The 144,179-nt window shown below is 35.9% G+C and overlaps 1 protein-coding gene across 1 annotated transcript; it reads right to left on the bottom strand.

Moving 5' to 3' along the window:
* Positions 1 to 46,343: 46,343 nt before the first annotated feature.
* Frk (fyn related Src family tyrosine kinase) lies at positions 46,344 to 142,673 on the bottom strand. Its single transcript, XM_026414991.2, has 8 exons — positions 142,303 to 142,673; positions 94,383 to 94,504; positions 62,039 to 62,202; positions 61,080 to 61,248; positions 56,447 to 56,605; positions 48,384 to 48,565; positions 46,937 to 47,102; positions 46,344 to 46,555 (listed from the first exon to the last, which is right to left on the bottom strand). Exons 1-8 carry the CDS (start codon positions 142,671 to 142,673, stop codon positions 46,344 to 46,346), a joined length of 1,545 nt encoding a protein of 514 aa, XP_026270776.1.
* Between the last annotated feature and the right edge of the window lie 1,506 nt (positions 142,674 to 144,179).

Raw genomic sequence — 144,179 nt, 5'->3', positions numbered from 1 at the left:
GACAAAAATAACATGATAATTTCAATAGATGGAAAAAAATTGACAAAATCTAGCATCCATTCATGTTAAAAACACTGAAGAAAGTAGGGGTAGGAACTTACCTCCACATCTTAAAGGCTATATCCAATGAAACCAAAGCTAATATACTGAATGTGAAATACTGAAAGCAGGAATAAGACAAGGATGTCCATTCTCACCACTCCTATTCAATAGAGCACTTAAATACTATCTAGAGCAGTTAGGCAATAGAATAAAGTGATACACATAGAGGAAAAAAGAAGTCAAATTATCTCTTTTTTGCAAATGACATAACCCTATACTTAGAAGACCAAAGAGCCTCCAACAGAAGATTTCTGGAGCCAATAAATTCAAAAAAGTAGCAGAACTAAAGATCAACATATATACTGGTTTTCTATACACTTATGATGAATTTCCTGAAAAAGAAATTGGGAAAATGACTTTATTCACAATGACCTCAAAATAAAATAAAATATATGAAAATATATCTATCCAAGGAGGTGAAGGTCCTCTATAATGAAAATTATAGAATACTGAAGAAATACATTGAATAAGACCTTAAAATGGAAAAAAATAATATTATCAAAATGGTTACATAAACAAAAGCAAGTTACAGATTCACTGCAATCCCCATCAAAATACCAGTAACATTCTTCACAGAACTTCATTTGGAAGACTAAGAGTCTCAGAAAAGCCAAAATAATACTGAGCAATAAGAGCAAAGCCGGAGACATCACAAAACCCAATCTTAAATTTTACTGCAGAGCTACAGTAACAAAAACTGCATGGTATTGGCATAATAGCAGACATGAAGACCAAAGGAATAGAACAGAAGACACAGAGACAAAACAACAGGGATACATACATCTGATCTTTGACATAGGTGCCAAAAACATACATTAGAGAAAATATAGCCTTCTAAGGAAATAATTCTGGGAATAATGGATATCCATATATATAAGCATGAAATCATATTCCTACCTCTTACCCTGTAGAAAAATCAAATCAAAGTAAATAAAAGACCTGGGGTTTATACTAGAAGCACTGCAACTGCTAGAAGAAAACATAGAATCAACACTTCGAAATTTTGGTGTAGGCATCAACTTCCATAATAAGAATCCTAAAGCTCAAGAAATAAAGCTAAAAACTAAAGAAATAAACTAAATAAAGCTAAAAGCTAAAAACAATAAGTTTTATGCCATCAAATTAAAACTTCTTCACAGCAAAGAAAACAATTAATGTAGAAAGAGCCTACAAAATAAGAGAAAATCTTTTCCCACTTCTCATCTGATAGGGGATTAATATATAAAATATATAAAGAACTAAAAAAAACCCAGAAAGACAATAACCCAATCAATATATGGTCAAATGAATTAAATGGACACTTAAAGAGAAAATACAGGAGCTGTGTTAGAGTCTGTAAACAAGTCAGGATAGCGCTTGGCATTTTGCCAGAGGGAGTGGTTTGTGAGGTGGCACCAGCGAGCCATTAAGTGTGGAGATTCCTTATTGGTTGACTGCTGTATCTAGTTTATGTTAATTAGATAAGCTGTGTGGAATATATAAATACCCCTCCTGTCCTACAATAAACGGCTCCCACTCCTGCTGTATCAATGTACACAAGTTGCTCATCACCCCCCGGTTATTTTGCTGCAGCCGGAATGCAGCAGAGCTGGGCACCATGTTTCATACCTTTATTCTCAGCTAATCAGGAGGTTGAAGGAGAATTGCTAGTTCAAGACCAGCCTGCAAAAATTATCAAGACCTATTTCTAAATAAAAAAGGACTGGAGACGTAGCTCAGTAATAGAGTGCTTCTTGGTTCAATCCTCAGTAACAGAAAAATTTTAAAAAATGAAAAAGAGGAGAAAATGCAAATGATCAAAAAATAGATGAAAAAATGTTCAGCATTTTTCACAAGAATGTATTTGCAAATAAAAACTACACAGATATTTCACCTCAATCCAGTTAGAATGGCAGTCACCAAGAATACAAAAAAAAAACAATAAATGCTGGCCAGGATATAGGCAGGGAATGGGGCAAGGGAAGTACACTTTACATTATAGATAGTACAACCACTTTGGAAATCAGTATAGACATCTTGGAGATTTCTAAAAGACTAGGTATGAAACCTATCCTATGACTCATCTATCCCACACCCTGATATTTATACAAAAGAACTGAAATTATCACTATAGTGATACAAGCATATCAATGTTTATAGCAGCACAATTCACAACAGCCAAATTATGAAACCAATCCAGTGCCCATCAACAGATGAATGGATACATACACACACACACACACACACACACACAAACACACACACACACACACACACACACACACACACACAAAGAAATTTTACTCAGCCATAAATAAGGATGGAGCTCAATGGTAGAGTGCCTGCCTCGCATGTATGAGGCACTGGTTTCGATCCTCAGCACCACATAAAAATAAATAAATAAAAGATATTGTGTCCATCTACAACTAAAAAATATATATATATTAAAAAAAGAAGGAAACTATGTCATTTGCTGGTAAATGGATGGACCAAATAACATCATGCTAAGTGAATTTAACCAGACTGAAAAAGTCCAGGATCAAACAATTTATCTCATATGTGGAAGCTAGAGAGAGAAAAAAAAAGAAATAAAAAAGAGTTGTCATGAAATAGAAGAGAGACCAGTATAGTAAAGAATGGAGATTAAGAAAGAGGGAGAAGGGAAGGGTATAGGAAGTACTGGGGGACAAAAAACAACCAAATTATATTATGTCCATGTAAGAATATACCACATGAGTTCCACTTTTATATATAATTGTAATGCACTAATTTAATAAAATAGATAATAATAAATGGTACATTAGTTTGGTAGAGCCAGGGAATCAGGAGAGGGATGAGGAAAAGCAAAGGGAAGAGATGAACAATGAGACTGATCAAATTGTTATGTGCAGCTATGAATACAGCATAATGAATAAAAAAAATTAATGAAAATCAATGCCATTCTTCTCAAAACATTTTTGTTTTGGAAAATAGGTTTTTCCATTAAAATATTACCTACATTAATACATAATTTTAATACTTATAAAATGTTAATAAATGCTTTATTTTAATGCTATTTTAAATAAATTCATAAATATTCTAAAACCTTCTCAACTTTCATATTTAATGCAATAAATATCAAGTATATATGATAATATAAATCAAAGCTCAAAAGGCCTCCAATTAATTTTAAGGATTTAAAGAATTACTGAGTAAAATGATAACCACTGAGCTAGTGTATATATTTTAGAATAGTTAAAATATATAGTATATAGATAGTCACTGAAGTTATAGCCAAGACAAAACATTATTTTAAGTAATATTCAAGAAGAAATCAATAAAAACTATTGCTAATCTCTGGTTACAAACAGTTAAGAAGATTTAAGAGAATTTTTTAAAAAAGTTTCATCAAGAGCCAGGGTTAGATCTTAAAGTTCCAAAAACAAATAAAAGGATAATTGAAAGACATCAGTTTTATTATTTTCTCTATAAAGTCAAACTTGGTGTTTAATAGGTATTTCTGCTTGGTCAAAGCAAGAACAAGCAAAGGCATGCACCTGTACCACTTGATCCAACAGCCACATTGCAAGCCAAGTCAACACTTCTAAGAATTTCTTTAATAAAATGAACAACAGTAAATCAGCAAAACGGTGGTATTTGGTTGCTGTGATAACTCAAAACTAAGGAAGTATTCATGGAGATGGAACATTGGGAAATCTAATTGATTAAGAATTTGAAAATTCTTCATAAGCGGTTATAAGAGAATCCTGATAATTTTTAATAAGTCTTTCAATATTAAGGACATTACTGATTTCATTTTATTAAAAACCTAATGAAAGGAAGCAGACTAAAATATGTTAAGGGGCTAAGCTAGAGATTATAAAACTACTTTGACACCGAAACATTATAAAGGTTAATAGCCCTCTAAGATCAAAAAAGGAAAAAGAAAGTGGAGACTTAATGTGAAGGTTTGAAGAGCATATGGTATTGCTTGTATGTTGTCTGGGGTCCTGTTAGTGTTGATCTGATTTTGCTCCATGACTCATCTGGATTAGAATTTTTACAGTCAAATCTAATAATCAGAGGTAATTGAAAGCAAAAAGCAGTAATGCTGAGAGAAGCATTTTATTCAACGAATCTTTCTGATAAAAACAATATTAATCTGACAGGCCAAAAGCGATATATAGACCTTTGATTCCTTGAATACTGAAGAAAATAATATTTCTACTGAAGTCAGTTACCATGGGGTTATCATTAAGTTTATTTGGGGTTCTGTGTGTTTGTGAGTTTGTTCATTAAATTTAAAAATATACATAAAACCTCTATTATTTTTCCCTCTTGGACACTTAGAACCTTAGGAACCCCCAAAGCACCACTGCTCCCTCCTTGCCTGCTAGAAGGTCCTCATGATCCATTTCAGAGACCCAGGGCTGCCAAGCAAGAAACCTCTGAGGCAGCCTGTCATCCCACCATAACAGCTCGATGGCACCCTCTAGTGGGAAGTCTCCACGCTATAATTTTGAGGAAGGGAAAAAAAAGCACAATTGTCAGTTTCCAATTCATCCTCAAGTATAATATACCACGTTTTAAGAATTTGCATATTTCATAAGAAAAGTTGCTTTATAGCTGATTATGTTCTCAATGAAGAATTGAATTTTAAAAAACAAGAATGGAATACCAAAGTTGAACTTAATAATAAAACCAAACTGACCTCAAAATGGCAAAAGTCTGCTTTTCATCGACTGTAAGAGCCCACTCAGAGCCCCCAGAGATAACTTTGGCAATACACTTTGACCATGATGACCAAAAGTAACTTTCTTGCAGAGAAAAATTCAACGTAAAAGCAAGGAAAATGCTGTGATATAAGCACAATTAAACTTAAAAAAGGCCACCTGAGAAAAAGAAGAAAAGAAAGAAAGGTGTCTTTTTATGTCAATACATCTGTGCTAGAGAAAAATTCCCAGGTGAGCTTTCTTTGGTTAAGAGATTAGAGAACATACAGAGAAGCTGGGGGGCAGGGGGAATGTCGGTAAATCATTCTATCTTGGATAGAAGGTTAAAGGGGCATTTGTGAACATGAATTTACACAATTTGGGAGCATGATCAAGTAGGTGCAATATTATACCATCATTGTGAAAAAATCACTTACACTCAATTATCTGTATTTGGGTCCATTTCAGAAGTCAATATTGAGGGTTAGTAAAGCATCCTGGAGTTCAGATCACACCCAGAGAAGTGGAATTTCCTGTGTAGGATGCCACAGGGCCAGCTGCAGTGGAATCTCTCAGCAATAGTTAAGCATTATCAGCAGTCTCTTCCTGGGTCCAAACTGAAGATTGATATCAGAACCGACTGTAGGCTTGTTCATTCTCATTGTCTGTTGATTATTTCTACTTCATAATGACGGAAGATTCAGGCATTCAAAAGAAATCTTCTCATAAAGTAGTCAAGTAAAAATATAGATATTTGAATCACATAAGCCTTATCTGACTCTTAAGTCAAGCTTCTGGTTTCCAAAGAAAAACAGATAAAAATAATAACTTTATGCATCTCTTTCATTGGATTTGATTTTAACCTGAATGTGTCTTCTAATGCATTTTATGTTCTGGATTACTAGACAGTGACATCTCAAATACATTTAATCATGAGAGGCAACTGGTTACTTCTTGAGTCAGAAAACTTGTATTAGAGTCTTGGATCCTGACTGCAAACAACAAGCTTTGAGGTCTTGACAGAGTCACTGAACATCCCTGATGCATGATTGAAAAAAATGGGAGACATAGTCTGTGACCTTTATATCTCAAGGGATTTACTAAAAGATTTACGAGATCACATATGCAGAAGTAACCAATATAGAGTGCCCAATTAGTGTTCTATTTTCTAAATGATTGTTGTTTCTCCCTTTTAATTTTTATTCAACAAACAAATATTAGCATGAAAGATCATTTTTCCCAATGAAAAGTGGCAAAATGAGAATAAGGTTGTTTAGTGCAGATGCTCAGAACGTTCACTCGAGAATGGCCTCTTTGCTCATGTTTTCCATTGTCCCTTTGCCCAACAACTCCAAGTCCCTGCTTTCCCAGTCATAGAATGTTTCATAGCAGTGGCACACCTCCTATATATTATTGTATGGATGTTATTTGATGTGTAACATTCCATATAAATTGTTCAAATACTTTTATCTCAAATCAGGAAAGCTTCCTATACCGTTTCAAATTTTAAAACACACACACACACACACACACACACACACGCACACACACACACACATATATATCCCAGATGGACTCGGAAGTATAAAGTTAAACATATCTTTATAGTTGGAAATGGTTTGCCTTCACAAAGGTGTTAAAATATATGTACATTGCTTGTCCGCTCTCTATTAGGAGTCTATCAATATCTATAGTCCCTGGAAACAGGAAATACTAGAAGAGAAAGATGTGCCTTTGCTATGCTTGATCTTTTATATCTGTATTCATCTCCCAGGGCTGCCAGAACAACAACAAAGAAAAAAAAAACCTGTCATGAACTAGATAACATAAAACAATAGAAAATTTTCCTTCAAAATTCTGAGGCTAGAATCTGAAGTCAATATGATCCTACTAGAGGCTCCAAAGGAGAAACTGCTACATGCTTCATTCCTACCTTCTGGTGGCTCCAGCAATCTTTAATGTCCCTTGGCTTGGATACACATCCTTCTAACCTCTGCCTGTCTTTGTGTGCTCTTCTCCCTTTGATTATCTCTCAGTCTGTACCCAAATTTCCCTTTCCTTTTGAAAATACCAGTTATTAAATCAGAGCCCACCCTAATCCAGTGTGAGCACACCTTAACTTGATTCCAAGCACAAAAGCCCTATTTCCAAATAAAACCATGAGCAGCCAGCTACCATGGCTGAGGACCCGAACATATGCCATACCTGACTCCCAAATACTAAGGAGAGACCCCTATATTCAAATTCTTTCATTAAAGTCAATGGTCTCCTTGGGTCAAAATGAAGCTTAATTTTTTTTCATAAGTTAATTATAAACAAAGACAGCAGATCATTTAAAAAGGAAAATCAATTTTTAAAAAGGCATTGTAACTTGAGCTAAATACTTTAGGATAATATTTAATAAAACTAGCAAATTTTGTAGTTAATAAACTAGCAGCAGCCACATTTTGTGCAGACATAAGGAAAAATGGAAAATTCCCGTTCCCTTAATAGGGTGACAGTAGGTATGTAAGTTTCACACAATGACTCCTGCTTTTGAGGGGCAATTTTGTACAACACAGAGAAAATTTTAAAAATGAAACTTATAGTTAGTAACCAAATTTCTAATTTTAAATATGTTTCAATTTCCTCCTTAGCAAAAAACAATTACAATAGTTGTAGTAAGTAATAAGATTGATAAATTCTATATTAAACTTCTTTCATTTTCCCTTGAGCAGGTTGCTAACATGTAGCAGGGAAAATGTCAGAAATATGAACAACTCAAGCCATAGATAATCAAGCACAATAAAAAACCAAGCAGAACTGAGTAATGGAAAGACACTAGGCTTCCTCTCAGACTTGAGTACCAATCCCTGCTCATCTTTTCATTAACTATATGACCTTGAGCACAGTATTTAATTCATTTTAATCCCTACATCACAACATTGCATGAAAAGATTAAAGAGCAAGTAAATGCAAAGCAATGGTCCAAATTAGGTGAATAGTACCTTCCACTGATGTCCAAGTGTTAGTCATTCCAAGCCTGTGTATACTTGCCTCAATTAATAAGAATCCAAGAGTCTCTCAGTGCAGTACTTTTTATAAAATTGCCTATAAAGTTTTCAAAAGAATATACAATGCAGTTTTGCTTCCAAAAGCAGCTTGTTTTATCTAATCAGCATAGTTGAAGAAATGTATTTGCTGCAAAAGAAAGAAAGAAAGAAAGAAAGAAAGAAAGAAAGAAAGAAAGAAAGAAAGAAAGAAAGAAAGAAAAAGCTTTACATTAATTTTGTGTAAAAATTGGGTAGCAGAGTGATAATGCATGGCCATAATGAGAAAAAATGGGAATCACAGAATTAATCCATGAATTCCATAAAGCAGAATGAACAAAACTTTCATAAAAGACTTAAGCTGACAACAAATATATTCTCTCAGGCTGGTCCTTTCCCTGCTTACTTGAAAAACCAAGTGTGCGGATGTCTTCACTGTGTTCTTACTACTTCATCTTTACCTCCATTGAACTTCCTCTCCTAAACAATCCTAAGAAACGGAACACAGCTAACTCTACTTTTCTCAATGATCATTTGGACCTCATCACTCAATTAACTACCAAATTACAAGACCTGCTCACAAATTTTATCTGTAAGTCACATCTGCCCAAGTTCCAACCCAACTAAAGATCTAGCTTGCGTAGTCACCTCCCTCAAAAATCTTATGTTTTCTGTCTCTGGGAAATTTTACATGTCCTATTTTATAATTGTCAGCATTAATATAGAAAATAAATATTATTATTAAAAATGCATTACAATAGTGTTGTGTAAAACTAAACCATCTTGGTGATAATATGCAGTTATAAACAGCAGAGTTAAATCATCCCCCACAAAAAAATTTAAAAAAACAACATTACATCTTTCCCTCTTTGCAAGCTCTGCTTACAACTCTCTTCCACAGAAGTTTCTAGACACTCTCCCACTGGCTTCACTCCCAGACATACCCACACTTCTGCTGCAGCCTCCCATCACTGCATTTTGGCACTTCAGCTACATCTGTGGTTGTAGAATGAGTGTTACATGTGTCCATTCTTTGCAAGAGCTTTTCTGTACTATTTTTCTTTTGGAATTTTCTGTACTATCCCCCACTCTATAGGAGTACTTTGCCTTCTGAAATTTCTCAAGTAAATTGTGGATTTCTAAAGAACCTGTGCATCAACAAGTCCTCTCTTATACTGGTTGTTGATGCACCCAAATAAATATTGAATGACTTCTGTAAAAGAAGCATATAATCTAACATGGTCAAATGTGTTTTAAACTGTAGGCCAATGGAGTCATTATATTTCAGTTGTAGGTAACATGTTCCCTTGACCTGAAGTCTCTATAAACTCTCAAAATGAAAGAACAAAGGAACACAATGTTTCCACGTTTTGTATTTTTACAAGCTGTGCACCATCTTTCTTTTTGAATTGCCACCCCATCATGTTTGAGAAGACTTGGCTGTTTTTGTGCTCAGCTCCATTCATTTCCTTGACATCCTTTGATTCTGGACCAGCTCCCCAGCTACCATCCTTCCTTGTCACAGAGGTCCTGCCAGTGCAGCTCATTCAGTAGCCATCGTCACAATGAACTATATCCCAGCAGCTCCAGATGGAAGATGGGGGTAAACAGCTCCCCCAAGAGTGCTCTCCGATGTGGTGCCATCAATCAACCTGCAGCTGAGACTGAAGAACCACTCAGTGACTTTCTGCCAAAAACAGCACAATTCTTACTGCCCAGTTTCCTTCAAAAGGAAAATGTCACAGCTACATGTTTCAGCTTTCAAGAAATTCTCAAGACCTAATGTTATGTTCTAACTTATGTAACCATATTTAGGTTTTTCACATCTCATGGATATTCAGTTTGGTACAATATCCACTTTACCTTCCTCCTGCAAGTATGTCTCTTGTTTGCTTGTTTCTTTCATAAATTGCAATACAGAAAACCAAACGATAGGTCATTTTACAATATAGTTAGTATGTTAAATTGTTTTTGTGGCTCTTGTCTACTGTCTACTTAAAAGACAGTAGTAACATCTGCTGACAGGAACAAGCAGCAGAGGTAAATGGTTCGCTTTTGTCTCCAAAGAGCAGAAGTGGGTGGTTCTTCTTTAAATCAAGATAAAAATTGAGAGGGAACAGCTGGAACTCTGCAGCACAAGAGCCTTGGCAATGCACACTACAGGCAGAACATTCTAGTGATGACTGTCAGGGATGTTTCCCTCCCCTGTAATGCCATGGGTTACATGAGTGGAAAATAGCCACCAGTGAAAAATAATAAGTTCCATTTATTTTTTATGACAGTCGCTACTATTACAAAGTTTTCAACTCAATTTACTCACTTACATACATTTAGTGATACTATTTATATTATTCTAATAAGTCACTTCCTTGGGAAAATATAATATATAAGAATAATATAGGACTGGAGAGATATAGCTCAATTAGTAGAGTACTTGTCTTGCATGCACAAGGCCCTGGGTTCTATCCCCAGCACCATAAAAAGAAAAAGAACAATATAGTTTCCCAACATTATATATAGCTTTCCTATTCTCTGCAACTACCTTCTCCAAGATGCTGTGGGTGTGGGTGTGGGTGTGGATGTCCCTTCTATCAGTATTCTAAGTTACATATAGTAGGAGATTGCTCCAGAACTCTGAAAAGCATTCTTTCCCGGTTCAACAAACTGATTTTCTTTTCTTCGGTTAGATAAGAAAAATGAGTCTATCTACAGATGAATGATGTCTACTTTTACCAACGTTTTCCCATTTGTACACACACACATACATGCATGCACCCCCCCACACACACACACACACACAAATGCTCCTGCTTCCACCCAATTTCTCCTTAAAAAGTGGAGAGAATTTCCAGGACAATATAGACACATTAGAATGGGAATGTCATTGATTCCATATGATCATGTGTGCATTAATGCACAGGAGAGATTCCAGGTAGAAGTGATAGCATACAAAACCAAGATGTGGGACAGAGTTGAGTGATAAGAAAGTTCATAATAACTTGAACAATGATTTGGAATTGCCATGGAAGCATCTTTATTCTATAGGTGAGGAAACTGACACCAATAGACATGAAATAACTTGCCACATGAACTTACACTTAACAAGCCAAAGAGGCTGGACTATTTTAAGTTATACCGTAGTCAACATCAGGGAGAAAAAAACTGTGAAAATCATATGTGAAAATAACATTTTTTCCAGATAATACCTAATAAAATATTCATTCCTTCTTCAAACATTTATTGAGTAACTAGCATGTTCAAGTAATTATGTGGTTTATAAAAATCTTATTGAATCCCTTGTCTAATAGGAAGATAAGACTAGATATAACCATAAGGTAAGTATGATTATAAACACAAGATATGTATAAATTAAACCTCACTACTTAATAGTCCCATATTAACCCTTTTCATAAGGGGGAAAATATAATATGGGAACATTGGGAAATCTCCAAAATCTACTATGTACAAAACATTTAGATTAAAGTCACTTAAATATACCATAAAATTACATATTTAAGTTTGTTAACAGTTTTCATCATACTTAGTGCCAAATCTAAAAAATAATTTACACGTAAAGTAAAATCCTAAATATTAATCTTCAACATATGCCCTTTTGATGGATGCTTGTTTTGCTTGATAAATTCCAGGGCTTTGGATTAAATACAGAAGAGGACTCATCTAGTTTAATCTTGTCTGTTTATGAAACATGATGTACAGAATCTCACTTAATCCTCACACAAGTCCTCTGAAATGTCAGACAAATACTCGAATTCCTGCCCCGTAGGTGGAAAACAGAACTCCTTGACCGTGATTCCAAAAGAGGAAACACACTGAGTCCTAGGTCTCCTGGCTGCCGCCTCGTTCTTTGCTCCACCATAACACATATTAAACAAAAGACAAACTTTGTTCATTCTAACATTTTTTCAACTTGACAAGAACTTAAGAGGCTCCAATGTGCCCCATCATATGTGATTATATCAAACTGTCATGAAAGTAGTGTACAGGTATGCAAGTGCCATAACTTCTCTTCTCAGTCAAGGTATTTTAATTTAGTTAAGAAGTCAAGATATTTATAAATGGAATCCTTGGTAAACAAATAAATATAAAATTGCGGATTATGAGACAACAGTCAATATACACAATATGTAAACAGAAATGTTGAAGTTGGACCACAACATCAACTTGAAACATTCTCATGTGAAAATTGATTGATGGTTCCCACCAGCACTAGAAAATGGAAATTGCTTGACTTTCCCATTCTAGGAGGTAGGGAGCAGGAGTAGAAGTAGACAAAGCTCTAGGGAGAGAGCACTGCCTAGATGCCCTGTTGCCTTTTGGTTTTTCACTACTGAAATTTTACAGACACCAGAAAAAGTAGAGAAGAAACAGAAAGTGAATTATTGAGGTGGTGCTGCCATTTCCTAAGCAGTGAGGATGGCCTATCCATAAAACATTAACATGACATGTCTGAGTTTTGACAGGTCGTTTGGAAGAGAAAGGTGAAGAATACACAAGCCCTTTGATGGGAATGGAGACATTTGTTTAGATAAAAACAATTGCTATTGGTGGTTCACATACCAGCTTCCACTGAAAATCAGAAAGAAAACATGAAAATTTAAAGCCCGACACTGAAATGAATTAAACCTAATTTATTCACTATAATATGAACAGGCAGAATTAGCAACATCCAGGGCTTTTCTCTCCTCCTTTATTCTTTCAAGAAAGATGCCCGGCAGCCTGAACTATGCTCAGCATTTAATTTATGCCTCTAGTAAATAATTGAGTTGCATGTCCTTTGTACACAATGAATTAATGTGTTTATCCATCATGACTAGAGGGGGATAAAGGATAAAAAATGTTAGTTTCCTCAGCTGGCAAAAGGATCATTCCTTTTTCTAGTAATGATTTTTCACAGTACTGGTTTGTAGGCAGGGCCAATCTAACTTTCATTTAAGCCACCAGGAAAGATATTGGCAAAAGACCACCTGTCACGCAATATGTCCACCAAATAATAATGCTGAGAAACCAGAACCGCTTCTTTGAATGTACACGTTAAGCTTCCAAAATATCTCCAATTTTTAATGAGAACATGTTTGTTGTGAGTAAAAACACTTCAGTCCTCAGACTATGAATTCATTGGTCCCTGGGCCATTTCTTTGTAAATGATCTGTACATATATGTACAAGCTCAATTGTGTTATACTTACTAAAATGAAAGTTATTTGTACCATGGTGTCTTTAACTGGGATATGGCCTATAAAAAATGCTAAAAATAAGGGCATTTATAAAAACAAATATCAAAACATGGCAAAACAATTTTTTAGATAAATGTTTTGCCACATTAGCATAAAAATAGGCGTTACAGTAATGTATTCTTCAAATTCTCCTAATTACAAAGGGAAAAAGTAAGTCGAAAGAGAAAGACAAATTGCAAGTAAGTAGGTTAGTAATTATCATGATAACCAAATGCTATTATTTTACAGAGAAAATTTTTATTTTCTTTTTGCTGATAAACCAGATTAGATACAACATTCTTCCATTTTAGTACATCCTTCTTAGAGGGATACAGTTAGAACTTAGGAATTTAGTTCAATTACTTTGAACTAAAGGAGATTGGAAGGACCTCAAAAAAAAAAAAAGTCTTTCTGACCTTCTCTTGTCCTCTAGACTGCAATCCTGCTTTCTCCTCTAAAGGGAGTCATAGAAGTCAAAATTCCTTTCCACGAGGATAGGTCATAAAAACTAGAATTCTACTTCCCAAAGCAAGACATAAAAACCTAGAAAGATCACTCCTTAACTTTCCCCTTCTCCTTTGAAGATCCTTGTTTTTAGGAGCTTTTCTTCGTGGTGACCAAAAAAGATCAATTTATTTCATTTATTTTTATGTGGTGCTGAGGATGGAACTCAGTGCCTCACACATGCTAGGCAAGTGCTTTAAAGCTGAGCCACAACTCCAGCCCCTTAAAAGATCAGTTTAAAGAAGTAAAAGTTTATTCTGGTTTATGGTTTCAGTTAATGGTCAACTGACTCCATAGCTCTAGGCCCAAGATGAGGCAGAACCTCATGATGCTAAAGGTCTGGGAGAAGCGTGGCAGTTCAAGATGTGACAACCAAGAAGCAGAAATAGCTTTGCTCACTAGAGACAAAATATATACCTTAAACCACACCCCCAGTGATCCATCTCCTCCATCCATCCTCTCCAAGCCTCATTTACCACCCAGTTAATCCATATCAGTGGATTAATTCACTATTAGGCTAAATCTTTCATTTAGTCATTTCATCTCTGAACACTCTTACATTGTCTCACATATGAGCTTTAGGACAAAACCTCATATCTTAACAATAACAATCCTCATGTGACCAGAGTCCTGCCCCACTCCAGGAGTCAGAATGCCACACATAGGGAGGCCATGAAGAATCCAGCAATTCTTGCTGGGTTTCCTGGCTCAGCTTAGTACCATTGGGTCAGACCCTCTTTGGCTTGAAGTCTACTTTATCTGATAGGAGGATAGAAAATCCTGTTTACATGATCCATGTAAGTGATATGTCTTTTCTCATCCTTTTAATCTTCAGTCTATAGATGTTTTTTTTTTTTTTTTTTTTTTTTTTTTTCCCCTGTGAGGTGATTCTTTTGGAGACAGCATATTGTTGGGTCTTTTATTTTTAATCCAATCTGCCAGCCTATGTCTTTTGGTTGATGAATTTAGGCCATTTACATTCATGTTATTATAGAGATACAATTTTTACTTCCTGTCATTTTTATTTATTTCTGGTTTTTAATTTGAATTAGTTTTTCCATTGATTCACTGTTCTTTTAGTGTAGTTCCTCCCTTTGTTTGTTTTCACTTTTATTTATCTTTTTTTTTCTTCATGAAATAGCTTATTGAGTGTTTTTTGTAGTGCAGGTTTTCTAGTTGTGAATTCTTTTAACTTTTGTTTGTCATGTAGGGTTTTTATTTTATTATCAATTCTGAAGCTTAGTGTTTCTGGGTATAGTATTCTTGGCTGGCATCTATTTTCTCTCAGAGCTTGGTATATATCATTCCAAGACCTCCTACTTTCAGGGACTGGATTTGAAAGATCAGCTAAGATTCTCACTGTTTTCCTTCTAAATGTTACCTTTCGTTTTTCTCTGAAATCCTGTAAAATTCTACCCTTATCCTGCATGTTAGGCATTTTCATAATAATGTCCCTTCATGTGGATCTGTTGTAATTTGGTATATTTGGGGTCCTGTAAGCCTCTTGTATTTGATTTTACATTTTCACTCTTTAGGTTTGGGGAAATTTCTGATATTATTTCATTGAAAAAATTGTGCATTCCTTTGGTTTGTATCTCTGATCCTTCACCTGTCTAATAAATCTTAAATTTGCTCTTTTCAGGTTACCCCCTACTTGTTGGAAATTCTGTTTATAGTCTCTTAACATCTTTTCTCCATGGTCAACTTTGTTTTCAAGATTATGTATTTTGTCTTCATTGACTGAAACTCTGTCTTCCAAGATCTATTCTGTTGGTGATGTTTTTAGTTGAATATTTAATTTGGTTTATTGATTCCTTCATTTTGAGGATCTCTGCTTGTTTTTTGTTTGTTTTGTTTTGTTTTTCAGAATCTTTACCTCTTTACTGAAGTGATCTTTTGCTTCCTGTATTTTCCCTCTGATTTCACTCCTTATACCATCCTTTACATTGCAGATCAGTTTAACTATGTATATTCTAAACTCCTTCTCTGACATTTCTTCCACTCTGGTATTAATGGATTCTGTCATTGGAGTATCCTGGTTTGTTTGGGGCAATCTGTTCCCTTGCTTATCCATGTTGTTTGTGTGTTTAACTATCTGAGGCAGTAGAGTTTCTACCCTGTGGACTTATAATGTCCTTGAAGGTTTCCAATACCTCATTTTTAGGGGGAGACAAATAATAGCAATCAAACAAACAATATACAGCATTAAACCAAGTAGTTCCTACTATGATGTCTACTATGGTACTTTTCAAAATAAACAGAAATGAAATGATCAGTTATTGTGTACAATAAAAACAGCAAGTGTACAAAAGGGTTTACAATTTCAAATGGTGAGCAGGGAGAGAACAGAAGTGATATAGGATGTGATGATTTTGAGGGAGGAGGAGAAATGATAGAATTAAAAAATTAAAGGAAGAATGAAAGAGAGAACTATAGAGATTGGTTATTCATAGAAGAAAAGAGAGAATCAAGGGAAAGAGAATATGTGTGTGTGTGTGTGTATGTATGTATGTATGTATGTAATATAAAGTACATTTTTAAAAAAGTTTAAAAGAAAACTAATAATAAAAGAATACAAGAATGGAAATTATAAAGAATACAAGTAACAATAAATGTTGACAAGGATATGGGAAGAAAGATACACTCATACATTTTTGGTGGGACTGCAAGTTGGTACAACCAATATGGAAAGCAGTATGGAGATTCCTTAGAGCAATTGGAATGGGACCACCATTTGACCCAGTTATCCTACTCCTCAGTCTATACCAAAGGACTTAAAAACAGTGTACTACAGTGACAGGGACATATCCATGTTTATACCAGCTCAACTCACAATAGCCAAGTTATGGAAACAACCTAGGTGTCCTTCAACAGATAAATGGATAAAGAAAATGTGGTATATATGCACAATGGAATATTACTCAGCTACAAAGAAGAATGAAAGTATGGCATTTGTGAGTAAATTAATGAAACTGGAGAATATTATGCTAAGTGAAATAAGCCAATTCTAAAAAACCAAAAGCCAAATGGTGTCTCTGATTTGTGGGTGCTAACCCAAAACGAAGGAAGTTGGTGAGGGGAATAATAGAAATCCATTGGATTAGATAAAGAGAAATGAAGAGAAGAGAGGGGAAGGGGAAGACAGTAGAATTAATTGTATTTGTGTACACAACCAGGGTAACTCCACATCATGTACAGCCACAAGAGTAGGATCCTAAATAGAATAGCTTACACTCCACATAGGTGTAATCTGCCAAAATACATTCTACCATCATGTATAACTAAAAAGAATTTTTTAAAAAATTGTTCCATCCTCAAAAAAAAAAATAAGAATACAAAGCAATACTAAAATATACTAATCAAACATACCAATTCTCAAAAAAACTGTTCCATGAAAAGTAACTGTCTTCAAAACTGTTAGAAATGAGAAAAAAAAAATGTGAGTATGCATGAATGTCCATGTACCATTAAGGTTATAATTAAACAGAGAAAATTTTAAAAAGACTCAATAAAAATTTAAAGAATTCTTATCTTTGGAGTTTAAAAGATTCTCAGCTTCTCTTCTCAGCAGTTTTAGGTGGGGTTGTCTGGAGCGTGATGCTCCACCCTCTGGATTGCTGGAGTGAAAGAGGTAATCTCATAGGCAGAACTCCTGGAGATGGGGTTCAGGTTTAGGTGGGCTCCAGGCTCTTTGCTGAATGCCAACCAGTCTGGAGACTTTCAATCCAGCATGCCTCAATTACAATCAGTAATTGCCAGCTCATCCTGGAAGACGGTACCCCACCGATCTCCCCTGAATTCCACTCCTTTGGTGGAGGAGCCAATTCTTAGTCTCCTAAGTCACCTGCAGACCCCCCATTTCCTGGTCTGGGTTCAGTACAAACTTAATCTCTCCTGGCCCTACCCTTCAGAAATCCCAGCCAAATGTGTTTCTCCCTGCTGGTCCTGCAAGCAGCTGGATTGGAGGGGTAAGGGTTAGAGCCAGGTGGGTTTCCCAGACCAGTTGTCCCCTGTGTAACCTCTCTTTGTGTTTGATTTTCTCCTGCTCACTTAAGCTCTCTCTATGTCATGCAGTACATGTTTACTGGGCCTCCTGGATTTCGGGCCAAACTCTGGTTTGCCAGAAATCAGCCCCCACAGCTGCTGGCCCCTGAGCTGCAGTGTGCAAAATGGTTCCTTCCTTTGTCCTGGGCATGCCACCTGGAGAGATGGCAGATTCTTTCCCAGACAAGGCTATTATGCCATGTGCCTTTCAGTTTAGTAGGGCAATGTCCTTGATCTCTGAAGGATCCATACCCAGACAGGCCTCAGGCCTCCTAAAAAAATGCAGGTTCCTTTAATTCCCTTATCCCTCTAATTTGCTTGCAGAGGAAACATTCTGACTGGTGCTTCTGGCCCAACCACAGCAGCAGCTGTGCTGCTGGGGATTTCTTCTTTATTTTATTATATCCAACCTCCTGAGTCCCTAATCTGCTTTGAATGTCCAGTTTTGAGCTTCAGTAAAGTAACCCCCCTTTTTTTGTTCACCCACCTTGCTGAGAAGCTGCCTGCCTGCTTTCTTGGTTTCACATCACACACCAGCCAGGAAAGTAACCTTCTGTATTCTACCATCTTAAAAAACCTACAACTGATTTTAAGTAATAAACATCACATATATTGTGAAAATTTTCCATGAATGTGAAAAAAAAAATTTAACCAGGGACAAAGTCTCCAATTCAATTACTGCCAGTGACCTGGGCATTATAATGAAGGGTTCCCTTGGGTAGAAATCAGACCTCTCTCAGCCTTCCTTGCCTGGCTGTAACATTTTCAGATGTTCTTATTAAATGTTATGTTTTTAGTTTCAACAAATTAATTTTAAGTGTAGTTATGCATAACTCTTACTTTGCAAGTTCAGGAGAAATACGAAACTAATTGCATTTAGATGTGTATAAATCAAATTATGTTCTCATTTCAAGCTAAAACAAAATATAATGAATAATTTTTTCTATTCCACTTTGAGAAAGAGAGGAGAAATAGAGATGGAGATAAATCAAATGGAGATAGAGAGACATATCCTGATTGTGTTGCCCACTCAAGAGAGGCCACCATGATTCACATAGAAAGCATGCATGTGGTCACTAAGCCATTGGCTCCTTGACCATATTTTAAACATGAACCAGGACCTTCATTCTACCAACAGCCATTGCATACACTCTAACACACACACACACACACACACACACACAAATAAATAAATAAATAAATAGATAGATAGATAGATAACGGAAAGGAAACGACAGTGACAGACTCACAAAAATTGGTGAAGGAGAAAGATGTAACAGAGCAACATTGAAAAAAAAAGGGAAAAGAGAATAAGGAGAGAGTGGAGAGAAAGTGTGGAAAAGAAGAGTTGCAAGGGACCCAGGAAATTCTAGAGGAGTGACTAAACTTGTCCGGTCCCATCCCTCACTGCATTTGGGGACTGAGTTGTTTGATCATTGAGCTTCAACTTAATCTTGTCGTTTCTTTCAGAATAACTGAACAAGAAATCTATGAGAGAAAGAGGGCTTCCAACTGAGAGCAGCAACAAAGAAGTATTCCCAGGAGGCAGAAGAAACCAGTAGAGGCAAACTCCCCAGATCCACTGACTCCTACCACTGCCCCCTCCCCATGTTCTTATTCCTCTTCTTACCCTGTTTTAAATCTCTGAATAGAAGGAAGTGACTTGAGGCAGGATTCCTAGTAACTGAGACTATTTTTTCCCCTCAGATAAGCAAAATAACACAATGACTAAAGCTCTAGATTGAAAATCAGAGGTCCTCAATCTCCCACTTGCTAATCTGCAAGTCACTTAAGTTCCCTGGGTAAATATTTTAGCTATAAAACCAGACTAGTTATTTTAATGAACAAATAACTTATGTGTTAAAAGCTCTTTTAAAAGTATGCATTGTTACAGCTGTTTAACAAATTAACAATAAGAAAATGATAAATCAAACAGTAGTTTCCAAATTGTAATTGAATGTATTTTCTTAGCCATTGTCTAAGATCTTTGAGGTTAGTGATACAATAAAAGATGAATCTGAGTGCAACATAATCACATCTTAGGAAAGCTAAAATAAAGGTTCTTAAAAAGTCATATGCTTCTCTTAAATTTTATTAACAAAGATAACAAAAAAATCATAGCTTTTCATGCAAAACCAACTTTGTGGGTTTTGTGTTTACTTTATCATACAGTTTGAAAGAGAAGTTCAAGAAATGGGAACTTGGTTACCTTGCAAGCACCAACATCCAGGTAAGTAGAGAGGAAATAGCATATGTAAGAGGAAAATAGTCAAAATTGTTAAATTGCATTCTTGGTAACTCATTAATACAGTACCATATGTGCAGGGTGTTTCGGCTTATGAGGTAAAAAAAAAAAAAAAAAAAAAAAAAAAACATTCACCTCAAGTGTTTGACTATACTGACACACCCTCATAATGCCAGTAATTAGTATAATGACTTTTGCCCAAGAATGGAGCATATGCAAGATTGTATCTAGTGTATTTATAATTATTCACATCAAAGAGAGTGCAGGGTGCATCCAGCTGAGCAGTGTGAGAGACAGCACCCTGCTGGGAGGTGACAGTAGTTTGGATCCTTCTTTTTCAGGGCTAGTGAGCCCCAGTTGGTATCGGAAGGAATTCTCATTGTTCCTGCTTGTTCCTGCCTCCAGGACAGCTTCTTCTGCAGCCCCCCCATGGTGGGGCCCTCCATCCGGCAATGAGCCATCTGGAAAGGCAAGGCTGGCCCCAGCTCCCTCTGGAAGTCGTTAGCTCTGTGCCACAGTTGGCTCCCTGTGTCTCTGGGGAGTTGACTTCTTCACAGTCTTTCCTGCCATGTCAGGAAGCTGATTGTACCTTTCTCACTCCACTGTCAGCTTCTACCAGTTCTCCAAATTATAGGACAAATGTCTAAAGCAGACAGGGACTTCCCATGGGAAATGCAAGCTGCTATCCTGAGATTTCTTCTTAACAAGCCCAAGGACCTTGTGGCTAAATTTAAGGGGGGGGAAAAAACTCCTACCTTGTTCTCTTTGTGTAGCTTTTGAAAATGATCTAAAATTTAAAATATATAGAAAGAAAACAAATAATAGAATAAGCCAAATAAATCTGTCAATATAATAGTCTCAGACAGGAGCCTCAGGACTTGGAAAGACTTTCTGATCGATCCTTGAGTAGCTGTGATCTCACACAAGTTACCTAACCTAGCTGTTCTGCTTTTGCATCTATAAAAAGGGGTGTGTGTGTGTGTGTGTGTGTGTGTGTGTGTGTGTGTGTGAAGATTCATGGAAGCTACTTAGCACACAGAACTGTTAGCTATGAGGATAAAGGACATCAGAAAATTAGTAGTGCTTCTTTACCACATTCATTCATAAAAAGAACTTATTTAATGCTCCTGCGAGGGAGCAAGTTTCTCTATTAATTCCCAAGAAGCAAAGGCAAATGGACAACAATGTCAAAATTATCTTTCTTCCGCTCAAAGATATTCTTTCTTGGTGTGATATGAGACAATACAGTCCTGAGGCATGTTTTCCCAGTAATATTTCCTAATTACTAAACTTGGAGCTATATAGCATCACAAATGACCATCTGGTCCAAACCTTGTGCTTAGATTTCTTTGTTTACTATTGTTACTGAAGAAAGCAAAAAATCAGCCCCCTCAACAGTAGGTTAGCTTTACACGACAATCCTTAGAGTAACTACAAGCTTCAACAAAGTCATAACTGTTTTATGCATTATTTGTTCCAAGACTCTTTTCAAATAGCCTTTTCTAAAGTTTACCCTACAGATCCACCCTCCATCCACCACCTAGGACCCTGGGGTCTCTGCTGTCTCTGAGTGCCACAATTCCTCCTCCTCTGCCAGCCACAAACCAGTGCTGGAGGCGATCTTAAGCAGCAGTGTTGAAAAGAAAACCTACAATTTCCATGTGTCAAGAAACATCAGAACAATTCTCCTCCTCTTCCTTTCTTCCTGCATGTGGTTCTTATAAAGGACAGCTCTATTTGAAATTCTGAGACCTTGCTCTCTTACTTTTTGTAGTACTAACAAATTGTCATGTAGCCCGCAGGTTTTGAACATGCAACCCTCCACTGAGCACCATTCCTTGTTTGGATCAGGAAGACTGCTGGAAATATCTTCCCTACACAGAGATTAAAGCTATTGATGAAGCATTCTTACAAATTCTACTGTCCCTGTTCTGACCTTTTGCTCACCTCAAGATGAATTGTTTGGTGATCATCACAACATACTCTACTCATCTCTCCTCTGGGTTTCTGTTTCTGCCCTTCCTCTTCTGGATTATCCTTCCTTTCTTCCCTCTCCTTTCCTCTCCTTTATTTTAGAATTAAGCTCTGGCATGCTTTTCTGTGGGAAACCAACCAAGACAGCCCCTGATATTAAAAAAAAAAAAATTATCCAAGGATACTTGTTAAAGAATGTTAAGAAAGACTTTCTTCAGGATTAGGGAGATAGGTACAGGGGCTGTTGCAAGGGGGTCTTGCAGCTGCAGAAGAGATTGGGCTCAACTTCAAATACAGTATGGACCAGTGGGAATTTACAGCCAAGCTATAAGATAAGGGTCAGTGATAGAAAAATACCAAGAGGAGACACAAAAGCTACTGGAGATTCTGCCTAAGCAGACCTAAAAGGATTATAACCAGAGACAGGCCATAGTGATCAGATATCACCTGGAAGGTAAGGAGACTGATCAGAAATCAAGGATGATACATTATCAAGGGTGGGATTTCTTGCTAAATCAACTTGGCAGAGTTCTTTGCTAAGACTGGGTTTTACAAGGAAGTGTGCAGGTGGGTCTAGAAAAAGGTTCAAAAGCCTAACTAACATTGGGCCAAGAAAAGAATCTCTCACTGCAAACCCATTCACATACCCATCCCCCAATTTGGGGGGGCACTCCCCAAACTTCCTGTCCATTCTTAATGTTGTCCCCTTTGCAGATGCTGTGGTTGTCTCTGTTTCTGACACCCTGATTCTAAACTGAATCTCCTGGAAGCCCAAGCTATGTCTCATTTTACTTTGGATTCCCAGTGACTGCTACAAAATAGCTCTCAAAAAATGCTATTGAGAGAATTGGTTTTTTTTGTTTGTTTGTTTATTCATTTTCTTTCTGTTGTTGTCATTCATTGGCTCTATTTTGATGACAGAACTAAAAACAAGGCTAGGTCCTCTTTGACAAAAGTCATTCATACATTTGAGGACAGCTATCATCTCATGTCATTCACATATTCACTCATTCATTTGTTCATTTGATCAGCAAATACTTAACTGACAACTTTCTTCATGCCAAATTTGATTAGAGATATTATGGAAAAGATCAGGTGAATGAAGTATAAACCTTGTCACTTGGAAGAAAGTAATTTGGGATAGTTTTCCTGGATCTTATCTTCTCCATTGTAACTCCAACATGCTACCTCATCAATTTCATTTTTTTTAAACTTTGTTTTAATTTGGTAGTATTTTCACATGGTCAAAGCTAAATAAAGTAAGGTACTTTGAGCAATCTTATTTCTACCCCAGTCTCTACTTCATTCCTACTCTACTACCATTGGTAACCACATTTTTAATTCATTTTTATTATCCTGATTTGTTCATGCAAATAAATATAAGCATGATTATATTTTCTTATTTCCCTCATTTTAAGTAAAATGTAGCATGATATGTATAAGATTGTGCAACTTCATTTTTTTACTTGACTCTGTCTTGAAAATCTTTCCTAAGTAGTACACAAAGAGCTAATTGTTTTTTATATCTACAGAGTATTCTATCATAAGACTATAATATAATTCATTTAATCAGTATTTCAATTATAGACTGTCACCCCATTCCAATTTTAGACAATTTTCATATTAGATTATAGACTCTCTTGAGCTAGACCCTATATTCAATTCATTAAATGTAGGGCTACTCTAGCTTTAAAGCAATCATGTCACCCTGCTAGCATCATTAATACACAAGCTTTTTGTAAGTAAAATGCTCATCTTTTCCACATGAAGTAGTACTAAGTCACTTCTCCTCCACTCTGTACTTTAAGTGATTTATTTTCTTAGAAAGGAGAAATTTTACATTTATCATCATGAAATTTCATTTTGTTTCTTTCAATTCATCATTCCCACATTCCAAAACAACTTCTTGAATCTTGACTCTATTATTAATCATATTAGCTACTCCTCAGAAATTGGTAGCATGCACACATTTTGTAAGTATGCCTTCTATTTTTAAACAAATAATTGATCTTCTTCCTCTATAAGAATAAATCTCTCTCCCAGAGGATGAGATCTCCTTCCTCATTCCCATAATTTACTTTTATTCCTGGACTCTTGACTTCTTCCCCTCAATGTCCCCTGGTTCCATGCTCCCTTGATTAGTCCTGCTTTCCACAAGACCCTCACTCCTCTCTCCAAACACATTACTCATGTGTGCCCTCGGGTACTTCCCTTCCCTTTTATGTGCAACTTAAAGAAATTCCTATGGACCCTGCTAATAACTAATGTGTTTTCTTCCTTTTTCAGGTAAATTTCTTAAATTCATGTGCTTAGGGTCTCAACTTTCTCCACCCCACACGTCTTTCTTGCATGTTCCACAAATGCTGAACAATCATTGATTTAGTAACACAGAACCCAGACACCTCCCTGACAATATCTGGTTGATGCTGAATAGCAGCTTCTTGCTCTCCACAGAGCCTCCTTTTTAAACTCACCACACTTCTGTTGACTTGCCCCCATCCAACACACTCAGTGAATACTTTTGGGTGTATTCCCTGATTTAAGGTACCAAGACTGAGTTTTAAATACATATACCCAGCCCTCCTTCACATGACCCCTTTAAAACAAGTAATTGTTCTTGCATTTCTTTATTATAATATGCATTTATTTCAGTGATACAGCCTTTGTTTAAAACATTTTGCATTCTTTCTATGGTGCATCCTGCTATATAATCCTAGTGGTAGCAAGTCTTTTGGTTTTTGAAGGGTATGTTTAAATTTACATTTTCACCAAAAGTTACTTGAAAAAAAAATGTTTAATTTCACTAATTGCATTTTTTTAAAAAAATAATAAAATTCTTGTTGAATCTGGGTTTGGATTTCATTTGACTTGGAACATTTCACAGATATCCATCATTCTCAGTCTAATAAAAGAGGTGAAAGACCTATAAAAGGAAAATATAGAACACTAAAAAAAAGACATTTAAGGAGACCTTAGAAAATGGAAAGAATTCCCATGTTCTTGGATAGGTAGAATTAATATTATCAAAATGGAAAGAGCCATATACTGATTTGACACAATCCCCATCAAAGTCCCAATGACGTTCCTCATAGAACTAGAAAAAGTAGTTATAAAATTCATTTGGAAAAAAAGAGACCCAGAATACCCAAAACACAATCCTTAACAAGAAAAGGAAAGCAGGAGGCATCACAATCCCAGAACTTAAATTATATTACAGCACAGTACCTGCACCAAAATAGGCACAAAGACCAAGGCAATAGAGTAGAATACGCAAGACATACCTACATAAATTCAATTATGTGATACCAGAAAAAGGTGCCAAAATCAAAGTTAGAGAAAAGGTAGCCTTCTAAACAAATGGTGTCAACAAAACTGAAAATCTACACGTAGAAGAATGAAATTTGATCCCTTTCTCTTGCCCTGCCCCAAAGTCAACTCAAAGTGGATCAGAGACCTAGAAATTAGACCAGAAACCCTGCAACTGCTAGAAGAAAATGTAGGCCCACCACTCCAACATGTCTGCACAGGAACTAACTTCCCTAACAAAGACACCTAAAGCACAAGACATAAAATAAAAAATCAATAGGTAGTATGGTATCAAATTAAAAAGCCTTCGCATAAAAAAGGAAACAAAAACATAAAGAGAGAGCCTATAGAATGGGAGAAAATCTTTACCATCTGCTTCTCAGATAGAACATTAATATCCAGAATCAACAAAGAACTCAAAAAACATACACATACACAAACAAAAAAATAATCATGACCCAATCAATAAATGGGCAAAAGAACTGAACAGACACTTCCCCCAAAGAAGAAATACAAATAACCAACAAATGTATGAAAAAAAAAATGTTCAACATCTCTAGCAATCAGGAAAATGCAAATCAAAACTATTTTTGAAATTTTACCTCACTCCAATCAGAATGGCAATTTTCAAGAATAATAAGTATCAGGAATAATAATAAATGTTTCAAGTATGTAGGGGAAAGTTACGCTCACACCTTGTTGGTATAACTGCAAATTAATGTAACTATTCTGGAAAGCAATTTGGAGATTCTTCAAAACACTAGGAGTGGAACCACCATATGACCCAGTTATTCCATTCCTTGGTATATATCCCAAAGATTTAAAATCAGCATACCACATTGACAAAACCACATCAACATTTATAGCAGCTCAATTCACAATAGCAAAGCTATGGAACCAACTTACGTGCCCTTCAACACATGAATGGAAAAAGAAAATGGGGTATATGAAGAAGAATGGGGAGCTGGAGTTGTGGCTCAGAGGAAGAGCGCTTGCCTTGTATGGGTGAGGTACTGGGTTCGAGTCTCAGCACCACATATAAATAAATAAAATAAAGGTCCAACAACTAAAAATATATTTAAAAAAAAGAGGAAGAAGAAGAATGAATGGCATTATGGCATTTGCCAGTAAACGGATGGGGCTGAAAACTATCATGCTAAGTGAAACAAGCCAATTCCAAAAAGTCAAAAGGTTGAATGTTTTCTCTGATATGTAGAAACTAATCCAAAATAAGGAGGTGATATAAAAAAATAAAATAGAAAGAAGATCAGTGGAGCAGACAAAAGAGATTGAGGGGAGGAAGGAAAGATGGGATTAGGAAATAAGAGTGTAATGAATTTGACATAACTTTTCCATGTAATATACAAATACACCACTGTGAATCCCACCATCATGTATATCCACAAAACATTAATTTAAGAAAACTGTAAATAAATAGCAGAAAAATCAGTAGAGTAGAGGGAAAGCAACAGGGGGAAGGAGATGAGGCAGAGAGAAACAGGAAGTACTGGGGACTGAATTAGAACAAATTATGTACCATGTTTTTATAATTATGTCAAAATGAATCCTAATGTTATTTATAACTGAAAAGAAACAATAAGAATAAAAAACAAAGAATATTTTACATTGTAGATTGATTTTCTTATGAAACAGGTTTAGAAAGTAATTCTGAAAAAAAGGAATTAAAATATTATTTGAATAATGACAGTATTTTGTTAAGATGTTGTTATTTTTAAGAAGACTACCTTAGGAGCCAAAATCCCTTTTAATGCATATTGATTTGGTTTGTTTAAAAATAAAGTCCCTTTTATTATCTAACTGGAATAATGAAACATTCATCCCAGCCTTCACAATACTAGAATGAATAGGATCTCAGGAAGAAGAGGCCCTTTTTTAAGAATTCACTAGTTCCTGGTGCAACTACAGAGCAGCCATTGACAAGTATATGGACTAGTAACAGGGCTGTTTTTTATTGTTAGGACGCCCTAGAAATATCACTAACAGGAAGACAGGAATGGAGAAAAGGCATTGCTCTCCATGTGAACTTGAACTCATGTGGTCATTGTGACAGAGACAATTGACTGGAGAAGCTAGGAAAATGTTTATAAGTCCTTTTATATTTATAATATAAAGTATTGAAGTGATTATACTAATATATATGTTAGTATATATATATATATATATATATATATATATAGAGAGAGAGAGAGAGAGAGAGAGAGAAATAGTAGATAGATAGATAGACAGATAGATGATAGATAGATAGATAGATTAAGTTTTAGCTCCTGCAATATTGGAAGGTGATGTCCCAAGATCTGTAACCTTGGGACCAGCTTCAGGTCCAGACAGCCATTTATATAGTTCGATGGGACTCCCCAAAAACCTGAGAATCAGGATGCTTGATGGTATAAGTCCCAGTATGAAAACTGGCACATTGAAGACTTAGAAAAGCTGACTTTTCAGGTCAAATCCAAAAGCAGAAAAAGATCAATGTTCCAGAACAAGCAGTCAGGCAGAAGGGGTCTCTCTTACCTATCTGCTCCATTCAAGTCTTCAGTTGGTTGATTGATGTAAGCTTACACTAGGTAAAGTAATCTGCTTCATTCTATTTAATAATTTAACTGTTAATCTCATCCAAAAACACTCTAGCAGACACATCCAGAATAATGTTTGGTCAAATATCTGGGTACTCCATGGCCCACTCAAGTCGACACATAAAACTTTCCATCACAAGTTTTTAAAAAAATGGATCTCTGAGAATTCCTCTAACATAATTCAAATTATAAGTCAACACTGTAAACTCATTTCCATTTTGTAGTAGTAGGGGCTGCCATAGTCCTTGCTCGCCCCTCCCTATGATACTGTGCCCCGGCATTTACTTGGTCTTTCTAGCTATAATATGCACACAATTGAATTTGGGATTCTCTGGTTTAAACTGTATTGTCTATAAGAGCTGACATTGGTCTTTCTGGTGTGTGTGTGTGTGTGTGTGTGTGTGTGTTCCCATGCGCGCACACGTATGCACACACATGTGTAGTCTCACAGCTATTACATTAGACCATAAGAAAAACTAAGAAGCATAGAGACCACTTATATAAAGGGGACACCTCCAAGAAGAAATAAAATTGATGCGCACATAGCCATCCCAAAGGGTTCAAAAGGATTTGAAACACCCTAATCCCTACTCCCTATCCTCTGACTACCCCGAGGTGCAGAGAGTAGCAAAAGTCACCATAGACCGTCCTGCTGGACTCCTGGGGCATTAATTCTAGAATGAATTATGCAGACACAAAAGCATGTAATGCTGGGGAAAGAGACTGAATCTTGAAGCAGAACAACAAATCCGAGAGCTTTTGCACTGATTGAAATAGAAGCGCTTCTGAAAGTGAGTAAATACCCTAGGAGATCAGTAACTGCACTTTTTTAAAACATTGATTTCTCAATCCTTAATTTCAGACAAATATTGGCAGTTTCTTAATGCCAAGAGGCATAAGTGAAGATTAAGTACTGAGCCAGACAGCAGCTTTAGGCTAAAAGGAAAGAAATTCAAACTCCATTACAAAAGTAGTGATATCCAAGTGCTGAATAAATTAATGAGCATTTCTACCCACTAGATACCTAACATCATCTCCTTGTTCTATACTCTCCAGGTGAGCTTAGATGAGCATCATGTTGAAATATGGTGGACTTTAAACTCCATTAGGATAAAAAAGAAAAAAGCATAGCATATTCTTTTACTCTACTCCCCATGGCTCTTAAAAATTGGATACTTTTACATAATAATGCCCCAGTAAATATTAACTAAATGAATGGATTTAGTTTTCTTAAATATAATTCTCATAGTTAAATACAATATTCAAGTTACTGAGGGACTGCAGAGTAAAGAAAATGAAATTGTGAGAGATAATCACACACACACACACACACACACACAAGAAAAAAACATTTAAGAGGATCTACCTTGCTGTTAAAAAGAGCAAATCAGTTTTCATATTTATAAGTATGATTTCAGTCATGGTACATGATCCTCTTCTAAAACAGAGTGCTTGAACCTCCCAAATATGAATAGATTCTTAATGCCTTTCCCCACTTCAATTCAGACGTTCACCTAATTTATACTTGACAGCAGTGGTATACATGGAATTTCCAATTCTTCCATGTACATAAAATAGAAAAATCAGAAATCGGGAACAGAAGACTCACCTTGAAAAAAAAAAAAAAACAGACATAAAGGATACAGAGAACAGAGCTCCTCCACAAAGCTCTCGTATGGTGTTTCCTTTTTGTCAGAATTGCGAGATGTTAGCAGATTTTGAAAAGAGAAATAATATGACAAACTGGTTTTTCAGAATGAAATAGCATGGCAGCTTCCTTACACTCTCCTGGTCTGAGCTGGCAGGACAAAGGGAGAAGTCTGCAGCAAGCCATAGGTCCAGGAGGGAGGACATGGATTTACCTTAGGACATTACGGACAAGAATGGAAAGACCAGAGCATACACGGGAAATGCTTGAAGGGACACTTGATAAAGATTCATGTCTGAGAAAGGGCCTGAGAAAAGACAAAGATCAGTACACTCTCCAAGGTTTTATTCCATATGATTCAGACAATGAGGACTTCATTGACAGAAATAAAACAGAATTAGAAATCATAAGATTAGTCCTGCAGCTGCCACATCTGAAACAACACTAGGAAACATCTTCTTTGTGCCACAGTTTTCTCCTCCACAAGGTAGAAAACATAACATCTATTCCCGCCAGTGACCCACGCTGACGAGATGAACTGGGTTCAAAAGAACTGGCTGCAACATTAAGCTATGAAAATGGCAAAAAAGCACAGGACACAGAAGTCATTTTCTTATCCTGGGCAGGACTGCTCTGTGACCTCAAGGGTCCTCCTCTTCCACTTGAGACCCAAGGAGAAGTTGCCTCTGTGAGGACCAAAAGTGCAGTAGGATTGAGGGATTTGGGAAGAATAGGAAGTTCCACAACTGGCAACAGAAGGAAGCTGCCATTAACTGTAGATAGAAAGAAGCAAGAAGAGGAAGTGGTTTACCTGAGGCTAGAGTAGTAAAAAGGGATGAACCATCCAGAGCCCACACGAGAAACAGTTCCCCAACTTATTTGCCTTCCATCTTTCCACTGTCTAAATCCAACTAGAGGCCAGGGCCAAGAATGCCAGGATGCGCTTTGTGGAAATTATCCTCCTTCGGCACAAAACAGGGCAGAGAAGAACCAGCACAGCACCCAGTGAATACATGTGGTTGTTCAACATAACGTGAATGTGATAGTTAAATCCAAAATAATAGGCTGAACTCTAGAGATGAACAGAAAATAAAGAAGCATATTCTAAAGGACGCCCTCTTTGAAGGAGTGAGAAGAGAAAGGGAGGTTTAAAAGGAGCAACACATTTGTTGAGGGCCACTACAGTTTTTCATTACTATTCATCATACACTACAAATTTTCAAGTGAATATTCTTTTTTTTGGGGGGGGGGTTTACCCAGAACTGAACTCAGGGGCACTCGACCACTGAACCACATCCTCAGCCCTATTTTGTATTTTATTTAGAGACAGGGTCTCACTGAGTTGCTTAGTGCCTCGTTTTTGCTTAGGCTGGCTTTGAACTCATGATCCTCCTGCCTCAGCCTCCTGAGCCTCTGGGATTACAGGTGTGCACCACCATGCCCAGCATAAGTGAATATTCTCAATGACCAATTTTTGTATTCCACATTTTGAGTCATACAAACTTTCTATCCACTTTGAGGCTTCTGGTGTTCATTCTTTATTAGAACATAGAGACCAGTCTTCAAGATTCCCCTGGTAAGAAAGAAATGAATATAACAAAAAGGGGAGGGGGAAGCAATGGATTGTAGTCCTCATATTTCTAAGCAAATTAAGTTAAACTTAGTTGAAGTAAGTAGATACCAGATGTCTTCTCAGAGAAATCAGAAAAGCAACAGAGTAAAAAGTCATAGAAAACATAACAGAGAATAAGGTCAACCTTCAGAGGTGAAGGGGATACTTCCCTACAGGGTGCATCTTTGGAGATGGAATACATGACACACTGAGTAATTCTAATTCTGAAGAGGATACCACATCTGTACAGAGTTAATTAGAATGTTTGCAGGGTTTTGGAGATCTACAATCCAAGATAGGGTCTAATTTTATTGATATCAAGAGGTCCCACAGGGTCCTTGTAAGTTTTAGCCGAGTGACCAGCTGCTTCAGAGAAGAAATTTGGTTGATGTTGCTGCTGGTGGTAGTGGTTCAGCTGCAGAAACTCTGCAATTGATAAAGCTCAGATAAACCCTTATAGGAGAAATGAGTAAAATGTTTGTCCAGGATCCACGGGATTTGTATTTTTTGAAGTTGTCTTTTTGGAACATCTACAGTTGCCACCATTAACCTATCATAGATCTCCTAATAAACTATGATAATCTAAAGTTTGAAACACTACTTTTGTTTTGCAACAATAGTTAAGCAAAAGTACTGGAATCATTTTATATGAGTTCTGTTTGAATTCTCGCTAGAAATGTTCCAGGCTGAAAGAAAAATTCAGATAATGTTTATTGCACAAAGAGATAAGAATGTCAACTCTGTTTTCCTGGCATAGGGAAGTTGAGACTGACTTCAAATAATCACCAAACCCCTGGAGTTACTTTAAGGAAAAGCAGTACAGAAACACAGAAGGTATTTTAGAATTTTGAAGAATAACTGTGTAATAGAAGCATTTTAACTCCATTTTACCTTGATGTCCCCATAATATTGAACTTTGGGTTATAAAACTGCATGATTGGAGCAGAAATACTTGGCTAAAGTAAGGTCTGAATCATCCTTAGAATGTGAGGTGAAAATTTGTTTTCTTCACCCTACTCTTCCCAGGGCCTAGAAAATACTTAGCACATAATAAGCACTCAATAGACAGCTGCTAGGTGAAAATTAATGAATGAACACTTTAACTTAATTTAAAACATTCATCTGTAGAATAGAGAAAAGCACTAAATAATGAATCATCCTTGGGCCTTGAGTGAAGACTTAGCCTAAGGGTAACTGAATTAGATTATAACAAACTTGGCCTGAAATTTTCCTATTATGGCTCAAGAAGATCTTCTCATAGAACCATCCCATAATATTCTCAGAACCAGCCTATCCTAACACTAAAGTCTCCTCAAACCATTAAGTCACAGCCTGACAAACGGATGTCAACCATAACAGGTGTCACCTATATTTTAGGAATATTTGTAAATGTTCTCAGCAGGCATTGAGACAACAAAGTTCTCTTATCTAGTTTAGGCAAGTGAGATAATCCATCTCATCCTAAATTTAGTCTCTAATGACCCCAACCCTAGGTAATTTCTTCTTTGATTTCACATTAAGAGAAAGGAATGTTGATAAAGAATCCTTGTAAAATTCAGCCCTGAAGGAAAATGAATTTAATTTATTTGTCTTTAATTTATCCTGGAAACAGGTTTCTCATGAGTGCATCAGGGCCTCCATCTGTGCTTCTAATTTTTTTTTTTCTGGTAAAACCAGTGCTGTGAATAGATGACTGATAAGGGATATCTTGGATTTAAACTTGGGTTTCAGGTTGCATTCTTCCCATTCACTCCTGCCAATTGCATGGATGTGTTAACCAGAGGCAAAAAGTTACACCATCTGGTTACCAGGCATCAGGTGACTGGGTATAAGCAAACCAACACACCACACCACCTTCAGTATCCTCTTAAGGAAATATTTATATTGCCACCTGCTGAGAAGCCAGAAGCTATGGTTTTAATTTTGGAGGTTTTGGCCGTCTCCCTCTTTTATTTATTCATGTGTATAGAGTATACTGATTGCTTACTACACGTAGGGCACTATGCTAAGAGTTGGTCATATGTGGTGTAAGGCCAATTTCCTCTAGGTCAAAGAGATCACTTTAAATTGAAAGGGGGATTCTGAACTGGGTTCAGAACACATGGACTGGGTTCAACTTAAGATTGTTCAGAACCTTCTGTATTCTGGGCATTTCCACATTAATTATTACAGGTGATACACATTCTCACATTCTTTAAAGTTTTTTCTTTTTTTTTTTTAAATGAGACAGCAATTAATTAGCCCAAGTTACAGAGTTAGGGAATAGACATGCTTCGTTCAAACACTGAGTTCTCTCTATGACTCCACCTGTTTTATTGTGTTGTTGTACTAGGGATAGATCCCAAGGGTGCCCTACCACTAAGCTACATCCACAACCCCTTTTTTAAACTTTTTTTAAAATTTTTGATATTTATTTTTCAGTTTTCGGCGGACACAACATCTTTGTTTGTATGAGGTGCTGAGGATCGAACCCGGGCCACATGCATGCCAGGCAAGCGCGCTACAGCTTGAGCCACATCCCCAGCCCAACCCTTTTTTTATTTTTAATTTTGAGACAGGGTCTTGCTAAGTTGCCCAGGCTGGCCTCCAACTTCAATGATCCTGCCTCAGCTTCCTGAGTTGCTTGAATGACAGGTATACAGGTCTGACCTTGCCTGGTAGAACCTCCCCTTTTATGTGCTGCATTTATTTCCCTGAAACTAGCTCACCTAAATTGGTGTGAGGCAAATAAACATTTTATGAGGAACCCAGAAATTCCAAAATTCACTAAAGAAAGACACTAAATTTTAAAAATAGGAATAAAGTCAAAAACAAACATGGTGATTCAAAAAATATGACAAGTTAATGTAGATAAAAATCCATTAAATATAAAACTAATTTCTAACATTTGATAAGATAAAGGGATCCATAAGAACTAAATCAAATCTTTGATGTACCAAAAAAAACATCAAAAGTCAAAGATGTAAAACTAATTTCTTTCATGTCCTGAGAAGCAGGTCAGAGGTTAAAAACCTTAAGTAGAGTTTCTTGGACAAAAGTTTCCTTTGTTTGAAACTCAGACTGGAAAGTTATACTTGTGCACCAATATTTTTTCAAGCCAGAATCAATCCTTGGGCTAGCATGCAATTTCCTTCGAAACCTGGCGTTGACATCCTCTTCTAACTCAGACCAACCCTCCAATCTGATTTTCAGAGTGTCCCCTGAGCCCTTGTAATAGACCATGCATTTCTGGATAATAACAATTAATTCTATGTTGTAGTCATTGGTTTCTTATCCATATTCCCCATAGATGACAGTCTTGAAGGACAGACACTAGATCTGTAGAGATGGCATGTACTAAGTGTATAGTCTTGTGCCAGACCCAGTTCAATGTGCTTTTCTCATTTTATTCTCAAAATAAGTCTGTGACTTAGACAATATCCCCCTTTTACAGATAAGAAAACAAATAAAAGAGATTAAATAACATGCCCAAGGCCAACAACTAGTACTTTATATCTAGAAGTCAAATCCAGTAAATCTAACTGCAAAACCTTTCCACTCAACCACACTGGACTCACTCCTTTATTCCTGTTTTTATTCCCAGTCCCTAATCCCAACCCTAGCACAGAGCAGATGCTGGCTCCATAAGTGTGGGGGACTGATTAAAAGCCCAAAGCGGCTCCACCAGCAGCACTCACCAAGCAGCTTATAGCTCAGCCTTCACAGGAGATTTACTGCTCACAATAAAATTAAATTAAATTGCTTTCCCTAACTACCACTGACCAACTTGTGAAAGGAGACAGGTCAGAAATATGTTATATAGCAAGGGGATATCAATGCCGAACCAAATCCCCACACATAACCCAGTAAGTGGTATTTGAGAGTTGACTGTATCTGATAACACATACTTAAACCCAAATATCTCATGAACCTCATGAAATATTCATGGCTTTTTATTCATGAAACCCTCATTGTGATTCATAAATACTAACAATAATATTTTACCAAGGGCAGAAAAAGGGGGTTATAAAATTAAGTGATTTGATTTGGCAAAGATCTGTCAGTAAATCTCTGGCTAAGACTGAAGCAGATACTATAAATCTAACTATGTAGTCTCAAGAGGGAAGAACTAGTTTTCTTCTGCTAGCTCTCTCCTAGTCTCTGCTTACCTACATTTTGCCTTCTTCATAATTGTCTTTCTTCTTTTTTCTATGATCTCATTCCAACTCTCTGCCAAATGTTTCCCTGGTATAATAATTTAACTCGCCTATGAGTGAAAAAAGAGAATGAACTGTGATCAGCTGTCAGTTTGTGAGTTAGAACTGAAAATGTTTTGCTTTTTATATTAGTTAAAAAAAAAAAAGAAGTACGAGTTATGAAGTAGAGAAATTGGGACAGCCTCTGTGGAAGCCAAAAAGAAGAAAATTCCTAAATTCCTTGGAGAAGCTTCACCCTTTCCCTTTTCAATAAACTCATCTTTCCCTGCAACTACTTAGTAGTTATGGAAGTATTGCTGAAAACTTGCTCTGCAGTTGAACCAAGTGATCTCTGAAATGAGCCCAAAGGCAAAATTTTCTCTGTGCCCAGAGGTCTGCCAGAATCATACTGGGATTTTAACATTCCATGTATTCTCATCCATTGTATCCCCAAAACAACAAGACCAAAAAGAGGGAAAGCCAACTTTCCTCTGGCATTTTTCCAGCATTAACTAAGTAGTGCATTTCTTTCTAAAATCCTTCTCACTATGACTTTCCAACATAAGACTGGCAAACTTTAACCAAGCAATGTTAAAAAAAAAATAGAGAAAATTCAATTGTGTCATTAATGCAGGAGAAGTGTATGAATATTTGTAATACTTTATATCATTAGAAATCCATTTCTTAGATAGAATGGACCTAAAAAACATAATTCTTCTTCATTCAACAGATTGATTTATAATCATAATATTGAGCAAATAATAAAGTATAGATCAGCTGGTCTACAGATCCACCACAAAAGTATCAATGTGATTTAGACAGGCTTAAAGTGTTAACACAAAATCAATGCTTGATATATTAATATTTAAATTTTATGCTGAAAATGCATTAAGGATTTAATGGAAGAAAATAAAATTATTCCAAGTTTCCAAATTAGTAGACATAATGCCACAAACAACATATCATTGTCACTGTTTCCTCAACTTAAAGTTCTAAAGTACAGTGGTGGTGGGAGTGGTGAGAACTGTCTAATTTTTCTTGTATAATAATAATTTAACTCTCCTCCTATGAGTGACAAAAAAATGAACTATGATTAATTGTCAATTTATAAGTCAGCATTGAAAATGTTTTGCTTTTTATATTACTAATAATCCAAATGCCTATAATTTTTAAAACTAATTTCAAACAACCCTATTCATAATTATTAAAAGTGAATAAGCAAAGAATGAGAGCAAAGATATATAAAAAGTACTTCAATGCATTTGAAATATAATTGGGCATGTGGGAAGATATTCATCACACATCATAAAAATAAGAGCTGAAATATTAGAATCCATATATCAAAAAAAGTAACGTTCATGAGCTCTAAGTGCTATTAGCTCTACTTTGGTGAGATGTTCTTCAAGTTATTTTGATAATTAGAGTTTGGTGAGATCTGAAATACATTTCTCTAAACTGTGATGCACAGTTATAATCAATGTCTTTGCTGCAGGTCTGAGTGTAGATAAAAATTTAAGAAACGTAAACTTACTTTCAACATAAGCTTTTCACACAAATTGAATATTATATGAGAATTTTAGATTATCTTTAAGGTCCATTTCTTCTTTCTTCTAATGATAAACTCTTTGGCAGCAATCTGGGCCCCCATCTACTGGTCAGCTTGAGAATTCATGAAATTAATTTATCCTGTTGCTTTGGTTTCTGCTGTTGCTTGATATTGGTACCCATTCCCATTAGCACAACATTGCAAAACTTACATGCTTCTTAATAGTACTTTTAATGCACGGTCCACAAAATAAAAGGCGCAATTTTATCTTTGCTATTTTTCTACATTAAGTGTTGTAAATATTTCTAAAATACAGAAAAAAATGAAAATTAACTTAAGACATTATTTTTGCTGTGTCTTTTCTTGAAAATATGCATGTAATCCTGCAAGGTATTAAAGAAACCATGAAGCAATTTCATTTGAAGGAAAAATCTTTCTCAAATGACCATATATGTCCCTTGCTTTTTATTATTTCTTGCTTCTGAATTTTCTTTCAAAGGGGAAGAGCTCCTAATAGTCCAACTCCAAGGTTCTTGTAGGGTCTAAAATTTTTCAGTTCTGCAAAAATAGATTGATGAAGATAATTCCCAAGAAATATTTCATTACAAAATCAATTCTGACTCAGAACCTAAAACTTAAGAATTGGAACTAAGGATATTTTAAAGCCAGATAAGAACATTTCTTTAGTATTCATAAGCTGATCAGCCAGATAAAGGAAGAAAAATTTTCCAAAGACTTTGAGGATAACATTTTCTTAAAATAGACTTTCCTTTCTTTGTTTTCATTTTCCTTTCTTTTTCTCTTTTATTCTTCCCTATAACTGTATTCTTCAAGGTGTTCAAATGTCTTCCCCCTGAGATTAAAATTCAAGCTTCTTATCATCTCCTTGACACTATTTTAACATACTCTTAAATGGATTTTATAATTCATCTGAAATGAGCCATATTGTTTCATTTTGAACAATTAGACCTGACATCCATAGTCAAGGAAAATTAATAGATATTTTACCTGAAATTACTTGAAATCTCTCTTTCTTTAATTTTTTTTGTTTGTTTCTCTAATCTAGATAAGATTTATATTTCCAAAGAAAAGCAACCTACCTATGCATAGAATATTAGCAATTATATCAATCTTGGGGAAACAGGTATAAAAATGTCACCAGGAGGCTTTCATTAAAGCCAAGTAAACTGCCGATTCTAGAAGAAGAGGTGTACCACTTTAAAATAAGCTTTTACTACATTCCAGGCTAAGTTTCCCTAGGAGAAAGATATTTAGCTTAACAAAGAAGAACTATATTATAAATCTATACAAACTCAATGAACAAGACAGCAGTTGGTTACTCTTTCAGACTTACTTTAGTCAAAAAAAAAAGTCCCTATAATATACTCCTACTCCATGCCTGCTGAAATATCTTCTAACAACAATCCTTTAAGCATTCAAACAAAATCTAGTCTTTCCCCTATTCTGGAACACACACATCCCCTCTGAATTCCACATTCACATTTAGTTGCTATCTATCCTCTCACATTCAAAGACACATACTAGGAAAAGTTGCTGGTGTGACAAATGCTGTCCCCAACCTCCTGTCTCTCATTGGTGCCTCCTTTCATAGAAGTCTGACTTTTTTTTTTTTAAAGTATTTTATTAGTTGTTGGTGGACCTATATTTATTTTTATGTGATGCTGAGAATCGAACCTAGTGCCTTCTCACACATGCTAGGAAAGCTCTCTACCACTGAGCTACAATTCCAGCCCAGGAGTCTGACTTTTAATCCCACTTCTTGGGTGAAAATGCTCTTCCTAAGAAGAGCATTGAACTGCAAGTTGTTAGAGGCTAATGGAAACTTTCAACTCTCCACCTGTATTGATTTCTCTGATAAAACTGCTGATATGAGATTCACCAAAGCTCTTGGGCCACTCCCTAGTTCTTGGCTCCAGTGATAATGTTCTACTGATTTCCCACTCACTGATTGCTTCTTCACCCAATTTTAAGTGTCCCCATGGTTCCAGGGACCAACACTGGATCTTCTTTGTTTCTCACCCTATATTCTCTCTCTTAGCAGGCTTTTCTTTTTAATATAAATCTAGACACCTCCTTAATTTTTGTTTAGCTTCATTCTTCACTTCACATCCCAGGTACACCCCCTTAATCCACTGACCAAATTGCACATTTCATGACATCTTAAACTAATCAGCCAGCTAGCTGCTGTGATCACCCCTACTCATCTGCTTCTTTTTCATTGTTCCAAATTTCAGTTGTTCCTGGAGGACCCATGAATTCTTCCTTGATACCTAAGTATTTCTGGCCCACATAGTCAAATAGTTGTCAAGTGCTGTCTCCAAATGTCTCAGGTGTTCATTGTTCTCTAAACCTCTGCTACCCACTAATCAACTACAGTATAATCTCTTACCCAGAAAATCCATCCTCCTAAACTCTCTCCTTGTATCCATTCTTATTCTCATCTAAGCCATACTTTTGTGGAAATCATATTTTTAAAATCTGGATTAAGTCACATTATCGATTTGAATGTTTTCAACTTCTGTCTCATGGGACTATGATGATCAACCCAAACGTGAAGGCCCTCTATAACTGGGACAGGATTTGATTGACCAGCCCTAACTTAGATCCCTTTGATTTCTCTGCCATACTCATATCAAACTGGATTTCTTTTTGTTCTTGCACTGTATGATACTCTTTGTCTTGGCAGGCTTATGTCTTTATCTTGCTGACTGTCTCCCTAGAGCTAATGAACACCTTGTTACTCTTTAGACCACAGAAAAACACCACTTCCTTCATTTCCCTCTAAGCCCAACACCCAATTATGGGTACTTGATATTCATTCACACATCAACTCGCATTCGTAATATTTAGCACAACCATAATTAAGTGTTTTTTTCTCCCTATGTAGCTACTAGACCAAGAGGCATCTATTACCTAAAAGAAGGATTATTACAGTTGACAAATAGGAAAACTTGTATCAAATTAATATCTTTAGAGTTTTAAAATCCAAGGCAATTCAAATGCTATTTTTGGTTGTGTAGTCTACTCCATCTAATCCCAACTCATTTAAAAAAATTAAAAAAAAAGAAGAAGAAGAAATTCCAGGGACATAGGGGAAAGGGGAGTCAAAGGCTGGTAGATCCTGTTCTGAGACATGAGGAGGGTGAAAGAGAAGACTCCCATATGAATCTCTTTGAGGAGGGAATATGAAAGAAGGGGCCACCTTCATTCCAAAGAGAAGCTGCAGAGAAGAAAAGGTTCATTATGCTTCCTCACACAGGGAGTGGTGCAGGGGAAAACAGCTCCTGGTTAGGGACAATTTAGGCAGAGAGGTGAAATGCATCCTTTGGCCTGAAGAAAAATGTAAACATAGATGAAAAAGACCTAAAACCAAGATCACCTCCTATGGAAGAGAGGACATCACAGCAGAGGTCAGATGAGCAGGTTAAAAACCAGCACCATACAATATTCCTTCTTCCAAAGCTTGAACACATCATAAGCACCTAGGAATTCAGGGCAGGTGCTTCATAGAGACAACTGAGACTTATTTTCCAATACTTGCTGGAATGAAGATTTCAAATAGATAATCTGTCATTCAGAAAGTTAGTGTTCCAATCTCTGCAGAGGTTAGAAATGACAGCTGCTCAAACAGCACAAGATTTCTGCTGTCCTATGGTAGAGTTCCTGAGGTCAGCAACCCAAGGGTGGCATGACAATTTTCTTCTCATCAAGGAACCAGAGTGACTTCCATCTCCAGGTTTTCTTCATCATCTAAGATGTCTTCAAATATGTAATGGAGAAAAAGACAAGAAAAGGCCCAGGCTATCTCTCTGTCCCTTCTGCAGCTGGATCTACTGGGTGAAAAGAGAGGAGGGAAAGGGAGACTCGATACTAGCTTACAGATAATAATTTAGTTTTTAAAGGGAAAACCAAAAGATAAAATTATGCATGTAGATTTGTGAGCTGAGATCTGCGTATCCCATTCTGTCTTCTTTAGTAGATTATAAACTTTAAGAAATCAGAATCTATTTCTCTCTTCACAATTTTATCCAAACATCTAGCCAACTGTCCAATACTTTGTCCAACAAATGTTTGTTGAATGAATAAATAAAATAATTGGTGAAAAAGAAACAGACAAATGAGTATACGTGGTCTTCCATCACTCAGCATGACTTGAGATATACTCTATGTTTTAATGAAATATGAGTCTTTAGTGCTATTTACTGAGTATTATTGAAGTTACGTCTGGGCACATGGTAGGATGGCATACATCTCATTTCTTGTGTCTGAGTGAAGCCACATGATTGTGGCCAATGAGAGTAAGCAAAAAGGACTTGTTTATCTCCTGGGCTAAGGGATATAACTGCTGATATAAGACCCATCAAAGCTCTATTCCTACTGTTAAGAGTGACTAACAGCTTAAGAGATTGGGTTGTCTCCATCAACCTGCTGTCCTGATAAAGGTGACCTGCAGGGAGTGTGTGGCACAGACAAGATCATCTACCCTGCATTATGGTTTGAATCTAGAAATGTCACCCTCTGTCCCCCTGCCAAAGTTCATGTTTTGATGATTCCCAATGCAAGGTCAAGAGGTGAGGTTTTAGGCAGTGATGGGAACTGTAACCTCTCAATGGATTTAACCCATTTGATGGATTAATAATTTGAATGGTCTTCTGGGCGTCATCTACAGGCAAATGGAATGTGGATGGGAGAAGTAGGTCACTGGGGGTGTGCCTTGGGAATTATATCTTGTCTATGTCTCCCCACTCTGCTCCCTGGCTAACATAAGTTAAGCAGCTTTCCTCTACCACACTCTTCCATCATGATGTTCTGCCTCACATTGGCCACAGAGCAATGGAGTTGGTCAACCACAGTCTAAGACCTCTGAAACCCTGAGCCCAAAATAAACTTTTCCTCCTCTAAGTTGTTCTTGTTGGGTACTTTGGTCACAGTGACCCAAAAAAAAAAAATGACTAACACCTTATATTCACAGAATTACTTTCCCCTCTATACAAATACAAATGTAGTCAAATGAGGAAACACTTTACTTGCAGGGAAATACAGTAAATTTTTGTTGTGGATCCACCACCAATTTGAATTCTGAAATGGTCAAGTCAACTTCTAAAAGTCAAGACAAAAACATATAATTACAATAATTTAAAAAAATCAAGTGCAAGTAAAATTACAAATATATTTTCAAAAAAAAAAAGTCTTTTTCCTAATGTTTTTAAAGAGTCCAGAAATAGAATTTTTTAAAAAAAATTAGTCACACTTGAGCCCAGATAAGAGCATTATAACAATTGTACAATTAAGAGGTCTTTTTCAATCCCTTTTTGGACACCAAAGCTGATCATGTGTAATATAGATTTACATATTATTACACAATATCAATATTAAAGAATACCACACAGAAACATGAGTATATTTAAGAGACACAAATTGCACTATGCTAACTTTAAAGTATAATAATATGGCTAATCAGTGTCATCTCTCATTTTATGAATCTATAAATAAGTATGGATTCTGTAAGTTGATTAAAATCTATGATTTTTTTTACCCTGAAATATTGTGGACCATAAAATTTAAATATAATTTTCTTAATACTAACCAGTTTTATCTTTCACAAACAGTATAACCAAAGACTGGATTTTAAAATCTCAGAAATTTATTACAACATTTTGCTTCTTCCAAACAAAGCAGTTTTAGTTGCTTTTAACCATTTTCCCCTAACATACGATTTCATGGCTATTACACCATATGATTTGAATACGCTGCAAGGTAACACTCCTAACTGGACAGTTAAGGTATGTCTGAATTGGTCACCCTTTTCTGGAAGAGTTGATTATTTTCCATGAGAATGAAAGAGTTTTACATTGAAGTCTTTTGCTTCAGATGGCTAATGGATAAATCAATTACACAGGCAAGAGGAGTGAATGGAAATAATTGGGTATCTCTTTCCTTATAACTTAGTCTTATTGACCCCATGTACATAGTATCATCTCAATCTAAATGAAGGTAAACTTGTTAGAGCCTCTGAAATTCAGGTTTGCATACTATTTTTTATTCTCTAATTTATTTCTGAATTTAGTCCTTAATTGGAGAGATCTACCAACACTATTCCTTAATATTAAAAAGAGGCAAAAATTTCAGTTTATGGGGAAATACATGGGAAATGATGTCCCTATGAAAATTAAAATATTGCTGGGGTCCCAGGATTTAAAGATTTGTTGGTATTCTCCACTAAATTTCCCAGCTTGTTTTGTTTTGTTTTTCGATACTACAACACCAACTTTTTGCCTGATGTTGATGATTATAAACCAAAACTTCTCCTTAACGATAACAGGAAATAAAAGAACCAAACTTTTCTAGATGAGCCCACTGGTAATTCCCAACTCCAAGGTGTACAGACCTCATTTACTATTTTTTAAGAGCAGCCTTTCTCAGTATAAGAACATGATGCAATTTGGAAAAGGTGCTCAAACCAGCACCATTCTAACGCATATAGCATGTCCTTGCAAAGGATCCCAAGAAGTCACCACAGATACATGACCAGCAGGATTGTTTGGCCCAGACAGCATGTGCTTAACAATTCCATGAAAAACACAATTGTGGAAATGGCATATGTTTGACACACCATGCAGGACCAGCTGGGCCCTGCTTCCTCCAGGAAATTCCAGCTGGGTTACAGGGCGGCAACTTTCCAAGACCATGATTCCCTTTAGGCCACCAGAGAGTCACAGGAGTTTGGGGTTCCTCATGGTTCACTGGATCCATGTGGTCACCATGCAGACACATGTTGTCAGTAGACATGGTGAGTGAGCCCAGCTTGGCATTTCCTTACAGGCCTTGCTCTTCAGTGCCCTCTAAGGTGACCCATTCCCCCAGCCCAGCTTGCAATTGCTGCTCACTTTGACTTTACCTTTGTTTTTGATGACAAAATATTCAGCTTCCCCCACTCCTAGGAGTTTCACTCTGTGCCTCTCTTGACCTGAGGTAATTTAAACCTATTTCCTTCCTTGCCTTCTTAAAAGGAGGCTTAATGGAATTTTGAATTTTTCCTATTACAAAAATTCTTAATGTTTTTGTCAGGAGAGATTTGAAATATCACATAAAATGATGTACTCCCATCCCTCACCACCACCTCCAAATAACTGAATTACATAAATAAAACATTACGTGAAAAGTGCTTTTCTACAATTTATGGGAAGTAAATTTAACAAGAGCTGGCTCATTGTAGGAAAATTCAACTTATCTTTTCCTGATCCTTTTATTCTATACAGGGAGAGAAATTTATGTCAGTTAAAAAAAATCTATTACTGCTTCTCATAACGGAATCCATTATTTTTCTCCATGATCCATCAGGGTAAAAACAAGAATAATGGATTGCTTTGACAGAACCTTGAACATAAATGTCCCAAAGAATCAAACATAGTAAGTTAAATGAGTTTCAGGTGGTATTAAAACAGGAAAGGATAACCTCCATTTTATATTTTAAAACCAAATCTTACTTAAAAATTTATTATTATCAGCTACTACAAAAAGACAGATTATATAGTAGTAGAATTTGCACAGTGAAATGGGAATATTTCCAATCATTCCTATATATGCCCAAGCAGAACTGAACCAAAAAAAAATGAACTCAGGAAAAGAAATTATTTTAATTTTATAATTCTTTTAATCTTATAAATAACTGGTTATTTATAATCTACTTGATTTTATTAGTCTAGATGACTTTAAATAAAGTTATCCTATACTCAGCCTACAGACTAAAAATATTGTTGACCTTATTTTATAAATAGTATCACTTCTATGCATGGCTCTATAAACTTTAGTGCCGTGAGACTTATTTTAGTCTAAGGTCCTGGAACAATTCAAATGTATATGCACATACCTATCTGCCTAACACAAATATGTAGGGAGAATGTGGAGGAAGGTGATAGGTATATACATGCCTACGTTAATTCTAATAGTTAATCCCTCTCACGGGATTTTCTCAATGCACAGCTATCCAGCCTCTAATCTCTAATTTTTTTCAGATAAACCAAAAACCAACTTGTCTCCAGGGAAGGTAAACTACATTCCCAGTTTTAGTGGCAGACCTTCTCCAAAACCAATCAACACAGAGCATTCACATTAGGTGTATTATTGGTTCATATCTGGGCAGGTGACTCAGGTTGACTTGAGCAGAAAAATAAGAATGATTTTTATGCAAACTTGGGAGATAAGTTTCCCATTTTTCTCTTGTTGGATGAGGCATAGAAAAAGGAATCCCAGTTGCCACAGACAGACATCTGTGACCATGAGAATGAAAACAACATTGATGGTAGAGGGGAGGGTCGGAAAGGTCATGGGTCTTGATTGACATCATTGGGCTGTTAATGATATTATACCCCAAACTCTCTCTACCTCTTGCTCCCAGTTAAAAGAGTTCACAAATTTACTGATTGCTTATTCCATATTGATTGAAGGTTTTTGCAACTTCTTTTAAAGAAAAATAAGAAAATATACTCAAAATATCCTGATTTACCATGGCACATTTCATTCATTTTTCTGTGCATCAGAACATCTTTGAACATATATTTGTCTTTGAAACCACCTTGAAGAAGTCCTTCTCCTTCTCAATTGGAGAATTTAACACAGCCATTGCTTAAGAAAACAGTAACATTGCTACCAATGTCAATGTATATTGAAGGTAGTTAAAACCTTGTCCTAAATTCAGTTGTTATTACTAGACTCTATATCTGAAATTGAGCTTGACCTGCTTTGTGGTCAATTAAAAACTGGCCTGAAGGTACTGCTCTTTTGTAATTATTCAGAAGGCCACAGCCATTCTACAGCTTTCCTTTTATTTTTCCTAAACTTCTTTAGTACCTGTTTCTCAGATTTTGTGGGCTATTAGGTGTTTCTCACATATATCTGTGCATAATAACTCATCAGCTTTGCAAACTAATTCTTTAACATTGAGATTAAAACTAACATAGATGATTCTCAGATGACACATACTGAGGTATAGAAAAATTCCATCATTTCCTTCCACAAAATGAGAAAGATTTTAATTCTTTTTCTCAACAGCTGCTTCATTTTTTTATGCATAGGAAAAAATATGTGCAATTACTTCAAGTACAATCAAGTCATTTAACACGGCTTTGCCATCATTGTAGTTAAAGGATATTTTAAAAGAGAAAAAAAAAATCTCAAAGCACAGGTCCTGCTGTGCAGCAAAGCAATCAAATTCCTTCATAATAACAGCCTGATGGGATTCAGCAATCCGAGGAATAATGAATAACGGCTCTAATCAGTAAACAGGAAAATGCTACAACAGTCACTGAGTAAAAATTGACTATCATCTGTTGATTCTCTTGATCGGCTTTTCAAACAATAAATAGAAATATAAGTGTCTCTTACAAAGAAAAATAACTTCATTTAGTTTGTTTGATTTTATCAGGCAGTGAGAAAATGATACATCATCTTAGACTGTCCGGCAGTATTTCCTAGTCAATAAAATGCACATATAAATTTTTTTATAATGCATGGCCAAATTTGCCCTATTACTTGAATATGTCAAGAAAACTGATTTTGCAGTTCGTTGATAAAATTGAAGATTGTATTTCTTTATTAGTTATTCTTTTTTCTTAATTCTTAATTACTTCTTCTTCAGTATTCATCTTATGAAGTTATTTGTATCTGAATATGAAGACTCTGCTTCAAAATAGTCCTCAAGTTTCCAATGCAGTGTCTCAAATGTTGGTCGTTCCTTAGGCTCTGCATTCCAGCACTCCAACATGATGTTGTAGAATTGCTGAGGACAGGTAGATGGCTGTGGAAGTCTATAGTTTTGTCCCAACAACTGGATTACTTGAGTACCTGTCATGCCTGAAAAATATAACCAACAAAAGAGGGGGGCATGGACTAGACTCTTCAATCCACAGACACTTAAACTCTAAGTTACAAAGCAAATTGATTTCTTTGATAAAGCTGTGAGATCTACCATACCCTTTACAGGTTGCAGAGATTAAACGACACCCTGCAGCAAGTAATGTCTATAAGACTGCAATTCAGGAGCAAAGGAGAAGGAAGCAATAAACCACCTCATTAATGCAAATTATCACCATCAAATTTTATCTATCTAGCTCCCACAGGCACATGGTATGGTCAGCCTCATAACTCTGCCCTCTAAGTCTGGGCAAAGCAGTTAAAGTCACACCTAAGTAAGTGACCTGCAGCAGAAAGACCACTTCAGAATTAATTACTTACCACTATACGGCATTTTGCCATAAGTAATGATTTCATAAAGAAGGATTCCAAATGACCACACATCGGACTTAATGCTGAATTTATTAGTACGAATGGCTTCAGGTGCAGTCCACTTCACCGGCAGCTTTATTTCGTGTTTAGATTCATAGATGTCTTCATTATCTACCTGTTAATGCATTAAGGATTCAAGCCAATTTAAAGTGATTTTTTTTTTTGCTGCCCTCATTCATTTATAACCAGTTTCACATAAAACTTAGAGGGAAAATACCAAAAAAAATGAGCTTAGATCAATTGATAATTAGCATAACAAATTCTGACTCTGACATTCAAGACAGAAACAATCTGTGGGAAGTCATCCATAAAATATTTGAGAACCTACTATGTATTAAGAATAATATTGGAAGGAACATCCTACTATGTATAGAAGAATTCATACATAATGGGATTCTGACTTCCCATCTGCTGTTTACCAAATGGAAAAATGGAAGCAAAATAGGTCTGGTCTTTTTTAAATTTAATTCTGGTATTTAAGAGTCAATGACTTTGATAATTACCATGTAACCAGTTTGCTAATATTAAAAAGTAGAATCCAAATGATTTAAATTAATATATCATCTCATTGGTCTCCTAATTAATTTACACAAAGAAAAGATGGTTTCATGAGTATCAACATGAGAATAATTTATTTGTTATGTTTTCTGGCCCAAATCCATATTTTTAGGATACAATATGGGAAATTTAAAATTAAATTCAGAGATTAATACCTCATTCTATGTCTTTATCTTAGTGTTTTTTGAATGGATGTCACCCACTGAGTGGGGAGGAAGAATTAAAAAGCCAATAATTGGCCAGCATGGTGGTGCACACCTGTCATCCCAGTGGCTCGGGAGACTGAGGCAGGAGGATCATGAATTTAAAGCCAGCCTCAGCAACAAAGATGTGCTAAACAACTCAGTGAGACCCTGTCTCTAAATAAAATACAAAATAGGGCTGAGGATGTGGCTCAGTGGCTGAGTGCCCCTGAATTCAATCCCTGGTACCTCCTCCCTAAAACAAACTAACAAAAAAGCCATTAATTGCTCTAGAATTCTGGCAATAGGTAAATGAGTAGATAAAATGAGCAAAGGTGGATAGGGTAACTGTACAAAGTGTCCTGGTTTTTATACAGGACAAATAGAAGCTACTTTTACTGATTGAAAAATAGGTCATACGTTCAACCAAAACAATGGTATCATTTTCAATTCAGTTGATTATTTTTTTTTCCTCCTTAATGAAGAAATGGGAAGAAATGTGTAGTTTGTCTATAAGATCTTCAGCTACTTGAAATGGTCTATGGACCACATAACTTTGAGGAACACTGCTTTAAATAATAGTGAATTTATGGGTCTATCAGTCTGTTGGACTTTTAACCTATTACAAAAGCTAATTAAAACAAAACTAAACTTACCTTAAAAACTCTTGCCAGTCCAAAATCTGCTACTTTGTAGATATTATGCTCACCAACAAGGACATTTCTGGCAGCCAGATCTCTGTGGATGTAGTTCTGGGACTCCAGATAGGCCATTCCAGAAGCAACCTGTGCCGCCATGTCTACCTGTTGAGGCAGATGGATTCTTGATCCAGCATCATCTAACGAACAAGAGAAAATAAGAGATTTATTCTGGAAAGTATTTGAACTATTGAAGTGAATTCTGACAATTTTGATGAATGAGATATTGATAGAATTATGTGCCATGGTACTGATCTGCTAAGAAAGGAGCAAGGGTATCAAATAATCCAAAGATAGGAGCAAGTTTCTAAATGAGTCCAGTTACTGCCATTTTTTCAATACCACATTTCACCAATTTATCTCTTCATGGAAACTGTTGCTTAGGTACTTTCGGATTACTTTTAAACTTTACATAGTTTATTTTAGTCATTGAGCTTATAGTGGTCCTAATTTGCATGGCTGAACAAATGAAAAGTTCACATTTTTTTAAGAGTTTTCTTAAAAACTGGTTCACTAATAAAAATGAAGAGTCTAGCAGTAGTTACAAAATGTGCATATTGCAAGTGGTGAACAGAAGGATTGTCAAGTTCAAAGACAGCATCAGCAACTTAGGAAGACCCTAAGCAGCTTAGTGAGACCCTGTATCTAAATAAAATATATTTTTAAAAGGGCTGGGGATCTGGTTTAGTGGTTAAGTGCCCCTGAGTTCAACCTGCAATACTATATATAGATATAGATATAGATATAGATATATATACATATATATGTATATAAAACATTTGTACCTCTAAGTTTAATATGTATTTTTTAAAATTTTGCTTTCTTAGTCTGTTGTTCCTAGAATAAGTTGCTCATCTCTCTAAGTACAAACATACCTTTAATGGGCAGCATTTCACCTACTGCTCATTCTGTAAAACTAACTACAGGAAATTTAGGTAGTAGGATCAGTTTTATCATTAGTAAAAGAGGTCCATGCTATTTTATGATGACTTTACAAAATAGAGTAAGTCAACTTATCTGCCATACTATTGATAGGTATCTTCAGATTTTGTTTTTTAAAGTTTCACATAAATACAAATTATTATTATCCCTGTGTGACTAAGTAAAATACTATTACACAGAATCCATTGGTCTTATGAACATGAGGTTTAAACACAAGCCCTGATTTGAGTGCTCACTAAAGCACAAGATTAAGGAAAACTGGCTTAAAGCTGTCAGACTTGAGATCATGGCTGGGCCTCATATTTCTCTATAACCGTAAGCAAACTGTTTAGCACCCCTGTACCTGAGTTTCCTCATCTATATAGTGGTAACAGTAACTCTTACAGTATTAATTTTTTAAATGAGAGTCAAAACAATTGAATACATGTGCAGCACTTAAAACAGTACCTGGTATCTAGGAAAAACACAATAAATCCTAGCTCTTAATGTTATCATTGCTCCTAAGCAAAATGAAACATTTTGGGACTTGTTAAGCTCAAGATATATATAAATTACCAATGTGAAAATGGCTGAAAGAAGAGGGGTTTATGAGTCTAGAGTTCAGACAAGAACTTTCAGCTAAAGACATAGATTTAATGGTCATAGTTTGAGTGGGAGTTAAAACATAAAAAGTGGGTGAGGTCCTAGGAAGATATAGATTCATAAGAAACACAAATAATTGAGGGTGAGCACAGGAATCGAACCTGACAAAAGAAAATTGAGAAGAATCAGCCACAATCATAAGAGAGGAGAATGTTTTAACAAATGAAAAATTGTGAGAAAGAAAATGTGTCATCATAGTCAAGTTTCGCAGATAAGTTCAATAAGACAAGGACTAAGAAGGCTGTGTTAAATATAAGAATGAGGGGGCTGGGGATGTGGCTCAAGCGGTAGCGCGCTCAGCACCACATACAAACAAAGATGTTGTATCTGCCAAAAACTAAAAAAAAAATAAATATTAAAAAAAAAGAATGAGGGAGTCATTGGTGAAGGGTTTTATTTGAGATTGTGTGTAAGAGGCCAAAGGGTAACTTGGAGATGAGGACATACAGACAGACAGCAAGAGGAGATGGAAAATTTCAAAACCCTAGTCAAAAAGGGAAGGCGATAAGGATCTGGTAGAGGTAAATGAAATGTCATAGGAAAGCCATTATCGAATTCAGAAAAGTGGGGAGTTGTGATGGTTAAAGTATTCCAGGGTCTGTGGGGTGCTTGCTGACTGTGTTCTAATTCTTGATTTGGACAGTAGCTGCATAGTTGCTTACTTGTGCATGTTATAATTACATGTCAAACTATGCTACATGATTTATGTACTTTCTATATAAATGCTATCTTTTCTGATAAAAAATGAAAGAGTCAAAGGAATTTTTAAATGAGAAAGACTTAAACACAGCAGGTGTGTGTGTGTGTGTGTGTGTGTGTGTGTATGTGTGTGTGTGTGTGTAAAAGGCAGAAGCATATTTAAATTGGTTGTGAGGTAAAACTAACTGCTCACCTATCCTTTTGTCCTTTACTTTCTTTTATCCTGGGCACTAGCAGAAGACCACATTGCCCACCTCCCTTTGCAATTAAGTAGGGCCATGTCACTAGTTCTGGGCAACACAGTGTGTTCAGAAATGATGTACATCACATATAGGACCTCACATCTCTATGGCTAGAGGAACAAATTTAAAAATTTTAGGAAAGAGTCTAATTCCCTAAAAGAGTAGTCTAAGCCCTATCAAAATTGTTATGTGTGTTCTGCCACTGAGAGTTTTGAATTGTGTATTACAACAGGTAACATTAATTATTCAGTCTACAACAAAATGTAAATATAAAGATAAAATATAACTCTGTAAAAAAGCATAATGGCAAAGCCTGGCTGCTGTGATGGTCAAAAGAGCTATGCCTTTTGATATCACATCCACTCAAAAAAAGAAACAATGACATTAAGAGAAGCTGGTAACTGACCATAAGCTATGTGGCAGGCAGCTTCTAAAATAGCTTGCAGTGATCCTGCCTCCTGGAATTCACACCTTTCCAAGAGTCCTTTCCATTGGACTGTTCTGAACCCAGTGACTCACATCTGGCAGAGACTACGGCAAGAGTAATGGGGTCTCCCGGGTTAACTCAAAAACGACTGTGACTTCATCTTACTGATGCTCTGAATTCCATCACTTTCTTGCTTGTTCACTTTAATGAAGCAAGCTGCCATGTTAGAAGCTACCCTCCACATCAAGGAGCATGGGCCACTCTCCAGCTAACAACCAGCAAGGAGCTGACTCCCCTCAATTCTGCAGCCAGGAGGAACCAACTCCTGGCAATCATAAGAGTGAGTTTGGAAGTGAATCCACATCCACTAGAGCCTTCAGATGACTGGGACACCTGCCAAAACCTTGGCTGCAGCCTTATGAAACCCAAGGCTAGAACCTGGCTAAGCTGCTCCTGGATTTCTGACCACAGAAACTGTGAGATAATAAATGTTTGCTGCTTTAAGCTTCTAATTGTTGGGGTACTATCAAACCAGACTTCAACCTTGGAAAAGTCATCCAAGGTGTCTATTACTCAGTTTCTTCAATTGTAAAGTAGGGGTAAGAATGATACTTAGTTCATAAAGTGGTTCAAAAATGAACTAAGTTAACACTTGTAAAGAACTTAGAAAAATGACTGCCACATCCACTGGTCCTTACCTCTGTTTAACTCCAACAGGCCCCCGACCTGGTTCTCCATTACCTCTTTGGCCTTATCTTCAGCTTTGCCCTTGTTATTGCAATGTCACGACAGTGGCCTCTGTGATTCTTTCTACTCCACAGGCACACTTTTATGTTACCTCCAGCCCTTTGCACTTGAGATTTCTTATGCCCGTTTTTTTGTTTTGTTTGTTTGTTTGTTTTAATTTATCCACATGGTCACTTCTCATTTCCTGGAAGTCTTTACTCAGGTTATTCCATCTTGGTAAATCATTCACTGGTCAACTGTCAACTTTTGTTTGTTTGTTTCTGGGGTGTGAACTCAGGGGTTCTCAACCACTGAAAAACATCCCAGCCCTATTTATTTATTTATTTATTTCCTTCCTTCCTTCCTTCCTTCCTTCCTTCCTTCCTTCCTTCCTTCCTTCCTTCTTTCCTCCCTCCCCTCCTTCCTTCCTTCCTTCCTTCCTTTCTTCCTTCCTTCCTTCCCCATAGGCCTCTCTCATTTGAGAGAAATTTATTACCAAAAAAAATCAGCCAAGCTTGGGGACTACAAAGACTGGAATATAGAGAAATATGATTAGAAATATGTATGTTATTTCAAATATCAAATACAATACCTAATCCCATTACAGTGCATATAAAAAGGTTTTTACTGGAAAGTACAATACTGGAAGAAATTGGGTAATACACATTTCCTATCCTGAAGAGCAGTGACCTAGGGACTGCCTAAGTAAAGAGCAGAGCACATCTATACAACCAGACAGCAAAGCTGATGGAAATGTTCACAAACCTGTGACAGTTTATATCTGCAAAAAAATAAAAAATAAAAAATAAATTGCATTCTACTACTAAAGAGACTTTTACGTTAATGATACTTATCTTGATGAGCTACTTATGAATGGCAGATTCACTTTAAGATCTATCTATTAAATCTACAACTCTTGATTGGGAACAAGTATAAATTCACTGTTCCTCTAAACTGGTAGGTACTCTTACAAATGAATGCCTTGGTAATGTTGCCCCTGATGGCCTAATCCAGCAGATGGTAGGGTTTGCACACAGCCTTGAGTACCACATCAATCACAGAAATCCTCAATGCCCAAGGAGTTTGCAGTATAGTTAACTGGATCTTTTCAAGATGATACCAAGAATTGCAAAACTAGCTTGACTCTCAATCCCACTCTTACTATAAGAATGGTCTCAACTTATTTATTCAGTCAACACATAATCAGTGCACACCTTCTATGTAACACTCTGTTCTAGCACTAAAAAAAACAACAAAATAAAAATTCTACCCTTATGGAATTGCATTTAGAAATACTAAAGTCAGGTGTAGTGGTACACACCTATAATACCAACAATTTAGGAAGCTGAGACAGGAGGATCACCTCAGCAACTAAGTGAGGCCCTAAGCACCTTAGCAAGACTCAGTCTCAAAATAAAAAATAAAAAGAGCTAGGGATGTGGCTCAGTGGTAAAAGTGCCTCTGTGTTCTAATATCCAATACCAAAAAAAAAAATCTAAAATACTAAAAATAAGCTAAATAAATGTCATGCAACATAAGATGATTAACAGCTAAGGAGAGAACACCAAAGAAGAATATGAAGAGGAAAATGAAGAAGGAATATGAAGAATCAGGAGATTAAGCTTTACAGTTTGACAAGTGAGCCAGGTGCAGTGATGTATCGTGTAACCCCAGCAACTCGGGAAGCAGACATAGAAGAAGCACAAGTTCAAAGCCCGCTTCAACAACTTAGCAAGACCCTGTCTCAAAAAATAAAATAATAAAAAGGGCTGGGGATGTAGCTCAGTGGTAGAGCATTCCTGAGATGACCAGTGAACAACTTACCAAGGTAGAATAACCTGAGTAAAGACTTTCAGGAAATGAGAAGTGATTATGTGGATAAATATTTTTAAAAAATCAAGCAAAAAAAATCTCAAGTGCAAAGGGCTTGAGGTAAAATAAAAGTGTGCCTATGGAATAGAAAGAACCACAAAGGTCACTGTAGTGACACTTCAAGTACACGGACAAAGTTGTAGATAAGGCCAAAGAGAAAGTTGTAGATAAGACCTGGAAAACCAGGTCAGAAGGAATTAAACCAGAGGTAGAACCAGTGGGAGTCTCAGAAGGTTTTAAGCTGAGGAAGAACAAGCTCTGACTTATACTTCAACAAGATATCTCCAGCTGCTGTGTTGAGGAAAGACTAAAGAGGACAAGAAGCCAAAGAGGGAGACCAAGAGGGTGCAGAATCCAAAGTGGAGGTCAATGATTGCTTGAACCTTAGTGGGAACATTGAGAAAAGGGGAAAGACTGGGTATGTTTTCAAGGCCAGCCAATAGGATTTCTAGGTTGGCTAGGTAATGGGATGTAAGAAGCAAAAATGCCTCCCAGGTATTAGACCTGAATGTTGTCATTGTCCAAGAAGGAATTAAACAAGAGTAGCAGATCACCATGGAGAATCAGGTTTGGACATATCACTTTGAAACGTCTAATTGTCATTTGGAGTAGAAATTAGGGTTGCTCACAAACATTTTCCCCATTTTTGCAAGGCACTTTAGTGGATTGTACTGCCTATTCCATTGGACTTGATTTGACCAAATGAAAAGGGTACAGAAGTGACAAAAGTTAAGAAGCTTTAAGAGCCAGGATGAGATTGGTCCCATCCCCTTTCCCTACCAAGGAGATCAAAAGAGCTGAGCTACCAATCTATTTTACACACAAAGCACAAGTAAGGAAAAAACTATTGCTGTGCTGAGCCTCTGAGATTTGAGGACCGTGGCTGCAGTCTGGACACCTGCACTGTCCAGACTGATACAACATTCCAGTAGAGAGGGCATGAAGGCAGCTGGGTGTATTATTCTGAAGTTCCAAGGTAGGGATAAAATTTGAGGAACTCTCGATACATAAACATTCAAACAATGGAACTGGGTGAAGTTAACAAAGGAAGCCAAGTGCAATGATGCACACATATAATCCCAGCTACTTAGGAGGCTGAGGCGAGAGGAATGGCAGGTTCAAGGCCAGCCTGTTCAAAGCATTGGCACCCTATGTCAAAATTTAAAAATAAATTAAAAATTGAAGAGATTAACAAAGGGATTAATGGTATTGCAAAATAATCCTGGAGAACTCCAGAATGTTGAGAGGTCTGGGAGAAAATCACTTATTGAGAAGAACCAATGAAGAGGAGGATAAGTGATCAGGTTAACTATCTTGGAAGCCAAACGAAGCAAGAGACTTGAATGCTCCTGATAGATTTGAATACCAGAAATTGACAATTAGATTAGTAATGTACATGCTGTAAGGACTCTTATAATATGCACATTGTAATATGCACTTTGTTAGATCTAGCCCAGGATCATTCTTGTACTTTTTCCTGAATAAGGCAAAAGGAGTCAACAATTGAGGTCAGTCTTTCTGTGGTGGGTAGCATTCTAAGGGTGATAAATGTGATGATCTTTATGCAATAGGTAAGTATATTTTTGTTTTTAACAGAATTTATTATGTTATATATATTCTCCATTCTTTTGTTGTTGTTGTTTTGAAATTTAGAATTATCAGCTTCACAAGTCACCCTGAAATCAGAGAACACTCTTATCTTTCTGATACCTTTGTTCCATTATCCTCACCTCCTTTTGCCTCTATATAGCCTATCAGTCTCGCTCTGACATTTCAAGAAATTACAGGAAAAGTCTGTTTTTCAAGCATGAATGATTCTCTCAGTATTTGATCTCAATTTCTTTGAATATCATATTTTAATGTGTATTATTTTATTGTTTATTAAATTATTCATTTGTAATAAACATCACAATTTCACAATGCCCTTAAGTCCTTTTTGACTGCAGAAAGTGGATGGAGGAATAAAGCTAATAGTATATTTTTGCCTTTTAGTCTGAAAATTCTAATGTTGCCTAGCAGAGAGGTCATTTTTAACACCCAGTACAATATTAGCAAATACTGACAAAGACAAAAACGTCAGATACCTCTCTTGCTCTTTTCCCTGATGTTTCCCATGTTCCAGATTCTGTACCATAGAAAATATGGCTGACAGTGTTCAATTAGTGTAAAAAGTAGAGCATTATGCAAAAAATCCATTGATCAGTTTCCCACATTACATTTAAGCTCTCTGATGTGTCTATTGTGAACAATTTATTCTTCCACTACATAAATATTTTTCTCCCTTTGAGTCCGCAGAATATATCCTATTAAATAGTAGTTGAGCCATTCAATGTTACAGCATTCATTCTTACAGATAATACACATGGTAAATATCCTTTGGGTTAGACAAAGCTGGCTAAATTGACATTTATAGGACTAGCTAAACTAAATTCCTCCTTTTCTTTTTTCCTTTTATTGAGTCTTTAGCTTACTTTGGAGATATTCTTGCAGACTTCCATGTCTCATCAACTCTGTAATAATATAAATTGGATCTTCTAAAGTGCAAACAGCATAAAGCTGGATAAGCTTTGGATGTCTTAGACTCTTCATTATCTGTGCCTCCCTCAGGAAGTCATTTGGATCCATTGAACCTGAAACAAGAAAAGGAGGAAATCACTTTATGTTATTGAGGCATTCCTGTCCTCACAGCAGCCTGGTGGGAATCGCCGAGATTGCCTCCTGCCTCTCAGTAACAGAAGAGCATCAGTGTCACAAATCTTCAGAGTTATCAGAGGAGAGAATCAGTTCAGCCAGGGCAACCTAATTACTAGATGTGGTGTTGTATCAGGGATGTGCACTTTATATGTTATGACCCGTAGGTGAAAAACGGTTGATTTGGGCCCATGTGAAAAATGAAGAGCAAAGGAGAGACTGACAGTCTAATTGATAAAACAAGGCAGGCATCTGAAGAACACAAAGAGAAGACATCCTATCAACATGAACACTGGAGGACGCGATGGCTGCCGGATGGCTGCCCTGGCCTTGGTACCCACTGTGGGAACAGCTGAAAAACAACTCTAAAACAATGCTATTCTGCCAAATTCATATTCTTATTCCTGTAGGAACACAGGCTATGGGCCACATAGAAAACATTCAAGGGACATTTCCAAAAGATAGTGGCTTTTTTTTTTCCACCAATTTTACATGTTTAATGTGAAAATAATACTCAACATTTTCTCCCAGACTATTTGCTTCCACTACCACCAGAGCCTCAAAAGCTGGATCAAATGATTAGGGGGATGGCATTGAAGCATATTTTGAAGACTCATCTATAATTAAATTGTGTTTAGATGGTTCGACTCTGAGTCACCATGCAAGGTGCCCAACAGTTAATGTCAGAAAAAATCTAAGAGGAGGAAGGATACCTGGAGTTGACATTTCATCAGTAATTTTTAAATCTTTTATTTCTTCTAGGCTGTGATGTTTCAGAAACATTACTGTAATTGAAGAAATACTGTCATTTCACATCTTAGTATTCACTATAGATGGTGCAAATATCATTTCTACTGATGTCCAAAGAGACCATTCCATTCATCATCCTCTGAATGTCAGAGACTCTACAACTGACATTAGAACCTGGGTGTGGATAAGCTTTGACAATTCAAGGTAGCACTATGACTTGTTTGTTAATGTCAAGTTAAGAAGAGTTTCATATGACCTACATACAGGTTATTTCACATAAACATTGAAACAGTCTACCTTTTAAGAGCCCAGAAGTTTAGGATCCAGGTCCATTCAAAACTCTGGAACCTGAAAAAAATCTTAGCTCTGTTACTGTTCCCTGTGCAATCTTAAGCAGGTTACCAAATCTCTCTGAACTTCAGTTTCTTTAGTTTCTTCATCCACAAAGTACAGCTAGTGATCCTACTAACATCAGAAAATCATTAACAGGATAATAACAATGCCTGGAAAATGTGTACTCAAAGATTGCTGACCATTATATGTATTATTATTAACATGCACACTCATAGGAAAACCAAACAGACCAACTGTAAATATTTTTCATTGACTGAGGAAAAAAGAGATAAGGTGTTAGAGAGGAAAAAAGTGTTTTCTTCTATTTTCTTTTCCATTCTATTTTTTCCTTTCTTTTTAGTTTCCTCAATTCTAGTTCTGACATTAAATTTAATCCACATAATCAAATAAGTTTAAAATTTGGAATCATAATAGAAAAATAACACTGGAAGAAAAAGAGACTTCGACACCAAAATAAAGTACTTTGTTCTTGGTTGGTATAATTAGTTTGTCTGGGATCAAATACGGATACCGTATGACTGCCCCCCTCAAAATATAATGATTCATGAAGGGTTCCGTGATAACAGAATTAGTATCATCACTCAGACTGTTTATGCAGGACACTTAAACCATGCCCAAGTCACACTGTCTGCAAGAGCTGAAATCATGATATGCCAGGAGCCTCTGTAGGTAGAGAACTCAGGGAACTCCTTCATGGCTATGCTGGTAGAGCAACAGAGACCCAATCTCAACTCAGTAATGCAACATTAAATATTAATTTTTGTCTGTCATAGCTACTGCAGGAGTTGATTTCAGGCTCATCTTTATTGCATGGTAGTCTGCTAAGCAATAAATAGCTGCTAAGATTGATAAATGGCCCCAGTGAAGTGAAGACATTTAACCAATCACCAAAGCTGTTTGTTGCTATTACACTGTAAATCAATAATAATTATTCCTGTTGGAAAGAAAACTATTGTGCTTTTTTTTTTTACTATAAAAAGATGATTTTTTGTTCTCTTTTGACCTCCAGAAGGCCTTCCTTAGAAAGCAATACTAGCAAGCATAGCCTGACGCTTTTCTTCTTTCTTTTCCTTTTTTGGGGGTGGAGGGAGGAATGATTAGATTAACAATAAATTTAAAATTTATGTCTCAATAGTTCAACAAGTTTAGGATTTAAAAGCACATATACATGATGACTTAAAATCTTGGATGCTGAAATAGATTGTCCTCACCTGAGTGATGGCATCTGGCCCCTTAAAAGTGCCTCTCTGTTGTTTCCTCTGCCAGATGTTAATGCTAGAACTAAACTCCTGCACCAGTGAATCTACAATTCAGGGTGTGCATCTGTCAGCAGCACCACAGAACCTAACGTTTATTAAAAAATCACTGCATATACTTTATTCATATTTACTCAATCCTCATACAATCCTATAAAGTGGGGACTATTTTAATTCACATGTCCAGATGAGGAGACTCAGAAAGATTAAAAAATTATATAAGTTACAGAGGACAGAGCCAGGTTTACCTTTATGCTCTTAACTGATAACACCACAAGGTCCCAACCTTTTCAGTCCATGGCATCCTTAGTGCATCAGTAATATTTTTATAGTATGCCAGGTTAAAATGCATATTTAATAGTTCAATTACTAAACAACTAAGAAGCATCCATCCTAATAACTTAATAGCCATTTGAAAAATTAATACAGGTAAATTAAGAGGAAAAAAATAATATTTATTTCATTCTTAACCACAGTTATTTACTAAAGTGATATAAGTACTATACAACTTCTCAAAATCAAGTAAGAGTTCAAACAGAAGTTCTGGATCCTGGAAAAATCTCAGCTCTGTTACTCTTCCCTGTGCAATCTTAGCAAGTTACCCAAATCTCTCTGACCTTCAGGTTCAGCTCTACCATCTTTATTTCCTGATCTGTGTCAATTTTTGTGTGTATCTTGACAATATTGGTCCACAGTGATCATCAAAAATCCAGCTTCACAAAAATATGATGTCAGAAAAAGGAATGTAACGATCTAAATCTGAATCTACAAACTACCTGAAGGTAGCAATTTGTGTTGTTTTGAAAACGTTTACCTCAAAACTTTTAAATATCCCACAGACCCCTGAGAATTCACTGTGATGCCTCAATGTGCCTTAGCTCAACAGTTTGGAAACAGTGCTATTACACACTCTGACAGCCAGCAAATCCCAAGGGCTCAAGTTCTGCCACCAGGAAGCTTTCCAAATTTCTAAGAACTCTGGGCTCAGCAAGTAACAGAGGGCCCCCAGAAAACTCATCTAGCCTGTAGAGTTGGAACCCATATCTGTTTTGTGGAATAATGAAAATGCTTGTAAGAAAAAAAAAGGAAGATTAATCTTTTGTTGCTGTTATTATTCTTTTCTATGTTATTAGAGGAAGATAGGAGACTGCCACAGTGATGTTGCACTTTCACAGAATGTCACTTCCATGGGGTCTGATATAATGGTGATAAGTCAAAAATCCCAGCTCTGCCATTTACTGTTTAATAATAATAATAATAATATAATAAAATTTTTATTGGTTACCTACTATGAGCCAAGCATTATGCAAAGCATTTGGACTAGTGACCTAATTTAATCTTCATAATAACCCTGCTTGGTATATCTTATTATTCCCCATCACATAAATGATAAAACTGAGAGAGTAGTTCAAAAATTTGCTCAAGATTTGAATACAAAGTCTTAGGAAAGTTATTTTTAATCTCTCTAAATTCTCTTATCCCACCTTTAAAAATGAGGGACTGTTCATTTTAGCATACTTCTTCTGCCTTCAAAGGGATAAGTGAAGATAGGAGAAGAAATACTTCCTGCAAGTTCAAATATGGGATTCTTTAGATGAACCATTTTATCTTTTAGTCATAGTCATTTGGCATCTCATAAAACAGTTATTCCCTGAATATCACCAAAGTTCCATCTGACTTTTCAGTAAGTGTTTATAGTCAGTGGGGTTTTTGTTTTGTTTTTGTTTGTTGTTTTGTTTTGTTTGTTTTTGTTTTTTAACTAAGATAGAAATGAAAGGGAAGAAGGACAATGGAAGACTGAATCCTTTAGATAAGAAATGTGTTGCTGGAATCTTCATCTGAGAACCTTTTATGCTTAGCTAATCCAAGGAGCGTGTTGGCCTTTATATTTTAAAGCTTGTCCACATGTTATGGTCACCTGGGGTGGCAAGAGAGATGACAACACCTGTTTGCTGCCAGCACTGACTGTCCCATGACCTCTTGGGCATTTTACAGTGGCAAATTGAGCCCATAAAAATCCACGTATGCCATTTAATCTTTAATATTTTCACACCTGGTTTTAACGTCTTTACGGCCACTGGAGTAGTGTTGTTCCAGAGGCCTTCCCAAACTTCTCCAAACTGACCGGATCCCAATCGCTTCAGAAGCTGGACAGAGTTGCGGTCTATCTCCCACTGGTCCACGGTCTTATAGGACAAATCAAAAGGAGTTGGGACTTGTATCTGTTTTGCAGAATAATGAGAATATGTGTAAGAGAAAAAGGAAGATTAACATTCTGTTGTTCAAAATAATAGTGTAGGTACTTGTTGAGGGAAATATTACTTTTAAAAACAAAAACACTAGAAGTTACATTCTAATTCCTTGAAAATAGAAAACAATTGTCGGAGATTCTGCGTTGTTAACTCTTTAGATTCATTCTCTCTCAGATCCTGCACTTTGATGTCCATCTGTAGCCAATACCATGCTCACACACAGGTCTGCAATGATGTGTCCGCCTCTCTGCTCAGCTAAACCCTCCCAATTTCAGCCTCCATTGGAGTTCCACTCATTCACAAGGCCTTCTCAAACTCTGGCTGTAGTATTAACTAGATATAGTATACATTTCTGCAAAATATGTATTATATATTTTTGCAAAATAAAATCAACTCATTTTTGTTTCATTTGTTTGTTTGTTCATTCATTTAATAAATAAAAATTTTTAAGTAGGAACTATCGGCCCTTCAGCAAACAAAACGGGCAAAGCCCCTGCCACCTTAGAGTTCGTAGTAAAGATTTCCATCTGACACACTTTCTCTGTTGCAACTATGAAACTCACTGTAATGGCACAAAATCAGCCAACAATAGTAAATGAATGAGCATATCCCTTCCAATAAAACTCGTTTACAAAAATGAATATGAAACAGATAGTTTTCCTCTTCCTGCCTTAAGTAAACAAATGATAAATTTCTTTTTCCTGAACTGATATCACATGGCAAATACTTAAAAACAGTTTGAAAGCAGAAAGTAGTTCACCTTTAAGCATGGTTTCTCCAGCTTGACACACAGGCCATCACTTGTGGTGGTGTAGTAGTTCACGAATTCATTCAGTGTTGAGAAAGTTTTTCTCCGGGTAAGGAAAAAGCCCCCTTGGTCTAGTGTCCTGATTCTGTAGTGTTTCACAACTCCTTCATCTAAAACTGGAACCCAAAATAAGTCCTGTTAATAAACTTATTGCCAAAGCCAAGTAGAATCATTCTGTGAAGATTTTCAATGTGTGGCATGAAATTTATATAGAATTCAACATTTCTCAACTTTGTCTCAGAAGAGTTAAGGAAGTTGATCAAGGATACACAGAAAGAAAGATTAACATTCTGTTGTTCAAAATAATAGTATAGGTACTTGTTAAAGGAAATATCAAGAAAGAAAGAAAAACGGGAGGGAGGGAGGGAAGGAAGTAAAGAAGGAAGGAAGGAAGGAAGGAAGGAAGGAAGGAAGGAAGGAAGGAAGGAAGGAAAAAAGGAAGGAAGGAAGGAAGGAAGGAGAAAAGGAAAAAGAATTTCAAGATCCTAGCACTAAAGGAAGTACAAGATAAAAAATAAAGAAGTGAGGTTAATACTAAAACCATTCCATGCTTTGAGGACTACACTTGATTAAAAAAGCCATAAAATTAACTCTTATTCCAGAAATTCAAGGTAAAAAAAATCTTGTCAGTTTCAGAAATCACAGTGTCCCTGTGATAAAATCACAAAGGTGTTTAGAAACAGTTGAACTCTTTCTGGTAATTTTTCCATGGAGTTTGATAACATGAGACTGAAATAGAACAAAGAGGGTCCTCAGTACTATCTTACAATGTTATAAGGGACTCTGCAGGGCCACTCACTGTACTCACTGGCCTCAATGTAGGCTGATACCAGAATGTCCCAGCACAGCTCAATAAAAGCAATTCCACAGGTCCTAAAATGATGCAGTTCACATGTGCAAATTTCCTGCAGCTTTGACTAATCCAAAGATAAATCTCATAGGATCTGAGAGAATAAACAATCTGCATCATTTTTAGGTAGTCTGACTTACAGTGAATATTTTATTATTTCTCCTTGCTACCAACCATTGTTCTTTCTTCTGTTATTGGCACTTCAATCTTTCGCATAAAACCATTGCTTCTCTAAGAACATATGATGCAGAGAGACTTGGTGCCCACCTTGAGTTGAGGGAGGCCTAATCAGACCAGTTAAATCCAAGGAGCACCAATTCCAGGGTTCACTTCAGGGAGCTCCAGGAGGTCAAGAGGAGTTTTATTGCTGCTGTTGTTTTTGTTTTTGTTTTTACTGATGGGAATTTGGAGCTATTGGCAGAATCCTTGCCTCCAGCATGGAGCAAGCTTACATGAGGAGAGAGGTAGCCCCTGGAGCCAGCCAATTCTGGCTTTACAGCTGCAAGAGTCGATTATTTTTTGCTTAAATTAGTTTGAATTGGGTTTTCTGCATTTGCATTCAAAATATTGACTGGTGCAATTCATACCTATTCTTTCACTTAGCAAAGTTATTGATGAGCATTGAACAGCATTTACTGTGAATGTAGCTTTCTGAGTTCCTTCTAAATATAGAAACTTATGCTCCAATAACCAGGTTTAACTGGAGCAAAACTTTCATGAAAGGAAAGAAGATGTTCTCATCCCAACATGGAGGTGTACTGAAGGTATGCCCATGGCTAGGAAAAGAATTTCTTCACAAAAAAAAAAAAAAAAAAAAAAAAAAAAAACAATTGGTGCACACCTGGCTAGGTATAGTGGAATGACTTCTTATACATAGTTGAGCAAAGCATAATTTTATCACTTTTTTTTTTTTTGGTATTGGGGATTGAACCCAGGGGCACTCAACAACTGAGCCACATCCCCAGTGCTTTTCTATTTTTTAAGTTATTATGTACTAAGGTTGAATATAGTCCTGTCTATAATAACTCTACCAGCACATATGAAATCAGCAAAAATGCACAATATATTTGCCAAAGCACATATATAAGAATGCTTTTGGTGGCACAAAAACAACCCAAATGCCATAAACTAAGATATAGAATAAATTAATATATTATTGCTTATTTGTCAAGTGGAATACAATACAGATTTTCAAATAAACAATCGACTACACTTAACATGAATGAATCTCACAATTTTACATATGATTCCATTATTAAAAAGTTTAAAATGACCCAAAATCATTGATATGAGGAGTCAGTGAGTGAGGTATCAGCAGTATCCCACACAGTAACTAAGTATTGGTTACCTGGATATATTATGTAAATATTTGTTAAATGCTTATGAACTGTGTACTTTTGTTATGTGACTATACATCAATTTAAAAGAACACTAAAAGAGAATAGTTATCTGCCTCTGTTCATGTTCAAGTTCCCAAAATGCTACATCATGGTGCATGCTGCTGAAATATTTAAGTCTGCAAAGTTAAAGTAAATGCCACCTAATTCTCATGTTGGGTATAGGAAATCTCAATCAAGTATTCATAGAACATTAACTTTAACCAAATAAATTTTCTGGTAAATACTGTGAGAAACCTAGCTGCAAAAATGCTCCTTTAAATCACTGAATGGGTTGACTTGTGGTATAAGATATTTGTTACAAGCCAGAAAAATGCAGGGGGAATAGCAAACAAAATAGCAACTACAGGAATTCAATACTAAATTTGAAGGTAGCCTATAACAGTATCAACAACAATAAAGTAACCAATACAGCAGACTAACACAACTATAATTTAATAGCATACCTTTCATTTTCTTCCCAACACTCTTTAGTTTGTACTCCATGGCAATTACACGGCCGTATCCCTAGATAAAAGCTCCAGAAAAGATTTGCTTCTCACTTATAGGTATCAGACAGTCCTACTTAAAATCAGAAACACACTCACAATTCACTCTACTCCTTGATTAAAATGCCCAATGTTCTCCCCTTTACAGCCCAGGCCTGCTTCCAGCTGAAGGGCAGTCACGTAAAAAGTGGTCTAGGTGGCTTCCTCTCTATTTCTCTCTCTAGAGTTGCTCCCTCTCCTTGGCATTGCTTGCTGAGTTCTGAGTATTCAGGGAAGAAGCAGAAGAAGGAAGGGCAAGAATGGGAAGCCCACACATAGAAGGGTCTCACATCAGTGGGCTTCACAGGCAGAGCATGCGGACAACGTTTCCAGCTGACTCCCCTGTGGGCACTCAGATAGGCCCTCTAGAGCTTTCTCATCCCTGCAGGACCCCCCATTACAGCTCCCAAGAGGCAGGTTTTCCTAGGCTGCCTGCACCCTATGGCTTCTCAGCTCTTTCTTTGGCAGTTCATCTACCACACTTCACCCCACGAGGTCTCTCCTCACCCTCTGACAGAAGTGCACTTGGGGGGCTGGGGATGTGGCTCAGCGGTAGCGCGCTCGCCTGGCATGCGTGCGGCCCGGGTTCGATCCTCAGCACCACATACCAACAAAGATGTTGTGTCCGCCGAGAACTAAAAAATAAATATTAAAAAAAAAAATTCTCTCTCTTTCTCTCTCTCCCCTCTCTCACTCTCTCTTTAAAAAAAAAAAAAAAAAAAAAAAAAGAAGTGCACTTGGGTGGAACTCTGAGCTCCTCCAGGCCATCTATTTACAGTTCCTTGGCACATTTGCTCATGTAGGAGGCCCAGTTATGGTCAGGAGATGAGGCACTTCTTATCTTGCCAATTGATAACTGGGAGGAAAGGCTGATATCACAAGGCACTTCTATCCCAATGCCATAGGCTATGCATACTTCTCAGCCTACATTGGGCACGTGTGTTCTATCCTCCAATAGCAGAGAACAGAGAGCAAGCTTCTTGTGGCCTTTCCTGAAGGTCTTTCTCACTAGTTTGGGGCTCCCACTCATCACTTGGAAGAGAGTCTGGGCTCAGATTGTGCCCATACACAGTAAAATGCTCTCATCAAATCCATGCCTTCCACATGTGAGGAACCCATGAGCAGCAGTATCTATCTTTGACCAAATCCTTTATAAATCTGGGTATGGGGATCTAGCTTTGGAATTTGACTTTTATTTGATAGCCTCAGTCAAAAATTCCATTTAAACATTTCATTTTTATTGAACCAAGCACTCTGCTAAGCACTATTTTGCATTATTTTGTCATAGCTTCATAACAGTCATACTGGGTAGGTGTTTTCAGACCAATTTTGTTGCTCATAGAAGAGAATGGGTAGCACAGCCAGGATTCAATTCAGGATCTGATGATGCTAAGATTCATGGTATCCAGTGGGTTTCAGATTGACTAAAACACCTCTGGTTCATGACAATAAAATTTCATCCTCTGAATATGTGAAATGTTTACCTTTCAATTCTTTTGATTAAAGTACGAAGGGCAAGAGTATGTTCAACTTCTCCAAAGAGCAGTTTCTTAAGTTACAGATTTTTTTTTAAACTGGCTAAAATACATCATGATATTCTGATCTGTCAAGTTACCAATCCCACTGACTGTGTGACTCTTGGGGCAAGGTTAATTGCCCTGTATAATCATCACCAAATAGAAGGCTTTTATTAGGATATAGAGCTTAGCTCATAATAGATTTCTGTATATGGATTAAAAAGCTAACAAAAAAATCAAAGAGAGCTGTAAACAATATCATGTCAGTCTCAATTCATTTCTCCTCAGTGTAATAAAAAATATTAGAAGTAGAAGGGTAGCAAAATATAAAGTATACCTGCAATTTATATAAATTACTAGCCTGAAAATTCAAGCCTTGCCATTTATCAAAAAGAAAAGTGCATAAATTATAGCTGAGATGTCTGGTAAGCCAATAGCTCTGTAATTGGAAATGATGAAAAGCAATAAAAAAAATTCTCCTTTTTTAAACAAGATTGACCATTTTCTGGATCCAAATTGAAGTGGACTATGTGTAAATTAGACACAAATTTATGGATCTCACTTTAATGTACCACAAAATATCTAATAGTTTGCAAGCTAGAGATTAAAGTCAATAGATGACTGAAGGGTTAAAGTACTCCTTGTTATTTTCTTAGTAAGGGATGCAAATCACAATGATTGATATGGCTTTGGCAATTGCTATTGATTATAAAGAAAGCCCAAGCAAATGTTTGCCAGATCTTTGTAGATACAGGTTTAAGCTCTCAACTATAAACCCAAAATTTGGCAATACATCTAGGGTTTTTAAGCACAATAAGAGTGATTTTATTTAATAGGAAAAGCATTAGAGTAGGAGACTGGAGACACTGGTTAAAATTTATCTAGTATGCAACCAAAAATATGTCAAGCTCTCTGGGCTTTGATTTTTTTATTATTAAAATTTCAAAAGTAGGCTTTAAAAAATTCTTTAATTTCCAAATATTTCCACCTTCATGTTCAACTATTTGTGATAGTTGTTTTTTTCCTCTCCCAGGATCACAGAATTCTGAAATCTCTCTCCTTTCTCTCTCTCTCTCTCTCTCTCTCTCTCTCTCTCTCTCTCTCTCTCCTTTTTTTAAGGTCCATTCACAAAACAAATAATCTTCATCTTGAAACACTTGAACGATACTTTAATATTTTCCTATGAATTGTCTAGCAGTTAGCACCTTCCTCTGGGTATCAATTTAGATCCTAAACCAGCCTTTCCTACCCACCCAAGCTCTTCATTTTATCATATAACACTGTTTAATTGTGATGACACTTATCACTGTAAAGGTATCTCTGTGAAGATAAGGGCTCTGCTGTACTGATTCAATACCTAGTCGAAGCTTGGCACAGAGTGGTGATTTACATAAATACTTATGAAATGAATGAATGATGTCATCAACTCTTGGATTTTAAGTGAAATATAAGTTTCTGAAGTGTCCACTACAAAGTTAAATAGACAATCACACAAAGACTTTCAAGACTTAAGAGTAACCTGGAATCTTACTTTTAAAAGAAGAAAAACTTAGCCCAAGGATATAAATACTGGGATAGCCAATTAAGGTATATATCTAACTTTTTGACTTTTCAACATACCTCTATCTAGCATCATGACCATTTATATGTGGTTCATTCAAGGTTTCAATTTAAATAAGACTGAAATATATACATTCTTTTAAAATCAGATAACAGAAACATCAGGGAAACTAAGTACGGTGTAGTCAAGATGAATACCTTTAATATTACAAAATTCTTAAGTAATCAAATACAAAATATATAAATATGGTGTTTTTCTGGGGGGAGGGGAGGTACCAGGGATTCAACTCAGGGGCACTTGACCACTGAGCCACATCCCCAGCCTGATTTTGTATTTTATTTAGAGACAAGATCTCACTGAGTTGCTTAGCACCTCACTTTTGCTGAGGCTGGCTTTGAACTTGAGATCCTCCTGTCTCAACCTACCGAACTGCTGGGATTATAGGTGTGTGCCATCGCACCCAGCATATAACTATGTTTTAAAAGTAATTTTAAGTGTTTTAGTAGTGGAGTCCATACATTTGCAAATTCTCTTTCTCAATAAAAATGAATTCATGGGTCTTAGAACAAGGCAGAAAAGAATTTGCTTTTCCTTCTGTAATGTATTGTGCTCTTTATTACTGAACCAAAACTATTCCAAATCCTATGTATTATAAGTAAATGATAATGCTTATGCCATTTTTTATTGTGAATTACTATGTGTTCAGATTATTTAAGCATTTCAGTAGTTCAACCTCAAAAATATATAAGGCTAACTATAAAATGTAATGGAATCATTCATCAACAAAGTCAGTGGCGTCATGATTGAATTGAGTGAACAGACTAGGGATCCTGAGTTTACATCTTTACTCTCATGTTTGCTATTTGACTTAGGGGGAAGTGCTTCACCTGTCAACTGATTAATCTACCAGAACATGTCCAAGAATTAGGATATATTGCAGAGCCATATGTAAGCATGTATGAAGAGTATGAAAAATGTTCATTGAATATTGAAAGAGTTCATCTATTTCTGCACATTATTTTCCCTGTGGATTATACCACAGGTCACTTATTTGGCTGGCTTTACAACCAGAGTAGCTGAAGATATCCAGGTAAACTCAGATGGGGTCTGAGATTTCAGTCCTATTTTGCCAGATCCAAATGCATTTATATGTAGTTGATGACAGGTACACAGGCCCAGCTTTCTCCTAAGGCTGAGGTCTTATTCACATTGCTACAGAAGTAAAAAACAGGTTATCTGGCACAAAATAAAGGAGTGCTGTGAGATTTTATCATAAGGTACTTTCATAAATCTGTCCCAACTCTACAACACAGGTCACATATTGTTCAGAACCTATTAAATAATTATGAAAGCCAAGATATTCCAAAATTAGGTTTTTAAAAGACAGAAACTAACTTTGGAACACAACATAGACATGAAGTTAGAAGCTGTCTCTGAAAGACACAAAGACGCCTAGTCAGTTCAGTGAAAAATATCAGTCTAACAAGTAGTTTGGTATTTTATAGATAAATGAATGGTTGAGTGAACAGATTTTCATTTTTCAGCAGGTCTTCTGGCATCATCTGGGCACAGTCTTATTCCTACTGACTGATAATAATCTGTTCCCATAGTGAGTAAAACAATATGACTCCATTGATTGAGCAAAGGATTGAAAATCAAGAACTCTCTGCCCTAATCTTATTCTGCCAGTGATTTGTTCTTTGACCTTAGGCAAGGAATTTCATTTCAGTTTCCTTATCTAGAAAATGAGAATAATGATCTTATCTATATACCCCACAGGGATAGTTTGAGTGTCATTGTTCACAAAGGATGATAGATATTTCTAATGTGCAATGTGCAAGTTCGGGTATTACAATATCAGTATTATCAAATAGCTTTGTCTACTGAAAAGAGGCACTTCCAAAGTAACATTTTCTACTCTCTGCAACTAATGCCTAGAGAGCCCAGTGGCTACCCAACATATTCAGTGAAGAAATTGCTATTAATTCCAGGTGAGAAGATTTCTGTACTTACAAACTCTTGTTTATTTGGTCTTTGGGGGATTTGTTTGTACATTTTGAAACCATGACTCTCTCCACAATATTGCCTCAGAAGTTATGCTGAGTTAATTCTTCACTAATAAGTAAATAACACATAATTGAGTTATTAGGCTGCATTCCCCATTAAAGTAGAATTCAAGACAGGTACTTATTCTATACTGAATTCTTGCTCAGTATTATAGAGTAGAACTCCAGTATGAGCACTTTGAAAGGAGAAATTATATCTGTCTAAAACATTGACGTGGCATCATGTTAAAGAGTTGCCCTCTTGGGGCTGGGGTTCTGGCTCAGTGGTAGAATGCTTGCCTAGCACATGTGAGGCACTGGGTTTGATCCTCACCACCACATAAAGATAAATAAATACATAATGTATTTAAAGAAAAAAAAAGAGTGGCTCTTTCCTTTTCTGGGGGAAACAACATCCATTGAGGCCAAAGAGAACAAACAGAACTGATTCTTTCTATGCATATAACTCAACTAGTGGGTGCAGAATATCCCTGGCTCCTAGTAAAGAATATTCACTGTGCTATGGATGTTGGTTAGTAAGTTTTACTTTTAAACTGGTCAAGCCATCAGGCAAAGGTTCAAATGTCTATTTCAGATGACTCAAAAAAGCTTTTCACTGAAACAGTTATTCGAGGATATGGCTGAGAGCTCCCGTGTCCTGGGGACTTCCAGGATTGTTACAAGTCTAGAAGCCCAGCTGAGGTTACAGAGGAAACAGAATCAGAAATCAGAAACCTTTACAGACAAAAATCAAGTTCTCTCTTCCATGCCATGAAGCACAGAAATTGTGCCCTGAACCATGTATCTGTTCAAATGCTTGTCGCATTTTTTGAGGAAAATGTTGGTCCTACTCTCAAGACCCTTATAATTCAACCCTTCGTGGAAAGAAGCCAACCCTCCACCCCTGCATCAATTTCTGACTCCTAAATTTAATCCAATTTAGCTGGCTCCTAAATTTTCAGAACAGAATGTCGATTTTATTGTTTGTATATCTGGCGTCTAAATCAGAAGGGTAAATTAACAATACGTAATTGTAGCATTCAATATTTTGTCAGCTAATTTAATTGAAAGTCTAACACAGTTTCACATGAAAACGGTTTTTGCAGTGTCTGATATTGCAGAGAAACTCCAAAAAAACATAGCTTGACTCTTTATTCCTCTTGGGACTCTAACTTCTCACAAAGTATTATATCTGCAATAAATCACCAGAAATTAACATACTCGAATTATATTTTCTCAGTTTCCTGCAGAAAATCTTTCACTGGGTTAAGACAAAATGCAACATAGGAGCCAGTGCTTCTACTTTTCAAAACTTACCCTAAGGAAATAATTTAAATATTTACATGCATTTATTTAGTTAGTCCCTGCCTTATTTCAGAAAGCTTCAAAGGCTTGCATAAGTTTCAAAATAAAATAAAATTTAAAATAAGTGGATGAGGGATAGGAGTGTAGCTCAGTGGCCAAGTGCATCCTGGGTTCAATCCCCAGGACCCTAAAAGTTTAAGAAAATAAAGAATATATTGTTCTATTATAAAAAGATATAAGAAACATATGTGGATGAAGCAAGAGCGGGTAAAGGACAGGACAATGACTCTAGGATAAGGCTGATTATGTTTTACATGGGTGGCTTCAGATGCCCATCCAAACTGATGAGATGTAGACCAAAGATTTGGCCATGTGCTTTTCTAGCAGCTCATGGTAAATAAGGAAAAATATTCAGTTACCTGATTCTCAGAAGGAAATATTAACAAACTATTAGTCCAAAGCATTCATGTGCACGTGCATGCACACACACACACACTCACACACGCACACACACCTATTAATTTCAGGTATTAAAATGAGAAAGAAATTTCTCACATAGATCCTCATAAAGAAAACACAGAAAATGTAATAAGCAATATCATCAAAAACATCCTTACTGGTAAATACATCAACACACACACACACAAATAAAAAAATTGGTTCTTATAATGTCCATTATTGTGACCCATTTTCCAACATGAAATTTAATAAAAACAACTGTATAGGAAACTAAAACAGCACAGTTAATCAACCAAAAGAGGAAAAGCAATATGCATTAGGATGTTCATGCAGTATACTTATAGAATGAAATAACTATTAAATTGTAGTAAATCAAAAATCAAGTTAATTTTAAAAATTGTATAATTGCAAAAATTATCTAGAAATAATGTATTAAGTGAAATGAGGGGATATAAAATTTACAGAATATTATAATTGCAAACATGAGGATATATCTGGCAGCTCATATGTCCTGGAGCCATTTACTATTAAAGGAATCCAGCTGAGGTTCCTTGTGGAAGCCATAATTACATATGGGCAAAGCTGATTAAATTTGCCAACATGAAAATAACCGTTCGACTGGCAGATTTGTGGGTGTTTATTACATCTGTTTTCTAAACCAACTGTCATAAAGGTATATTGCCTTTAAAATAAGAACATACATATAATGCTTCTAGAATTTTTAGAGAAACAATTTAAAAATTAACTATCTACAGACAATGGCTACAGAGTTTGCTCAAAACATTGTCCAGTGTGATACTTGATATTCTTTATATTAAGAACTCATAAAACTCATTTCTCTTTTAATTTAATTCTTAAAATCACAATTTATCTTATCTTTCATAAGCCCATGAGAAGCATAATGTTTCCCTTTTTACCTTACCTTATCTGCCAGAGAACCCCTCGCTAAACTGATTTCTAAACTGTGATAATTATCTCCCAGTAGAGGCACAGCAAGACTTATTTCTCTGTTCTTTTTCACTGATTTTGTCGTTTTTATAATTAGCTGTATTTTATACTGTTTTGTTATTTTAAGTCAATTTAAAACATTTTGTAGACATAAATACATGCACAAATGAAATAATAAATAACAAAATGTCTTAGTACCCCTCCTAAACACACACAAAAAAACAATTTCAAATAAAAGTGAATTACTCAATAATGGAATAAGTTGGTTCTACAGGATACTGTTCATAGGATGTTTGAAGCTTCAAATTATGAGATTCCTCTGAAAGGACAATATTAGGTTAGACATTCCTTGCAAATTTTAGTGTTCTGTTAATGTTAATGAAAATTCATGGGGAAAATAGAAAGTGAAATGTGAACTACAAGAAGTTTTAAAGATTTTTAAAAATATTTTTAATGATGAGAAAAACAACAAGTAATCTGCTAGCTTTTTGCAGGGCTGGAATCCAAGTCTGGTCATGGAGGTGACATAATGATAGCAATAACTATAGGAACTTTTAACCACTTATTGCCTGTTTCCTGATTGAAGAAGAGTAAAAAAGATGACAATTTGTTAATTTCTCAGTAGGATGTTACATATTTCAAAGCTTTCTGAATGTTACTTCTCCTCAAAACTTCCAGAACTCTCAAAAAAAACCTTCCTGGTGAAGAATGTGAGCCTCAATTCTTGTTCCCCTTTGCCTCACTGAGTTCCAGTAATTAGTGGACCCATTAAACAAAGTAAACATGAAAATCATTAAGAAATGTAATGGATGGTAATTAAAATGACTTCAGATTAATTTTTTATTTTTAATTTTCCTCTCCATTACAAAGAATTATTTTTGTGTATAAGCTAATTTACTTTCACAATAGAATATTGTCTCCTTCCATTTTTTACCTTGTTTTAACATATTCAAGGGAACTAATTTGCTAATTACTCATTCTCATTTCTAAAAACATGTAGCTCTTATCCTTCCAAATTCTCACCATATTAAACAAGGATCCATGATAAAAGATGTTTCTGCTGTTTATTTCAAACATGTATTAGACAAAGGGTACTGGGGCCGTTATTTTACGCGTCAACTTGAGTTGACTAAGGGATGCCCGGAGAACTAGTAAAATAGAATTTATCAGTGTGTCTGTGAGGATATTTCTTGAAGGATTATCATTTGAATCATTAAAGAAGAATCACCCTCACCACTGTGGGCCAGCATCATACAATCCACTGAGGGCTTGAATAGAATGAAAAGTAAAGAAATGACAAATTTGCTTTCTCTTGTTGAACTGGAAGATCTATCTTCTCCTGTCTATAGACATCGGAGCTCCTACTTTTTGGACCTGGTCACAACCTACACTTCAAATGCTGGCCAATTCTCTTCCAATTCACTCTTACCCATTCAGGGGTGAATCAGCTAAACAAGTGAGAATTACTCAGTAAAATCCATCATTACTCTCAGAGAATCATTCAAAGTACACATTCTAATGCAAGATGGGCCAACATCTCTGTCTTTCCATGCAAAACGTAACATTCTTCATGCATAATAATAAAAATTTATTAAGTACTTCTTTAAGCAAGCACAGTGCAAAAGTGCTTTCTTATGAAATACTTTAATAATCTTTATAATAACACTATGAAATATGAAATTTTTTGCTATTTTACAAAAAAAAAATAAAGTTTATGGAGTGCTATGGTTTGGTTCTTTAATATCCCCAAAGAACAACTAAAGGCTTCGTCACCTGCCTGTGGTGCTATTGTGGTAGAACCTTTAGGAGGTGGGACCTAATGGAAGGAAGTCAGGTCCCTAGGGTATGCCCTTGAAGGAGCTGTTAGGACCACAACCTCTTCACCTCTGTCTCTTTTACTCCCCAGCTGCCATGAAGTGAGCAGCTTTGTTCCACCACATGCTCCCTGATAGGATATTCTGCTTTCCCACAAGCCCAAAAGCAACGGCGTCAACCAAACATGAACTGAAACCTCTGAAACCATGAGCCAAAATAAATCTTTCCTCTTTTAGGTGTATATCTTACATATTTCCTCACAGTGACAGAAAACTAACATATGGAGATAATAAATTGCTCAGGACACAGAAGAGGTAGATATGAGTGCTATAGTTCAAAACCAGGCAGTGAAACTCTGACACACACAATCTTCATCCACCATCTCCATCTATTGTCAACCAGCAGAGATTCTTAGGTTGTTATCACAAGGCACTGCTCACAGCTCTAAAATAAACAAATCCAGTGCTACAGTGCTGTTCAATAATAAGATGATCAGGCTGTGTATAAGGTCTATTTTTGTAACTGACACCTTTTTGAAACATTTACCCTATTTAATACTGTGACTTCATTATTAGTCTTACAACTTCTCAGGCTTTTCCCCCTCTGTTTGCTTTTTCAATATGGGTTCTGACCCGGGACATCATTTAATCTGTCACAACTTGTTCTTATTATTTGCAGACCTTCAGCTTCTACTACTGTAGGAAATGTGTGATGACTTTTCTGTCTCTGGGATGCTGCCCTCACTCATCTTTTGGATGCCTGAAGGAACCTCAAATAAACCAATAAAATTTTAACTCACATATTCTTATTCTCCAAGTTTCCTCTTATCTTGAATTCTCCATCCCAGTGAATGGCACCACCATCCTGAAAACCAGACTCTGAAGCAACAGATTTGAGGATCACCCTTGATTCCTTTCTCTTCTTAATTTCTTATCTCTGACTGAGCTTTGTGTCCCATCGGTCTTCGTCCCAACTGCGTCACCTTGCTGAGTGACCCCTCATCTCTCTTTCCTGGTTGAAATAAGGTCATATGCTACTTTCTCAGTCTCCAGGCTTACTGTCTTTCTTCCATGGTTACCAATGTACTCTTTCTAAAATGTAGATCTAACTTTTTTCTCTCCTCCTTAAAATTCAAATGTACTCCATTGTCTGAAGTTCAGGTCCTATAACAGAATTCTCTGCTGCACCCTATCCTGAATTTTTAAACACTTATTTATAATTCCTTGAAGGTACTATTCTGTTTGTACCCCATCTCTGTGTATTTACATAAACTACTAAGTATAACTAGAATGTCATTGTATTTATCTATTACAGACTAATTCATTTTTCAAGCCTGGGCTCAGGCATCTCTTCCTTTCTTAAGCCTCCTGGCCTATGCCAGAAACACAGCAACAGGAACAGCTCCTAGGTCCTTAATACCCCACTGTATCTCCATTTTTATTATTAAACTCATTCTGCAAATTGTTCCTCTATATTTTCACTATACTTCTCCCACTGAACTTTGAGCCCTTTGATTGTGGAAACCATGTCTTAATTTCTTTATTATCCTCAAACAGGCACAAAACTATATCATCATCATGACTAATATGAAGTTTTTATTGTCTGTCAAATGTGGTGCCAAGAGCTTGGTATACATTAACTCAGTGAATTCTAACATCAGCCCTGATGTGGGAAAATCAGGCAAAGTTGACTTAAATAATTTGTTAAGGTTACTCAGCTCAGCTATTAAGTAACAGAGCTGAGAGTGAACCCCCGATAGTTTGATGTCTTAAGCTCTGCAACCGATTAGACTAAGGGTTCTTGGTACCTGTTTCAAGAACAGGTAGATACATAAATAAACACATGAATAATAAATATAGAGAGGTAAGGTTCAAGCAGAATGTGAACTATTGTATGGGTTTTAATATTTATTTCTCTTATTTTCCCCTGTAATCCCAGTGGAAAGATCGTAAACCTGTGTTTCTTCCTCCTATCCAAACAAGTCTAAGGGGTTAGCAAACTTCCAAAAGCTGCTGAATTAGACTTTGAATCACGTGCCCAACATCCAATCCTATCATGAATTTGCTAAAGCCCAATTTATGTTACTTGATTACTTTTGGAAATAAAAATTGTTTTGATATGGTGATAATTTAGAGGTCTTCATTTTAAGTTCATGAAGCATTTTTCTATCACAATTCAAGAAAGCTTCAATAAACATCCTTAAGGACCTGCGGAAAGAATGTCCCTTGACGGTGAAAATGAGTTCACCCTGAGCCTCTCCCTTGAGAGGCAGCATGGTGGGGAAGTGCGTAGACTTGGTCTTGGGATGGAAATGAGCTGGGCTACTTACTTGCAAAGCAATTTGTCCTCTCTAACCTTCAGTTTGCTCGTCTGTACAGCAGAATACAAAACTCCTTAGAGGATCATTATAAAGATTAAAATGAATATGCTTAATTCAGGGCCATTGTTCCATGCCTGGAAGTTATAGTTACAGGTTACCAAAACTCCAAGCAGATGACACCACTAAGTCTGCCCCTGACATGGGCTCTCCTTGAGTGGCTTCTCCTCATCAGCCCTTTCAGAAAATAGGAAACACAATGAAGATGAAGATGGAGTGGGGCTAACACACTGCAGCTCAGTTTTCTTTTTCAGTAATGCTTTAAAACATACAGATGCTACAATGTTTGTTTTAAAAAGAATGATAAATGAAATCTCTATCCTATATTCTTTTTTTTAGCTTTTGTTAGACTTTTTTTTAATTTATATGTGGTGCTGAGAACCAATCCTAGTGCCTCACACATATCAGGCAAGTGCACTACTGCTGAGACCCAGCCCCAGCCCCCTATATTCTTTTATTAGAGTTTGTGATGCATTTTTTACACATTCTTTTTTATTGTATGGTGGGATAGATGTGCAAATAAGTTTAAGACAGATTATCCAACTATAAATCCCAGAGTCTTTCCTTTCTAGCTGTGTGACCTCAGGCAAGTTATCTTAATCTCTTTGTGCCTCAAGTTTCTTCATCTATAAATTGGTGATAATGATAGAATGTACTTCATAGAGATGTACAAATTAAATTTGTTAACCCATGGAAAAAGGTTCAGGGCAGTGCCCATCACATAGTAAGCATCTTTTAGGTGTTATGTATATTTTCAACAACCAATAAAGTAGACAGGACAGGTGCTGAAGTTATTTTACAGATAGTGAAACTGAGGTGCACACAGCAGATGGCCATAATTTCTGATTTACAATCTAGAATGAAATTATTGAGATAAAAAGGAAGGTATTAAATTATTGAGATAAAGAGGAAAGTTCCCAAGAAGCAACAAAATCATTACTACTAAAATATTTAATGCTTATCGTAGTGTACATACATTTTGTAGTAGTCAGAAAGTACAACAATAAAGTTGTACTTTCATGAGGTTAACTGTTAGTTAAGACCACTTTTTCATCACTAGTATGTGTAGATATTTATGTCTTAATTTCCAATAGGCAGACCATCCTTCTCCATTGCACTGACTTAGGGCTGTGGCCAGGGACTGACCTTAGTAAATGGAGCAGCTAACTATTGAGGGTTCTCGGTACCTGTTTCAAGAACAGGTAGATACATAAAGGAATGCATGAATAATAAATGTATAGAGGTAAGGCCCAAGCAGAATGTGATCTATTGTATGTGTTTTAATATTTATTTCTCTTATTTTTCCTATAATCCCAGTTGACATAAGCAGATCCTAGCAGAAGCTTTAAGTAGTATGAATGGTTTCAATCTCTCCCGTAATCTTCTGTTCTCCACCATGAGATTGTCATAACACAGGGTAGCTCCTTTGGCCTGCATCCCAGGAAGAAAGACAGAGAGATGAGCCTGAGCCTGGCAACCCAAGCAGTGTCCAGCTGAGCCACAGCCATCCTGCAATCTTCAAGTGACTAAGCTTTAGGTGCAAAAAGTTATTACTATAGAACACACTAAAGAAAGCATTGCAAATTCTGAATACTATTTAAAGATATCAGAAAATCCAGTTGTAGACCTAGATATATGTTCCCATCTGATTATCTTGGTCAAGTAACTTATCCTATCGAGCCTCTGATTCCTTTAGTTAGGAAAACTGTTTTGACTAGGTGATCCCTCCTGTTCAAATTCTCTAATACTAATACTCTAACAAGGAGATTTACAGAAAGAGAGTCTAATATGGTAGACACTAAAATATCCACTTTCTGAAAGAGAAAATCAAGACACAAATTTAAACATTGAATTGAAACCTGAAAATTCTGGAGCTTAATCAACATGGCAAAGTCACAGCCAGGGAAACATGGGTTATGCGTGGAATAATGGGGGTTGACACCAGGACCTGCTCTGTTCACTGGGCTTTCCTCTGACCCTTCATAGCAGCTCTGCCAATTTACCTAATCTTCCATTTTTGTTAACTAAATTGCTAAAATTAACAAAATGAAATATAGACAGTACACCACAAATTATAGAGAAAAAATAATAAGTCTAACATCTTCTTCTGTCCATCTCCCACGGAAATTGTCAAAGCTTCATAGTCCACTGTGATGCTAGGGACACTCAGCTAGAATCACAGGCAAGCTCAGTACATGTTCCTTGTTGATCAGGTGTGAGCACTAATGACAACAGCAAATGTTATATGGCTTTCTTTGTGCCAAGTTGCATTCTAAGCACTTTTCATTTATTAAATCATTTAATCCAAATAACACCATAAAAAGGTAGATGCTCTTTTCTTTATTTTTTTTACTTTATAAATTTCTTTATTCTTTTTAATTAGTTATACATGATAATAGAATGCATTTATACACTTTAATGTATAATACAAAAATGGGGTATCATTTCTCATTTTTCTGATTATACATGTTGTAGAATCACACTGGTCGTGCAGTCATATATGTACATAAGGTAACATATAATATAATATACATAAGGTAATAATGTCTGTTTCATTCTACAGTCCTTCCTATTCCCTTATCCCCTCTATTCCCTTCACTCCCTTCTACCTAATCTAAATAATTCTATTCTTCCTAGCAGCCCCCCTTATTGTGAATTAGCATCTGCGTATCAGAGAAAACATTCAGCCTTTTAGTTTTTTTTATTTCATTTAGCATGATATTCTCCAACTCCGTTCATTTACCAGCAAATGTTATGATTTCATTCTTCTTTAAAGCTGAGTAATGTGTGTGTGTGTGTGTGTGTGTGTGTGTGTGTGTGTGTGTATCACATTTTCTTTATCCATTCATTTATTGAAGGACACTTAGGTTGGTTTCATAGGCTGTGAATTAAGCTTCTATAAACATTTATGTGGCCGGGTCACTATAGTATGCTGATTTTAAGTCCTTTGGGTGTAAACCGAGGAGTGGGATAACTGGATCAAATGGTGATTCCAATCTAAGTTTTCAGAGGAATCTTCATACTGCTTTTGATATGGTTGCACCAATTTGCAGTCCTACCAGCAATGTGAGTGTACCTTTTCCCCCATATCCTCACCAACATTTATTGTTTCCTATATTCTTGATGATTGCCATTCTGACTGGAATGAGATGAAATCTTAGAATAGTTTGGATTTGCATTTCTCTAATTGCAAGAGATGTTGAACATTTTTTCATATATTTGTTGATCAATTGTATTTCGTCCTCTGTGAAATGTCTGTTCAGTTCCTTAGCCCATTTATTGATTGGATTACTTGGTTTTTTTTTTTTTTTTTGGTGTTAAGTGTTTTGAGTTCTTTATATGTCCTAGATATTAATACTTTATCTGATGTGCAGGTGGTAAAGATGTCCTCCCATTCTGTAGGTTCTTTCTTCACATTACTGATTGTTTCTTTTGCTGAGAAGAAGCTTTTTAGTTTGAATCCATCCCATTTATTGTTTCTTGATTTTACTCTTGTGCTGTAGGAGTCTTGTTAAGGAAGTCAGATCCTAGGCTGATGTGGTGAAGATTTGGACCTATTTTTACTTCTAGTAGGCACAAGGTCTCTGTGCCTAAGTCTTTGATCCATCTGAGTTGAGTTTCTTGCAGGGTGAAAGATAGAGGTTTAATTTCATTTCATTACATGTAGCTTTCTGTTTTTCCCAGCACCATTTGTTGAATAGGCTATCTTTTATCCAGAGAATGTTCTGTCCCCTTTGTTTAATAGGAGATAACTGTGTTTATGTGAGTTTGTCTCTGTATCTTCTATTCTGTACCATTGGTGGTAGATGCTCTTTTTAATTTCTACTCTTCTGAAAACTGAGGCATGGAAAAGCAAAGTGATATGCCCAAAGCCACTGCTAGTAAGAGAAAGAACCCAGACCAAGCAAACTGGTTTCACAATTGTGTATTATAAGCACCAATTCTGTTAATGGGATTATCCAGTTGAAACTGTGATGACCTTATCCTTCCAATCAAGATAATCTTAGCAAAAAAATCTGCTCTCAGTTTTCTTTCAAATTCCCAATGTAAGAAAACCATCACCAATTCTACTCCACCTGTTATTATTATTATTATTATTATGCCTACTACTGTGTACAGAAAGATAAAATGTTTCCTCAATTTGAGTATTTGCTTACTTATTTTTTTAATATTTATTTTTTAGTTCTCGGCGGACACAACATCTTTGTTGGTATGTGGTGCTGAGGATCGAACCCGGGGCGCACGCATGCCAGACGAGCGCGCTACCGCTTGAGCCACATCCCCAGCCCGAGTATTTGCTTACTTATTAAAAACTAGAGTATCACAACAAATAGTTATCTTTCCTTCGTAAGTATGTCCTTTCTTTGTGGTTGGCACCTCTTCTCCACTGTCAACTAGGATGTTTGTTCTAGAGGAAGAGTTTATCTTGTTTTCCATTGTAGCTCAGCCCTCTGAATACAACAGATGCATAGTAGGCATTCAATAAATATTTGATGGATGAATTAATGAATCTCAAGTTCTTTAAGGCCCGGATTACCTCTTTGTTCAGAATTATACATGTAACAGAAATATAGAAAATGATGTTCTCTATAATTATATAAAAACAGGCAATATAAATTTTTGGTTTTGCCCTTTATTTTATGCTTTCTCCTCCTCCATATTTTAATTTTCACAAAACCTTTTTACAAACATCTGCAGGTGGTAAAGAAATAGCTCTGCAGGGAGAAGGGATTGAAAGAAAGTCCCTGCCCTACTGAAATAAATAGGAAAATAAATTTAGTCCCTGTCATGCATAGGCTTTTAAGACAACAGAATACTTTCTCAGATTATAGTTTCTGTGCCAAAGTTTCTAATAAATTAATGCAAAGCACGTTTCTAAAATGCATTAGAAATGACTTCATGATTGATGGGATACTAATAAATAGTTATAAATTAGCTAATATGCATATATCATTTTAAATCATAGTTTAAAATTAGAGCTACTATCTTATTAAATTGGATTGTATTTATTCATTCAGCTTTTATATTATGAACACATTTTGCATAGCAATCACCACATAGATAATAGATGTCAAAATCATTAAGAAAATTTAAACCTTCTTCAATCTTTAGAGATTAATAAAGTTAAACTACTGCCAGTTGCATACATTTTCATTTAGAGCACAAGTTTCTAGAAATATTTTGAAATTATAAATTTGTTTTCAGCTAAAATCAGATATCTTCCCCCTCTCTGTAAATGAATGGGCTATGAAAACTAAAAACAAAACCCTGTATTTTGTTTGTATAATGGTATGTTATTTCCTGACACTCCACAAGAGGGAGCAAATTTGATTGAAAGTCTTCCAATGGCCCATGCTCAGAGTGGGGGACAGAAAAGCTGCCATAGGGTCTGGATTTCAAAATAAACAGTTCACATGTGGCACACATAAAATAAATTGTAGACAATGTCTCTGTACCAACACATAAAATACTCTAGGCAGATTTGATTTTGTAGTATTTTTTCAGTAATACATTTTTGCCACTTAGAGTAACAAAGAAATCTCTTACATAATTTACTTTAAATTGAGATGCAATGCTTGTTTAGATGTTACTTACTTGAGACATAAACTAGACTAAACTTCTCAGGCCTAGTGGAAATAAGGAGGAACTAGGAGGTTTGTGGGTCACTGGCTTTCATTTACTGAGCCAAGACATCTTAATTTCCTGCCCAATCCAAAAGTGACACCATGCTTTTTCAAATATGCTTCCTTCTTCTCTTTGCCCCTTCTGTCTTCACTGCTCAAGATCTTTAATCCTTCTCTTTTTTTTCCAGTATGAGATTAGTAAGTTAATATATGGACCCAAGAACCAGAGAGACCTGTCAATCTCAGTTCTGGTACTGTCATGCTATCTAAAAATATAACCCATATTGAATTTATCATGACCACATTGATAACATTACAACCTAATACCTTTGTTAGTTATTCAGGCATACGGATGATGGATGGGCAATTTACAGATCTGCCAGTTATTTGTTAAAGAAATCAAAAGTGTGTCAGAAAAAAAAATAATTTTCAATTCTTAAGGAGCATCATGATTTTTAAAAGAAAGAAAATTCTTAAGAATGGACATTATCTCAACAAAAAATTAACTTTTATGCACACTGTTTTTCTTAGTTTCACTCACTACCAGGTACAGTGCAAATTGTTTCATCTCTCCCATCATGCCTACCTTACTAATCCCTTCTAGAAAATCAATTGTTCTGTTTTGTTGAGCACTGTACACACAACTTGATCATTATACTTGTCACAATGTAAGCTACTTAGTTGCCTACACAATCATGCCCCATAGTAAACACAAATGAAAATTCTATAGTGAGTGAGTGAATGGATGACTTGAAGAATACATTTATGTTTTTAAAAGAGTACAAAATGTCCCTCCCAATATTTCTGAAAATTCCTTTTCTATATGAAAGCAAGGTGAGGCAAGGAAAAAAGTCAGTAGCATTCCTTTTAAAATCGTCCAGCTTTCATAAACAAGCATTTATCAAAAAACCAACAAACAAAAAAATCTTTGTATATGCCAGACAAGGTGCTAAGTCCTGAGTATCTTGCTCAAAGAAAGTGAAAATAAAGATTAGGAAGCTGGGAAGTTCAAGCCTTAATCATGCAATAGCTGGTGTGAATCTTTCAAGAAGCACAGTGTGATCTAAGGCAATATGAAAGATTAAGCTGGAAATGGGTTTCAGCTTAAAGGGCTGAAATGCAAGGTAAATAGGAATTTATGTGGTTTGTAAAAGAGAGCTATTGAAGGCTTTTGACTCCTCCAGATAAAAGAGAAGAATGAGATATGATAACCAAATGCAATGCCTAAGCCCTTATTGTATCAGCCAACAAATAAATAAAGAGCTAGAAAGGACATTTGGAGAGATCTGAGTATGTAGTCTGTAATAGAAACCAGCGTGAAATTTTCTTGGTTTAATAATGGCACTATGGAAATGGGGAAGAGTGTCTGCAATCATAGGACATGCAGACTAATATTAAAGTTTATAGAGCTGAAGCCACCTGAAAACTGTAACTTATAAGTAGATGTATGAAAATCCAGACATATGAGTGATGGAGAAAGTAAACATCACAAACTGTTAACAGCTGGCGAGTTTAGGTGAAAGTATGCAACTTACCAACTTTATCAACAAAGTTAGGCCCCCAAAATGTATATATATATTTACAATAAGGGGAAAAATTTATATTGGGTGTTCGTCTCTGATGTTATAAAGGAGAATTCTAAGTCCAATTCAATTTTCATTCTTTTGTGATTTTTTTTTTCCTGGAAGCTCACAGAATTTTTTTTTTTCATTTATCCTTGACATTAAAGCACTTTAAAAAGTCACCTTAGGTATAGAGTTTTTCATATATTTTGTTTGTAACTGCATTCTTTCAATTTGCAAACAGGTTTATAGAACAAAAACTCAGGAAAATTTCCTTCTACTACATATTTACTATTGTTTGCATTTAATTATTCTGATAAGTTTCTAAGATATATCTCCTCTTTATGCATCATCTGTCTTCACAAATTTTGATCTATTTTTCTTATCTCTTCAGAGAGCTTCTCAAGAATGCCCTTTATATCACTGAAAGCTTCCCCGCAGTGACAATTTTACTGTTTGCTATCTCTCATCTATTGCCTTTTCATGCTGCTTTTTATACCTAATTTCATAGAATGTGTGCTTTCTTGTATTCTATGATTTCAAACCAAAGGTTTTTCAAATTTTTTCTTCTGTTCCTTTTAGTGAATGTTTTCTCTACCTTCAGGTTTGCCATCTCTTATGCTCCTATTTTTTTTTCCAAACCATGTTTCATATAAAAAGAAATAATTCTATGCCAACTAGTTTGGGAAATTCTCCATTGAGAAAATATAATTATTTTTCCATCAGACTCCAGAGACTCTTTAATATGCTTTGTAGAGTCAAGACAGAGGAAATGTAGTACGATGTTCTTTTAATGCCCTTAACTGCTGAACCTTCTGTTCTGTGGAACATTGTTGGCTTACCAAATAATTCATGTTCTAGAAAATAATTTGGGAAATTCTGTTATTGAGTATCCAGAATGTCATGACCTCTTTTCCTTTTATATTCATCCTTGAATGAAAAAAAACCTGTCATTTAGGGGAAAACATATGCACCTGTGCTCATCTATCCATTTGGAGAGGATACATTTCCTTCTGTTAGCTCAGACATAGCAGGGCTGCTAAGTCACCAAACTTCTAAAGATTGCCTAAGTCTAGCAAACACCAATCCCCATGAGTTTGCTAGAAGAAAGGTGGATCTTCTCCTACTCTCCTGGCATGCTTTCTGGCAATTAAAAAAAAAAAACAGAATTCAATACTTTGTCATTGCTATGGCCTAATGATTTCTGTACCCACCTCCCTCAACCCCCTCCCCTGCCCCCCCAAAAAAGTCCATCTATTGAAGTCCTAATCCACAACATGATGGTACTTAGAAATGGAGCCTTTCGGAGACAATTAGAGTTAGAGAAGATCACGAGGGTAGAGCTCCCATTATAGGATTAACTTTATAAGAGGAAGAAACCAGGACCACTTTTCTGTCTCTGTCACATGAGGATACAGCAAAGAAGGCAGCTGTCTACACACCAGACATTTAGCCCCCTGCCCCCAAACACCAAAGCTGCCAGCACCTTGATCTTGGACTTTCAGCCTTAAGAATGTGAGAAATAAATATTCATTGTTTCAAACCACCTCAAATTGACAGTAATGCTGAGGGGTTTATGTTTGTTTAATAAGACAAATTTGTGCAAATGACCACAAGAAAGCCATGCTTTTAATTCCCTTTATTTCATAAGGTCAGCTTCACACGCCAGTCTGCAACACACTAGTATCAGTCATCATCTTTCGCACTTGTAACATTTGTTGGGTGGGAAGCTGTTGTCCCTTGGATGTAGAAAACGAGGGGCAACACGTGGATGCTTCAGAAAGGCCCAGATCAACATCACTTCCACACAGGAGAGCACAGACCGACTAGTTTCCTGGTGTGTTAGTAAGCATTTCGTGACTATGACTAAAATACCCGAGATAAACAATTTAAAGGAGGAAAAGCTTATTTTGGCTCACCGTTTCAGAGGGTTTAGCCCATGGTCAGTTAGCTCCATTGCTCTGGGACTGAGATGAGAAAGAACTTCATGGCAGAAGGGCAGAAGACCAGAAAGGTACAGGAGAAAAATCTGCTCAGCTCATAGCAGCCAGGAAGGGAGTTGGGGTGAGGCAGTGAAGAAAGGAACTGGGACAAAATATGGCCTTCCAGAGCATGCTCTCAGAGACTTGCTTCCTTCACCAGGCCTCACCTCCTAGTAGTTCATTCAACTATCAATGGATTAATCCACTGATAAGGTCAGAGCCCTCATGATCCAATCATTTCCTAAACACCCACCTCATGACATTGCTATATAGGGACCAAGTCTTTAAATAACATGAACCTTTGGAGAACATTCCAGATGATTCAAACCATAACACCTTGTCCATACAAAGTGAGCAGAAGTCAAAGCATCCTTCTGCCTTCTTCTTGATCATCCCTAATCTGATGCCAAGGTCAAAGTCTGTTTCAGCCACTTACAACATCTCAGTTTCTCTATATTCCCTGGGAATCTGGGAAAAATATCTATCCAGATTCTAACAAATCATTGATTGATTGACTTAGTTTATAGGGCTACTATAATTCTGCACCTCTCACATCTGTTCTTGAACAGTTGAAGAGGATGCCAAGTTCAGAGATTCTTAGTTAGCCACAAGATTGATCTGTAACTATAACATGAGACAAATGTAAATAAAGAATCAATTTAATTTGGTAGCATTATAATGAAAAAAAAGGAGTAGAATGTATTATGAATTACAAAAAGATAGCAACTTCACTGACCTCTATATGACTTATCAATAAAATTTCTACTTATTTAATATCTGAAATTGACTTTTATAGTTACATTCAAAGTGAAATAATATGTATCACTTCTTTGTTGCTCTTGCCCTCAAATAGCTCAAAAATGTTTTAATAAAACTAAGTACACATAAAAAGAAGTCCTTTCCTTAATGCATCAATATTAGGGGTTCACAGACAAGCAAAAAGGGGCAGGTGGGGGGATGATAAAGAATAAGTCCTATAAAGAATACTATGGATTCCTTGTGGATTTCCCAATAAGTCAGTGCCCTGGGGGGGGGGGGCGTATTTTGCCTGTGCATGTGAGTGTATACAGATAAACACAAATATATGTACTGCATAATAAAATGCTAATTTAATTTTATAGAGTATTTAAGACATTTGAAATATAACTTATCAGTAGCAATGATAAGAAAAGCCTCCATAACTCACAAAAAGTCACTTGCAATTATAGTCAATGATATTTGCAATTAAGCTGAACACAACTAAATTATGACTTTAATTAAAAGGCATTTTCTAAGATGGCACCAACATGTTTAAAATTTAATACATTTTATATGAGATACCAAAGTTATCAACATAAAATTCCCTTTCTGCAGCATGTGCACTTTTTAAAAAGCAAAACATCTTTAACCAACATCAAAATCCTCCCAGAGTCCACAGAAGTTTCATTACATAATAAATCCAAGAGGCAATTTTTTTTCCAGTCATTTAATACTTGGCCCTACTCAGGATAAAGAATTGTATTTACATTCATGGTTAAACCAGAACAGGATACTGAGAAACTCTAGTGGTCACAAGGTTCACATCAATTTTCAATGAAGAATGAATGGATGGTTCAGAAGACTGACAAGGAAACCCTGAACTTTTGCCACTGGGCCAAACTTAGTTTAGAATGAGTCAGCAGATCTGGAAGATCTGGGAGCAATAATGGTAGAGCTGAGTAGCCTCTGTAAAGTGACTTTCAGTCTGAACTCTGGCGCCTGGCAGAGAGATAGAGGGTAACACTAACAAGTGATATCCTTTTCCAATTTTTCTCTTCTATAAAAGTCTTATTACCTGGAAAAAAACTAACCTGTCAAGGTGTGAAATTGTCTTTCTAACATAAGTCTGAAACACAACAGATAGGAGAATTATTTGTGATCTTACACAGCCCAAACTTCAGAGGTTTTTAAAAAGTGACAGTGGCCTTGCTTAGCTTTTTTCCTAGTAGGCCACAGCATGAAGAGGTAAGCATTAGAGGGTCTACTATCTTCACAGAATTAGTAGAAACTATAGAGAAAGAAACATGCATGCAACAGAAGCAATGAAAATGTTTATTCTGCTCAAGGAGTTTACAGTCTAGTTTGAAAAGCACATTGTTACCCATAGTGAAAGAGTTGCTCATAAATAAGTGAATCTTTCAATGTGTAAATTCAAAATGAAGTATACTCACAAGGTCAATGGTCAACATGAGAATATTTCCTAAGGAAGCTGCTGTTGATCTCATAACTTTGCGTGTGCATGTATGCAAGTGTGTGTGTGTGTGTGTGTGTGTGTGTGTGTGTGTGTGTGTGTGTAATGAGGGATTGAACCCAGGGGCACTCTGAAACATACCCCCAGCCCTTTTTATTTTATTTTGAGACAGAGTCTCACCAAGTTGTTCAGTCTGGCCTCCAACTTGGGATCCTACTGTCTCAGTCTTCTGAGTCATTGAGATTATAGGCATGCACCACCAAGAGTGACTTGTTCTCATTATTTTTGGATTGCCTTCAGAATTAACTTATAAGTCATGCAGAAATAATAACATTTATACATCTATGGTGTCATTCAGGTTATTCATCCATATTATTCAGAAAGTTGCTTCAGATAATTCTGGTCATTTCACAGTACCAATGTTCCCCTTAATAAACACGTAATTTCCCCATCATAGGAATATTACAAACTACATCAAGAGCCATTCTTTCTATGAAGACAATTCTACCATTTGTGCAATATTTTGAGCAAGAGTGATCAATTACATTGGAGAGTAAAACATTCATTAGGTCCTAAAAATTGTAGAATATAATTCTAGAATATTTACTTTAAGATAAAATTATGTCACAAGAAAGCATGTCTTACATCCTCTATAAAAGACTTCACAATAATCATAAACTTTTTACAAAACTCTAGCATATTCTATGGGACCTATATGTTCACTGTAATGAAATTCAAATTCAGGAAATGCTATCCTCAAAATCAGTAGAAACAACTCTGAACCTGGTTTAAGGACTGCCTGGTTATTCTTGGCTCAATTAACCTCAGTTAAGGTTTTAAAAATAAATAAACAAGAAACAGCTCACAAAAGAATGTGAACTACTACAATGTCCACTCACAAGTACATCAAACACCTCTGAGGCTATTTGCTCTGGTTCTCCCTTCTCTCTCCCTACAAATTACATCCTCCTACAGACTTTTTTGGCTGAAGTTACCACTGCTCCCCAACTCAATTCAGAAGTCTGACAGCCAATTTTCACCCTCCTTTACTTTACTCTATTTCTGATCAACTACCAATTCCCATGGGTTCTGTCTTCTAGATATCTCTCACCTGTATTCCTTTCTCTTCATTTCTCATAACTTGATCCTTTCTCAGGCCAACATCTGTGCAGACAAGTAGGACTTTAAGAAAATCCTAGGAACTCTTTCTGGATTGCAATGCAAAGGGTCCACTCAGCATGAATGCCATCATCCCCACCCAGCAAGAAAGGTTGCACCTAAAGTCAGCTCCTACTGGCTCCCCAGTTGCTTCTTCTGAGAAAGAGGAGCTGCAGTTTCCCACAGTACCTGAAGTCCATAAGTTCTGGGCTTTCTAAACAACCCTGCAAATGCTTGACATTACAATGAGACTGTTAAACCCACAGTAGTCTTCTTATGCCTAGTCCTAGGACCACTCTCATACTTGCCCCATTAAAAAAAAAAATAATAATAATAATAATAATAATAATAAGAAGAAGAAGAAGAAGAAGAAGAAGAAGAAGAAGAAGAAGAAGAAGAAGAAGAAGAAAGCCATAGAATGACCATATCGCTTTGATGGGGGACACTCTGTGCTGGAACAGGGACTTAATGTGCAACCTACCAATTTGGGTTCCAAAATGCTTTTCTGCAGAATGATGATGGACTCTGCCTCTCACCTGATGGACTCTGCCTTTCACCTGTGACTTCAGAGAGCAACAAGAGATGCCCCTGTCTTTGCTCTTCTCACATATCCCCAGACTTATGTTTATAAATTTCTCATCCATACTTCACATTGAAGGCAACTACCTAAAACAGATCAGATAAATCACTTCCTGCCTAGGACTTTCCTTTGTAGAACAAAGCCCAGATTTCTCAGTATGGTGAACAAAGTCCTCAACCTTCTAGCTCCAACTTTCCCCACTCATTTTCTGCCCCTCCATCCACAGAGACACACAGACATACACACTTCACATACAAACATCCTTCCACTATCCTACACCTTTCCCACCACTGCACAAAACACAAAATGTACTCAGAGGTCTGTGTACTTGTCGTTGACAAAAATAATCACACTGCCACCTTGTAGCACAAATTGATAGAGAACACAAATGCTCCCTCCTCCAGGAAGCCCTCCCCAAATCTTCTTGGGAGGCTTGGCCCCTGCCCCTCTTCTCTCACAAGACTACTAGACTTAATCCAGAGACTGTTCCCCTCTGAGCTTTGCTTCCCTTCACCTAGCAGAAAGCCTAGCACATAATAGGCACCCTGAATATTTGTTGAAGAAATAAACTAATGTATAAATAAACAAGCTCACCTCCAGGAGGCATTGTCAACGAGCCCTTTGTCTGTCTTCAGTGAAGTCACTTTTTCAACCACCTGCAAGCTGCTATTATTTGTTCTTTAAAGTGTTTCACCAGGGATGAATCTGGAAGTCTCTTTCCTACTCTGTAAGATTTTTGTTGGTGGTGTTTGTTTGTTTGTTGTTGTTGTTGTTGTTTTGGTGGTGGTGGTGATGAGTGAACCCAGGACTGCGGGTATATTAGGCAAGCCCTCTACCAACTGAGCTATTTCCCCTTCCTTCTCTGTAAGTTTTATATGTAAATCATCTAAAGCAAAATTATAATGTGCAATGAGTTTTGAAAAACTCTCCACAGCTGAATTTTAGCCCTCAAATTACATGTTCCTTAAAATTTACTCTAAACAATAATATCAATGCTTTATAGGACACCAAATATTAAATTAATGTTAATGGTAATAACAATAATAATTTCCTTTTTGTTTTTTCTCTATTTTCCATATTTTTATTAGTGCATTATAGTTGTACATAATGATGTAATAATTTCCTTTTAAGTAATTGACTGATGTCAAGAAGTAGCCAAACCAGTGACATGCAGTCAGAAATTTATATTTTTCATCAGAAAAACAATTCACTACCAATGACAAATAACAGTAGGGCCACTAAAACTACCTGTCATGCATCTAATGAAGACAGATTCTCTGGCTACCACATATAATATGTAATATCCAAAAGCGCTGCTGTAATTCACAGCTAATTAGTGTCTTGCCATTATGAGAGGTGTCATGGCCTAACTCTCTTTTCCGATCTACTCAGACCTCACAAGAGCCGACAGTCACGCAAGGATCACAACAACCCAATTAGCACCCACCCCAACCTTGGGCTGCTGCTTCTCAGAGCCACCCCAGCATCAATAAATCATGCTCTCTCATGAAGCTCTTCCCTGACAACTGCAAGACAGTGCTGCCCAAGGAATAAAGACAATACTTCTAAGGAAAACTCATGTGGGAAAGATGGAGATAGAAAAGGGATACTATTTGCCTGCCTTTACCTGCACAGCAGTCAGCAAAATTGAAGACCATCAATTCTGACTGATTAAGGAGACAACTGCACTAAGAAATAAATCCATGAGCGGTACATCTGAAGATTTTTAGTGATAATCAACAGTCAGCAATTGGATTGTTTGTTTATTTAATGTGGATATATTGAAGACCTTTTTCTTTCCATTTTTTTCCCCCACATAGCCTTTCCTCTGGCTAATAAGAAAATTTTCCTTTCAGGGGAACATAATAGGATGCATTTACTTTATCTCCCAGTGAATACATGGCAATCAGATAATTTGCTTGAAAGACTCTAAATTGTTTGACTTCATTGAAAAAGAATCTATAATGATATGCTGGTCTCTGAGCAAGGCCTACAAAGCTTCCTAAATCCATAAGCAAGCTCTAGAGTATTCACAGCACACAACAGCCAATATCCTCATAATTTTGTTCTAAGCCTGTAAATCTGTTTTGCTCCATAATATTCTTTTTAGAGAATGTTCTGAGCCATTGCTATAGCCTAAATGTTATTCAAAGATAAAATCACGTAATTCAGCTGTTGCTGTTATTTTTCTCATGGAGATATTAGTCTTATGTATTTTTAATGCTGATCTGAAACATTTCACCTAACTGTAAATGATTACTACCTAATTTAATATATAAATATTGTCAAAGGCAAATAAACTAATATGAATGCATTTAAACAAGGAATTCTCATGTATCTCTTCTTATTAAGCATAGAGACTTCAAAAAGATTCAGTTTTCTTCATCCATATATAGTATGCTCATGAAAATACTTAAATATTCAAGTATTTATCTACAAGAATCTTCACTATATCATATTTTATAATATCAAAATCACTGAAAATAACAAAATGTGCAAAACTTGAAATAGGTCAAATAAAATGATTGTTGTTTATACAGTGGAATGTTATGTAGCTTTTAAAAAAATACTAAAAGGCATGCAAAAATGGTCACAGGATACTGCAAAACAGAATTTAAAATGGAGCCTGGATCCACATTACACATACACAGAAAATTGTGTGTATACATATGCTTATATGTGCACATAGACATACATATACATAGATAGATTTTTCCATATTTACAAGATGGTCTCAATTTTGTTTCCTGTGTATGAAGATGTGAGTGTATACGATTGTATATAAATATATGCAGATGGAGTGTAGAAAAAAAGGTTGACAGAAAACATATTTCAAACACAAAATTTATTTTCAGAAAGTGATATATTAGATAATTCTTATTTGAGTTGTTTCTGTTTATATAAATTTTTAATTTTTTTATAATCAGAACAATGTTATATAAAATATTCATGTCATCTGAATTTGTACAGGCATACATTAGTGTGAAGTCCCAACCAGATAGGGTATTATTCTGAGCTCATAATGAAGTATTTTGATTACTGCCCTGGGTATAAGCAACTTTTAAAAGGTTAGGGACATGTTAAACTTGGACACATTTCAAGAATGATAATCAGAACAGCGTTATCTAACCTCTCATCTGTGAAGGTGGGAGTTGAGTCAAATCCACATGATTTTGAAAAATCATATAGATTTAGTATCAGAATAGGCAAAAGGACCCTCTGCAAAATCTGACTCAATAATACCATTCTTGATTTTCTCCAGTTCCAACCCACCTGCTCTAATATTTGGGACCACCAGGTAAGCAGAAAGGTAACAGATGCCAAAAACACATTTCATGACCAGAGTACAGGTTCAAAGTTCCCAACACATGGGGGCTCAGGACCTGCTTCACTGTGACTCCATGAAGCTGTCCTGACTCCTAGCTCTGAGCCAGACCAACACAGTGAGGTATGGGACATCACATGTACTAAGCACTTACTCCAGGTCTGAAGGAATGAAAGGAAGCAAAGTCTCTTCCCCTACAAGGTTTACATCTAGTCAGGAAAATTGAATAAGAGGACAATAACACAAAGGACAGGCTTTTTTCCACTGGAGATCAGGATAAGGAAAGTGGAGAGAAATTTTGATATTTAGAGCTGAACTAGTGTAGAGACTTTAAGAAAAGGCCATTCTGCAACACTGCAACATAAACCTTTAAAGATATTTGAAAGCAAAGACCTACATGTATCACCTGAACTCTCAAAAGTTCTTTCTCAGGTCTCCTAAGCTTCTGTTTTTTCTAGGGTGGAGAAACATGTACTTGACCTTCAGCTGGAAAACTACATTTGATGACATCATACATATCATGAGTTAATTAAATGCATTTGCATTCAGCATTTCAATTCACTTCCTATTTACCAGGCAAAGACAGGTAAAATGCAAATGCATACATATGTGTGTGTTTGTATGTGTTATAATATGTTAACATTTATACATTACATATACATTATAATGCATATATTATATGTGTGCATATGTGCATATATACAATTATATCATGGCCAAATTAAATTTGAAGACAGTATAGTTTTTGTTTCTTGCTTATCATTTCCCTAAAAGGATCCTAGATAATGCTGAAGTGAAAAAACACAGCCAGATTTATGTGCTTACACTTTCATATCTAGAGTACATATATTTGAAACTGTTTATAGAGACTACTAGCCATAGGAAATTTTTGTGTTAATTTTTATATTACTCCTGAGTAGTTCTGTAGATTTAATTTTGGAGTTATTATGAAGAAAACAAAAGAAGGCATGTTTAACATGTCCATATCCACACAGCAGGTTCATGAGTGCAGACGCTCAAATTTATATTCCAACTCCACAAAATAATGTCCATACCTGAAAGGGAGAAATCTCCTTTCTGGCTTTCACTCTCTCTGATGAGAAAAGCACCCGTCTGATTTTCTGAATATAATAGTTGCTTTTCTGCATCTGCTCTTTTAATTGCTCCAAAGAACCACCTAAAAAGAGAGAGATGTAAAACCTTAATTAAACATCAACGTTCAGTTTTAAAAGCAAGAAACTTAGCAAGAAAGTGTCCTAACATCAGAAACATCTGACACACTAAATAAATCGTTACAAATATAAATAGTGACTTTTGCACTTGAATGATTTTTCAGGACATCCATAAAAATAAATTATGAAGCAGAAACTTGGAGGATGCCTGCTCCACACCCCTCCTCATCCCTACAATCTGAGATCTTTTTCTCTCCTTCTATCAAAGCCAAAGCCCCTCTATAGTCCTTGTCATGTAAGCCAACATGATCCAGTCTCTAAAATTACTCATCATCACTATCCAAATGTCCACTGCTTACCTAATACCACCTAGATGTTAGGAGGCAAATATTTCAATTAATATTGCAGTGTGAGGGATTAAAAGTATACTCCCCCAAACATTAATTCCTTTCTTTTCCCATCTCCATTGGGGCCCAACCCCACTAAAATATATTAAAGAGGAATTTATTAATACAAAGGAAACTTTGGTTAATGAAGAGATTATATGAAAAAGCTACTTCTGGCTGGGAAGTACCTTCTTGGTGCCACCTCACCCTTTGTCTTTACCCTCTTATCTTTACCCTTTCAAAAATATAAGAGTTAGATGCAGAGATTCTATTTCAAGCTTTGACTCATGAATGAATCCACTGGCAAGCAGTCACATGCCATGCCCAAATCAAAAAGAGGGGAAAGTGCAATCCACCATTTACCAGAAGACAGAGAACTGGAAACACTGGGGGTGGGGAACTAAACTAATGGATGCCACACTGATTCAGTGTCAGCACCAAATTAACAGTCATAGACTATTATTGGTCCAACAGAAACAATGAAAAACATGGAAAAGTTCCAAAGTAGCAGGTCACAAATTCATAGAAAATACAAATGCCTGTTTCCTACTATTTCAGAAATAAGTCAAGGGAATACTAAATAATAAAATCATAATAAAAACTCAAACTGACCCAACATATAGAACAGTGATGAAAGGACAAATTATTCAGTAAATGATGCTGATATTATTAATAATCCATAGAGAAATATAGATGCTACCAACAGCTTACACAACAATTTCACATAAGGATCTATTATATAAAAGGCAAACTTTAAAACTTTCTAAGGACATTGGACTAGAGCAAAAAGAAAAAGATATACAAACCTTAAAGGAATAAATTAATAATATTTATTGCATCACAATTTAAAACTCCCTCACCAACAAGATTACTATAGAATAAGATTAAAATACAAGTCACAAACTTGGAGAAAATTTTTCAAAGTATATAACAAAAAATAAGATTAATATTCAGATTATATTGAGATCTAAAACAAAAGACAAAACAGTAGAAAAAAAATGGCAAAGTAAATAATTGGATAGTTCACAGAAATGGGAAACCCAAATAATTAATAAAAATGAAGAAGCACAGTCTTTATCTATGCTAATTAAATATTACATATAAAAACCACAATGAAAAACAATTTCACACTTTTCATGCTGACCAAAATTTAAAATTCTCACATTATCAGATATTGGAGAAAATATGAAATAAGAACTTTATACAGCCATCAAGTAAAGCATGCCTGTAATCCAAACACAGGAGCCTAAGGCATGAAGATCACAAGTTCAAGGCCAGCCTCAGCAACACAGGCTCTCAGCAACTCAGCAAGACCCTGTCTCAAAATTTAAAGATAAATAAATAAAAAGGGCTATGAATGTGGTTCAGTGGCAAAGTGCCCCTGAGTTCAATTACCAGTTCCCCCCCAAAAAAAAAACTTTACACAATACTAGTGGCAATATAATTTGGTTCAACAAATTTATAGAGCAATATTGCATTACTCAATTTCACTTCCTGACTTATATGGTGAGTGTGCCAAAGGAGAAATATGACAAAAATATTCACTAAAGAACTCAAACATTGAAAAGTTGGACACAATTTTTGTGGTAGAGCGCTTGCCTAGCATGCATGAGGCCCTGGGTTAATTTCCCAGTACCACCCAAAAAATGAATAAATAAATAATAAATGTTGTTTTCGACATATATAAGCTTAGTTATGGATATTAAGTGTACTTTTACTCAGAAGTTGAAATGCATAAATTGTTCAGAGACAAAAGGAAGTAGAAGAAATTTACATACCAATATAATATCCTTTGCATAAAGTTTAAGCAAAGACATTTAAAAAAAGTACACGTTTTTATGAATACATGAATGCCTAGTGAAATTTAATATTTAAAATCCATTTACAGAAATGACAAAATTTCTTCACACAGTATTTCAAATGAAGAAGCACCATGGATGAAATACTCCTAATTAGCTCAATGCATTTTCCTCATTCAAAGTGCATTGATTATTCATATACATTAAAATGCTTGGTCAAAACATAAATACGTAAACCTTTACAAGATTTACAACTTATCTAGAAAATTAAATTCTTTAAATTATAATTTTTATCTCCTATATTTCATTCTCAAGTACAAACATTCCATTATGTTTTATGTATACACATTATATTGGTATTTTAGATAATCAACCTTATAAATGATGTTTCCATTACCCAACATACATATAAGCAAGCAGTTTTTGTAAACCAAATGATTAAAGATTAAGCAATTTTACTATAAAGAAACTCTATAGTAAGTTTTAAAAATCCTGTCTCAATTTTGGATTTTTGTTTAGTAGATGGGTATAATTGCTTTATGGACTCAGTACTGAATCTACAGTAATGATGAAATTGATATAAATATTTGACTGGATGCATCAGGTCACTTTTTTACTTGGCTGAGCTCCTACCAGGAAGAGAATATAAATAATAAATTGTTTTCTGGATGTAGCGGCATCATAATAGCATCCTTCATACTCTAAGATGACGCACCTGCTATAGATTGCAATCTTTGGAGCATGTGATGCCACAGAGACTAATGAGAAAACAATAGCTAGTTCCACCCTCTGCACTCGTGAAAACTATTCCTTAATTTGAGGTCTGAGTTGTTGGCAGGACTGCCATTCTCTTCAGTTCTGCCTTTAAGTGTCCCTGCTGGCCCTATTGTGAAAGGACATGCATACCAGAGGTTTGGTGGCACATCACAGCCATTTTTGACACCCTCTTTAACCTGCAGTTCTTATAGGGAGTAAAACAATGAGTACTGAGAAGGGATCTAGATATCATATGAGATATAAATTGCACAGGTGACCCAAACAGAGCAGTGGACTTTAGAGTAGAGTTTCTAGACCAGGAGCATCAGCATCACACAGAAATTATTAGAAATGGAAATTCACAGGCCTCATTCCAGACCTACTGAACCAAAATCTCTGGAAGTGGAATGCAGCAATTTGGGTTATAACAAGCCTCCCAGGTGGATCTGATGCACATTAAATCTTGAGAACTATTGACCTATAGAAATAATAAAGAAATTAGATATTTACATAAGACAGATACACACTATTGATATTTCATGAAAATAATCTATTTGCTGTACCATAACTATGCCATGAAGAAGCTATTGATTAATTAATAACTAAAAGGATACAATACCTATGATAACTTATATCCCAGGAGAAATAAATGCTTCCATTAGATGAAAACTGAGCAAAAACCCAAGGATGGTGGCTCATGCCTATAATTCTAATGATTCAGGAGACTGAGGGAGAGTCACAAGTTGAAGGCCAGCAGCCTGGTCAACTTAGTAAGACCTTGTCTCAACATAAAAATAAAAAGGGCTAGGGATGTATAGCTCAATTTTAAAATGTCCTGGGTTTGATTCTCAGTACCACCACCACCAAAAAAAAAAAAAAAAAAAAAAATGCCTATTTGTGGCAAAAGGAATATGTGACTAAAGTCTAACTTTTATTTTGCAAACAATTTATCAAGTATCCACTGTGGGTAAAAGGCTACAACATGACAGAGAAAAATCTTTAAGACATCATTAAATGAAAAGAGTACATTGCAGAGCAATCGGAATAATATAGTCCTATTTATATTTTTAAAACCAATCGAAACTCATATGTGCTTCTTCTCTGAGATATGATGAAAGTGATGACAAAGGACTTTCAGTTCTTACTTTGTGCTCTTCTCTATAATTTGAATGTCTACAGTGAGACGTAGTTGTAGATCACATTATAATTTATTTAAATATAAACAATTAAGTTATTTAACAAACTCTAGGTGTTGTAAAGGTGTGGACTAGAAAGTCTGGCAATTAGAATTGATAGAGACAAGAAAAAACCCAAAGGAACATGAGAAGTGCAATGATGGGAGAGTCCATGCACCACCAGGGTTCAACTCTGAGTGACTACAGATGGTGTGCCCGTCAACACCTTAGAAAGCAGTGTAGACTAATGGTTAAGAGTGACAGCATCTCACTGGAGATGTTAATTAACCTCCCAACTTCAATTTTCTCATTTGTAGGTGGGAACAACAACCCTCACAGCCTTGTTTTCAGATTAAGAAAAAAATCACATCTGTGTAGAGCTTGATACCTGGACACATTTGTTTTCAACCCATTTTAAGAAAACTAATTTAAAGGGTAAATTATAAATTGTTTTAGACCTGATGAATTTGAGCTCATGATTGAACACGAGTGAATATATAAACATGACTGTAATTATGTTCGTAGTTCATCCCTGCCTATCGTTCCTGATAATCTGCCACCAGGTGGCAGTAGACCATTTTACTAATTCAAAAAGAGGAAGAGGACCTTAATCTGTATTTTACCAAAATGAATAAATAAATAAAGTGAGCTTTAATTTTAAAAAAATAGCATTACCACTTAAATATCAACATTCACATAATATAGATATTAACCAAATGTATATTTTTTTATAATGTCTCCCTAAATAAAACAAGGCAGCTGGTCTTCACCTACCATAGACAAATCCTGAAAATAAAAATAAAAACAAGGTCCTAAAACCTATCCCAGAAAAAAATTAAATATATATTTAAATATATATTTCTCCCAGAAAATGCAAAAAGGAAAGTTTGGGGTCAACTTGGCCTGATGACTGGGGAAAGTAACCTGGGAGGAGATCCCTGTGGTAGCTCAGGGCTAAGGGTGTCTTTATTGTTGTCATCATAGCCATGTGTGTAATGACAGCTAAAACCAAATCTTGTTCTCACCAGTGTGGCTTGGGATATTTCCATGGTATTAAACTTGGCAAAATGCCTATAGTTTGCAGTTCACACTCGTAACCACATTCAGTCATTTATCGTATCTAAATGAAAGGCTTGGCTCCAGGTTCCCTTCAGCTATTGTGTTTCAACCACATTGCCAGGAAGGCCTCTGTGAAGTCCCTTCATTTCCATTTGCCCCCAGTATAACCTCCATCCAGTTCATCATCACCACATGTGTTATGACAATATTCTGCAATCTCTTCTCTTTAAAATAAGTTAAAATTAAGCGCTTGTATTTATTGATCATGTACCAGGAGCCAGGCAATGTTGTCACAAGTTTTTACAGGCATGATTTCAGTCTCCCTTCTCTGCTCATTCCACCAACACTGGGTTTATCTTCTAAAAGTATGAACTGGTACATCTCACCAACATATACACGTAAATAATGTTGATTTTGTTGTTTCACTGTGTTATTTTGATTGCTTTTAGAATAAAACCCATTAAGCTGGAATTGCAGGGTCTCTACCACCTGTACTTCACCTGTGCCTTCAACTTTGTCTTTCCTTCATCTGCTCCAGCTAAATTGGTACTGTGACCATTAGTTATAAAAGAATTACTTATACATGATGCTTATTCAGTATTCCTGCAATATGCAGTGACTACTACTCTTCTAGTTTGACATGAAGCAAACACAAACTAGTACCACATATTTTATTTGTTTATTTTAGATTATTCCTTATGTACACTTGTGGCCCAAGGACTGAGTCTGACTTGACTTATTTCTGGCAGGAAGCTTTGGCCTTTGGAGCAGTTAAATACTTGTTGATGAAACCATCAATACATTGTACTCCAGTGAGGGTGTTTTATATAGTCTTTGGGTTTATACTGACCATTGAACTTCAGATAATGTGATGTTTTCATGTAATCTTTTACTTCTGTTTGCTACACACTTTGCAACAACATAAAGTGCCTTATCTTCTATGGGCCAGTTCCTTCATAGTTGTGATATTAATTGGCATTAGAACACAGATTCTGATCTGACTTCTTTCTCTTCTCCCAAAGAGACCATTTGTACATGAAAGTAAAGATCAAAAATTAATCTGACCTCTCTGTCCTTCAAAATACAAGCCTGTCAGGGCTACGCACATGTAAAGAATGTGTGATAAAGTAACAATGTCACTTTAGGTCAGTATCTGAGATAGGACATGCAGTCACACAGAAACCAGGAAGTGCTCTCTTGGGTCATTGGATAAAGCTTGTTTTGTTGCTGTTGCTCACCTTGATAGTCACTCTAAAAGTAGAATTTTGAAGAAACTACTGTAGGAGAGAGGAAGTAAGGTGAGCCAATTTGTGTGTCCCTCACTGGGGGAGGTGACTATTTGCAAAAGAATCTGGTTATACCCTGAACCCATTTCCCTGAGACTACTTATCAAAAGCATGAATTGCTCACAGGAAAAGTTTACAAAGAATACAACACAGTTCAAACAGGCATTCAATCTCAAAACATGCTGCTGTTTCACAACAGCCCCTATTTATGCAAAAAGAAATGGAAGTCAATAATGATTTCTCTTTTAAAATTATAGTGTGTTTGTGTGTGTGTGTGAGTGTGACAATCATCAAGTCTGAAGTAAAAATGTAAATTTAATCCATCTACTTTGTTTTCCTATAATATCTGTGCTAATGTTTGTCCCAGAAATTAGATTATGACTTAAAATTATTAACCATTGAATACTTTGAGTCACATCAAAAGAAGATAAATGCAATTGATCTTATATAATGCTTTGAAAAATTCCTTTATGTCACAAAACATTACATATGTTCATTCTTATGATTCTATGAATAAGCTTAGGGTACTCATATTCTTCTTAATGGATAGATGGGGCATTAAATTTCTGAAGTGGCAGTAGCAGTTTTCTATTTTTCTATTTCCCCTCCAAAAACAATAATCTTCTTTCACATGAATCATTTTCTTCCTCATTCTGAGAAAAAAAAATTGTACCAGGTATTGAACCCAGGTGTGCTTAACCACTCAACTACATCCCCATCCTGTTTTTTAGGTTTTATTTGGTTTTTGTTTCTTTGTTGTTTTTAAGACAGGATTTCACTAAGTTGCTGAGACTGGCTGTGAACTTGTAATCCTCCTGCCTCAGCTTCCCAAGCTGCTGGGATTACAGGCACACGCCACCATGTCCAGTGAAAGGAATATTTTAATTTAATTAATAATAAAGTGAATTAATTCACACTGTCATAAATTGTCTTATATCAACTTACTTTATTTAAAGCATGGAGTGTTCCTAAAAGATCTACAAAATAACATTCCTTGGGCATTATCTTCAAGGAATGAAAAATACTAACATTGAGTTTAGCCAGTTGGTGTATGGACTCACTTAAGATGGGTTATAATGTTAAGCTATGGGCTTAGTAGCCCACTCAGTATTTCTTGAATCCAAATTTTTCTAACAAAGAAAAAAAGAGAACATTGGTCTTCTTTTTTGCCTATACCAGAGATGATATTCAAATATTTCATGAATGTTACTGCACATACACATGCCATCAGAATAGACATCAGCAAAGCCATAGGTTTATGTCTTAAATTTCAACAGTCATAACTATCCCATGTACTACGCCATCACTTAGCCTTATGAAATTTTTTCATCTCAAATATCATATATATCTTAAAGGTGGCTGAACCTACTTTTGCCTGATATACCTTATTACCTGAACAACTAACAGTTAAACAGTTTTCTACATGCTTAATATGTTGAAATATGTCATTAACATTGATTTCATGATAATTATATGAAGAATAGTTGAAGAGGCAAAAGAAGAGCCTTTGAGACTCTGAAGATTAAAAATATAAAACTACTTTGAGCAATTAATCAAAAAGAAGGGCTGGGGTTGTGGCTCAGTAGGAGAGCGCTTGCCTAACATGTGTGAGAGACACTGGGTTCTATCCTTGGCACCACATAAAAATGGATAAATAAAGGTATAAAAAAAGAAAGTATAGCCAGGCACAGTGGTACACACCTGTAATCCCTGTGGCTCAGGAGGCTGAAGCAGGAGGATTGCAAGCAAGTTCAAAGCCAGCCTCAGAAACTCAGTGAGTCCCTAAGCAACTCAGCAAGACCCTGTCTTTAAATAAAATACCAAAAAAGAGCTGGGGATGTGACTCAGTGGTTAAGTACCCTTGGGTTCAATCCCCAGTATCAAAAAAACAAAAAAAAAAAGAAAGAAAAAGAAAAAGAAAAAGAAAAAGAAAGTACAAAAACAAAACAGAGAATATAATTGTAAGGATGTGCAGTTGGAGAAATTAACTGTTAGCTATAACAAGGATGAAACTTCCTAAGGCAAATACACTTTGAATAGGATTTAAGAGATGAGAAATCCAAAGAAATGAAGGACAACCACGTGGGCACACATGGGTGAACCATTATATATCTGTGAGCAGATTGGTTTTATGGGTAACAGTGGACAGGAAGAAGCAAGAGATGTGTACAGGTCTTTGATGTCTGCAGGTAATTCATATGGAAACTACTAATTCCATGGAATAAACAGATCTTCAGCAAAATGTGAAAAAATATTATGAGGATCAGATACTTTTATGAATGTTTAACACAGTAGATAGTTTCAAGTTCTGAGTTCATCAGCAAAAATGACAGGAAAACATAGCTTGTTCTTCAAAAATTGATGAACAAATTTAAGTGAGGATGCGGAATGCAGATCAAGGAAGATTTATTCTTTGGGGAAAGACAAAAAAGGGGAACCATCAGATTTCTGAGTTGAAAAGAAATTTTTATATGAATTCATAGGAAATTTTGTTTTAATAAGTACATGCATTTTTCTGGAAAAGAATCTGTTATTTCATTAAAATTTCAAAGATGGCCATGACAGCAACTAACCATCTCCTTCCATAAGGCTAACTGTTATTTCCAAATTCACAGAAGAACTGGTAACGAAACCACCACCATGGCCTACTGCCACAAAATTCATTCATTATCTTTCACTTAACAATTGCTTCTGGAGTACCTACTATGTACTGGGCACAATTATAGTTTGGTAGAATAAAATAGTGCAATAAATGGAACAAAAACTCCTGCCTTTGTGGTGCTCATATACTAATAGACAAAGACAATGGGCAAAATAAATATGTGTATTTGAAGGTGATAAAAACAAAGGAGTAGAGAAAAAAAGCAAAGTAAGAAGGAAGGAGTGCATTTTTAAAATTACTCTTAGTAGGCAGCTGTATATGGCAGGTGGAATTCCAGAGGGTTTTCCTTTGTGTTTTCTAAAGTCAAAGTAATCAAGAGAATAAATAGAGCTATGGAGAAAAATTGGATCAACTCTTTCACAGCCATAAATGAATGAGGATCATAATCCATTGTAGGACTGAAGCCAATAACCACATTTCTCAACAGCAGCTTAGCTGAGATCTATTAGCATTTCTTTCTAATTAAGAAATAAACAATGCCCATCAACTTTACTCATTTCTATCACAGATGTGTATGGAAATACAAAACAGCAGAAGCTAAATAGACCCTCCAAAGAGCTCCTTGGGAGCTGTGACACTTTAGCTAAGGAAAAGGGAGGAATCCGTTAAATGAAAAATAATCATACTCAGAATAGAAGTAACATTTTTAATTATAATGAAATATTTAAGGTAGGATTTTTCATCAGTAGCTCTTAAATTCATATAAAAGGCAACATGTTGAAATGAAATTGTTTTTCACTTTTGGTAAACATAAAATGCATAGCAGAGTCTCTATATTGCCTAATTTTAATTCACATGTTTCACAGAGACAAGCTTGTGTGTGTGTGTATGTGTGTGTGTGTGTGTGTGTGTATGTCTGCAACTACCATCGTGGATGCACAGATGTGTTCTAGTTTCACTGCTCTTTGAGGTTCAAATAAAACAGGTCTCCCTCCACCCCCAGGCAACGAAGATGTGTGAGACACAGGATCCACCAAAAATCAGAGCAGGCTTTCATCTTCTCTCTTTTTAAATAATTTGGTTCTGTGCACCCAGGTACTCACTAAACTTGGCTAGCATTAATAATTACCAATTGTAACACCGACATTAATAACTTACAGCTGTTTATAACTATACAAATGCCACTCACTGACTTGAAAATGGCAGACGCTGATCATGTCCACAAAGCAGCTTGTTCCTTTCAAAAAGAAAGCCAGAACCAGTGCCAGAAAATACACCTTTTGTTTTTGGTGTCAACAAGCTATTTGTCAGGAAACAAAGGGAAGGCTCAGCCAGCAGTGGTAGATGCTTCTGAAATTTTAAAATTAGACTCCTGATTGCTTTTGCATAGAATTAGCAAAAAAGACAGTTGCAGATAAATGACAGCCTCACTCCCTGGAATTTAGGGGAATGGCATTCAGAGAATTGTCTACCTTGTCCCCAGTCCCCAGCTCTGCCAGGGCTACCTAAGGATTAACTTTTTTGAGAACTCAGTTCTCATACTCCAGTTTCTGAGAAATGTCCCAAGTAAAGTGTGCGTACAAGGTAAATACTTCAAGAAGGGCTGAAGTAGAGCTCAGGGTGCTGCAGGTTCCCTGCACAGCAGGGAATTCTGAGGCACAGTACCCAGGACTTGCCTTTAGAAAAGCATAGCCCTGTTTTTGAAAGGGAGGAACTTTGTCTGGAGTCCACTCCTGAGCCCTAAGTGGTGCTGCTAAAATCCGCCTCACACTGAGTGCACCCTTTTATTTTCAATCCATCCAAAACATTATAAATTCAATCGAAATGTTGTGCAAAGTCTGTGAAGAACAAAGATTTAAATACAATCCAGAGCACAAAATAAGCTCAAACACTACCAGAAAACACTATTTATAGAAATGTAATGGCCCTTGCCATGAAGAGCAATTTTCCCAAACCTTCTTCTCCCTTCTGTCCAGGGCCCCTGTCCAGTTGCTAAGTCTGCTCTCTTCTTCCTCTCCTCTCTTTGACAGGCTTTTACTACATAATTTCCCCTTGCTTTTGTATGCAAATCAGTTTGGTTCATCCTCACTCCATACTCGATTGTGGGACTACCTTTGTGTATTCCAACACTCATTAAAATGTTCTGCTCAATAAAAGCCCATCTATTTTGGCTCTTGATTTCAGCAACACAAACAGCCAGACTTTGAAAATAGATTTTTTTTTTTTTAGCACATTAAATCCTTAGGCAGAGCATCTCTCACACCATTATCTATGTTGTACAGTAGCAACAGAATTATACATACTCTTACTGTCTAGAACAAGTCTGTGTCCTAGGAAAACAAGATGGGCAGAGTGTCTACCAGTCATATTTATGTTTTAAATAATACCGTTTATCAAAATTATGAATTTCTTGAAGTGGTCTAAAATGTTCTTACAAAGTACCTTCATATGGGGATATACTTTAATGATCCACAATGCGAATAGTATTTATAAAAATCATGTAAATTGTGTATATTCAGATGTGTGTTTGGAGAAATGGAAGTATGTCCCATCTCAGTGGCTGCCTAACTAATTAGCAAATTTTATTAAATAAAATTTCATTCCACAGTTTTGATGATACAAAGACTTTACTAGAGATACTAAAACATAATACTAGCCCCTTTGTCCAGGATTAACTGGGGGAAAACAAATACAACTCAGCAAAACACAGAGTAAACTCTGATGTGTCCTTCACAACCCAGGAAAGAGATTTTTAAATCTTATATATTTGAAATGCCCTGATGTTGGAAGGAGGGCACAGAACAGAAGTACACCACAGCCTTAGAATTGAGACCCCCCAAGATAGATCTGAGGAGCATATTTCTGCAAAGGGAAATGATTCTAGATTCATTACATGAGTGAAGTTTTCTCCCATTGACTCTTACTTATCCTTTGAGTGGAAACCCAAAGACTTGTGGTAGAAAAACCTTCTCTAGGTCATTTGTGTCTGAGTTCCTATGTTCCTCTCCTTTATACACCTTTCCTTGTTTCAACCTGTTTTGGGTATTATTTGGCAACTCCTTCTTCCTCCTTTTATATTTGAAATCTCTCTTGGAGCTAACAAGAGGCTATTGTATTTTAGTCTGTCACTACAACTGCCAGGCCCAGTAACACTAGCATTAAATATACCCTTAATACTGTAAAATGAATACATAAGTGAATGAGCAAAGGATTATTTGGAGATATGACTCTTATAGCTAAACTTTAAAGTTGATGAAATCATTTCACTCAGTAGGACAAGCATATAGAAAGAAATATCAGAGGTGTGGTATAGACAGCAAAGGAAAAAGACAGGTTTTACCCAGGTGAGTAATCTTAGAGTCAATCAGATGATCACAACCCTATAAGAAAGGTGACAAAAATAACTGTCATGAAAAAAAACAACATTTGTATTCCACTTTATACTTCACAGCATCATGATATATGTTATGCTTCATTCTTATGGCAAATCTTGGGGTGGTCTAAGAAGGTGACTTAATATTTCTATTTTGTGGAGAGTTGAACTAGAGAAATGGAATTACTTTCCATGCACTAATGCAATAATGCAATAATCAGCATTGCTAGGGCATTGGCAGAGTACAAAGCAGCTATGGCTTTTTAAGAGCAATACTACAGGTTCTAAAAATGTTCCTGCAGAGTAACAGAATACACTCCTATGAAGCTAAACACTAACTCCCATTTGTAGTTCTGATGTAGGTTTGGTTGCATAAGAATCAAAAGTTACAAATGGAATGTAGAATGAGATTCAAAAAAGCAAAGCAATATTAAAATCATAGCTGATGTTACCAACAATAAATAACAAAAATAAACTTTTCTAAAGTATCCATAATAGCTGGGCAGCGTAGCACACACCTATAATCCCAACTCTTCAAGAAAGAGGCTGAGGCAGGAGGATTGCAACTTGGCAACTTAATGGGACTCTATCTCAAAATTTAAAAAGGCTGGAAATGTAGTCAATCTCTGGTACTGCCAAAAAATAGATTATAATAATTAATTGATTGATAGATTAAGTAAGGTATCAACAACAATAAAAATTTGATCAAACATTTTGAAAGTAAAACCAAGTTACCACTAGTTTTTTTCCACAGAAAATATTACCAAATCACTGACATGTGAAGAGTCAAAGAGAATTAAGTTGAAAAATAGAGAAAAAAAATATACAGAAAGCATTAATGAAATTAAATTAAATTTGCTATTATTGTAATGTGTGTTACTTAATTGCTTCTTTAAGTAATTAGAAGTGATCTCTTATTTTAATCTAGTAAATTCTCCCTTCAAATTCTATGTGCTGTAGACTCACTGGCTCTACCTGGGTTCAAAGAAATATTTGCAAAGAGTGGAAATCTCAATGGCAAAACACTATTTTCCCAACTCCTTGGGTTTCCATATGTTGTTTGTTATAGACATTCTTAAACTTTGCATTATAGAAATTTTCAAGTACATTCCAAAGTGAAGGAAACAGTATAATATTCACTTTTATCCAACACCCAGTTTCAACAAGGATCAATTTTCTAATCTTACTCTTGTGGATGGGTTATAAATGTTTTCAAGGCTAAGAAACATTTCAAAAAATATTGAAATAGATCAATACAAAAAATTATTGAAATAGATCAATACTTATCTACTATGAGTTGGGGGGGACAGAAAAGACCATGAACATTTACAATTTTACATTATGGTTGGAAAAACACACATTTAGACGAGTAAAGAAAGAGATAAATAAAAGAAGTCAGAAAAAGCTACCTACCCATGCTATACATCATTTTGATATCAGGTCACTGGAGAAATATATTTCAAGATAAATTTATCATAACGAAATGTTTCATAATTGACATGTGTGATCAATATGTCAATGGTGCAGATAAAATATCACATGTAATGGCTGATAAAGTAGAGGCTCTGAGAAAAGGAGCTAGGTAGTACAATTGTCTGAGATATATAATCATACTTCTGCCTCCAAATTAAAGTACTATTTTTAGGAATTTGGATTGACAATAATAGGAAATAAGGGTTTTCTGCCTTATGACTGCTTTATGCTGCTTGCTGTTTGCACACTCATTATACATAATTAATTGAAATTAAACTTTACAGCAATGGTCATGTCACTTAAAAAATCTGTTGATAACAAAAATAAGAAGTTTGCAAAATCTGTTTGACATAAATGTTCAAAGCATATCCTAATGCAAATCTTTCTATTGTTTTTTAAAAATCCTGCCAGATCTTCCCTTTAGAAGCATTAAAAAAAAAGATGATAAATTAAACTTTAAAAACATAGAAGGAAAGAAAAAAATAAAGACAACAGTGGAAAATGGTCAAATTTTTAAGAACATAGAAAGAACATACAAAGATACAAGTTGATTTGGGAAAGATTAATAAAAGGCCTCAATCCAGGCACAGTGGTACATGCCTGACATTTCCACTACTCAAGAGGCTGAGGCAGTAGGATTGGAAATTTGAGGCCAGCCTCAGCAACTTAGCAAAATGCTGCCTCAGAATAAAATTTTTAAAAAAGAATAAGGTTGAAGATATAGCTCAGCAGTACAGTGCTTGCCTTTCATGTGCAAAGCCTTACATTCAATCCTCAGCACACAAAAGAAGAAGATCTAAGAAAGAAGAGGAAAAGAAAAAGGAAAATGGAGAAGGCATTAGCCTCTAGCAATATTGTCTAAGAAAACTAATCAAAAACCAATTATCAATATCAGCTAATAAAGGTGGGACCAAAAGATATTAAAATAATAATAAATATCAGTAACTATATGACAATAAATTTGACAACTTATTTATCCAATGACACAGCATTCTACTCTTGGGATATATACTTAAGAAAAATGAAAACATTATGGTCACAAATGGACTTGCAAAAAATTGTTGCTCGTAACTTGTAATGAAAAATGGAGAACAGCCCATTGACAGGAGACTGAAAAAACAAATTGTGGTATAGTCATACAACAAATTAGTGATCAACACTAAAAATAAACAAACTAATGATAACAACAATACAATTGGGGTCTTAAAACCATTACTGCCAAAGAAACAAGACACAAAGAAGTAAATATACGATCGCATCTATGTGAGTGTCAGAAACGCAAAAAAGAAGGTCTGATGATGGAAATCAAAACGGTGTTTGTGAAGGGGTAAGAGAAGAGGAGAGACTTAAGGAAAATTTCTGAGGTAATAAAAATATTCTACAGGCTGGGGATGTGGCTCAAGCGGTAGCGCACTCACCTGGCATGCGTGCGGCCCGGGTTGGATCCTCAGCACCACCTACAGCACCACCTACAAACAAAGATGTTACGTCCGCCGAGAACTGGAAAATAAATATTTAAAAAATCTCATTCTCTCTCTCTCTCTCTCTCTCTCTCTCTCTCTCTCTCTCTCTCTCTCTTTCTAAAAAAAAAAATTCTACATCTTAATTTTTGTGTGTTTACATGAGTATTTAAATTTATCAAATTTTATTGAAGTCTAAGTTTAATATCTGTATATTCTGGCATATAAAACTCTAGTTCAGGAAAAAAAATGTTTTTAAAACCTATAGTATGTGAAGGATGCAGTGGTGCATACCTGTTATCCCAGTGACTGGGACCACCAGGCAAAAGTATTGCAAGTTCAAGTACAGCCTGAGCAACTTAGCAAGACCCTATCTCAAAAATAAAACAAAAGGTCTGGGGTTGTGGCTCAGTGGCAGAGCGCATGCCTAGCACGTGTGAGGCACTGGGTTCAATTCTCAGCAATGCATATAAATAAACAAAATAAAGGTCCATTGACAGCTAAGATAAATAAATAATTTTTTTTTAAAAAAAGGACAGGGGATGTAGCTCACTGGTAGATTGCTTCTATATTTCATCCCTGGTATTGCAAAAAACAAACCAAACAGAACAACTAAATTATGTGCCCTTTATAACCCTTACATTTCCTTAGACTTGAAAAGAACTAGGTTTGCGTTTTTAAAAAGTATTCAATTGGAAAGTCTGACCTCAGAAATCTGCTTTTCATAACATTTATGCCTCTACTGCCATGAGTTCCTAAATACAACACACATACACACACACACACACACACACACACACACACATGTCAGTTAGAATGCCTTTGTGAATGTAACTCTTCCACCTTGTGTTTCTCTATTCTCAGCAAGGGGTAGGTATCAAAATGTGAGTTGGTTGCAGATAATATCTACTTCCGGGTAAGCTATTTACATTTTTAAAAGGGCTTCTGAAGATGAAAACTTTAAATTAAAGAATAGCATGAATTTCAGATTCATGAAAGGGAAAATTTTCCTAGTTTATAAAGGTCTAGAAATACTCACGAGTCTCAGAGGTCTAGTCAGGGCTAACGCCTGGAGTCAGAAGTCACTAATCTGTAATATTTCTTGTGAAAAATATGCTTCTAATCAGGGGTTTTAGAAAGCATATATTGAGATCAGAAACTAAACCAAAATGCACTGTCCATTTTCACTTTTACTATAAAAATGACTAAAACTTTATCTTAAAATCTATATAAGAAATCTATTCCATATTGAACTGTAAAATATTCCACTGAATTTCAATTCTGAAGAAAACTCCTATCAGTAATAATGAAGTCAGCAAGTACTTATATCTGGGCCATAAACATCCTTTCAAAGAAATCAAGTTCTTTCTAGAAATAACAAAGCCTGAAGACAGATCCTTGTAATTCTGACCTTTTAAAAGTCCTGAAAGTCTTATTAGAAGACCTAAAGACCCAGCGTAGGAGGTTCTGTCTTTGTTTGTTACAGTATGTTTCTCCACCATGCCCTCACCTATCGCTAATCTTCATGTGTTCTAATCCTCTGTTAATAATGAGTCATCTAACATTGGTTCCGTAATTCAGGATGGTAAACAGTGTGAGAACAAGCTGTCATTCTCTGATCAGACTTGGATCCAAAGTCAGCCAGTCAGCCAGTTAAGTCTGTGTAAATGAGTATGTTTTGCACGTCATACAACCTCTGGTCTCAGTCTTCTCATCTTGCAACAGGTAATTATCATGCCTTCCATACAGGGTTATTGCAAAAGGCAAAGTAGAACTAAACAAGGAAACACCCAATACTTTAATCACTCCTCAACATTTCTATTGCATGCCCTTCATTCTATAAATCTACCAGTAACTCTGTAAAGAACAGAGAAAGAGGGTACCCTCTTTCCAGGTTCTTCCTTTCTTCCTGACAAAACCTGCACTTAATGTTTCTTTACAATGCTAACATGCATCAAAAATATATTTTAGGGGTTGGGATTATAGCTCAGTAAGTAGAGTGCTCGCTTCATATGCAAAGCCCTGGGTTCAATCCCCATCACCATTCTCTCTCTCTCTCTCTCTCTCTCTCTCTCTCTCTCTCTCTCTCTCTCTCTCTCTCTCACACACACACACACACACACACACACACACACTGTATATACATATACATATTTTTTAAAGGAAAGACTCCAGCTATACAGTCTATATATATATATATATATATATAGACTACAGCTAATGCTCTCATTCATTTATTCATTTACATAGGTTTCAATTTTGCTGTCAAGACTACTGATTTCAGTTGAGAAGATACACCAATTGATTCTCTAACCCAATTCTCAAATCAAAAACGAGAATATCTTCAAGATCTAAGGCTACATAAGAGCTTGCTATAATGTGGATCTGGAATATCCCTGCCAAAAGACCTATCCATTAAAGGCTCAGTCCCTAGATGTGGTGCTATTGGGAGATGGTGGGACCTTTACAAAGTGAAGGAAAATAGGTCACTTGGGGTATGCATAGGGAGGCAATATTGGGGTCCTAGCTTCTTCTTGCTTCTCCTTTTGCTTCCTGTCCTCCATGAAGTGATCAGGCCTCCCCTACCACGTGTGCCACCACAGGCCCAAAGCAACGAAGCCAAACAATCACAAAATGAAACTTCTGAAACCATGAGCCAAAATAAACCTTTTACAATATAAGTTATTTATCTCTGGTATTTTGTCACAGTGACAGAAAGCTAACAGTTCTTAGACTTGACATTAAAAAGTATGATTCATAATAGGGAAGCATAATAAATTAAACCTCAAAATACTCAGGTGTGATGGCACAACCCTGTAATTTCAGCTACTTAGGAGGCTGAGGCAGGAGGGTCACAAGTTCCAGGTAGAGCATTGACAATTTGAATGAAACCCTATTTGAAAACAAGTAAAAACTTTTTAAAAAAAGGACTGGGGCAGCTCAGTGGTAGAACATCCCTGAGTTCAATCGCCATAACTGTCCCCCACATTAAATTAAACCTCAGCAAAGTGAAAAGATTCTGCTTGGGGGATAAAATGACAATCTAAAGACTGAAAGAAAATGTATGAAGTATTTGCAAACCACATATATTATGAAGAATTAATATCTACAATTATACAGAATTCTTTAAAACTCAACAGTAGAAAAATGAGCAAAAGGTATAAATAAATATTTCTTGGAAGATAATAAAAAGAAGTTAAACACAAAAAGATGTTTGGCATCATAGACATTAGGAAAATGCAAATTAAAATCAGAAAATATTACTACTCATTAGAATGGCTAAAATTAAAAAGAATAAATTAGAACGAGGATGCAGAGAAGCAATCATTCTTCCATTGCTGATGGAAATAAAGTGTTACAACTACTCTGAATATGAGCTTTGCAGATTTTTATAAAAATAAACATACAAGTATCAAATGGCCCACAATTGCATTTTGGTCCTTTATTTCAAAGAAATAGAAATTTCTGTTCACACACACACACCAAAAAAAAAAAAAAAAAACTGTCCAAGAGAGTTCAGTGTCTTTACTCATAACAGAGAGCAACTGGAAACAACTCAGATCCCCTTCAATGAGTGAATGCTTAAACTGTGTAGATCTAAACCCTGGAAAACTGTACAGCAATGAAAAAGAAGAAATCACTGATACATGCAGCAACCTGGATTAAATCTCCAGGGAATTTTATTAGATGAAAAGAATTCAACTCCAAAATATCTGATTCAACTTATATATTATTCAAATAAAATACATGGAGATTAGTGATTTCCAGAGTTCTGGGCTGGAGGCTGAAGGCAGAAGAGGAGGAAGTGGAGGTGAGAAACAAAAGTGAGGTAATCTGGCTGTCACAAGCAACAGCAGGGACCCTGGTATAGAAGAAACTGTACCTTCACGGTATCAGTGTCAGTATCTTGATTGCAATACTGTAGTGTCACTTTGAAAGATGTCATCATATTTTTATCATCTGCACATGAGTTCATAGTTATCTCAAAATGAAAGTTTCACTTAAAAAATCCACTGATGTTTACAAACTACTTCTCTTAAAAATCATAGTGGGATTAAAAGTGCTAAAAAGAAAAAATTGAGGTTTATTTCACTTATACTATAGGCATTTGCAATGCAAGATCCAAAATGTAGACTGTGCCACAAATTCAGGCATATTCAAATTATTATTTGCCATTGAGTTCCCTCTACACTCATGGAACAAAATGTGAATAACAAGCACAAATAACATATACTGATAAAAACAGAAAAGAGAAAAGGTACAACAAACAGGAGATAAGCATTTACTTTCAGGAAAAATGGCATAGAAATGTCCCAGAGCACCAACGCTTGTGCCCTGGGTCAATCAGTGAGATGGTGAACAAGACATGCAGATTAATAAGAAAATTCTAAGTAACTGAGGAAAAGGTGAGCCTAGAATAATTCTTGAGTTGTTACAGTGCCCAAAAATTTGGTGTATTTTTTTAAAGACCCTACCAGCCACAGCCAGAACATAAGGACAATTAGAGGGGCCAAAGTAGCTTAAACTCCAGTTACTGTAAGATATACGTATATGCACACACGGATACATGTGTACTTGCCTATATACAGCCATATATACACAGAACACTAAGTTTGTCTTTACCAATGGAAAAAAGAGTCAGGAATGTGGATAAGACATTCTTCAAGGATCTATGTTCTTTGAGGCCCAACTTAGAAAAGGCTGACTTCTCTATCCACAAGGGAAATCAGGAAAGAAAAGTTTTCGAGAACCCAAGAGGTAACAGATCAAAGGAATAATCCTACAAATGACTTGCCAGATGGAAGAAAATGGAACATACAGGTGAATGATGCCAGACTTGGGACCTGAAGAAATGATCAGTTGATATCAAAATTGGACAGACTGAAGAGTAGGGAAAAAGGTGTGCAAATGAGGCAAGAAATAAGGGCATGGAGTAAGACAAGACGATAAGTTCACAGTACAACTCAAAAATGTTGCCTTCTGGCCATAACGTGTCCTTGAAGCATAACTGTGTATGCTCCGCAGTTATCAGTGAGGCCTTGAAGAGCTGACCATCCTCAACCACTAAGTATATTGGGAGATATGTGTCAGATGCAGTGGAAGCTGTTCAACAGGTTGAAGATCCTGATGACTAACAGATCCTAATTACTGCAAGGACTAGTGAGAGAAAGTACTTAAGTAACCTAGCAGTGTTCAAATACTGCTATTCGTTAAGAATGATAGTCATAGAGTAAAATAAAAACCACAGTCCCAAACACAGACCATCAACAGAAAGAAACAAGGAAGCGTACTTCTTAAGGGTCAAATAATACATAACAGATGATAATACTTATAATGAATACAGTGGCCTATGACCAAGTCATAGAATTTGAGATGGATTTAAAAATCAAATCTTTCTAAGCATATGCTTTTTATTTGTGCACCAAAGGTTAAAAAAAAATGAAAACAATGAAAGTAAAATGGTAGATAAATTATTACTAGTTTAACTAAAAATAATTAAAAAATAAAAAAAGACAAAAAAGCCTAGAAAAAAAACAATATGAAAAAGTAGACTATGGAGTTTTTAATAAAAGCATCAAAATTATAAAGATTATCATAAATGATAGTAGTCATGATGATAATTAAATGTTAATATGTGCAAAATAGAATACATAACAATAATAAGGAAAGTTTCAATTAATTTTCTATAGCAGCTCACAGTACAAAGAGAGACATTTAACTTATGTTTACCATTTTAATTACAAAGTATAAGTAACATGCAGTAACTAAATAGAGCACATTAAGTAACTAAATAGGTGTTCAGTAAACATCTCTAAATAAATAAGGGGATATTGAATTGAGACTGTCTGTATCTTATACCACTGAAAACTCTGCATTATAATTCTCTCATTACTTTTTTATTGAGCATGGGTTTAAACCCTGAGGATAACAGCAATGAACAAAACAGACAAAAATCTCTATCTTCAAGCAGTTGGTATTCTACTATTCCATACAAAATGGTCAGAAAGCCAATAACCAAAACAAAGAATTGAATTATACATTATGTGAGAAGGTGAGAAGAAATTTTAAGAAAATTAAAGCCTGAAAAAGAAATAGGCATGATAAGGTGGGTCATGGGGGAATTTTAAACAGAATAGTCTGGGGAGGTGTCCAGAGATGGTGACACCTGAGCAGAGGGGGAGCACACACCACAGACTTGTGGTGGAAGAGCATGCCAGGCAGAGGGAAGAGAAATTGCAAAGTGTCTGAGGAAGGGGTATGACTATTGCACCCAGGAACATGCAGGATACCTATGTAAATGTGGCAAATTGAGGGAAACAGAGAGCAGTAGGCTCCACATCTCAATTTTCTGCTCCATAAAGACCAAAGCTGTACCTTTCATCTCTTCTCCCAATGATTAGTATGAGATGTAGCGTAGTAGAAATCACCACATAAATGCTCTCTGCCTAAATACAGTGTAAGAGAATTACTGATTGGCACGTGTTGAAGTATGTCCTCCAAATCCATATGTTGAAGTCCTAACCACCTGTACCTCAGAATGTGATCCAGTTTGGAAATAGGGTCATTGTGGATATAATGAGTTAAGATGATGCTGTCCTGAAGTAGAACAGGTCCCTAATCCAATATGACAGGTGTGCTTAGAAGAGTTGGGGAGAGGAGGAATAGAACATTCAGACAAGCACACAGAGAGAACATGTGTAAACACGAAGGCAAAGATTGGGGAGACATACCTACAATATGGGACTCCAAAGACTACCGAGTGCAACCAGAAGCCACAAGACAGGCATGCGACAAACCTCCCTCACAGGCTTCAGAAGGAAACAGCCCACCAAACAATGACCTCAGTCTTCTAGCCTTGAGAACTGTAAGACGATAAATTTCTGTTAAGCTGCCCCATTTGTGGTACTTTGTTATAGCAGTCTTAACAAACTAATACACTGGGTGGATGATTTTCTTTTGACAAAGTCTATGCACAATGTAAAAAGAGGGAAGTATATTTATTTTTTACATGGTCAAAAGTCTGAAAATTTATTAGCCTAATTGGAAAAGGAACACATGGAAGAAAGTTCAAATTTGTTAGTATAGAAAAATATTTGTTGAAGCAATTGTGATTTCCAGGTGTTAGAAAAAATGATCATGATATCAAGTAGTGATGAGGACTTTGTGAACATGTAACCACTCTGTACTATGTCAGTGGAATCCTTTTGAAAGAAATTTGGCAATACATATTAAGAGACTTAAAATAGTTTATCCCTTTGGCTCAATAATTCAGATTCTGGGAATCAATCCTAAAGAAATCATACGAAACTTGGAAAATAATTTCTGTGTAGGAAGATCGTTGTTGCTATATTATTCTAAACACTGGAAAAATAAAAAGTGCCAGAAAACATAAATGCTTACTATAAAAAGAACTGCTAAATAAATTCTAGTCCATTTACTGTCAGATTTTTATGGAAATTGGAAAAATTAATATGAAGTCTGAAGAGTACCTTAAAATGCATAGGAATAAATAGAATGTGTATACTTGATACTTTCATGTAAAAAAACTAAGAAGATATTTTTAATATTTGCGTATTTGAAAAATACGTATCTTATTTGATAATACATATTTTATTTGGAAAAGGTCTTTAGTAATATTCAAAAATGTCATCACAGGATCATATTTGATTGAGTGACAATATTTAAGGGAATTTCAGGGAAGAGGAAAATCACATCTAGCTGTAGTGATTAGAAGGAGACATAATGCAGCTGGATTTAAACTGGACCTTCAGTAAGACGTGGTAACACACACCTGTAATCCCAGCTCAACTCAGAAGGCTAAGACAGGATGACAGCAAGTTCAAGGCCAGTCTGGGCAACTTAGTGAGACCTTTCTCTCAAAATAAAAAATAAAAATTGCTGGGAATGTAGCTCAGAGGTAGAGCACCTTCAAGGTCCTATACCAAAAAACAAAAAACCCTAGACCTGTAACAATTTGGATGACTGAGAAACAAACAAAAATAGAAAATAAAAAACTTCTCAAAAAGCACATTCAGAACAACACTCTAAATTTCTGGTCTCCACATCATCCAATTTAAAGAAATAAGTAATCAATCCAACGAATCTGTGTTCATCTAAGCCAATTAGAATTAGGGTCCAGGGACCACTTCAAAATCATGTGACCTCCATCTTCACCATCAAAATACCTAAGATCTTCTAAAAATAGATGCAGTTTGAGTTTCTTTCAATTTATTCTTTGAAGGGTAGGACTGTCATAAAAATAAATCATATTTGACCTATTTATGTTCAAAATATGAGACAATGGATTGGGAATAAAATTCATTTTAAGAAATGACACAACGATTCACATGAAAAATGTACCATACTCTCAGATATTCTCAATTCCTGAAAGATGATCACAACAGTTTCTGATAAACTACTTAAAGATGTCAATCTAACTAAGTAGCAAACTGAACTCTCCCAAATTTACCAATATTACGATTCTTTCTAGATTCATACACAATGATTTATCATCATTCCATTCTAATAAAACTTTGTCATTATTCTGAACTACAACTAAATTGAGATTCAAAATACACACAAGAGAAGGTAACAGAGAAATACCCAAAGTAAGATTATTTCCTGATAAAAAGAATCCCTCATGGAATTCCAGGGTCTATGGAATCAGGGACCCTGTAACACCTCCCAGACTCACCTACAATATTGAGCACACAGCAGACATTAATATTGTACCTTCTGAGAAAAGCAAGACAAGTAAAAATCATAAAAGAAAAAATTGACAAGTAGATTTATATGAAATTTTTAAAATATGGTGTTTTGTACACAAAGACACCATAATCAAAATCAAAAGGCAAACAAAGGGCTGAAATGGAGCTCACTGGTAAAGCCCATGCCTTGCATACATTAGACCCTGGGTTTGATCTCCAGAGAAAACAAACAAACAAAATAAAACAGGTAAACATTACAACACATATAAAAGGAAAAGGGTTGCTCTCCCCATAATGCTCATAATGATCAATTCATATACTGAATACTTCAAATTCTGTTCATTTTTTAAAAATGTATATTACTCTGATGGCATATACCTGTAAGCCAAGCTACTTACAGGCTGAGGCAGGAGGATAAAAGTTTGAAGCCAGCCTGGGTAATTTAGTGAGACCATCAACAATTTAATGAGACCCTCAATAAGACCCTGCCCCCCCCAAAAAAAAAACTAAAAAGAGCTGGGGATATAGCTCAGTGGTGAAACAGCAACCCTGGATTCAATCCCCAGCACTGGGGGGAAAAATGCCCACTAATGTACTAGTTTTCACCTAATAGAAATGTCAAGGTAAAGAGGAAAAAAATAACACCAAGCTATGGTGTATGTATGTGGTGAAGCTTCACATTATATATATATATATATAATATATATATATATATTTAGATCTCATTTTTCTTTTAAAAAAACTATACAAACACATACATACACACATGCATACAAGTCTTGTACGTAAATCTGGCATCGTATATATGTATATGTATAACGCACAATTCCTAAAAGACCAACATGCAACAACAGAAAAATTCCTAATAAGACATACATGAAAAATACCGACCATAACTATGTCCAATGTTCAGATGAGACGGAATTTTTCCTCACATTTTTCATTGTTGCCAGATACTTTTTATAATTATAATGAGGTTCTATTAGTTTTCATAAGCAGAAAGTAGTAAACATTTGGTCCTTTTTAAAAAAATACAATGCTGACATAACCAAAATCAAATCACGAAGTCAGCTTTGAATCATACCTCCAGTTAACCCTTCACCCAAGGTGGTCCCTTTCTAAACCTTAGCATAGACCATGGAGTCTCCTCCAGCACCACAGCATGCTAAGGAGGGTGAAATAATTGCAGAACGAACACAGCAGAAGAATCACCATCTGTGCAGTAAGCTTAATAAACTTATTTAATAATACAGAATTCTAAGATAAATCTTCAAGAAACATGAGGTGTACTGATGAGTGTGCATAATCTACTTGGCATTGTTATTACACTCCATGTTTAAACACTTTGCATTGTTAATTAATGTTAGTTAATATTAGAAGTCCTGTTAATTACAACTAAAATGTCAAGTAGCATTTTAGCAAACACATATTCATTTATATTTCATAGCTGTATTTAATTTCCTAGGGGAGGGAAAAACATCTCTCAGAGAGTAATTCTATGTGGTGGTGCTGCACAATTGACTCAGTATTTTTTTATGTTAAAACTATTTTAGAGGACTAGAGATGTGGCTCAAAGGTAGATCATTTGCCTGGCATGTGTGAGGCTCTGGGTTCAATTCTCAGCACCACATAAAAAATAAATAAATAAAATAAAGGTCCATCACAGCTAAAAAAATATTTTTAAAGAGAGCTTTAAAAAAAACTATTTTAGGCATGTACATATTGTTTTGAATTCACTGAAAATCAAAATCCTTCTTTAAAGATACAAATAAAAATGTAATCAAAATTTTGAAATGCCTCTGATTAAAATCCAGATACCTGTTTATTAACAATACAGCCTTTTGTTGTCATTGTTAGAAATAATAGAGATAATTTTCTTCAGTTCTCAGATGTTCCCTTCTTGTGCTCAGATTCTGAAGTAAGAAAGACTGTGTTCTCAAGACTATGCACTGAAACATAGACAGCCACTTATTAATCACAGTCAGCTGGAAATGCCAGACACAGAGGAAACATAAGCATAAGCTAATTAAAAGGCCACGTTTCAGTTCAAAAGTCTGAGTGAAGGGGCTGGGATTGTGGCTCAGAGGCAGGGTGCTCACCTCGCACCCATGAGGCACTGGATTCGATTCTCAGTACCACATAAAAGTAAAATAAAGATATGTGTCCACCTACAACTAAAAAAAAAAAAAAAAAAAAAAAAAAGTCTTTCCCACAATATCAATAGACTTTGAAGCTGGCTATGCTTACCAGTATTTTTAGGATGATTGTAAATACATACCTGGACAAAGAAGGACATTTTTTCCCAATAAATATCAAAATTAAGTATTTAGGGGTAATTTGGCCTACCCCTATAGATGAAGGGTTCAGTATAGAGCAAAGTATTTTATCTATAACACCATTTACAAAGTTCTTCAGCTTTTAAATTCTATTTGGGCCAGTTATTTTTCTCCTTATTCAAATTTATTGAAGAGTAAAATTCAAATTCTAGGCTCTTAATGGAATTTATAAAATGATTTTTCAACTAAGCCTCCAATTCACCCCTACCCTCAATCCCCACAAAAAAAAAAAAAAAAAGATCATTAAGACCTTATAAACCACTGCAAGGAGATTCAAGGGTTAACTGAATGAGATCTGAAACTGCTGGAGAATTTGGAATGGAAGAGTTTTGGAAAGACTATGACCCTACTAAGCCAGATCCAAAGATCAAGGTGGATCGGACCCAATGAGAGCAGAAGCTGGTAAGAGGATTGGTGGACATATGGTGAAGGAAGAGACAAAATGATGTGCTGACTGACTGGAAGAGAGGTGTGAAAGGAAAATGGGAGTCAAGATGATTGTAAGATATTTAGTCTGAGCAAACAGGAACATTTGCCATGTAAAGAGCTGGGGAAGATTTTGTGAGAAAGGTTCATGGGAAGAATAAAGGAATTCAATTTTGGAAGTATTGGAAGTGTTTAGAATTTAGACATTTCCATTTGGAAATGGTAATGTCAAATAGGTCACTGAGAGGGACAAGAAAGTGGGGGCAAATAAAGAACCACGTATAGAGCTCTGGGCACTCTGATATCTAATGGTTTAAGGGAACGAGGAGGAACCAGCAAAAACATCTGAGTCAGTGGTATAGCAGAAAACCAAAGGAGTGGCTTTCTTGGGGATTGGTTAAAGGAAGTGTATTAAGGATGTTGGGAGTTATCAAGTGTACTAAGTGATGTTGATAAGATAACAAAGATTAGAAACTGGCCAAAAAGCTTTGTGATGTGAAGTTTCTCTATTGATCTTTGATAAGAACGGCTTTCTGAAGTGGTAAAAAGGAGAAGTCTAATTGCAATGAGTTCAAGAGAGAATAAAGTAGCAAAATCCAAGTAAACATAGAGGAGTGATATATATTAAAAGGACTGAGGCTGGGGGTGTAGCTCAGTGTTAGAATGTATGCTTAGCATGTGAGAAACCATGGGCTCAATCCCCAGCACCACAAATAAATAAATAAAAGAGATTAAAAGAAACAAATCAACCAGTCACAATGAATGAACTGTGTCTGGATCACAAACAAACCACAAAATAAATCCATGAAATGTGGATTCAAATAAATAAACCATAAAAAGTAAACAACAAAACTATGGGGAATTCCATGTTGGATATTTGATAATATTAGGATTACTTATTCTATTGAAATTATGTTTATTTGTTTATCAATAGCATTTCATGTCTTTTACTTACAAAATATTTTTCAGATAGAAATATATCTGCATTTGAACACGTATATGTCTAGAATTTGCTTAAAATAATACAGAAGAGGTGGTAGAGAAATGGGAAGAAGAAATAAAAAGATACAAGATTGTCATGTGTTGATAATTTTTGAAGTTGACTGATAGTATGTGGGGGAACTATTTTCTATACTTTTAGAATGTTTGAAATTTTCCACAATAAAACAATTTTAAAAGAGGGGGAAAAAGAAGGGAATAGGACCTAAGTTCAGACAACTTTTGCAAACAGATTTGCTGTATAAGAAAGGAGTTTAATGTGCAATAGCTGGAGGGGAGGTAGAGACAAGAATTGTTCTTAAGAGTTAAGAATATTGATTTTACTTGTTTGCTGCTGCATGGCCTTCCAATAAGAAATTAGTTGTAAATAAATAACTTAACTCTTTATTAACCAGAATTTAAATTATAAATGTAAACTTATAAGAGGTCAAGTAATTTTTATAAGAAATCAATACTCATTTTTCCAATTTCAGTTGGTCCCATGGAATGCTTAACAATCATGCACATTCTAACCTCTATGAAAAGCTGTATGGAGATTCCTCAGAAAACTTGGAATGGAACCACCTTTTGACCCAATTATCCTACTCTTTGGCATAAACCCAAAAGACTTAAAATGAATATTCTATAGTAATGCAGCCACACCAATATTTATAGCAGCTTAATTCATAATAGCTAATCTATGGAACCAAACTCGGTGCCCTTCAACAGATGAATAGATACAGAAAATGTTGTATACATACACAATGGAATATTATTCAGCCATAAAGAATAAAGTTATGGCATTTGCCAGTAAATGGATGGAACTGGAGGCTAATCATGCTAAGTGAAATACGCAAATCCCAAAAACCAAAAGACAAATGTTTTCTCGGATATGTGGATGTTAACATGCAATAAGGATGTGGGGGGAAGAATAGAAGTTCATTGGGTCAAACAAAGAGGACAAGGGAAGGGAGTAAGTGGGGATGGGAATAGGAAAGACAATAGAATGAATTGAACATAACTTTCCTATGTTCATATATGAATATACGACCATGTTCAACCACAAAATGGGAAGTTATACACCATGTATATATAATATGTCAAAATAATACTGTCATGTATAACTAAAAAGAACAAATAAAAAATTAATTTAAAAAAAGAGCTGGGGTTGTAGCTCAGTGGCAGAGCACTTGCCTAGCATGGTTCAGGCACCGGTTTTGATCCTCAGCACCACATAAAAATAAATAAATAAAACAAAGTATTGTGTCCATCTACAACTAAAAAAAGTTAAAAAAGAAAGAAAGAATGAAAAGAAAAGAAAGATGATCACCACAGGGCCAAAGCATTTAGATGGAAAAAAAAAATCATGCACATTCTAAACTTGCTAACAGCCTTATTTTTTTTTCCCAATTTAACCACAATCGTTATTCATTCCCACCACCCATTTAAAGCATATTCTCTGAAACACTCTTCCTAATAATAATGATTGAAAATTCTGCTTCAAAGTTATAATCTGCTACCATATTTGATTAGCAAACTATCAGGGCATGATTGCTAGAACATTTGGATTAAATGTAACGAATGCCTATATCAAAAAAGGAAAAAACAAGGAGAATTGTCAATATCATTCATGAGCTATGCCCTTAAATCAAATGTTCAACTCATTGGTCCCTTGGTAGAGTTATTATTAAATATTTCCTTAATCTCCAATGTAATGATTTTTTTTTCATTTTGGTACTAACAGGTACTGAATTTCTGTGTTGCAACAACTACCCACAAATAAACAGTGAGCAGGTGAATGTCTGTTTCTATGGTTTCTATTTACAGTAGAGAACATTCATAGAGATTGAAACTTGCTACTTTCCTTGGTGATAAAAATTTTAAGTATTGCCTTTTCCCCCCTTTTTCCTATCCTTTTTCTCCACCTTCTTGTCCTCATTTCATATATTTTCTTTCTCTTCATCTGGCTCTCTTTCTTAATCACTATTACCTGTAAATTCCATTAAGTGTTATTTAATTTCATTTTTCCATTCCAGGTAAAGTGGACAAAAAGAGCAGGCAGTGGGAGAGCTGTCTGTTCTTTTCTTTAATAACTTTGAGTAAATACTTTGTTTCTGAAAATAGACCAGCAATTTAAGAAGAAATGGCAAAGTTTCCTTCTTTGCTTGGACAAAAAGCTTCTTTCCATGACAAATCTTCCAGTAACAGGGGTAATTTGCTCTTCTCTCTCTGCAGAGGCTGAGATCATTAGATAAGGTAAGCTCCTAGAATGCAGTGAGCCAATTACTTAAGTTGTCCTCAGCAAATACAATGACTTTCTGCTGGATCAAACTAAGCCATTTATTATTTATACTCCTCTTCCTTTCCAGTGGCACAAAATTATGATAACCAAAAATTGCTAAAATATGTCAAATGGATAATGAAAAACAAAGATTTGAAAAATAAGTTTGGATCATTTTTCTTATAATACTCATTGTACAAAACTAAATCACTAAGGGCTCTCAAGCACCTGTCAGTATACAATGATGCAGATAGAAATATTAAGGCAAAATGCTTTTGAAAATATCTTATCTTCCCAGAACTGTTGAGCAAAGATTCCTGGGAGATGTTCTTCCTTTACATTTGAGAAAGATTAGGTTCTGTGAAGTTACTTTCAAACTCAGATCAACTGATAACATTCCTTTGGAAAGGAAAAAAAATAGTATTTTGTCCATTAAAGATTTACAAGACAAATATCAGTCCATTTAACTATAAATGTAAAGGTATAGATAGGTTGAATGAAATAAGTAAGCTCTGTCCTAGAAATCAACATTAGAACTGTGCAGAAGTTTATACAAACCTTCTGTCATTCATGTCTAACTATTCTTCTAACTCCTTAAAAAGCTATTTTCTATTCTACTTGTGAAGACGCCAACAGAATAAAAGTTGTTATTATTATGATTAACATGGTTTTTCTTTGACTAGTAAGTCACTAAATAACACTTATTTCAGATTTGCCCTAATAGGAGTAGCAGAGCCATCTGAACATACCAGTGCTTTCTTCTTGACTTTCTGAATCACTGGGAGCAAGAAAAGCTATTAACTTATTCTAATTCCCTACAGCAGCCTTTGGTTTTACCAACTTGCCTATATAGCCAATTTCCATTGGCAAACATAAAAGATTTCTTGTCTCACTCCCAAGTTTGTTTAACCCTATGTGCCAAATTTACAGGTCAATTCATTTTTAGGTCCCTAAAATCACTTGGTTTTATCTCTATCCAACAAGTTTCTGTATTTCTTTATGAAAGATAACCTACAACAAAGTTTCACAGGTAACTTGGATGGTATCAAGGAGACATAATGCAGGAAGAAATGGGTTTAACTGACTTTCAGTAATAATGATTAGCATTATATCTCCTTCACTTTGGACCCAGCAATAAAGCATGAATTGAAAAGCTGAGATCGGGTGATCGTCTCCTTAATACAAATGCTTCAGAACACAAATGCAAAAACCCCAGGGATATTTTTTAAAATATAGTTAAAATAATGTAAGCACAGAATCATGAACTTCCTGAATGCCTACATTCGTCTGACTTACTTCCATAGTTAACACACTATCCCTGACTAACCGTAACCCTAATCCTCAACTGTAAACCAATGCATGCTATCATCTGCTCACCAATCCCTCTTCTCATTTTCTGTAGTTCCTAGTGTAATCTCACCGTATCTACTTTCCTTGAACATTAATTTATTTCCTTTTATTTTTATTTATACTTCTGTTAAACAGAAGTATGTGTATTCTCACACTTTTTCTAATGTCTGTTTTAAAAGTTGAGAAAAAGTGCCTTTTTTAAAAAATTTACATCGTAAGCCATTATGTCCCCTCCTGTCCTTTGTCTCTATTTTTTCTTCACACTTTTTTGTCTTTTCTAATGTACCTGGGTCTCATTCAGGGTTAAAAGCCCTTCTCAGAATACTTTCCTGCCTCACTTTACAGATCAAGAGAGGGCTAGAATGATCCCAGCAGCTCACTCAGGAGACTGAGGCTGGAGGGCCGCAAGTTCAAAGCTGGCCTCAGTAACTTAGCAAGGTACTGAGAAACTCAATGAGACCCTGTCTCTAGATAAAATATTTTTAAAGGGCTGGGTATGTGGCTCAGTGGTTAAGCACCCCTGGGTTCAATTCCAGTTACCAAAAAAATGAATCCTGTGCACATGTACACACACATAGACGAGGAGAAAGGGCAAAGATGTGCCCTGATGGAATTGAGAAGCAATGAAATAAACAAGGTAAGAGGCAGAATATAAGTATCCCAACCAAGCTCAGAAAGACAATTTTTGAAAATGTATTTTTGATTAGTGAGTGTACAGATTAAAATGTAAAATTGTTTTTTCTTTATAATTTAGGGTTTCAAAAGTGTAACATACATCTAGACTAATCATTAGTATTTACATGTTTAGTTGATTACAATACAGACCCCTAGAAAAACTCAATATATGTTCTAAGAAAAGAAATTTTAAAAAGAAAAATAAAAAGAGCCAGGTAGAGCTCAGTAGTAGAGTACTCCTGGGTTCAACTCCCAGCACTACACAAACAAAACAAAACAAAAACAAACAGGAGTTTAGAAAGAGAAGAGAATGAAAAGAGGAAAACAACAGACTTAAGGTCAAATGCGGTCATTATGACAAAGCTTTTAACTGGACTCTGAGCTTCCTGGCAGCTAAGAAGGAAGAAAACTGTGGTGTGCGATAAATTATTAGTATCTGCTATAAGGAAACAAATCAACTTTTCAAGAGGAACAAACTTTAACCTTTTGCTGACACTAATTTGAAAATACAGGTTCTTCTACGTTCTAAACATGATTTCTTTTAGAATATCATAAAACCTATAATTCCTTGTCTGAAAATGTCATATAAATTTTATGTGCAATTTCAGAGTGTTCATGGACAATCTCAAGCATATTTTTGAAACTATAGGAGACCATGGTCCACAGGTTAAGGGGTAGAGAAGTTTTAAAAGTAAATAATGACATCAGAAATTGGAAAAGTCATCATCAGTTTTTATCTCTATTTAGGTTAGAAGCAGAATATTAAAGGATAATTCTGTGAAAACAATTTTGTGCCAGTCACATGGTGCATGCCAGTAATTCCACTGATTTGGGAGGCTGAGGCAGGAGGATCGAAAGTTTCAGGTCAGCCTTGGTAACTTAGGGAGACCCTCAGCAACTTAGCGAGACCCTGTCTCTAAGTAAAAATATATAAAGGACTGGGGATGGGTTCAATCCCAAAAAGAAAAGAAAAGAATATTGTAAGATAGAACAAACCATGAACTACATATGCTTATATCTGACCCCTTATGACCAACATACTTACTAACCTTTGTTTTTTATGGAATAAGAGACTTCTTAAAAAAAAAAAGTTGTTGCTTTTTGTTTCTTTGTTTGTTTTGATGTGCTAATTTAATCCAAGGCCTTACATATTTTAGACAAGCACCCTATTCCTGAGCTACATTCCCAGTCCCGACTTCTTAGAATTTCTTTAAATAATGAAGACTAAATAATAAGAACTTTAAATAATAAGGACTAGCTCAGTGGTGAGGTATCTGCCTAGCATGCACAGGCTCTGGGTTCAATACCCAGTACCAACAAAAAAAAAAGGTATACAGAAGTATAGAATTTACAATACTCAGATGAGAAAATCAAACAGCAACCTTACATTCCCTTACTTTGTAGTGTACTAACATGCATGCCAAAACAATATATTATTTGGTTTTCCCTGTTGAGGGACTTTAGTCTCTACAACTATTTTTTCACTCTAAATTATGCTTCCAAAGTACATCCATACTTTTGCATGTCATTCAATTCATTATTTTCACTCTTGTATAATATTCCATTAAATGCATGAACCACAAATTATTCCTCTTTCATTAGTGGACATTTGGACTAACTCCCGTCTTTTTCTATTATGAACTGAGTTACTATGAGTGTTTTCTGGGAAGAAGGTTTTACTCTAAGGATGGACCTAGAGGAGGAACTCAAAGGTTCATTGTTAGTAATAATTTAATTCTTTGGCTAGCCAGTTGTAGGGATGTTCATTAACCATTATAATTCAGAATTTACTAAAATTTATACAGATTCTTTGTATTTACCAAATATATTTTTAAAAGATAAATTTTTTAAAAATTATTGATATACTAGAATATTTTATAAGACTAAAAAATTTTAGAAATGGACATTAAGTCTTCAAAAAATAGTCGGAATTTTACTAAAGAGCAAAATCTTCAAAAGTGAAAAGTTATCTATTGGGGTTCTTTAGTCTCCACTAACAGTCATGAAACTATTTTGCTTTCCATCATTCTACCAGGACCTGCTAAGTCAATAACATGAATTTTTATTTTTCTAAACTACTAGTTCCCTGAGTCAGACTTTTGATAAGAGATCACAGAGTTCAAAGTGATTCAGCATCAAAACCAATATCTGCCTGTTTTGGTATCAACTATTACATAACCCAAATACAAGTTACTGAGTCAGTTTTGTATTGTTTTTATCTGAAACATCACTGTCGTTGCTGTATTATAATAGCCTGAGGCTAAACAGAGGAATATTCTGTAACTATAGTATATCAGAGGAGAAAACTTAGGGCTTTCCTAACCCACTCCCCAGGGGTTTTCCAGAAAGTGCAGAGACCAGGGTATTTATGTTGTATATAAAAGATTCCTCACATAGGTGGATCAGAGTGCATTATTTTTGTTTCACAAAATAGTGTTACTAGAATACCATAGAAAGGAAATTTTTTAAACATAGATGCAAAATATATAGTTAACTATTGAAGTACTTTTAAAGAACAATTAGGCTGATTTAGTATTTTCAAACAAATTCTGATCCATATGCCTCCTTAATCTGCTGTTCTATATCTGATCTGTGAACTTTCCTTCACAGATAAATTTCTTTAAAGTAACCTATATTTACTGCCTCTCTAAGACTTAGGACTGGGTTCACTTTTCCCACAGCATGACCCCCAAATCTAATAGTTGAGTACCTAGGAGAAAAACTGATGAATTTTAAAAAATAATTTTGGGAAGATCAGACCCACAAAATTAGAAATGAACCCTAAACCTTTTCTCAACATACCTCAATTTTCAAATGCTGGATATCCAGTGATGACGAATGCCTACCTACTTTGACACCCTAGAGAGGATGAAACATTTTTTCAAATCCTAATCAGATCCAATCCTTTCAGACCCTGCAGACTCTGCTTAGAAGTGGAGGCAGCTGGGCTCCACTGTCCTTTGGCCTTGGGTTCCCCTCAGCTCTCGTTCTCAGGGTGAACCTAACTCTATGTGTGACCCCTATCATACAATACATCATCTAGGACCCAACTCAGTCTAAACTTCTCAGTGCAGAGTCCTGGATAGAAAAGCCAGTTCCTCTTTACAGCACTTTATCTTTATTGCATGCCTTGACCTACCATTACTTTATGAAATTGTTTTTCAGTCTCCCCAATAATCCTCCAAAAAGCCAACAATCCTTTCTCTTCTTCATTACCTTGATCTTTCTGACCCCAAACCACCATCTTGATTTTTTTTTTTTTTTTTTTTTGTGGTGGTGCTGCAGATTGAACCCAGGGCCTTGTACATGAGAGGCAGGCATTCTACCAACTGAGCTATATCCCCAAATCCTTTATATTCAATTTTCTTAATTTAAAAAGATGCTTTTTTTCCTTCTACTTTTATTAATTCTTCATTGTTTCCTGTCCAGACTGTTCTTTCTTATATTAGGTTTTGCTGCATACTGTTTAGCTAATTCACAAATCTAAAGGCTTAGGACTTTGAGACAGGCTCCACTGATCTTAGCGGGATTAATCATGAATCTTTGGTCAGCTGGGACCAATCAGGCCTCTCATCCTTCTGGAGGTTAGTTTGAGTTTTTTTCATGGTAGCTGCAGAATTCCAAGAGCAGTGAGAGAGCAAACCACAACATGCAAGTACTTTCCAAGGAAGTCTCTGCTTTTGTCACAATTGCTACCATGCCCTTCATCAAAACAAGTAAATTCATCAAGCTGATTGTCAATATGGCAGGAGACTACCCAAGAGTGGGGACACAAGGAGGCAGGAACAAAGGGAGTCATGCCACAACCTACACATCACTTATACTCAGCTAAACTATGGGCATTTCTAAAGAAATGCCTCCTTCTCCTGTGTTTTTAGACTCTGCTGCTATGGTTCTTGTAATCTTCAAGAAGTCTACAATGTTCCATTGTTTATATATTCCTGTTACATCTATAAAGCACCTCTCTGTGAATGACTTCAGAATCCATCCTTACAGAATAGACTTGTTCCTTTGTCTTGACTTTTGTGTTTCTAAATTTCTCCTGGACATTTTCATTGAGATGTCCTATTTACAACTTCAAATTTTGACATGCCTAAAAATTGAATGCATTTTTTCCCTTTCTGCTTTAACTGTTCCTTCCATCCCCATAAAAAATTACTGTGCGAAATGACTATTTCTGCTAACGCTGCACCTGGTGCCAAATCACATATTTTTCTATTCCAGTCACTTTCTCTTTTTCTTCATCTAATTTATAGTTTTGCCTCTACTATTTACCAGATAAGAATACTCTAGAATCTATTTAATTTTAGTTTCCATTTTCCAACCCTAAAAATAGTGATAAGAAAACTTGCCATACAGAGCTATTATAAAGATTAAATTAGTTTTGTGTGCTTAGCATATTGAAGATATTCAAAAATATTAGTTATTTCCTTTCCTCTTAAGTCTTCTTGTCTTTATTCATGAGATTGTTCACCTCCATACCCTTCATTTTTTTAACTGACACAAATCAAAATTAAGCTCTAATGACCTTCCACCAAGGAGTTTACTTACTTTCAGCCTCCACATTTGCCAGTGAGGATAATAACATCTATCTATCTCATTGGGTTGTTGTGAGATACACAAGACATGCAAATGGAGTTCTTTATATGGTGGGTAACACAATAAATAGTAAGTCTTCAAATGCTAATTATTACAATCTGTTGTTCTGCTAACAATAAACCAAAATCATAGGAAAACATGTTCATTCCTTCTGCAAAGATTAGAAAATGCTTCTAAGAAGAGGATCATGTTAGCTAAACACTGAAAAAAGGGTACAATTTCCCCCCAAGTCAAGACTGATCTCTCCTACTTCTGCACATTTATTCTCATATTTGTTTCTTCATTTAAGCATTAAGTAATTATTTTTTCAAGTGTGTACTCCATGACAGTTTGTGCCACTCTTGTACACTGATCAGCATCTGTCCATGCTGAGAGAAAGATGAGCAGCCCCTGGCATCAGGGAGCTGGCCAGGTACTATGGTCAGGCCTCAGCGTTCCCTGTTGAATGAACTATTTCATAGAACATCAACATCAGACAAGACCACCCTGTGACCATGATGTATCAAGTCAAAAACATGATCGTATCACTCCAGAATCATGTTTGAACATCCACAAAAAATGAACATTGTCCAACCACAAAAATGACCAAACATCTATCTATCTTGACAAACCTGAATGACTGCTATTTCAGCACCAGTTACAGCATCAATCTACTACTAGTCTTTCCTTCTTCTCAAAAACATTTATTGATACCCAATCATATATTTATCTTCCTTTCTTGACAGCATTGATCCAGAGCAAACCCCCGCTTGCTTCAACTCTCCCCAAAATCACACCCTCAAACTTCTAAATCCTTTCTAACATCCTCTTACAGAAATGATCCACTCTTCTCCATGGTGTGTGTTCTTCTCTGCAACAAGTAATGTACCACTACAGACGTGGTGTTGGTGGTCTTTTGTTGAAGGGCATTGACATAACATTCTTATTTTTTTCAGTCTTACCTCCAGGGATTGCAAAATTCTCTACAGAGGAAACACCATCTTATTAATTTTTTATAACTCCCATGATGGAAAAACAATGCCTTTAATAAAGTGAGAGGATACAAAAAGTTTGTTGAATGCATACATGAATCTCTTAGAACTTCTTTTCTTCAATCATCAGAAGTGCCAAAAAGACTTAGGGAAATCATTCTGAGTCCTGTTACTCAGAGGAATAACAGGCTCCTTAGAGGAATGACTCCTGGGCAATGACTTGGCAGTCAGCACAGTGCTGGGGCTTGCAGGATGGTGTCTTGGTCTGTCATAATTGGCTAATATTCAGAAATGGCAAAAAAGACATATGTGAGGTTAGGATAGCATTACAGTGACCTTAAGAACCATATGGGATTCTTCCAAATCATCCAAATCAAGCTGCCAATGCAGTATGCAACATTTCTGTTAAAGAAAATATTTGTGATAAGATTCTAAATTCCTTAAAAATTATACACATAAAATATATTATGTATACCTTACATAAATAAAGTTCAAAAGTTTATAGTAATTGCCATTTCTTGAGTTGCATTGTCATGTTACTCTCAAAATGCCACAGAAATCATAAAAAAAAGATCTAACTGAGAAATGTAGCCTAAATGTAAAAGCACTATAAAATATGCCAAGTAAGTTTTTAAAAAGAAGACCTTCATAAAAACATTAAAGACTAACATGCAAATTAACTCAATTTTTAAATAGAAAAACATCTAAAAAAAACTTTTGTTGAAAAAAAATGACACTACAGAAAGATTCTGACAAAGGATAGTCTATTAAGCATATGAATTTAGCCAAATAAGCAATAAGGTGGGCAATATGGATCACGTGATTTATATTTGCATCTATGCATTTTAGCAAAATTCTTCTATTACATTAATCTTCAAAGAAACAGCCACATAAACTAATACTAAAGTTGCAGGCTTTGGGAAATAGCTGTAAGGAGCCCTGAAATATCATTAAAGCTGCTATTAATCTGCACAACTACCTTCCCCAGGGAAAGCAACCCAATGCTTTCAATGCTAAGAAGTGCTAAGAACCCCCATTAAAAATGGGAGCCACAAAATACTGCAGAGAAATTAGCAGCTAATTAGAAAGAAAATTAGCAAAAAGAAGATATAATTATTTTGTTTGATAAGGTTTAGGAATGTAACAGTGAAAAATCTATTAATATTCAGTAAACTTTCAGTATATATTAGCTGAAAAGTATTTCATATACATAATAATTTTAAATTATGTATGTCAACCATAAAAACTGAAATAAGTCTGGTCCCAAAACGTTAATTTTATAAATTGGGTTTGGGTTTTCTGTCCATTTTAAATGCTCTGGCCAGTAATTCCTCGACTTTGAATGTAACCATTATATGGTTTTAAATGTGTTCATGTGATATTTAGATGCCATTTTCATGAGATTTACAATCTGTTGCTGGCTTGATATTCATTCTACATTATAACGAATATCTGAATCAGTCTATGAATTTCGTATTTTTATCCCAGGGGTATACTAGAGCAACTGATTTCTGGGATCCTGGAATTATGCTACTATTAATGCAATTCTAAACAAAAATTAAAGTATGAACAATTCATTGAGAGAAGAATGGATAACAGTCTGTGCCTTTAATGTAGTTTTCCTGGTATTAAAAAGCAACTGAAAGAGAAAAAGTTAAAAAAAAAAAAGAGGGGGGTGGTACTCTGACAGCTGCTTTTTAAAAGACCTGAGATTTGGAGCGATCATTCGTTTAATTATCCATTTACCCAACCAATGTTTATTATGCTTAGCATCACTCTAAGCTCAGGGGGTAGGCAATGGCTCCCCTTCCCATCACTCACATCCAAAGCTCCTAGTCTGACCAAAAACAAATTAATAATATTGACAAAGCATGCTAAAAGGCTCCAAGCAGGAACACCTAATCTAGACTAGAATTCTCAGAAAGGCCTGGGATGGGAGGGACAAAAAAAGGCGAGTCCTAAATAATGAGTTAGAGCTGGTTAGGGAAAGTAGAGGAAGGAGAGGATTGCAGTCAGACAGAATAGACCATGGGAAGGCCAAGTCTGCTGGTGACAGCATGGAACTTTCAAAGACAGAAAAGATGCTCAGAACAGGAGACCAGCCCAGGGAAAGAATATCAGGAGCTTGGACTAGAATGGAGATGTACAAAGAATGATCCATTTATATAGGTGAAGGAAAAGCTGCTGACTAAATAATAATATACAATATTTACAAATTTCGTATGTATCGGGTTCTCTGCTCTGCACCCTTTCTGCACAGCATCTCATTAATGTCCTACAACGATCAGGTGAGATAGATGTCATAATAATTTCTATTTCCCAGAAGAGAAACTACTCAAGATCAGATAGTTAAGTGATAACAGAGACAAATTCAGTTCCAGAATCTTTGAGTCCTTATACTGTGTCTTTAAAGCATACCACACTACATGTCAAAAAGAACAACCAGCATATTATTTCTATTAAAACTCTATACCACTAACATTTGGACTGTTAAAATATCTACTGGAAGAACCTAAAAGTAGCTCTAGTTTTTATTTACCATGTAAATTCTCAGTGTAGTACTGATAGTTGGAAAATCCAAAGGGAATTTTTTTTTGAGCTGACAACCAGTTAGTTAATTGAGGCAAAGAATTGTTTGTTGATTTTTCTGCCTTGGGAACACAAGACAAATTAAAGTGCATAGTACATAGTAGGTTCTAAAGAAAAAAAAAAGTTAGTCATGCTTCACTGTATAGAAGATTGTGTCTACTTTGACAATATTATTTTGGTGAGATGCTTAAGTATTATTTGTCAAAAGGGAACATCAAGATAAATGAACAGAGACACTCCATGTACTTAACTGAATTTACTTGCATCAAAACAAGCCCATTCAAATCCAATAGAATCTTTTGTGTTTTCAAAGAGTAAATTCAATCAAGGTGGAATTTAGGTTTTAATCTTTAAGACTACAGTTCAGTAGTTAATGATTTATTTTACTTTCACAAGATTTTTTTTCCATTGTTTGTTGAAACCTAAAAAATCAATACTTTTACTAAAGAGAGAGTGGTTCTGAATGAAATATCGCAATTGAAATTTTTATAGTATTATCACCTTTATTACATTTCCTAGAAAAGATGATTCCCAGCTCATTTTTATGATTCCATACTATGGTGTTTCATTGCTTCTCAAAGGTATTTTTGAAATACAGGTAATCAAGTTTTATTGCCATTACTTTTAAATGCTATTAACTAAACTTTAACTTTGATATCAACGTATCTCAATTTGTTCCTCTTTTTCTGACTTTTCCTTTTTTTCAATGGCTTAAACAAAAGACGTTTTTTCATAGTTCAGGAGACTTTGTCATTTTTTATACAGTTTATTTTAATTTAGTAGTTAACTATAATTTTGTGTCAAAGTGGTGACAATTTATATAAAATTTCATTAGGTAACTAATTGAGGTAAATAGTTTTATTAACATAAACATTGTATGGTAATATTAACATGAAAAATTATACAATATTATACCTGAGATGAAAGTCTGTATTAAATTAATTATTTTAGCAACATATTTTTATATTATTATTTAACATCTTGATAAATGGTTCATAATGACAACTTGATGGAGAGAGTAGAATACCTCATAATCCTATAGGTAATACTGTCATTTAATAATAGATGCTTTTAATTAAACTCATGGCATCTAAACATGCTCTTGAGAAATTTTAATTATAAATTCTAAAATCTCATCTTGGATTTATCCAAAACATTTGATTTGATAAAAAGCAATATGTATATTTTACATATATATATATGAGGATTTAAATATATTTTATCTTAGAGAAGAACTGAAAATGCATTATTTTCATGTCAACACATGTGCTTTTATTATTCCTTGAAAAAAAAAACACCAAGGTAAAGAAACAGTCTGGATAAAGAACCACTGTGGGATGATAAAGAACCACTTTCTAGTGACTTAACTACTCAAAGTAGATAAAAATCCATTATGTAAGATTGACTTAGGAATATTTTGATACCTCTCTCTTCTTTCTTTCTTTCTTGTTTTATAATAGTAATTTTAATTTTTAAGCCATATTATTTCTTTTTCACTAATTTGACATTCAAAACCTGGATTCACATCCCAGCTAAGAAAGAAACTGACATCTAGGTAAAAAATGATTAGGAGCCTTGTATATAATTAGTATTTGATAATTATTAATTCTTCAATATTTAAATTACCAAGCAGGAAAACCTTACTAGGTTCTAAAACGAAGATGTAAGAATCTTCAGAGCATAGACTACTGCATTTCACCATGTACTTTCTTCAAGCCAGGCAATGGCAGTGACCTTAGATGATACAAAATCTTAAATCTTGTCTAACACACTAAAGAGAAGGAAAATATTCTCTAAACGAAGAGAGAAATTTCATTACCTTTGTACTTATTAACATTCTAATCTTTTTAGCCCATAAACTACCAACATAATTATAAGTTACAAATATTTACTCTTGCTTTCTTTTTCAAGGCAGCCCCTAGAATCCTGAGCAGGTAAAGAATCAAAAATAATTGAGGAGAAGAAAAAAACTTTCTACTTTGTTTCTTCCTTTGCTAAAGTGCTTTCTTTGCTAAAGTGCTAACAAGACATACAAAGACACCATTGTATCCGTGGCTCCTCCAGGCTTCGGATACACAAAGGTAGGCCATCCTCAAGTTAGTGGGGGACAGAACTTCATAGCCTTTACAGTTTCAGATGCAGTGCTGAGACACTTCTGAACATAAAGCCACATTAGGCAAGTAACAAAACAAAGACTGATTCCTCGACTTTGCTGAGTCATTCACCTAGCACCATACCTGGCTCATGGAATGGACAGAGAGCACAATTGTGGACTCTCCAGCAGGAGCATACACAAGAATACAACACAGAAAGAGATGGAGCTTAATTAAAATACAAGATTTAGATATTACTCTATTGATTCATTGTCCCCCTCACTCCACCACCCCCTCTCCCTCCATGGTGCTGGGAATCAAACCCAGGGCCTCATGCACAACAGACAAGTCCTCTATCACTGAGCTACACTCCAAGCTCAGATTTTATTTTTTATGAAAACCTAATTTATGCCTTTAAGAAGCTTATGGAGTAGAACTGGAGCAGTGTATTTCACTGTTGTTACCGTAACAAGAATCTTCCACCCTCAAAGGAAATTCAAATTGTTTATGCTAACTGCTACCCCTTGGCCTATGTGGTCAAGTGGGTGAAGCAAAAACCATCAGCTGCTGTTTTTTGTGCTTCTCTCCACACTCCCCTCCCACCAGTCCTCTCTCCAGGAGACTAAGGGACTTCATCTCTGACCCTAGTTCAGACACAGACAACAGCTAAGGCACAACTAAATGTAAAGATGGCCTTAGCCTAAGCAACTTCATTTAAAAACTCCAGTGTGAAACCTGAAGTCTAACCAGGCATGCCTAAGGAGCCTTCCAGTATGGCCCTCAAGTACAAACAAGTCACTAATCCCCACCCTGATAAACTCAGAATGAAGTCAATGGTATGTTGTCCTAACTCTGATAAAAGCAAGAAACAAGAAAATCAGGGTGGGGACCACCAGCTGAATGACATCACTGAGAAATCCCACAGCAGCTGATAGGGATTGATAGGGATTGAAAGGGTGGTCAGAAGCCCCAAAATTTAGTATAAATGATGGAACAAATGAACAGACTTTCAGCCAACCGACACTGATGCACACAAGCCTGAGCACCTGAGGAGGACCTAGACTGACATCCCAATTCGTATCATCTGCCTGATCCTCTGCATTGTTCTCACCACTCTCAAACTCTATAGCAGCCTCTTGACTCTGGTGAGAAAAGGACTTCTCCCTATGACCCACCTCCTCAGCCAGCTGTCAGCTCTACCCCAGGAGAAGTCTGCCTAGGTCCCTGATCTGATCACCACAGTCTGAGTGAGTGTGCATCTACTGGACTTGGATCCTAAGGCTTGAGACTTTTGATCTGACACTTGAGCTTAGCATGCAGAGGGAATGTCTGTCATGAGCCTGTCATAATTAAGTGTGTCTACAGTGCTTAGAATTAATCTAGAATTGTTTGCTGTGAATTGATTGTGTCTATTGTAGTGTCTAGCATTAAGGCTTGTCATTTTCTTGATTAAGAACCTTAATAACCTATAGAGTGAAATTATATTGAGTGATTTGAGTGAATAAAGTATTGAAAAGGGCAGAAACATGTGGACATTCTTTATTCCTCCCCCTCGACTGCATAAGTCACACCTTTTGCCCATCATGACACTAAGCAAGTGGGCAAACAACTTTTTAAACTAGTTATGGATAAATGATGCTACATTATTGCTGATCATTTTGTTTTTCATCAATATATTGCAATGCTTGAATTTCTTACATTAAAACTAGAAAAACGTGAAGCCATTTTTCTTGACTTCAAGATTCATATGTAATTTCCATTTCATTATTTTCTGGGTTAACTTTATATCTTGAAAAACACTAAATATTATATTTAAAGAGAGCTCTGTGGGGCTGGGGTTGTGGCTCAGTGGTAGAATGTTCACCTAGCACATGCAAGGCCCTGGGTTCAAGCCTCAGCACCACATAAAAATAAATAAATAAAATAAAGTTATTGTATCCAACTACAACTAAAAAGATAAATATTTTTAAAAAGAGAGAAAGCTCTGAGTAAAAAGGCCCCGAGAGTAATGTTCATGAGGGATTTCATTTTGAAGATGTAGGGGAAAAAATCTATAAAAGGTTGTATGAATAAGTTCAAATTGAAGATAAGATAAATGCAGTAATGGTTCTTTACAGAGACAAAATTATTTAAGAATTGAGCTTTTATATCACTTAATGTAAGATACTCAGAAAAGTTACAGCCTTTCTAAGAGGAATAGTCATCAATTAGTAAATTGGTTTCTTTTATCAATAGACTAGCTCTTTTGTCAACATCTCTACTTTCAAGTACTAAAAAAGAAAAGAATTTGACAAACCAAGCTGATTTACCCTGGCACTAATAACTCCTGAAGTACTTGCACTAAATTTCTTACTTATGCAAGTCAAGAATAAAGATATAAACAGTTGGGCAGGGTGGCAAACACAGGCAGGAGATCACAAGTTTGAGGCCAGGCTCAGCAACTTATCAAGACCCTGTCTCAAAATAAAAAATAAAAAAGGCTGGGAATGTAGCATCCCTGGGTTCAGTAGCCAGTACCAGAACAAAAAGACATAAACATATGAACACTAATATACACTGCATTACACTGTTCTAATTAGAAATTAGATGATCCAACTTTCATTGGCTTCCCATTACCTACCCATCTCACATGTATGAATATAAACAATAATCTTCCCTTAGTAATATTTACTGAGCTCAGTAAACCACATGAACTTTCACAGTGTTCATAAGTAAAAATGAATTATAGTTTGAAAAAAACACACTAAAGATATTAAAGTAAGTTATTTTTGTATGATTCCTTCCATAATACAGCACTGGGCAGGCCTCTTGAGACACTCCTTCTGATGACTGCTAAGTTAAAATCACTTCTCTTTGTGGCTCTGTGGTAGAGAGCATGCGTAGGCCTTGGGTTCAATCCCAAGAATTCCCCCAACACACACACACACACACACATACACACACACACACACACACACACACACACACACACACACATCCCACATCATTTCATTTGAAATGGAGTAGAATTCAAGAGGCTGCAGCTACTTGCCCTAAAAGTATTAAAGAAATTTAGCCAAATGGTGGCAAAGACCTCCAGAAGTAATCTGGGTTCAAAGGTGAGGCCTCTATGTGCACTTAGAAGGAAACAAGTGGGCTGTCCTGGGCTGAAAGCAGAATGGTAGCATTTTCTGGATCTTATTCCAGTAGGTATAGTGATTCCAAGGAGGCTCACTGCAGAGATCTGAGCTGGCAATGACAGATGGAAACACTGCTGAGAACCGATTTCAAGTCGAAAGGTCAGGAGTTATGTACAGAGGGAAAAAGAGTATTCTTGGCTACAGATGGCCCATGAGAATCAAAAAATAGCCACAATACTTTAGCTGCTTTATTTTGTGCTTGTAGGCAAAGACCATCTAAATTAATAAGGACACTACTCATGCCTTTTACCCAGTGCATGATCACCTTTGGATTGCTTATCTTGAGTCTGTCAGCCTGCTTTCTTCAGTATTAAGAATGAATGTTTGATAGAATAAGAGTTGTGTTTCCAAGACAGATGTGGTGGCCCACACCTGTAATTTCAACTTGTGAGGTAGAAGGATCACAAGTTCAAGGCCAACCTGAGCAATTTAGCAAGACTTTGTCTCAAGATAAAATAAAAAGGGCTGGGATGTAGCACAGTGGTAGAGCACCCATGGGTTCAATCCCCAGTACCAAAATATATATATAAAATAAAATAAAAGAGTTTGTGTTCCCAAATAATCAGAAAATTCAGAAATCTAGGCAACTCTAGAGACTTTACAGATGAGGAGATGGAGGCATTACACAGTTAAATGAACTGAATATTCAATTTATTTAAACCTAGCAGATTATAAATTCAAGGCACTAAATATTAACATTATGGTATTTTTCTAATATGTTACACCGAATATAAAATATGCATAGAGCCATTTATTACATAGAAATCATGTGACAATAAAAACATATAAGTAAACATTTCACGGATAAGAAAATATATTTCTTGTAGATCATTATAGAAAATAAATGTTCACACAGGTGATTTTTCTCATTTAAGAACTAATCAATTCCATTCATCAAAAGTACAAATTCAATTCATTTCTATTTAGGTATAAATTAAAACCTTTTATAAGCTCTTGATGTTGAAAAGACTCTCAAAAATCATCAAACCACCTTTCATATTAGGATATATGAATTTGGAAACTAACAATAATGTTCCCTGGCCTATCATCTTATTCCCTGGGACAGTAAGAGACGTTGCAAACCACATAAAAATAAAAAAAATATTTATATGAGATCATGAGTGAATCCCCAGGATTCTTCCATTAAAGAATCATTCTATAAAATGAGTACATTTCATGAAAGACATTCTCAGTCTTGAATTTCATTGAAACCAGGTAGCAATAAGACTGGGGCCCACAACAGTCTCCACTTGCTCTCAATTCACCAGACCCCATATATCCATCATCAAGACTGCAGTTTATCCAACTATCAGCTGATAGTTGTGTATTCAACTATCAGCAGTAGCTGACTCTTCCCCACTCATCATATCCACTACCGTTCCTCCTGGTGGTTGGATAGATGGATGTATGGATGGATGCGTGGAACGAACAAGTACATAAAATTTTGCTGCTTTGTTGCACTATAATTCATAGGACTTATTCAAATACCCAGATAAAGTCTTTTTATTTTTTTTTCCAGGATAAAATCTTTATCTACTCTTTCAGAGAAATGTTCTCTTTATTTTTCTTGTTAAACTTTAGTAACTCTCTGTACCTCGCCAATGTTTAATCATCATATCCAAAAGATATCATAATTTGAGTCACATACTTCAGAATCTGGGAATTCAAAGAAAAAATGTCTCTGTCATGATTTTAGTGGGAAAAAAATAGAATTATATAAAAGTCACCTTCTATGTTGATTAGCCTATGTGTGTGACTACTAAGAATGAAAAAGATTAGAATTCATGTTAGGATGTCATGTATGACTTAAAAGAACAAATAATTTTTTTTTAAAAAAAAGAATCATGTTAGGACTTGATATATGCTTCAAAAGTCAAAACAAAAACAAAAGAGAGCTGAACTTTAGATTTTAAAGGATGGTTTAAGAGAGTCTTATGGTTTACCTGCAAATGAAATATATTTCTGTTTTTAAAGTGACCGCTGGCTTATTTCCTGTTTCTGTTGATGGAAGTGCACCTGGCCCATGGGTATGCATACTGTAATCAAAGTCATTTCAGCAACAATTACCTGCAAGTTTCACACTGACTTTGCAAAAAGAAAGGTATGTTTCAACTAATGGTTTTTACCAGCACTTCCATGCCCTCTCTATGCAACTCTGGAGAATAGGAGGTTGAAGATAGGTAGGAAGGAAAACTCAGTACCCAGCCCTCAGAGAGTTAACATATAAAGTGTAGGTCTGTACTACTCACGGCTCTGCTTGTAGGCTCCTGTCTTCGGCCACGTAGTTAGAAGGAATATAGCCCTGCAGTTGCTGGCCGGAGCCATCTGCCCTTTTCTCCAAGTGTCTGGCCAGCCACCAGCCTTCATGGGAATTGTCCAGGACTTGGAGTTTGTCACCTGCACGGAAACTGAGGTCCTCTGCTGTCCGAGCTTGATAATCAAACAGAGCCACAAAGTAGTGCCTCTGGCTTCTCTTGGGTTCATGTTTCACAGTCTGAGGAGCTTCAGGGGGACAGTGGGCCCCTGGATTCTCAATTACCACCGACTTGTCTGCCTCCTGGGACACACAGGGGAGACAGGGTTCCAAGTGTGCCCGGAGCCTCAAACAGATATTGCCCATGGTGTCCTGGTTAGGAGAGGGGGAGAGGGCCTTCCCTCTCCCCGTCGTCTCCACAGATCCACTTTCTCTTCTCTTCTTCTCCAGGTAACTTTGAAATCAGCTCCAACTCACCATACTTTGGAGAGTGTGCTAAGTCCTGTTTCAGAGCAATCCCCACAGATCTGGTTGCAGCCAGCCCTGCCTGGGGAGATTCACCTCCTGGTTTTCTTCAGCTGTAGCTGCTGCCCCAGAGCAAAATCAAGTGGGAATTGGGCAGTTGTTCAGGGGGAAAATGCCTCTTCTTCCTGTCTGCTCAGGAATCCCACAACAAAATAAAAGTAAATTAAAAGGACTTTGAATAAATATCTGAGAGCAGAAAGAGCCACCTTGCCCTTTGTCTAAAGAAAAAAGTTAGCAAGAGAAAGATACTATTTCCAGGTAAAATCTCCATGTCTCACCTGTGCCACAGCCCTTTCCAGGCTTCAAGTGTGCTCCTGTGGTTCCACCCGTCCTGATCCTGACTTTTCTTTTCTGTTTTGCTAATGAATAACCAACAGACAGAAACTATTGCCTTTAACATCCTGAGCTATGTACAGACTGTAATAATTTCTCCTTACTTCCTGGTTTCTTCTGTGATTTAAATGGGATTCCCGTCCCAGTTACCCCTCCCTTCTCACACACCCAGGATAGGCCAGCCCCCTTACCAGGGAGCCAAATTCCTTTCATTTTATCCCAGAGAAACAGGCTAGCACAGGTAGCCTGTGTTTTGCTATATTCCCAGCGCAGAAATCAGGGCAGAGGATTTTTTTTTCCACCACAAATATGAGTAGAATTGTTTTGCAACCACTAGGGGAAATAAAAAAGGCAAATCAGAGTGTTCAGATATTTGTTGCCAGACACAGGGCAATTGAGAAGGAACCACTGAGTCCCTACCCTTTTTTTTTTTTTTTTAAACCACCAGGAATAGATTTTAATGGCCTTAAAGTATATTCACAGTCTGGAAAAGTAAGAGAGCAGATGACTAAAACTCTGAGAACCTGAAACACTGTTTTTTCCCACAGAGACATTTGATTTCCCATCCTTCACATACTATTTCTGAAACACACACACACACACACACACACACACACACATTAGGTGACCAGTACAGAAAAACAAGTGGAAGGGCTCTTTGTGAACCACCATGAAGAATCTTTCTGTTAAACTTTGACCCCCAGCTCTATACTGGTTCTTTCTAACTTGGCAGGGGTGGTGGCAGAGTTCAGGGACTGATGAGGCTGAGAGCATTGATCTATTTCCCCTAATTTAGGGCAGCTTTCTCACAAATGTATTTCCTGAATCTCAAGAACAACTGGACAAGGACTTTGGGTAGATCAACCAGCAGAGAGCATTACAAATTGTTCGTGATATGCCACTTGTTCCTGTATAAGATATTTATTTAAAATTTTCTCTCTTAGGAGCTGGAGGTATTGCTCAATGGTAGAGCACGTGCTTAACAATCACAAGGCCCTGGATTCAAATCCCAGC

Source organism: Urocitellus parryii, chromosome 8 (genome assembly GCF_045843805.1).
Source record: "Urocitellus parryii isolate mUroPar1 chromosome 8, mUroPar1.hap1, whole genome shotgun sequence".
NCBI lineage: Eukaryota > Metazoa > Chordata > Mammalia > Rodentia > Sciuridae > Urocitellus > Urocitellus parryii.
The sequence above is the reverse complement of the archived record's forward strand: the minus strand, read 5'-3'. Positions and strand labels throughout refer to the sequence as shown.

Excerpts from the sequence above, each read along its gene's own strand:
- Frk (XM_026414991.2), bottom strand. The coding sequence starts at position 142,673 with ATGGGCAATATCTGTTTGAGGCTCCGGGCACACTTGGAACCCTGTCTC. Across the intron at positions 62,203-94,382 it reads AGGAGATTTCTCCCTTTCAG|TTTTAGATGAAGGAGTTGTG; the intron begins GTATGGACATTA and ends TTTGGGTTCCAG. Across the intron at positions 61,249-62,038 it reads TGGAGAAACCATGCTTAAAG|ATACAAGTCCCAACTCCTTT; the intron begins GTGAACTACTTT and ends TCTGCAAAACAG.